This window comes from Eschrichtius robustus, chromosome 9, assembly GCF_028021215.1.
Source record: "Eschrichtius robustus isolate mEscRob2 chromosome 9, mEscRob2.pri, whole genome shotgun sequence".
Classification (NCBI taxonomy): domain Eukaryota; kingdom Metazoa; phylum Chordata; class Mammalia; order Artiodactyla; family Eschrichtiidae; genus Eschrichtius; species Eschrichtius robustus.
Window position 1 is genome coordinate 30,706,353 of NC_090832.1, and position 144,179 is coordinate 30,850,531.

Below are 144,179 nucleotides of genomic sequence, written 5' to 3' on the forward strand. Positions count from 1 at the left end.
GGGGTCACTGCTCCTTCCCCTGGGTCCTGATGCACACACTACTTTATGTGTGCCCTCCAAGAGTGGAGTCTCTGTTTCCCCCAGTCCTGTCAAAGTCCTGCAATGAAATCCTGCTAGCCTTCAAAGTCTGATTCTCTAGGAATTCCTCCTCCCGTTGCCGGACCCCCAGGTTGGGAAGCCTGACATGGGCCTCAGAACCTTCACTCCAGTGGGTGGACCTCGGTGGTATAAGTGTTCTCCAGTTTGTAAGTCACCCACCCAGCAGTTATGGGATTTTATTTGATTGTGATTGCGCGCCTCCTACCTTCTCATTGCAGCTTCTCCTTTGTCTTTGGATGTGGGGTATCTTTTTTGCTGAGTTCCAGTGTCTTCCTGTCATTGATTGTTCAGCAGTTAGTTGTGGTTCCGGTGCTCTCACAAGTGGGAGTGAGCACATGTCCTGCTATTCCGCCATCTTGAACCAATCTTGAAATTGGAAGAGATGCATTTTTAAATAGTTTAAGAGTAAAAGGATGAGAAAAGATATACCATGCAACCAATAAACAAAAAGGCTGTAGTGACTATGTTAATATCAGGTAAAATATACTTCCAGACTATTACTAATGATAGAGGTATTTCACAGTCATAAATGACAAATGAGCAAGTTCACTGGGGAGACATAACAAATATATATATATATATATGTATATATATATATATATATACACACATACATATATGTATATATATATATATATATATATATATATATATATACAGAAATTAAATGGTATGATAAACAAACTCAAAATTACAGTTGGAGATTTGAACATCCCCCTCATAGCAATTGACAGAACAATTAGACAAAATAAGTAAGATCATAGAAGGTATGAAAAAATCTATCACTCTCACCTAATTAACTTATATAAAATACTACATCCAACAACAGTAGAATATTATTATTTTCAAGTGCACATGATACTGTTTACAAGGATGGAATGTATGCCATGCTGTAAAACAACTTTCAATAAATTTTAGGAGATTGAAATTTCCAAGGTAGAAATATTCCACAATAAAATTAAATCAGAAATCAATAATATAAAGATATCTGGAAAATCCCCCAATAATTGAAAATTAGAAACACACTTCTTATTAATCCATGGGAAAAATAAATAAATAAGGAAAATTAGAAAATATTTCAAATTATATGATAATTTGCAAGATGTAGTTAAAACAGTGCATAGAGAGAAATTTAAAACCTTTTGTGCTAATATTAGAAAAGAAGAAAGGGCTAACATCAATGATATGTTTCTAAAGTATAAAAAATAAGGGCAAAATAAGTCAAAAGAAAGTGAAAGAAGTGGTTTCACTGGTGAATTCTATCAGACATTTAAGGAAAAAATAACACTAATCTCATACAAACTCATCCAGAAAATACTGGGAGTAGGCAAAACTTCCAACTTGTTTTACAAGTCCAGGATTACCATGATACCAAAACCTGACAAAAGAAAAGAAAATTACAGGACAACATTACTCATAAACATAGGTAGAAAAATCCTTATCCAATTTAGCAAATTGAACCCACCTTATATAAAAAAGATAATACTCTATGTCCTAAATTGGGTTTATCCCAAGAATGCAAGGTTGGATTAACAGTAGAAAATTGATCAGTTTATCATATTAAAAAAATAAATAAGAAAAATTATTTACAATAAATTCAAAAGACACTTCTGATAAAAATCCAACACCAATTCATGTTAATGTCCCTCAGTACATTAGAAATATGAGAACTTCCTCAATCTGATAAAATGTACATATGAAAAATCGACAGCTAACCTCATACTTAATGGTAGAAGACCTAGTGTTTTCTTCCTAAGATTCGGAACAAAGTGAGTATCTCCATTCTCAACACTTCCATTCAACATTTTCCTGGTAATCCTAGTCAGTGCAATAAAGTAAGTGAAAAATGAAGGCATACAATTCAGAAAGGAAGAAGTAAAACTCATTCATAGATGACATGATTATGCAGAAAATCTAAAAGAATCTATAAAACAACTATTTGAACTAATGAGGAAATTTAGCAAGATTGCAGGATACAAAATTAATATAAAAATTAATTTACTTTTATATATAATCAAGTGATTGGAAAAGTAAATGTAAAAAAAATCCATTTTAATAACTTCTAAAACCAAAATATTTAGAAATAACTTGACATGAGGCATGTCATAGATACCTCTACAATGACAACTGCAAAACATTTCTGAAAGAAATTAAAGAAGATTGACGTCAGTAGAGAGATATATCATGTTCATGAATTAAAAGGCAATATTAATTGGATGTCAGTTCTCTCTAAATTGATCTATAGAGTCAACAAAATCCCAATAAGAATCCCCCCAGGTTTTTTTGGAGAAATTGAGAGCTGATTCTAACATTTCTATTGAAATTCAAAGGACCCAGAATATTTAGACCGCTCTTGAAAAAGAGCAAAGCTGGAGAATTTTCACTCCCTGACTTCAAACATACCAGATTTTGACACGTGATGGAAGCAAGTAAGTGGAAGTAGATGGCCCCACCTGAAATCCCCCCGGTGCAGTGGGGGCAGCATTCTAGGGGAGTGGGGATGAGATTCTGACTCTAGTGCCTACCTCCAGCAGTGTTGACACAGTCTGGGTACTGGGCCGCTCCTGTGCTGTGATTTTAGGCACGTAGCTTCTAAGTGGTGTGCATAATCCTCCTGATAACCCTGTGCATTACCTAATAACCTATGATATATTCAGTGTCTGCTTAAGTGAGCAAAAGTTGTTTCTTTTAATAGCAACAGGGAACCCTGATTGATACAAATGCTAGGAAGAAAAATAAAGAAGGATGAAGGGACAAAGGGTTACGGGTGTATCAATTTACATTCCCATAAACCTTTGTCCCTTCATCATATCAATTTACATTCCCATAACCCTTTGTCCCTTCATCATATCAATTTACATTCCCATAACCCTTTGTCCCTTAATCCTTCTTTATTTTTCTTCCTAGCATTTGTATCAATCAGGGTTCCCTGTTGCTATTAAAAGAAACAACTTTTGCTCATTTAAACAGAAAATGAAGGGTGGGATAGGGAGGGTGGGAGGGAGAAGCAAGAGGGAGGGGATATGGGGATATATGTATGTATACGAATAGCTGATTCACTTTGTTATACAGCAGAAACTAACACACCATTGTAAAGCAATTATACTCCAATAAAGATGTTTAAAAAAAAAAAAGGGTTATGGGTCTGTGTTTTGATATAGGGGTAAGAATGAACTCTGAGGAGGTGACATTTAAACAGAGACCATATTATTCCATTTTAGTTTGTAAAGAAAAAATGTTTCACATGTGTATATATGTCTACATGAACATATAAAAATATGAATAGATAATTGTGGTAGGTTGATAATTGATCCCAAAGATACGTCCACATCCTAATCCCTGCAAGTTATAATATTACCTTATTTGAAAAAAAGGGTCCCTGCAGTTTTGATTAAGTTAAAGATCTTGAGATGAAGAGATCATTTTGGATTTTGGCTCAGTGAAATTGATGTTGAACTGCTGGCCTGCAGAACTGCAGAACTGCAGCTTATTTTAAGCTCCAAATTTGTGGTTATTTGTTATAGCAGCCACAGAAGACGAATGAGATAATATTTTCGACCGTAACACTAAGGATCTGGAAGGAGGATGGGAAAGAGAGGTTAGATGTGAGAGGAAGATAGGAGTATGAATATGTGTACCACAAAATCTTATTGTAAATTAAAAGTAGATGGACGCAAAACAAGAACATGCATTTTATTAAAATATATACAAACAAAAAATTTGTATTAAACATGCAAGAAGGATTGCTGATGGGGAGGGAATGGGAATGGGGATAGAGGGAAATACATGACAACAGAAATGAAAAATTCAGTTGAAGGATTGGAACATAAAGTTAAGGAAACTTTGAATAAGATGGAGCAAAAAGAGAAAGAGATGAAAAGTAGAAGAGAAAAAGAGTAATAAGTAAGAGGACCCAATAGTCTAGTGACCCAATAGCTACATAAAGAGCAATCCAGAAAGAGAACAAAAAAAGGGGATGTAGTCATCAAAGAAATAATTCAAAAAAATTCTCCTCTATGACTTGATGTTAGACTGGAGCGAGAATGCAGAAAAAAATAAGATTAGAGAAACAGGCAGGGATTAGATCATAAAGATTCTGGAGGCCGCTTCAAGGAACCTTTGCTAGAGCTAATCCTGTTTAGAATGGCTCTAAAAGCTCTCCTAACCTACCTGCTCCCCCAGGAATTTTTACATAATCTTCAAGACTCACTGTAACATCACTTCCTCAGGAAGCCACCCTGGACTCATTTAGCCAAAGTAAACAGTTCTTCCAATATGTTTCTCTTATAGAACTCATTGCATTATAATAAATTGTTAATCAGTGTCTGTTTTATCTGCTAGAAGGAGGTATGTATGCTACTTAAGGGCAGAGGCTGGACGGAGCTCACTTATCTTTGAATTTGCAATGCCTGGCACTAGGCAGTAACTCAATGGTCTTGAGTTACTTTATTTTACCTTGGCCCCAAATTAAGAATTTCCCAGTCTTCAAACATTAACCCTTCCCAAATAGTAAATAAGTTGAAGATAAGTGAAGCCTCTATTTTTTTGTGCCAGAAAATTGTGAGAGTGAGCGTAACATAGCAGCCGTCATGTTCGAGTGCCAAGCCCTTCACATAGTTTATCACCAGTGCTCACAGCCATCTTACAAGATAAGCATTATAATCCCAGTCACACAGATGGAGAAATTGACCTGTGCTCCAAAGTCACATACAGCTAGTACAGTCATCCCTTGGTATCAGAGGGTATTGGTTCCCCAGTGCATGTGCTCAAGTCCCTTATACAAAATGGCATAGTATTTGCATAACTTACAGCACACCCTTCCATTTGCTTTAAATCATTTCTAGATTACTTATAATACCCAATACAATGTAAACGATATATAAATAGTTGTAAACAGAATTTAAATGATATGTAAATCGTTGCTACTGCTTGGCAAATTCAAGTTTTGGTTTTTGGAAATTTCCAAAAAATTTTTTAAAAATATTTTCAGTCCCCTCCCTCCTTGGTTGAGTTCGAGGAATGCAGAAGGAGGATACAGAGGGCCGACAAGTGCCTTGAATTGAACCTCAAGCCTCTGCCTCCAGGGGGATACTCCCAGCCACTCCGCCATGCGTCTTCAGCATTCACTATAATTCCTGCAAATATTTTTCTAATCCGAGTACTTCACATCAGTTAATTCATTGCCAGGTTACTAATGTCTGGCTTCAGTGATTACAAACACCACATCATTTACCCACTGTGAAAAATAACGCACTTTAAATAAAAAATCTGGGCTGCTCTAGCCTTCTGAGACGGACTGCATTCTGCCTATGGAATGTGTATCTCTCTAAATAAACTTGCTTTCACTTAAAAAAAAAAAGAGTCGTTATGAACCTAATTTTCTAATTCACATTTGTGTTTTTAAGTTTAGGTGTTCCCTATCTTTTCTGTGTCTACCTAGCTTCCTTTCTTACTCTTAGTATTCCTAAATTTTACTCATTTTAAGGTAGGGGGTTCAACTATATGAAATATAGACTCATCCTTTTTTTTTTTTCTCTCTCATACAGAGAGAAAAAGTACAGCACATCCTAAGTGGTGGACGTAAACAGCCTATGCCTTAAAAAAAAAAAAAAAAAAAAAAAAGTCCTTGCTCCGCCCTCCGCCCGCCCTCCGCCCGCCCTCGCCCCGCCTCCCGGAGCTCCTCCCTATCCTCTAGGGCTGAGTGGAACTCCTGGCCGCGCTTCCCGTAGGGAATCCGGGATGCCTGGGCCCGGCTGAGCAATCGCCGCCCGCGTTTCCGCTCGTTCAAGGTCGAGTCCGAGGGCGCGGGCTTGAACCCGGGAGCCGGAAGCCGCAGCGCAGGAGTCCGCGCACTGCCCATGGACTCGCCGGGGGACCCCGAAGGCCCACGCCCCCCAGGAGGTTACAGAGAGCAGCGAGGCCGGATGTACCTCTGGGGCTTGGGTCGTGTCTCTTTAACAGCCATTGAATTAGCTTTAGCGGGGTTTGTTTGCGAGAGATTCGAAAAGGAGGGGCCTGGCAGTGGGGTTCGGTTCAGCGTGTTTTTTCTCTCTTTAAAGGGGTTAAAGTTTGCGCACTGGGGTGGTGCGGATGTGGTCTCTAAGGACTTTCTCTCTGTAGCTCTACTTTTAAGTACTATATGTTTAAGAATGCATTCAAATAAGTGTGCCCGTTAGACAAACGAAAATCATTACATTTCGAGCCCCGCTGTTGTCCCCCTCGCCCCTTTAACTTTCTCTCAGTTCCCTTCCTCATCCACTACCAAAATTTTTACACAGATTCTTAAGACTTCCTCCTGTTGCACAGATTTCTTTTTCTAGACAGCAATGGCAACCTCTGAAAAAATAGAACAACTCAAATATACTTTTCTTACTTAAATTTCTTTTTTCTCAAAACCATTTAATTTAAAAATAGCAAATAGATTTACTGGATGTTTGGAACTGAGTAATTGACCTCGTGTCTTTAAATTAAATGGAAATTTAGCCCTGGGAATAAGTATTAAATTAATCGATGCAGAAGACCAGTAATTATTGTAAAACACTGAGTCACAGATTTATGGCACTTGTCTTTCCAGGAGCTGCCATTGTAAGTATTAATTCTCCAGTTGAATGATTAGCTTATTTTCTCCTACTTACACTTCACTTGACTTCAATAGTACCCTCTTGATAAACCGCTAACATGACATGCTTAAAATGTGACTGAGTCCATGTAGCATATGAAGCTAGTAACTTGAGAAAGCACACTATACTTCAGAGAACAGTGCTCTGGAGAGCACCCTGTGGCCTCATCCTTCTTGAAGGAATCTATTAAAGGTGAAAGAAATAGACCTTATGGTGAAGGCAAAACAAAGCAGATGGTTTGATAATTTGTGCACTGAAATCCTAATAGGGAATAGTATGTAAATGAAAAGTGATATATTTTGAAAATTGCCGTGATATACAGGGATTGTGTTACATTTGATCAAATGTGCTGTATTCAAAATAGCCCTTAGCTCAGCAAATGTTATCCTGAGTGCATTTCTGTGCACAGAAGTGACATTTCTGTACTTTGATCAGTAGCCCCAATTACATGTCTGTAATTGCAGCATGTTTGCCTTCAAGGTGATGGCCCTCCAGGAGGTGCAAGGGAGACATCCAGGCGGCTTTCAAGAGAACAGATTTTTGTACTGATATCAGCAGCTTCCATTAACTTAGGTTCCATGATGTGCTATTCTATCCTTGGACCTTTTTTCCCCGAGGAGGTAAGACATTTTTATATCCTTATGAACTATTAGTGTTTTTAAAAAGCCTTTGAAATACTTCATTTGGGGGATGTAAAAATCTGCATATGGCAAAGATGATGTATAGAACTTCAGCCAACAGAAGACTTCTTACAGGATATTTGATACCAGAAAAAAAAAATTCAGTAAAAATAACATCATCTTAGGAAGTAATTCACCTAAGTATAATTGACCTTCTGAGGATTACTTTGCTTACCATGTAGTTTGATTCATCTGTTTGGTTTCTGCAACCGATAAAAAAAAAAAAAAAGGAAGTGCACTGAATAACTGAGATTTTAACGTTATTGCAAAAGATCTACGTTAAGACAGTGTTTCCTGGAGTTTGGGTTTATTAATATTTTGGAATTAGAAAGGCATGGTCCACTAAATGCCCTTTTCTGACCTGAATTTCATATGGAATCTAGTGGCAATGTTTGTGCCAAGGAGGAATTCTGATTAATATTGATTAGGTCCTTCTAATCAGTGTTTTATGTGGTGTTAGGGTCTATGGATAATGGCACAGACTTGAAGGAATAACCCTTAGAGAATCCACCTGGAATCTGGAGGTTGGTGAGGTATATAGTATGGAAGGAATGATACTGACTTGGCTGAGTGGAGATAATATGCCCATATGTTCTCTTTCATGCTCTTTGCCAAAGCCTCATGATGCACGGGCCCCTCCCAGTCCTCTAACTTCTTTGATAACATGTGGTCCTTCCTTCTGTGTGCTACAAAAGACGAGAAACATGGCTTCTCTGCTAAAGGAGCAGTACAGCTCTGTAGCCATAAGTGCTTTTTAGTTTTCAGTGTACTTTCCCACACATTATCCCATTTGGTTTCTGTAGCAACTCCATAAGATAGGCAGAATAGTCAGAATCTCATGTTGCAAATGAAGAAACAGATTCCGAAGTTAAGTGACTGGCCCAGTTCAATTCCGTTTACTGAACGGGAATGGGAGGTTTAACGACTTCCCACCCTAGAATGTGCTAGGCGTTGGATGTGTTAGGGCTGGAAAAAAGATAAGGAAAATGTCCCCCTCTCGTCTGTCCATTGGGAGTGAAAAAATATGACAACAAAAGGTTGCAGAGTATTTGGATCTCCTTGAAGAGGATGTCCAAAATGTTAGGAGACTCCAGGGAAAGGAATGGTTAATTTTGCCACGGGAGAGGCTGGCTGGTGTGGAAGGGAAGGAGAGAAGGAGTAATACTGAAAGGGGCTTGGCCGAATAACCCTAAGGTGAGTCAAAGAGGTGTTCTAGGTTAGAAACCCGCAGGGGATAGTCACGAAATTAGCAAAGTAAATAGCATGTTCTTAGGGAACCACGGACGATGGTGGGGCTTGGGCCTAGGGTTCAGTGAGGTCCGATGGGAGCAGAGGATCTGAGGAGGCAGGTTGGTGCTCGAATGCAAGGGTCCTTCCACGCAGGCCAAAGATGTAGTCAGTAAGAAGTCATCAGAGGTGCTTGGGCAAGACAGAGTAAGTAGACTGAGTAGATACCGGTTTTGGAAAAAAATGATGGATGGAGCCTGTGGGGTTACGATGGAGAAGAACGGGAGTAAGTGGGCCATCAAGTTAGAAGGGTATTTCCCGGTTCAGCTGGAACTCAGCAAGGGCAACTAGTGTTAGATTCTTCTTAGTGGAATACAGACGAAGGAAAAGAAGGCTGTTGGTGTGTGTCTTTTTTGTTTTTTCTTTTTCTTACAGTTTTTGATTTAGTTTTTTGCGTCCAAGAGGCAGGGGAGAGAGCGTTCTAACTTTAATAGGTGTAGATTTGAAGAGTGGGCTCTTCTTTTTCATTTCTTTTTAAATTTATTTATTTTATTTATTTATTTTTGGCTGTGTTGGGTCTTCGTTTCTGTGCGAGGGCTTTCTCCAGTTGCGGCGAGCGGGGGCCACTCTTCATCGCGGTGCGCGGGCCTCTCACTGTTGCGGCCTCTCTTGTTGCGGAGCACAAGCTCCAGACGCGCAGCCTCAGTAGTTGTGGCTCACGGGCCTAGTTGCTCCGCGGCATGTGGGATCTTCCCAGACCAGGGCTCGAACCCGTGTCCCCTGCATTAGCAGGCAGATTCTCAACCACTGCGCCACCAGGGAAGCCCTTCTTTTTCATTTTTAATAACAGCCTTAGGGTTGACAAATGCACTGGCAAAACTTGCTCTCTCTCCTTCGTATTCTGTTAACCTTCCTATTAGCTAGAGCTAATTAGGTCAAGGGAAAACAAGGCCCTTCTTCTTAACTTCTGGCTCAGGATTCTTATTTCTACTCATCCTTTTTCTGGCCTCCTCCTCCTTTGGCAGAGGATTATAAGTGAACTAGAAATTGCTTTTAATAGCTCTTCTTGCTGTCCTAATGTGAAGCAGGATCCGCATGCCAAAAGTGGTGTTCAGTTACTGCTGTGGTATGTGATTGTAGGACATCCTAAGTCACCATCCTGCTTCCACAGAGAATGTGGGAACCTGTGCAAGATGGAAACTGACATGACTGCTGGGACCATGACACAAGTAACTTTTGCAAGTCTGTGTTCTCATCTGTAAAATGGGGCCAGCTAAAAATACATCCCTTATTTAATTGTTGTTAGAAACCATATAGAACAGCATGGCTCATAGTGAGGGTTCAGTAAATGTTAGTTGCTGTGACTATTATATATTTTCTGCCAGACTCTAGAATTAAATACCTTTCAGAGCTATTAAGCAAAGAACATGGATGTGACTTGACCAATGAATGTTCTTTCTACATCTTAATTCACCCCTTTGATGATACCTTCCCTTCAAGGTACCTGTTTTATGTTATTAGGGCTGCTGTAACAAAGTACCACGGACTGGGGACAACAGAAATTTATTGTCTCACAGCTCTGGTGGCTAGAAGTCCAAAATCAAGGTGTCATTGGCAAGGCTGGTTCCTTCTGAGGGCCGTGAGGGGAGGATCTGTCCCAGGCCTCTCTCTCTGGCTTGTAGATGGCCAACTTCTCCGTGTGTCCTTTCACACCATCTTCCCTCTATGCGTGTCTCTGTGAAGAAATTTCCCCTTTTTACAAAAATACGAGTAATACTGGATTAGACTCTACCCTTAACGACCTCATTTCAACTGATTACCCCTGCAAAAATTATGTCTCCAAATAAGGTCACGTTCTGAGGTACTGGGAGTTAGGATATCAACATAAGAAGTTTGAGGGACACAGTGAACCCCGTAACACCACCTGACTTTTGTGTAGTAGAAATGTGGACTCTGTGTTCCTGTCTACACACAGTGTAACCTTTTGCTAGGATGCCAATGAAGGCATCGTTCATAGTGAGATCTCTCTTTTCTCCACACCATTATCTCATGTGATGATTAGTAATGGAAGGGGAATGGCTAATCCTGAGTCTCGTAGAGTTATAGGCTGAAATCCTGCCCAAGCAGTTTCTACAATGCTCTGGGTTCAACTTCTCCACTATCTCCCACCACCAGGCACTTAGGGACCACACTTCAGGGGTAGGGGGTGCTTCCTAGAGTGAGGGGACCTTTCCTGCCTATAGTTTAGCCATGAAAAGTAGAGTTCACCTATCTGATTTCCTGTGGTATGCTGCTTTGAGAACTGTAGGGTTTATTTAGAGACATAATAACATAAGAAAAACATTTTTTAAAAAGACAAGGTTTGAATGATGATCATAACTTCATATGGGAAGCAATAAAGTAAATTTTTATCTTAAAATTGTAGTTAGGGAGAAAAGGTAAAGAAATAGAATTATGGCTGTTGTGGAGGACGGATTTTAAAGGGAGTGTGTGTATGCACATGCATTTCTGTATTCAGAGTAAAGTGATTTGTGGAAGAGCTGAAGCTCTGACAGAAGGATGAATCTAAGTCGGATCTTCTGAGCATAGCTATTCACTGCTGGCTCCTGGGTACCATGCGTGATGCATAGAAGGTGCTCGATAAATGATTCCTGACTGCCTGAGAGGACAGATGTGTGTTTCAGGCTTAGTGCTTCATGGTATGCCAAGTTGCCAATCTTATCTTAAAGAAATTAAACTCATATTTTAACCCCTTACATGGTTATAGCTAGAACCTGATCTAAGGATCTACCATAGTTCCAGGGTTTTAAAAAGGTTTTCAAACCTTTTGTCTATTCATTTGTACATCACAACTAATGGTAGCATTTGAAGTTCAAAAGAAGTAGATTTAGAATAAATACTATATCATCTGTAGCAAATTTAGGAGCTCACTGATAGAATAGGCTATAAATATTAATAGGGATCATTGATGGGCGATAAACTACTCCAGATGTTTCAGGAGAACGGAGAGAATGTTGGGAGCTGGGGGAGCTTCTTTCATCTGTGTTATTGATGTCAGGAAAGGAAACTTCATCTTCTCTGAACTGTCAGGTAGTTGAGAGTGGGTGTTAGAAACAGAGAACCAGACTGAACAGTCCTTGGGATGACTCATGTGCCAGCTTAAGGAGCTTCCTGTTCTTGAGTTTTTTTGACCAGCAAAGTGATTTTTTTATTTATTTGCATTCGAACCTTCCTCCTGTGTGTTTCTCCTTTTTTTAAAAATTTAATTTTATTTATTTTTTATACAGCAGGTTCTTATTAGTTATCTATTTTATACATATTAGTGTATATATGTCAATCCCAATCTCACAGTTCATGCCCCCATCCACTTTCCCCCCTTGGTGTCCATACGTTTGTTCTCTATATCTGTGTCTCTATTTCTGCCGTGCAAACTGGTTCATCTGTACCATTTTTCTAGATTCCACATATATGCGTTAATATACGATATTTGTTTTTCTCTTTCTGACTTACTTCACTCTGTATGACAGTCTCTAGGTCCATCCACATCTCTACAAATGAGCCAATTTCGTTCCATTTTATGGCTTTATATATTCGTCTGTCAGTGGGCATTTAGGTTGCTTTCATGACCTGGCTATTGTAAATAGTGCTGCAATGAACATTGGGGTGCGTGTGTGTTTTTGAACTATCGTTTTCTCTGGGTATATGCCCAGTAGTGGGATTGCTGGGTCATATGGTAATTCTATTTTTGGTTTTTAAGGAACCTCCATACTGTTCTCCATAGTGGCTGAATCAATTTACATTCCCACCAACAGTGCAAGAGGGTTCCCTTTTCTCCGCAACCTCTTCAGCATTTGTTGTTTGTAGATTTTCTGATGATGCCCATTCTAACTGGTGTGAGGTGATACCTCATTGTAGTTTTGATTTGTATTTCTCTAATAATTAGTGATGTTGAGCAGCTTTTCATGTGCCTCTTGGCCATCTGTATGTCTTCTTTGGAGAAATGTCTATTTAGGTCTTCTGCCCATTTTTTGATTGGGTTGTTTGTGTTTTTAATATTGAGCTGCATGAGCTGTTTATATAATTTGGAGATTAATCCTTTGTCCATTGATTCATTTGCAAATATTTTCTCCCATCCTGAGGGTTGTCTTTTTGTTTTGTTTATAGTTTCCTTTGCTGTGCAAAAGCTTTTAAGTTTCATTAGGTCCCATTTGTTTATTTTTGTTTTTATTTCCATTACTCTAGGATGTGGGTCAAAAAAGATCTTGCTGCGATTTATGTCAAAGAGTGTTCTTCCTATGTTTTCCTCTAAGAGTTTTATAGTGTCCAGTCTTACATTTAGGTCTCTAATCCATTTTGAGTTTCTTTTTGTGTATGCTGTTAGGGAGTGTTCTAATTTCATTCTTTTACATGTAGCTGTCCAGTTTTGTGTGTTTCTCCTTTATTCTTATACTACTACCACACTCACAACACTTTTGACACCAGATATGTGGGGGTCTTTTTCCTACACCAAGCAGTTCCCTTCGACACCAGGTGGGTGTCCTACCATTCAATTCAATTCTGACAGTAACCTGAATTAGCCCAGATGCCATAAGTTAAAAGCTCAGTCCCACGAGACTGCCCCCCCCCCACTTCAGATGCCAATCGCGAGTAGTAGGTGTCTAGGTTACCCCCAGCTTCTGTCCAACTTGGCTACAAATCAGAGGTTCCCATGACCACCCCCCCCCCCCGCCCCACCTTGGATTCAGTTATTTGCTAGAATGGCTTACAGAACTCAGGGAAACACTTGCTTAATGCTTACCACTTTATTATAAAAGGATGTGATGAAGTATACAGATGGGCATGCGATGGAAGTGATACAGAGGGCGAGGTATGTGGGAAGGGGCACGGAGCTTCCATTTCCCCTCCGGGTGAGCCACTTTTCCAGCACCTCCATGTGTTCACCAACCCAAAAGCTCCCCAAGCCCCATACCTTAGGGATTTTTATGGAGGCTTTATCACGTAGGCATGATCAATCATTAACTCAATTTCCAGCCCTTCTCTGGAGGATGGGGTATGGGACTGAAAGTTCTAAGCTTCTAATCATGGCTTGTCTTTTCTGGTGACCAGCCCCCATGTAGGAGTCCACCAAGAGTTATCTTATTAGAACTCCTGTCACCCAGGAGATGCCAAGGGATTTAGGAACTCGGTGTCAGGAACCAGGGTCAGAGAATGAATATTAGAACAATATTGCTCCTAGAGCTCTTATCACTTAGGAAATTACAAGGGTATTAGGAGCTTTGTACCAAGAACCGGGGGGCAGAGACCAATATACATATTTTCTATTATCTCATGGATACCAAAAAGAAAGTGTGTCAAGATCAGCTGTTGTTTGCATAGATCCACGGCTGAAGCAAAGCCCAAATTTCCTTAACCAAGATTTTTTGTTTTGTTTATACTCTAATTCTGATTTTTGCCAGCTAAAGCTAACAATTCTTTTTTTCTTTCTTCTTTTTTTTTTTTTGGTGGGGGACTTTATTGAGGTATAATTGATATACAAAAAATTGCACACATTTAATATATCCATCTTGATGAGCTTGGACATATGCACACACCTGTGATGTCATCACTGTTATCAAAATATTAAACATATTCAGCACTTCCAAAAATTCCCTTGTGTTCTTTTGTGGGGTTTTTTTTTTCTTTTTCTTTTTTTGTGGTGAGAACATAACAAGCTCATCTTACATAACAGAAACTTCATACCCAAAGAGCAATAATTCCCCACTTCCCCCTTACCAAAGCCCCTGACAACCACCATTCTAGACTCTGCTTCTATGAGTTTGACTATTTTAGATACTTCATATAAATGGAATCATGCAGCGATTGTTCTTCTATGACTGGCTTACTTCGCTTAGCATAATTTCCTCAAGGTTCATCCATGTTGTTGCAAATGCCAAAATTTCCTTCTTTTTGAGGCTGAATAATATTCCATTTTATGTGTATACCACATTTTCTTTATCCATTCATCGATCAATGGACACTTGTGTTGTTTCTATATCATCTTGGCTATTTCGAATAATACTGCAGTGAACATGGGGGGTGCAAATATATCTGAGACCCTGCTTTCAATTCTTCTGGATATATACTCAGAAGAGGGATTGCTGAATTATGTGGTGGTTCTATTTTTAATGTTTTCAGGATCCTCCATATTGTTTTCCATAGTGGCTGCACTATTCTGCATCCCCACCAACAGTGTATAAGGTTCCAATTTCTCCACATCCTCATCAACACTTGTTATCTTTTGTTTTTTTCAATAATTGCCATCCTAACTGGTGGGAGATGATATCTCATGATTTTAATCTGCATTTCCCTGACGATTAGTGATCTTGAGCAGCTTTTCATATATCTGGTGGCCATTTGTATGTCTCTTTTATAGAAATGTCTGTTCAAGTTCTTTGCTCATTTTTAAATCAGGTTCTTTGTGGTGGTGTTTTGGACTATTGAGTTGTAGGAGATTCTTACATATTTTGGATATTAACCCCTTATATAGAGGTGGTTTACAAATACTTTCTTCCATTCTGTAGGTTGCCTTTTCAGTCTGTTGATTGTTTCCTTTGCTGTGAAGATTTTTAGTTTGATGTAGTTCCATTTGTCTGATTTGTTTTGTTGCCTAAGATTTTGGTGTCAAATCCAAGAAATCATTGCCAAGATCAATGTCAATAAGCCCTCACCCCCTGTTTTCTTCCAGAAGTGTAACAGTTTCAGGTTATATGTTTAAGTCTAATTTGCTTTGAGATTATTTTGTGAGTGGTGTAAGATAGGGGTCCAATTTCATTCTTTTGCATGTGGATATCCAGTTTTCCCAACACCATTTGTCGAAGAGAATATCTCTTCCCCATTGTGTGTCCTTGGCACCCTTGTGGAAGATCAATTAACCATATTTATGTGGGTTTATTTCTGAGCTTTCTATTTTGTTTCATTGGTCTATATGTCTGTCTTTATGCCAGTACCATACTGTTTTAATTACTGTACCTTTGTAACTTATTTTGAAATCAAGAAGTGTGATTCCTCCAGCTTTGTTCTTTTTTTTCTCAAGATCGTAAAGCTAACAATTTGTTATAGGCTTGGTGAGTGAATTACTTTCATGTCAGAGACTAGGTCTAATAGTTTCCTTTCCTTCCTCACCCTGTTTATTTTAAAATAATAATCTTTGAAATTACAGATAAAGGTTACAAGAAGATGATGCTCTGATCTAATAGCTCCATTTTTCTATATTGGTGCTAATTTGCCTTTCAAACTTTGTTGTCTTTTCTGTTTCTTTAAAGGCTGAAAAGAAAGGAGCCAGCAATACAGTTATTGGTATGATCTTTGGATGTTATGCTTTGTTTGACTTGCTGGCATCTTTGGTATTTGGAAAATATGTAAGTATTAGTTTTTTAAAATTGTGTAATGAGTTATTCTAATTTACTAGTCTAGAATTTCCACTGATACAGAAATAACCACCATTATATTTTATGAATTGTGCTTCAGTTGACAGTTCCATTCTTAAAGTTGATTGATTTTTAACTTCTTCCATGTTTGTAAGCAACGCATGTTGTCATTCCATTAAAGACTTACAATGTTTTGTTAACTGTACATATCTTCCCCAAATCTTTTGTTTCCTGATACAGTGGATTTGTTATATCACTATAGACTTGTAGCATCAATTTATACTTTTCTTTGACATTTATTATAGCTTGTACATATTGGAGCAAAATTTATGTTTGTAGCAGGAATGTTTGTCTCAGGAGGAGTTACAGTTCTCTTTGGGTAAGTCATGTTGTGATATGTTTGGGAGCTTGAACAGATTTCATAATTTATCTTCAGTTTAAAGTGTTAATGGTTTATGTAAATCAGTCAATACCATGTGACTAATGTTGAAGGGAGTTGAATGATACAGTGAATGGAATGAATGACATTGATCTTAAGAAAAGAGTCCTCTAGGGGATCACCATTAAGCTGGCTGCTGAATCTGTTCTTTAGGACTCCTGTGATCGTGAGAGACAGAAACTTAACTCGCTTTTCTGAGTCACAAAAACTTTTTGGCTTAAGCAGAAAGGTGAATTTCTTACCTAAAGAATCAGCTGAAGAATATAAGGATACAAATGTTAAGATAATGTCATCAGAAATCTTTCTCAGGTTCCTGGTTTTGCTTTCCTCTTCTTGTGCTTTTTTTTTGTTTGGGGGAAGACCTAAAACTAAGAAGCCTTTCTACATATGTTCTTATCAGAGTGACTCTACATTTTTCAAAAGGCCTATTTAGTATTATTGTTTAGGGCATCAAATATATCAGTAAAAAAGCGCAATGAGGCTGTCATTATGACTCAAATTCCTCCTACTAAAAATATAACAAAGAAACTCTTAAAAAATTTGTATTCTGAGGAGATTTATTTTAATAACTGTGGTTGAGGTACTACTGTTTTCAGTGAGTACAGTTAAAAAAAATCAAAATCAATTTGGCATTTGAGAGTCATCTTATTCTTTTTTTAGTGTATTGGACCAAGTTCCGGAAGGACCCGTGTTTATTGCTATGTGTTTTCTAGTGAGAATAACTGACGCAATCAGTTTTGCTGCAGCAATAACCGCATCTTCTTCTATCCTTGCAAAGGCTTTTCCAAATAACGTGGCTACAGTAATGGTAGGTATTTTATACACTTTTCCTATTTTCCTTTTAGTGTAGGCTAAAATATTTATTTGACCTTTCAAGTTAAACCTGGGGCCCATTCTTCTAGACCTGCCTTTTTTCTACTTTCTGTTTTTGTTACCTTTTACCCCAATTTCTGCCTGTAGCAGCAGGCTGTCAATAAATATACCCTTAGTCTACTTAGGTGCTCTTCCTGGGCTTAGAAGCCCCTGAATGGGCAAAACCAAATGTTCTTTTTACCCCTTAAAAAATAAAAAACCCTCTCTAATAGTATTTTGCTGTCTCTCTATAGCCTAGATTGTAGCTAGGCCACCTGAAGCAGATTTATACTAGAGTCCTTCCTCCACTTTTCCCAGATTCACGGAAAGGACCTTAGAGATCATTCTGAAGTCCATAAGTGCTTCTGTGCAGTCAGTCTGAGGAGCGCCCTCTTATTTTACCAAAAAAATCCAGAGCCTGGTAGCATTGTATTGGCGTACATTCTCACATATTGCCTACGCGCCTCGACACCAGGTATGAGTGACATACCAGATTCCTGTCCTAGCTCTTGGCTGCTGTCTCCCTGATCCCAACTAGCCTTTCCCATAGCTCACTCCTCTGGACCCAGACATCCCCGAAGGACTCCTGGTTTGCAACGCAGAAAAGGCACCATCCTCAGAGACCTCAGGGTCTAATCAGCTCAGTACCAAGGATTCACTCATTTACCCATATTAATACTACAGTTTGAAAGTTTTGACCCTCAGGTAAACTACTTGCTGTATAAATATAAATCTTCACACTTGTATTAAATATATGTACACATATATTTATACACCCATGTAAGTATATATATATATATATATATGTATGTATGTATGTATATATATCTGTATAGATTCACTTTAGGTTCTATAGTCATTTGCCATGCAGTGGTGGCCACTGTAACAGGTGTGCTGTTTACATTTCTCAAGAAGGGTTCATAAGGATGCTAGTCCATTGACATGCTCTGTAAGACAGGGTTTTGTGGCTAAACATGTTTGGAGTGTGGCTTTGCTGTCCTGCAACTGAGAGATGGCCAGTTCACATTCGAGCTAGTTGTATTTCATTTTATGTGTCAACAGTCTATTTACAACATTTGCCCATTTTCCCATAGGATTATGTTTTTTCTTTTTGCTGAATTTTTTTTTTATATGTTTATTTATTTATTTATTTATTTATTTATTTATTTGGCTGCATTGGGTCTTCGTAGCTGCACACAGGCTTTCTCTAGTTGCGGCGAGCAAGGGCTACTGCTTGTTGCGGTACACGGGCTTCTCATTACGGTGGCTTCTCTTGTTGTGGAGCATGAGCTCTAGGTGCGTGGGCTTCAGTAGTTGTGGCATGCGGGCTCAGTCATTGTGGCTCGTGGGCTCAGTAGTTGTGGCATATGGGCTTAGTTGCTCCACGGCATGTGGGATCTTCCCGGACCAGGGATCACATCCGTGTTCCCAGCATTGGCAGGCAGATTCTTAACCACCGCACCACCAGGGAAGTTCCTCCCATAGGATTGTTGATTTTTCTCATTGATTAGTAGTTGTTCTTGTGATGCATTTGGGAAGTTAATCCTTTGCCATATTTTTTCCCCATTCTTCATTTGTCTTTTGACTTTTTTTTTGCCATTCATAGTTTTTCATATTTTCATGTAATCAGATTTATCAGTCTTTTCTTTTGTGTCTTCTAAGTTTTTATGTCATAATTAGAAAATTTACCTCACCATAAGGATTAGAAAACAAAAAACTCTCATTTTTAATTTTTCTAGTACTTATATGATTTTAATATGTATGTTTAAATTTTTGGTCCATCTTGGGTGTGTGTGTGGTGTGTGTATAAATTGTAAAGTGGATAGAATTTTTTTCAGATCCTGCCCGTTAAATCTTTGTTCATTTTTCAAACAAAATGTATTAACTCAATTTTCTTTTGTTTTCCCATTTGTAGGGAAGTCTTGAGAGTTTTTCTGGACTGGGTCTGGTACTAGGGCCTCCTTTGGGTGGCTTCCTGTATCAGTCCTTTGGCTACGAGGTGCCTTTCATTCTTCTGGGATGCATAGTTCTGCTGATGGTTCCCCTCAACATGTGTATTTTACCTAATTATGGTAAGACCTCATATATTACTCACTTTAAGAACCTTAAATTCAAGTATTTTTATGCCTTTGTAGGAGACCAATTTAACATATACACAGTTCTATTTTACATAATCAATAATAGCTTTGTAGAGCATGCTGAAAGAATCGATCCTCTTTTCAGAAATGTTGCTGTAAGCAATCAGTTTATGTGAATTTCTGTCTGTCATAAATTCTTTCTGACCTATAGAACTAGCAAACATTAAATTCCTTATCATAAAACATACGCAGTGCCCATCAGATGTCTTTTTGATTTAAAATGAAAGATTCACCATCTGCTTACAAGGCTCTGTGACAGGAGGACAAAGTCAGACCTTCCTTCCCTGTGGTGCTTGCAGCTGTGTACACCACAGCTCAAGTGCGAGGACACAGGGCCGCATCAGGCAGTAACGGGAGTCATCTTGGCTCCAAAGCTTCATGCCCCATAGGAGTCATCCTATCCTTAACAGCACTATGGGCACAGCTGCCAGGGTCTCCATGAGGCATGCGCCGGGTACAGTAGTCACCATAGTCAGGGAGGCACAAAGCATCGCATATTGATGGTTTGTTTATAGTTCCTTCTGTACAGATGAAATTTACCAGTCGGGGGTTATTTTCATTCTACGTAAGATTGCCTAGCAGTGGAGTAGGCATTTTACCGTTGTCAGATTACTAGTGGAACAGAGCTGGAGGGGAGCTTGTCCTCTTTCTGTGCGTAGTGATGGTTATTTCTGTGGTAGGGCGTCCTGGACTGTGCTCAGACTGGGTTCACAGGTGAACACTTGGCTGTTGACTAAGAAACTGATACCAGGTCGTATTCTCATGCAGCAGGAGAAGGAGTTGTGTTAACTCTTTATCAGTAACGCCGTATAAGGAGAAAAGACTTTACTAGTTAATCGTGGGACGTGTATTTAGAGCTTCTGTGGTCGGGTGCTGGACTGGCCTCAACATCAGTAATTCCCTGCGTCCTGGCCTGCTCTCCTCATCTCTGCCCATCACCCCCACTACCTGGTATCTTTTGAAGCCCTTTTAATCCCTGCCAGCCTGGTTACTTCTTCCTCTTCATTTCTCTTATTCCTCAATTAAAATTTCCCTGCATCTTCAATGAACTTAAAGTTCCAGTTAGCTATGGGTTTTTTTGTCTCTTTGATTTCTTTTTTTTTTTTACTGTTTATTCTTTTCCTTTTTATATATATATATCTTTATTGGAGTATAATTGCTTTACAATGGTGTGTTAGTTTCTGCTGCATAACAAAGTGAATCAGCTATACATATACATATATCCCCATATCTCCTCCCTCTTGCGTCTCCCACCCTCCCACCCTCCCTATCCCACCCCTCTAGGTGGTCACAAAGCACCGAGCTGATCTCCCTGTTCTATGCAGCTGCTTCCCACTAGCTATCTATTTTACATTTCGTAGTGTATATATGTCCATGCCACTCTCTCACTTCGTCCCAGCTTCCCCTTCCCCCCGCCCTGTGTCCTCAAGTCCATTCTCTACGTCTGCGTCTTTATTCCTGTCCTGCCCCTAGGTTCATCAAAACCATTTTTTTTTTTTAGATTCCATATATATGTGTTAGCATACAGTATTTGTTTTTCTCTTTCTGACTTACTTCACTCTGTATGACAGACTCTAGGTTCATCCACCTCACTACAAATGACCCAATTTCGTTCCTTTTTATGGCTGAGTAATATTCCATTGTATATATGTGCCACATCTTCTTTATCCGTTCATCTGTTGACGGACATTTAGGTTGCTTCCATGACCTGGATATTGTAAATAGTGCTGCCATGAACATTGCAGTACATGACTCTTTTTGAATTATGGTTTTCTCAGGGTATATGCCCAGGAGTGGGATTGCTGGGTCATATGGTAATTCTATTTTTAGTTTTTTAAGGAACCTCCATACTGTTCTCCATAGTGGCTGTATCAATTTACATTCCCACCAACAGTGCAAGAGGGTTCCCTTTTCTCCACACCCTCTCCAGCATTTGTTGTTTGTAGATTTTCTGATGATGCCCATTCTGACTGGTGTGAGGTAATACCTCATTGTGGTTTTGATTTGCATTTCTCTAATGATTTCTCTAGTGATGTTGAGCATTCTTTCATGTGTTTGTTGGCAATCTGTATATCTTCTTTGGAGAAATGTCTATTTAGATCTTTTGCCCATTTAAAATGGTTTGGCAAACTTTCTGTTTATCTAAAGAAGGATCTTCTATTTAGATTGAATGGAAAAACCTGGTATTTTTTTTTTTTTAATCTCAAAAATTGATAATGTTGAGGGTATAAATATTGATTTGGGGGTTCCCATTGAGTACCTTTAAAAATTAATGTTTTAGGAAAGCTTATAGATAGAAGCTAGAAAATTAAATTTTCTTTTATTTTGATGATATTGGCAGAATTTTGTTCTATAATTCCACCCCACTCATTTAACTGCTTCTAGACCCATGAACAATGTAACTTTAGGTTTGGGTGTCTAAGAGTCAACTTCGGCCCCTCCCTCTCTCTCATCCTTTATATCTGCTCTCCAAGTCACCTCTTCCATACTGCGCTAAAGAAATATTTTTAAAACACAGTCAAGTACATGACAATCCTCTTAATAAAAATCCCTAAATCCATGAAATGAGAGCTTTATCCTGAAAGCCACTAGGAGCTGTTGTTAGGTGTCAGCAGGGGAGTCACATGAGCTGGACTATCTCCCACTTCTACTCTACCTAACTCTTACTCATCCTTCAAAACTTAATTTGTATGACCTCTTCTGGGAAGTTTTTCTGAACCTTCTCAATCAATGATCTAAATGCTAAGTCACTAGTGCCACAATGCTCTGCGTTTTTCCTGCCCCTTCACACCTGAGGGCCACACCACTTCCTCATCTCTAAGAGCAGTTTCCTGTGTCAGGCATTGTCAACCATGGAGTCCTGTCCCTCCAAGAAGAATGTATCAGAATTGGAGGAAGCAGAGAGAATACCTGAGTAGCTTGGAAAAGCTCCCCAGGTGATTTTGTCATGTGCCTCTGGAAGTAGGTATCACCGTAAGTTTTCATTGCTTGGGCTTCATCAACAGCTTAGTTAAACTCATTATGTGTTCATTTTCATGTACGTTCCTGTATGTTCTTATTGCGATAATCCCCTTTCCCACTTTGGATTTAGAGAAAGGGACCATTTATGCCATAATAATTTGTCTTATACCATACATCCATAATACCTTCTATATGCACAATAAATGTAGTTGATTACAGTTGATCTTTTATCATTTATATTTTAAAGGTGACTAATAAACATCTGTAATATACAATCCAAAATCCACACCCAATGAAGTCTCCCTGCTGGCACTGCCACACTGAGCCGCAAGGGGGTGCCTATCCCCATTCTAAGTCAAATCTGTAGTTAAACATCCTAGGCTGGGCTCACAATTGGTTCATCATTGAATATTTGGCTAATAATTAAGAAACTAACACCACAGTTTAACTTTATCCCTCATATTCTGACAAAGTCCAAGTGTAGTACTTAAAATAGTTGAACCACACTTTATGCTTTTTTGGTACTTTGCTCCCTACTGGATCATTATTCACCAAGAATTTATTGAGTAATGAACTGTGGTGGGTGCTTTTGGAGAAACGAGGATATGTCAGTGCTGATTTGGCCCTCAGAGAGCTTCCTGGCCTGGCTCAGTGCACAGTCTCCTAACCCGTCCCCCTGTCTCCATTTCCCAGGAGACCACAGAGGGGTCTCTTTAAACCACAAATCTGGTTCTCAGTCTTTGTTTGAAGTGTCTAGTGATTTCCCGGGCTTCTTAGCCTATTTTACAAGTGCTGCATAATCTTATCACTACATCCTTCTACAATGTGATCTCTCCTTCCTACCCTCCAATCTCCATCCTCCACCTTTGCTTCTGTTCTTTCATTTCCTCAAACAGAATCGTTTTCCCTCACTTCTGAGTCTTGGAATGAGCCATTCCTGGATAATATGCCTGGATTATTCTTTCCTCCTTCTTTGCTTGTTCATCTCAAGCTCATCTTTTAGGCAGCAACTTAGATATTACTACTTTTGGAAATTCTTTCCTAAACAGCTTTCCCTGTTTTTTTAAGGCAACCCTCTCATATGCTCCAATCCATACCCTCCTAGCTCCATCCTAGCTCTCCCCACGCCTTACTGTATCTTCTCTGTGAGGTCAGGGTCTGGGTTTGTCTCCTTTGCCTTTGTCTGCCCAGCATTTTACATGGTATCTGACTCAGCATAGATTTTGTTCAGTAAATTAGTTGGAAGATAGGAAAGTCATCAAGCAGTAGAAAACCACATAAAATGAAATACAGTTTAAGTGCTAAATTACATGGTATAGATTAGAAGTGCAGTAGGAAGCAGAGGTAAAATTTGTGGCGTAATTAAGGTCACAGCCAGACTTTACAGAGTGAATAGAACTTGAAAAATTAGCAGGGGAAAAAGAAGGGAGTTGTAGGATATGATTGGCGGCTTGGAAACAATCATGCCTCATGCTTGGCATGGTGCAGAAGTTGTGTTGCTGTTGGAATGGTGGGACATGAGGTTGCTGTTCAACTGACCTTTACTGCCAAATGGAATGTACACATGATTCAGTAGCATCTCATTCTTTTTTTTTTTTTTTTGGCCGTACCACACGGCATGCAGGATCTTAGTTCCCTGACCAGGGATTGAACCCACACCACCTGCAATGGAAGCAGGGAGTCCTAACCACTGGACTGCCAGGGAAGTCCCTAGCATCCCTTTCAATCCAGTGTTTTTTCTTACGAGCAGAAAAAAATTGTTTTGTATTCTTTGATTAACTCAGATTCCTCCTCAGCACACACACATTGTTCCCTGATAAAGCGTCTGGCTTTTCCTATGCACCAAATCAAACTTTACATATTCTCTATCCCATCTGGGAAGGCCTCACTGACTTCTAGGTTATGACCCGTAACCAAGACTGCTTCTTCTCCTCACACTCTGATTCCAGTTGATTCTTTCTGAATTAGAGAAATTATTTTTAAGAACACTGAAATGGCCTCTAGGTTTGAATAACTTATATGCAAATTTTAGGCAAACTCAAAAGTGTGGTTATTTTGATTACTGGATAAAGGTGACCTTACCAATTTTACTTTTCAAAATAGATTGAAAGATAAAGTTAAGCAATTTTCATTACTCTCATTTCTTTTTTTATTTTTACCCCACAGAGTCTGATCCAGGGAAACACTCATTCTGGAAACTCATCACTTTACCCAAGGTTGCCTTTATATCCTTCGTCATTACCTCACTCAGCTCAGGTTTTGGCTTCCTTGATCCTACGCTGTCCCTCTTTGTTTTGGAGAAGGTGCGTAGCCTGGTGATGCAGACCGCCACATTGTAGCGGGTGGACATAATTGCTTGCTCTCGGGCCCTGCTTGATGGAAAGTCCTGGGAGTGGCTTCAAGAAGGAGGCAGAATGAGAGCTACTCACCAAGACAGCCTGTACCTTCCCTCTGTGACATCCCTATAACTAGGGGTCTGATTTGGTGTAAATGAAAGAAACCTTTCATCTGGTCTCCTTTTTCCAAGGCCTTGCTCGAGTCACTGTAGGTCTGGCTTGGGCAACATCCTGGCTGCTTAATAAGGATACTTTCCTCTGTTTTGATTCCAGTGAGGCATTTGCGGTACTTAGTGGCTCATTTAATGTGAGGTGTCCCTTCTTTTCTAACAGATCCCCTCTGGGTCCATTTACTTTTTAGTCTATTGCGTACATATTCAAAAGACTGTGGGCTATATTAATCTGAGATGGGAGAAAGGAACCAAGAATCTCTCTCCATCTTTTTAATGCTGAAAATTATATACTGAATTTTAAAGTTTGATGTTATAGCAATTTGTTCTTAGATATTTTTGAAAAAAGATTATTAATAAATAATGCAATAAATTACTAAGTCTGATAGTTAATTATACTGGAGAATTAATCTGTGTTTATAAAGACAGAAATCTACTAGCTGCAGTCCATACTCACTTTATTTGAGGCCCTAGAATGAAAAAAGCACTGTTACCAGAAACACAGCCCCTTCAAGTCAGTAAAGACAGTTTTGGGTATTTCACAGGTAAACTTGGGGACTGTTATTTTAGTGCCGGACCCAAGTTTTGGAAAATAATATAATATCACACTTAAGAAGTGAGCATCTATGAGGTAATGCATAAGAAAAATACTTTGTGTTTATGGTGACACATTCCATTCACATTATCAACAACGTGTCTCTTTTTTTAAAAAATAAATTTATTTATTTATTATTTATTTTTGGCTGCATTGGGTCTTCATTGCTGCACGCGGCTTTCCCTAGTTGCGGTGAGCGGGGGCTACTCTTCGTTGTGGTGCGCGGGCTTCTCATTGCAGTGGCTTCTCTTGTTGCGGAACTCAGGCTCTAGCTGTGTGGGCTTCAGTAGTTGTGGCACATGGGCTCAGTAGTTGTGGCCCATGGGCTCTAGAGCACAGGCTCAGTAGTTCCGGCGCACAGGCTTAGTTGCTCTGCGATATGTGGGATCTTCCTGGACCAGGGCTCGAACCCGTGTCCCCTGCACTGGCAGGCGGATTCTTAACCACTGAACAACCAGGGAAGCCCAACAACATGTCTCTTTAAGTCATTTTTCTGTCCTTTTAAGAAGTGTGTCCAAACAATGAAAAAAAAAATTTGTAACCAGTCTCTCATAAACCCAAGTTGCTCGTGTCTAACTTATAAAAAAATCTTTAGAAATGTACTTTCTGGTTTTTCTGTCACATTTTTGTTCCTGTTGCCCTTCTTCTGCCTTCTTAACAGTTTTTTGTATTGGCTGTTTGCTGTCCAGTTGCTCAGCCTTTTAGGGAAGAAGGGTTCCACCCTGTCTCCCCCCTGTTATAAAATCAGAAGAGGACATTTCTGACTTTTGTATCTTGCTACTGTCTTTAAAGGACTGATTTTTAGCTTGAGTTATGTCATTAAAATTATTCAAGCATATACTGATGTATAAATAGATCTCATGGGCTTAATTAAGGATTAGTTAAGGAAATTAAGGAAAATGAGAACAACTCAGATAACCAAGAAAGGCATTTATATCATGTTGGTAACAGTAACAGTAGCAGAGTTATGAGGTGGCTTACTACTTTAGAAGCCTTTTAAAATGTGTCATACCATCTAATTCTTTAATTAGAAATTAATATCTCTTTGAGATGGATAGAACAGATATTATTGTCAGTGTTTTTCACACCAGTGCACTTCAGTCTGCGAGCAATGAGCATCACCTGGGATTTTTGTAGAAATGCACATTCTCAGGCCTCATCCCAGACTCTTTTGAATCAGAAATTCTAGGGCTGGCGTCCAAGAACCTCTTATAACAAGTTCTCCAGACTTCTCTGGTGGCGCAGTGGTTAAGAATCCGCCTGCCAATGCAGGGGACACGGGTTTGAGCCCTGGTCCGGGAAGATCCCACATGCCTTGGAGCAACTAAGCCCGTGCGCCACAACTACTGAGCCTGCGCTCTAGAGCCTACGAGCCACAACTACTGAGCCCATGTGCCACAACTACTGAAGCCCACACACCTAGAGCCTGTGCTCCACAACAAGAGAAGCCACCACAATGAGAAGCCCACGCACCGCAAGGAAGAGTAGCCCCCGCTCGCAGCAACTAGAGAAAGCTCATGCGCAGCAACGAAGACCCAGTGCGGCCAAAAATAAATAAATACATTTATTTTTAAAAAACCCACAAGTACTCTAGGTAATTTTTTGTGCATACTAACATCTGCAAAGCACTGATTGACATGTAAAAATGCTATAATTCATAGAAGGATAATTATACTATATTTAATGTCAAATGCTACAAATCAAAAACATCCAGGACTTCTGACCTGTGGTTAGGTTTTTTCCCCTATAGAGAAAAAGTAATCCGTTTATAAGAGTAAGGCAAAAATTAGGAAGGATGCTGTTAGTAGTAGCCTCATGGCAGATAGTAAGAGCTGAAGAAATGGTAGAAGGAAAAGATAGATATTTATTGAAAAAATGACTTAACCATGTAACTTTAACACAGGATTTCTTCTACAGTTTAATTTACCAGCTGGATATGTGGGACTGGTATTCCTGGGTTTGGCGCTATCCTATGCCATTTCTTCACCACTGGTGGGCCTACTCAGTGATAAAATGCCAGTATGTATACTTCATCGATAGTTAAGAGTTACTTTTGTATGTCTAGACTGATGGTTGTCCAACTGTACTTCCTGAACTCTAGAGGTCCATTGATTAGAATTGACATATTCAGTTTTTAAGAAATTTCATCTTTATTGAGGTATGGTTGACAAATAAAATTGTAAGATATTTAAAGTATACATCATGGTGATATGGTATACATACACCCTGAGAAAGGATTCCCTCCACCTGGTTAATTAACGTATCCATCACCACAGTTACCTTTTTGGGGGGGTGGAGAGCAGTGAGAACATTTAAATTTTAATATATTCAATTTTTTTAGCTGATGGAGAGGTTCCAGTGTGAGGCTCAGTATGTGCCAACCTGCCATCACCCTGAACAGATTCACTTTTTTTTTTTTTTTTAAAAGATCTTATGTGGCCAATTTACTAGTTTTTATTTATTTATTTATTTATTTATTTATTTATTTATTTATGGCTGTGTTGGGTCTTCGTTTCTGTGCGAGGGCTTTCTCTAGTTGCGGCAAGTGGGGGCCACTCTTCATCGCAGTGCGCGGGCCTCTCATCATCGTGGCCTCTCCTGTTGCGGAGCACAGGCTCCAGACGCGCAGGCTCAGTAGTTGTGGCTCACGGGCCTAGTTGCTCTGCGGCATGTGGGATCTTCCCAGACCAGGGCTCGAACCCGTGTCCCCTGCATTGGCAGGCAGATTCTCAACCACTGCACCACCAGGGAAGCCCCAGATTCACTTTTTAATTGCTTCATCTGGGAGAAGAGGAGTCTTAACGCTAAAACTGTTGAAAAACTCTTGGATTAGACTTTCTAAAGGAAAAAGTTCCCTTGATGCAAAAAAGTGGTTTGACCTTAATAATTAGGGCAGAGCCCCAAAAGTAGTTAGGACTTGACCAAGTTGAGAGGATAGAATTTAGTTTTTCTGTGGGAGTGAAAGGATTGGTCGTGTAAATATGCATCAGTTATCCCATCGCCATCCTGACAAAAAATCCTTTCCATTCTCCTTTAACTAGGTCTAAGCCGTTCAGTCCAGATGACTAGTACACAGAGCTAGTACTGTTAGCCAGGTCTCAAGCTTCTATGACTTGAGTGCTTATTTTTGTGTTTCCCCTCTTAATTAGATGTGGGTATATATTTATGAAGACCTATTACATGGAGATTACTTGGTAGTCCAGGTGGAAAAAAGCAAGTGTCTTAAACAGTGTTTGTAACTTAGTTTTAAGGCATAGCCTTATATAACTGAACAGATATCGTACCCCTATAATTTTTAGCCTGCGTTTGAGTAGTTTATAAGGAAACATTTTATTTGGTACTTTTTAATAATGTGAATTTTCTAGATAGTGCATCTACTTGGTCATTCCTTGTGGTGACTGCTTTTTAAATTGTTATATTTGGAACAGTTTATCATGTGCAAAATCTACCATACACTCCCTTTCCATGGAATACTTGTCCTTTGCTCAACCCCTGTCTTGGGGTATATTGCACTTGCTTTTGTGTTTACCATCTACCTGTTTTCTCTTACATGTAAAATTTTGTTTTCTCCAATGTATTTGGATTTTTTAATATCACGACTTGTGTTCTTCAATGATTTCTTTATTTTCCTAAATTATGGAAGATCTTTACCTCTAAGAGTTTCTGTGGACTTTCTTTACCAGCATCTAAGGAAATGGCTTCTCGTTTTTGGAAACTTAATCACAGCAGGGTGCTACATGTTCTTAGGACCTGCCCCATTCTTGCACATTAAGAGGTAATTTTTTTTCTTCTTTTGAATTTGTGGCAAAATAACATTAGGAATTATTTTAAAAATTTTTGGTGTAACACTGATATGCTTAGTATCTTTGAATCTTATTTAAATAATTACCAGATTTAGGACTATATTGAATTGTTTGTTTTACTGACAGTATTACTGGATGCTAGCAGTGGTCTAGGCAAACAGGAATGCATAAAATCTGAATCAAATTATAAAAATGCTTATATTCCCTTTGTATTTCAATTGCACATTTGTACTTTATTTAATTTTTTAAAAATTTATTATTTATTTTTGGCTACGTTGGGTCTTCGTTGCTGCGCACGGGCTTTCTCTAGTAGTGGCGAGCATGGGCTACTCTCTGTTGCAGTGTGTGGGCTTCTCCTTGCGGTGGCTTCTCTGTTGCGGAGCACAGGCTCTAGGCGCGCGGGCTTCAGTAGTTGTGGCACACGGGCTCAGTAGTTGTGGCTCGTGGGCTCTAGAGCTTAGGCTCAGTAGTTGTGGCACACGGGCTTAGTTGCTCTGCGTCACGTGGGATCTTCCCGGACCAGGCCTCGAACCCGTGTCCCCTGCATTGGCAGGCGGATTCTTACCCACTGCTCCACCAGGGACGTCCTGTACTTTATTTTAAAAGTAGCATTTGTTAATCTACCTTTAGCTGATAGTTCTTAGAACATACTTTTGTTTTTTCTATTCCTTCTTGCCCCTTGAGGAGGGAACTAAATCTTTTTTGTTTCTGTATCATCCTTAGCATATGGTAGCTGCTTAATAAAGCTTGTTTATTATAATTTATTTGCTAAAATAAAGTGAGCTACTTAGAGCTTTTTAGGTACCTCTGGGACAAAACATGATATGGAAAAAGGAATGATTTCAGAGTCTTTCAGATTTGGGTTTGTATTTGGGCTTTGCCCCTTCCTTGGTATGTGAACCTGAGCAAATCATTTAACTTCCAAGAGCCTCAGTTTTCTTATCCATCAAAAAAGCCGATAAGAGTACTGTTGAAATAATTTTCTAGGCTCAAGATAGAGTGACTCCAGCCCAGGGTGCCATGTCAGCAAACCAAAACTTAGAAAACTTTCATGTCCCTGTAAATGCTCCTCTTGACCAGAAAAGCAGTCTATCCAGTCACCCAGTCACCCCCAAACGCCAAGCCACCAACTGTGGGCCGCTCACCCCAAACAAGATGGACTGCGTAGCCCCAGACAATCAGATATTACCTGTTTTTCTCTTCCTTGTTTTTTTTTTCCTTATCCTGTAAAAGCTTCCTGCCTTCCATCCCATTTTTCAGTTCTCCAAAATGAGACCATCCACTTCATGAAGTGTTAAATAAAGTTTGTTTGTATTACCTAGATTGTCTTCCTTAATCATTTTTAACAGACTTACATGGCAGGGTTGCTGCAATGATTCAGTAGAATAATGGATATGAAGTAACTGATGTAGGGCCCGACATGGAACACATAGCAGGTTCCTGTCACTTCCTTTACCATTTTCCTTCTGTGCCATTTTTCAGTCAGTGGAATTTCAAAGCCAAGTGCTTGAAGGAGCAACATTAACATTGACATTTTAACCAACTTTGAAAGGTTTTTACATGGTGATAAGAAGGCAGGTTGACTCTAGGCATGTGACATGTGTGACCAAAGATATTGGGATAGCAGGATAAATTGATCGTTTTCCCCCCTCAGAAATGTAAGGAGTTAAAAGATGCTTTCACTGAACAAAATGGGATCAGATGGGGATAAGAACCAGACTAGTCATGTCATCTGTGAAACGAACTTCTCTGAGATCCTGCCTGCCCTCCTTGGCGTGAAGCTTTGTTGTCTCTTTAAATGTTAATTTTTCTCCAAAACTCTCTTGCAGTCAGCTCTGGTTGTTGGTGCTGATACTAGTCATAAATGGTATCTCTGCTGGAATGAGTTTAATTCCAGCTTTCCCGGAGATTCTCAGTTGTGCACAGTAAGTTACTTCCATGGCTTGAAGGACTGTATTGTGATTAGCAATAAACATCACAAGCTTTCTTGAATTTCTCAATTTTGTAGGATGTTGGATATTTTTTTTCAATACTAAACCTTCATGATTTCATGTCATGCAATATTGTGATATAAATAGTATAAGCAAAAATACAATAATATAAATGATAATATATAGGAATATTAATACAATGATAGGTAAAATGGGTTGTGGATAGAGGCTCGGCTTAGTTTACGCCTCGGTATAGGTATACTTCTAAACAGCCAAAGCATATATATGTATAAGTGAAGCACTTTGCCGTACAGTAGAAATTAGCACAACATTGTAAATCAACTATACTTCAATAAATTAAAAAAAAAAAAAAAAAGCCAAAGCACAGTGGGAAGCCCTCAGCATCATTTCCCTCTCATAGAGGAGGTCCACACAAGGGCACAGAGTGACCAGGTAAATGGATTCTAGTATCAATTCCAATGTGTGGGTTTTTCCTCCCTCACCCCACCAAGCTGGGTGTCCTGCAGTTCAACTAATTCTGACACTATTTACCGGGAGATAACATCAGATCCCACAGGTTAAGGGTTCAGTCCCACAAGAGTGCCCTCTGCTTCAGATGCCAATTTCAAGTGCAGGTTGTTACCTATGTTTCTGACCGACTGGCTGTAAATCAGAGGTTCCAACGACCCCCTCCGTGGGTTCTCTTCATTTGCTAGAGCAGCGCATAGATCTCAGGAAACCAGTTCACTCACTAGCTACTGGCTTACTGCAAAGGATATTAAAGGATACAGATCAGCAGTCAGATGACAAGATATATAGGGTGATAAGGTCCCAAGCAACAGAGCCCTGTCCTTGTGGAGTTTGGGGCCCAGCTCGGTGGCACGTGGAAGCATTCTGGCTTCCCAAGCTGGAAGCTTTCTGAACTCAGTCCTTTTGGGTTTTTATGGAAGCATCACTACATATGCATGGCTGATTAAATCATTGGCCATTGACAGTTGATTCAACCTCCACCCCCTCTCTCTATGGGGGGAAGGATGTGTGGGGCTGAAAGTTCCAAGCCTGTAATCACGTGTTGGTTCTCCAGGCAACGTGGGTGCTAGTCCCAAAGTCATCTCATTAACATAACAAAAGACACTTTTTTTTATGGCTTTCATCACTTAAGAAAGTCCACGGATTTTAGGAGCTCTGTGCCAGAAATGGGGAAGAAGACCAAATGTATCTTTGTCACTTGGCCATCAGTCTTTTGTTTAGTAGGCATAATGATGAAGAACACAAAGTGAACTTGAGCAGGGAGAATACTGATGGCTCTGCTGTTGTCAGTTCAACAAGTCTCAAAGGAATAAGGAGCTGCCTCTGTATTTTCTAAAGGTTGCCCATCGTTCTCTCTACATGTTCATCTCATTTGAAGAATTTCTTAGTTAATTATATACTTTAATAAACATTTAATGCAAGTGGGTCACGATTCTTAATATTGTATCCTATATATGCAGTAGAAGTATTTTTAGAAAACCCTGGAGGAAATATTACTATAGTGATATCTTCAAATGAGATTAGCTTTTTATTTTAGAAATGGAGTGTTCTTGCTGTTGGGTTTATCCAGATTATCCCTGGTTTATTTTTATACCATACACTATTCTTTTGTTTCACGCAGGTTTCCCTTTTAACCACAGACACACTCTTGTTTCTCTTTGCAGTGAAAATGGATTTGAAGAAGGATTAAGTACCTTGGGACTGGTGTCAGGTCTCTTTGGTGCATTGTGGTCAGTTGGGTGAGTAGCTATTGAATTTCATTCACACCTGTAAGTTGGAAAATGCTATCTCCAGTTTACAGATGAAGAAATTCAGACACTGAGAGGTCAGATGAGTTGCCAGAAGGCACATAATTCACTCAGGGCAGAGCTGCAGTTCTAATCCAGCTGTCTGACTTCAAGATCAATGGTTATACCGGCAGTTTTAATTCATAATCAAAATGGTCTCATATACTTTGTCTTATTTAAGTGATATTTTAAAGTTCCTTTAACAGGAGCCTGTCTCAGTTTTGAAAATGTATTCATTTATTCATTCATTTGTGTATTTATTTTTAACTCTCTACTATATACCAGAGGGATAACTGTATGCTGCCCATGTAGCTATCATCAATAAGTATGTACTGAGTTGTTTTAAATACAAATACCTAGAAGAGTAGAGAGAATAATATAAAGGTTCTTTTGAATGCATATCATCTTTTAAAATTTTTCATATAAGGCACCAACTTTTCAGAAGCAGTTATAATTTTAGGATTGTTTAAAAATTTTAAGCAATCATCATTATCAGGTAGAATTATTTTCTTACACCTAATGCTCTGTCCAGGAATTGGCTTTTTTCGTTAGCGTTTATAGTTTCAATATAATGAATTGAAGTGGTCATGCAGCCTATAAGGAGTAACGTTTTTTTTTGCACTGTAATCCTCTTTCTTCTTTTCATTGTTAGTGCTTTTCTAGGACCAACGCTGGGGGGATTTCTGTATGAGAAAATTGGTTTTGAATGGGCAGCTGCTCTACAGGGTCTCTGGGCTCTGACAAGTGTGAGTAATTAGTCTTTTACTTTCATTTTCCTTATGTTTATGGAGAAATGTGACTTGGATAATTGACAGTAACCAGTACCTTTCATTGTGTTAAAGGGACTAGTGATGGGCTTGTTTTATCTATTGGAGCATTCAAGGAGAAGAAGGAGGTATGGTCAACTCTTGAGTTTTTTTTCTCCTTTAAAAGTTGGCTTGTGGGAGTGGGAAAAAAACACCATTTTACATCCGTTCTTCCACCCTGGAGATTTCTGGGCACTCTGAGCCTCGTCACTTGATAGACACATTTACGGAAATAGTTGGATAGAGATGTAGGTACTGAGGTTTTTTTTAAGGTGAGAAATACTGAGGTTGGCCTCTTCTTTCCTTCCACGTAGATCTAAACTTCAAAATATCCTCGGCACAGAGGAGGAACGGACTGCTCTCTTGCCTGATGAAACGTAGCCTTACGTTAGGAATCCCTACTGATACGGGGCTGGGAGATGGATGCTCCTGGCCTTGAACTTCATTGCTGGAAGGATTTTCCTAATTTTTACACACAAAACTCCATGAACTCCACACCAGCATCCTGAAATTGTTAACATAGTTTTGGATGATCCTGTGTTGGGCTGCACATACTGTTGTCCTGAAGAGCTGGCCTGCTGAACCAGCCATATTTGAAACCTTAAGTATGCGAAGAGTTGTTGAAAATCAACAAAAGTTTTTGGTTTTGAGTGACCAGACTTGGCCCTGAGGCTGTTACTGACTCTAGGTGTCCTGTTTCCTCTGTTTACTTTTTATTCTGAGGGCACTGATTCTGTGACTGTACCCCTTTTATTAACAGGGAAAGAAATGAATTGATTTGATATGCTTAAAAATAATATAAAGATAACTCAAAATATACAGAATAATTACTGTGAAATCAGTTTTTAAAATATTTGCTTTCTCTGTGTCCTAAGATTTTTTTGTTTTTGTTCAAAAGGCAAAATTCCAGCCTACCATGGAAAAACTCTATTGCATACCCTGGCCATCAGCTCTTCTAAAACTTTTGTTTGTGTGAAAGATACAAGAATATTACTTAACACTTCCAATTTTGTAATATGCTGTGAATTAGGATCTGGATTTATACATAATGCTTGGTATAATATTATTCATTTCCCTTAATGTCTCTGTTTTAGTTCTATCATTTTTAAAAAAAAAAAACATACTCCCAATAGATGTATCCCATTCCCAGAGCAAGTGAGCCCACAGGAATGCTTGTTCTATGTTAGGGAAGGGGTTCCTCTCACTTCATGTAAAATCCACGCTGTTGTTTGAAGTGAGTGAATCTCTGCTGTGCAACTCTCATACCTCCTGATCCATTTTCATGGTGTAGTAGCCCCATTTACCCACCCACCCCCCTTTTTAGTAGAAGAAATGTTTTTTATCTATTTATTAATTCAAAAATATTTATTGAATGCCTTCTCTGAATTGACATTGTGCTTGATCTTACAGATTTAGCTGTGATCAAGATAAACAGAGTCTAGTCTTTATGGAACTAATATTCCAGTGGAAGGGACAAGCAAGAAATAAATACCAGAATCTCTAGTTATCTTGCAGAGATGCTCTGATGAAAAACAAAAACAAAAACAAAAATCTGGTGATATGAAAGAGTAATCGGCTGGAGCTGATTAGGTGTGAGGATCCTCATTTAGATAAGGCCTTGAACTGAGCTCTGAAGGGTGAGAACGAGGCAGCCATTCTGAGGGGAGAGCCCTCCCTAGCATGTGCAAAACGGCTTGACATGGTCAAAGAGAAGGCTGTGGCCCACATGGCTGGAGTCTAGTAAACAGAGGAATTTGGGCAGGGGAGAGGAGCCGGCTTTTGAATGGAGGATTCTAGAATTTGATTCATATTTCAGGAAGGTCATTGTGTTTACATGGCCAAGGTGAGTGGGGATGTGGATTACCAGGGGTGGAGGGAGATCTTTGGAAGCTTTGAGAGAGACATTAATGGTTTGGATCAGGAAGGTGGTGCTGAAGTGTAGAGAAAAGGATGTGTTTGGAAGTAGAACCAACAGGGTTTGCTGATGATGGACAGCGAAGGGGAGAGAAATTCAGGAAGACTCCTAGGATTTGCCTTGAGGGCATGAGTGGTCAGCTGGTGCCTCTCAGTGCAATGGGGAAGAATGGGAGAGAAACAGATCTGGAAGAGGCACATTAAACCATGCCCTTTCACACCACCATAAGGAAAAAATAAATAAAATTTAGAGGATCACAATACCCAGGTTGGAGAAGATGGACAGCAGCTGGACCACGGACTGTTTCGGAAGACTGTTTGGCATTAATTCCCAAAACTGAATACTCACAGTTCCCATGAACTCTTCACTCTCCTCCTGCCCCAAGTCCCTTCTCCCTGAGAGCTCTAGAGGCTGGTCCCTTGCCTGCCAAGCACAAGTGGCCTGTCACCCGCTTACTGGAGCGGCACCAGGACGAGTGTGACCCCAGCCCCCTGCACTCGTGTGCACTGCGGAAAGGGCCAGGCCCCGATTTCCCGGGTTAAATCGTCCTGGCCCCTCTCCAGGGCTTTCCTTCCTTGGGCGCAGGATGCAGGCTAATGCGGGGCCGCCCCTCCTCCGCCCAGTGGCCGAGGATGCCGCCGAATGCCTGTAGTTCCCATTTGTACCACGTGGGGCCGCTATTAAAGCACCGCGGGGATCCAGCAGCTCAAAGCCGGGCCGTGGCGCCCGAGCTCTCACCGCTCGCACCCGGCGTCCAGGCGTCCCGGCGTCGCTCAGGACCGTCAGCCTATTACCGTTACCAGGGCTGTTGACTGTTGAGACTAGTTCAAGGTCAACGCAAAGATTCCAGGCTTACTGGCTAGAGAACTTTTTGTTCCCCCTCCCAACACGCCGCTGTCAGTACCTACTGTGGATACCAGTGTATTTAAAGCCGCTTTGTACAAAAACAACTTTGCCCCTTCCTCATTTTATGATTTTGAAGTATTAAGATAAATGACAAAAAAAAAGTTAAAAATATGAGAAACAATAGCAGAACTTTGAACCTTTTGAAACCAAAAGGTAGGTCAAAATTATCAAAGGAAATCTGTGTGTTTATATTTATATATATTTATATTCATCTGAATGTAACAAAGTGCCCAGTTTAAAAGCACTTTTTAAAAAATGAGACTGAATGTAGATTATAATTAATTAAAAAGTATCTTTTATGTTAAGGTCACATTGCAACCTATACATATATGACATACAGACTAATCCCAAGGAAAAATAAAAAGGACAAATTTTTTAAAATCACAAATCAGTTTTTCAGTTAAACTTTTAAAAAATTTTTGAGGTAATTGTTGATTCACATGCAGTTGTAAGAAATAATACCCAGAGATCATCTGTACTCTTTACCCAGGTTCCCGCAGTGGTAACATCTTGCAACACTTAACAGTACAATATTCTAACTAGGATATATTGGTAGAGTCGAGATAAAGAAAGATTCCCAGTCTTCAGTTGCCCATGCTGCTACTTTTCTGTCACCCTCACTCCCTCCTTAATCTCTGGCAATCACTAATCTGTTCTCCATTTCTGTAATTTTGTCATTTCAAGAATCCTGCGTAAATGGAATCCTATTGTATGTTATTTTGGGGGATTGCCTTTTTCATTCAGCATAATGCTCTTGAAATCCATCCACATTGTTGCATGTGTCCATAGTTCATTTCTTACTGAGTAGTATTCCATGGTATGAACATACAGCTTGGTTATTCATCCATTGAAGTACATCTGGATTGTTTTCAGTTTGTGGGTAAAACAAAGGTGCTATGAACATTCATGTACAGGTTTTTGTGTGAAGATGTCTTCATTTCTCTGGGATAAATGCCCAAGAATACAACTGCTGAGTTGTATGGTAATTGCATGATTAGTTTTTTTCCCCAAATAACCCATATATTTTACATAGGAAATTTGATTTGGACAATAAATATTAAATATCATACATCAATGCAATATTCTATTGTTTATTAAGTTATCAAGATTTAAATATGTTAAACATACCTTCTCATATCTAGCTGGCAAAAGAGGTGGGTAATAAATACTGACATAGCCAACTAATTTTCAGTAAGTACAATTAATAAGTGAGAAGTAAAACCGATATCTTTTATTTATATACGATCATAGCAAAAGGGAATGATCCAAAGACTATGATAGTTAGCTTTCCTTTGGTCTCACTGTCATATGTCCTCAATTTGTGAAATAAACACACAGGAGAGTAAGAAACAACATACTTAAGACAGAAAAAGTAAAATGTTATCCAAAGTATTAACAAATGAAACAAAAGCCTGCTTATTCAGTTTTTCATTAGGAACAACTTGCAACTCTTAAAATATTTGCACTAGTTTCTTTCAGAAAATCCACAGCTCCACTTCGAATCCCAGTTTATTTATAGGTGACAATCTGAGAAAGCATGATGTTCAGTAATAACTTCTGGTTTATAGTTTAGTGCAATTGCATCAGCAGTACTAAAATTAGCCAAATGCATTTCTGGTTGATCATGGTCAACAGTAGCACAAGTACAAAAAGCAGTACATTATTATCATTTTTAAGTTTTTGTCATTTAAGATAAATTTGAATACCAAATCAGTTAAGTCACATTATTATATGTTTCAGAAATGACAGCCATGAGGGACTTTACTGGCTGTCCAGTGGTTAAGACTCTGCGCTTCCACTGCAGGGGCACCAGTTCGATCCCTGGTTGGGGAAATAAGATCCCACATGCCGCCCATTGAGGCCAAAAAAAAAAAAAATGACAGCCATGAAATCAGTTGTTGGATGAATATGAATAGGGTTTTTTTTTTTCTTTTGAGAATTAAAACCAGTGTAGGTATATATTTCATTTGAACATATTGACCTGAAACAAATAGACAGCCAGATATTTCAACAAAGATGGGTTTATTTAGAATCAATAGAGAATTGCAATTCAGGGTTTGTACAAGTGCCCACACAGCAAGGGAAGGAGGACACTTTTATAGATGGAAAAAGGAAGTTGGGAGGGCTCTGGTAAACAAACAGCCCATGGTGTTTCGTTGGTTGAGTTCTTGCCAGGAAAGAAGATGAATTTTTCTTTTCCCTGGTGGGCTCTGCTATCCTCGCAGGGTGTGAGAGCTTCCTCTCTGGTCTCCCAACTTTATTGAGATTTCTGTTTATTAATTTTTTGCAAACATCACACTAATACTTTTCACTTTCAGAACTTAAGTGAAATGAATGGCTATATTCATTTCCTCTGTTGTTTTCTCTTGCTATTACTGGTTTGCTTTTGCCTCTTTTATTTACTTATCTGATAAAGATCAGAGTTACCTGGTTGTCGGTGTGTCCACTCCTAAGAGCTGGGTCCAACCTCTAGATCTGGAACACGAATGGTGTGAGGACAGGGCTGTGCATTAAGTGGCACTGCCATCTGGTAGTAAGGAAGCTGCAGGACTTAATTTCACGCATGTCACTGAAAACTCTCTGAAAGAAAAAATATTCTTGAGGTAAAACAGCATTATTAATTGGAAAAAAAAAAACTGCATAAGAAAGGAAGATCTGCCCACACTTTTCCATCCCTGTACCTGGTGAATGTGTCTTAATGCAGCTCTCAGGACTTTGGTTAGTTGATTCAGAAGAGCAAGAACTCCCAAACAGATGCTGCATATTAATTGATCTTCCATATGAACAAATTCCATTTAGCAAAGCATAAGGTTTGGATTCTGGGTGGTCAAAGCAGACAAACGCAGACTCCGGCTTTTCTTCTCTATCTTTGAATATAGTCACTTTGGTTAATGGCCCAGCTTATAAGAAACTGAAGAAGCAGCTCATATAGAAATTCCCAAGCTGATTTCCAGAGTGGCTGTATCATTTCACAATCTTCCCAACAGCAACGCAGAAGTAACCCAGTTTCTTGGTAAGTTTTGTGTGTGTGTGAGGTTTAAAAAAATAGAATGATGTGTGAAATAGGGAGAGCTATTGATCAGAGGGAGAATCTGTGGGACTGCTGCAGGAAAAGCCGTCCAGATGAGCTCATAGAAATGGACTTTAAGTTAATAATCCCTGGCGAAACCATTCAGGTCAGATTGACATAGAAGACAGGAAACATGAATGACTTTGCGGAAAGCGACAGAACAATGAGAAAATAGAGAATGTGAACTAATTGACATTCTTTTAGTGAGTTAGTGGCTGAGAACAGGTGAGCATCTGACCAGAGAGATTTAAAGACGTGGGTCAACACTGCACTGGGCATTGCCCTCATAATAGGGCCTCCGTCTTGTGGGCATGAGATAATAATAACAGCCAAAACTATTCAGCACATTTTATCACCATCTTGCAGGTGAAGGAAACTGCAGCCCTGAGAGGGCATATAACTTGCTCATGGCCACACAGATAGGAAGTGTTTCAAACCCAGGCATTCTGGCGACAGGGTCCATACCCCTAACCATCCCCCAATATCATCTTAGTTCAGGCTGCTACAACCGAATACCATCAACTGGGTGGCTTAAAAACCACAGAAATTTCTTTCTCACAGTTGTGGAGGTTGAGAAGTCCAAGAACAAGGTGTTGGCAGATTCAGGTCTGGTAGGACCCAGTTCCTGGTTCATAGATGGTGATCCTGTGTCCTCACATGGTGGAAGGGGCAGGTGGCTCACTGGGGTCTCCTTTATAAGGGCAGGAATCGCATTCAGGAGGGCTTCGCCCTGAGAATCTAATCACCTCTCGAGGGCTTCACCTGCTAACACCATCACACTGGGGATGTGATTTCAATATATGAATTTGTTGGTGGGGTGGACGCAAACGTTCAGTTTATGGCACCAACTAACAGACATTTCAGAAGTTCCTGTTGGTGAAGTCAATAAACTTTGGCAGAGTTGGATCAGAACAAAATAAAGGATTTGCAAGTGAAATCATCAAGAAGAGAGCTTGTTACTATTTTTCTTTTGAGGAAGTGGGGACCTTCAGACAATGTGGGAGCATACTGCCAGTTCAAAGGGGCTTCTGCAGCCCGGCCTACCACGATCCTAAACTTCTAAGAGCAGAAAGCAGAAGGGTAGTTTGAACCACATGAAATCACTGTTGCCGCAGGTCAGAAAGAGGTGGCGATTAGCAACTTCCTATGGCACAACCCTTTCCACCCATTTTGGGAGCGGCAGGCTGTGATGAATCATTACTCTCTCAGATTCTCTCTTGGCTTGAGTTGCATGAACTGTCTGAAGAGCTGAACACCAATCCAAGTCCAGAGCTGGAGGAGCACCTCACCTGGGCTGGGATATGGCCCCAAAAGATGGTTAAAGTTCAGGCTGGGGCTTCCCTGGTGGCGCAGTGGTTGAGAATCTGCCTACCAATGCAGGGGACACGGGTTCGAGCCCTGGTCTGGGAAGATCCCACATGCCGCGGAGCAGCTGGGCCCGTGAGCCACAACTACTGAGCCTGCGCGTCTGGAGCCTGTGCTCCGCAACAAGAGAGGCTGCGACAGTGAGAGGCCCGCGCACCGCGATGAAGAGTGGCCCCCGCTTGCCACAACTAGAGAAAGCCCTCGCACGGAAACGAAGACCCAACACAGCCATAAATAAATAAATAATTAAAAAAAAAAAACAGAAGTTCAGGCTGGTTCTGCTCAAGCAGCCATTTCCTTTCTCAAACGCTGACTCAGACAGGCTTGCTAAAGACCAATGCAAGTCTCCGATGGGGACAGGGACAGAAACATTGTTCTTTACCACCGAGTACTTTTTGGGGGGGGAGGGGTACAGTATCATCCTTTTTTTGGTATACAGCATCAAGAGAAAATAGTTTTAAAAGTAGGGCCTGGTTTTTCTCTTTTGCTTACTTATTTTTTGATGTCATCCTTGCTGCTTACGAGGAAACGCCATCAGTGACTGTACATGCTATTTCCAACTCTTTGTTAATGTCATTTCACACCTGGGAGAGGGGCCAGACCAGGAAGTCCTGAGGCCTGAATCAGAGCCAGGAGCCACCCCTTGCCTTTCTGGGGCCTTGGTGCTCTTACGATGCCTTCGCCACGCCGAGGATGTACGTCTGCCAGGCCCAGCTGGGCATGATCCAGGAGTAAGTGGCCAGGTGCTGTGTTTCCCATCCCATCCTCAGCACAGTGCCCCAGATAGACCAGATTTGTCCAGCCGAACAATAGTAGCTCTGTGGACCTAACGATGAATTATGGAGTCAGGATCATTACATTACTAAATTGTCTCCCCTTTTTGTTAATTATTGTCATCCCATCATAATCTTGCAGAGGACTTTCATATGTCTTTGACTCTCAGAATAACTTTGTGAAGGTGATAGAGCAGGTATGATTACCTGAACTTTTAAGGTGAGAAATAGAGTTTCAGAGAAGTGGAGTGCAAAGCAGAAACTACACTTCTACTCTTCTTACTTATTACAGCCAGAAAACTAAGTCCAGTTGAATACTATTTTAAGAGATGACCAGATTCCCAGTTAGAAACAAATATTTGAACTATGTCTATTTTTTTTACAGTGGCCCTTTGACCATATAATTTTGAATTGATTGGAACTTTTCACCCTTGAAATCAATTCCATTAATCACAAATTGGTAAATTAGTAAATAGGTCCTATTAGCAGTGACTAATACTTAATCAATGTACCCTGTGGCCAGGTAACATTATTTTATAACAGAGTTAAAGAAGTTAATTAAGCCTTACTTAATCAACCACCTTTATGAGCATGAAAATGTAAACTCTTAAAGTTCTATGTCTTGAATTTAGTCTTTTACCTCTGAAGATTTAAAACAATATCAGCTGCTTCTATGACAAATGTATGTAAAAATTATTCACTTTTTTCTTTATGTCTCATGGATTTTTCCATATTTAAATTGTTGTTTCATTTACTAGCTTCTGACTCTTCCATGCCATTGTCTTTGTTACTCAGATTCTCAGTTTTTATGAGACAATTTTGAAATGCTGCAGAGAAAAAAAGGAGCTTAATCACCCTGACTTCGCATCAGAAACCACTTCCCCTTTCGCCCTCCAGCGAAAAAACCCGAATAAACAAGACACTATTTCTCTTGTTTATAGCCACAAAGAGAGAAAAAAGTCCAGGAAATTTGGGGACACTGAGATGCGAAAGACATATATGACTGTTTCTGTTCTTACCCTCCAAAAGTAAAGATGTTAGCTTATTTTCACCAGCTTACCTAACTACTTACAAGCAAAAGAGATAATGAAGTATTACTAATTGGTGAGATTAAATCACAAAGAAGTAGATCATGATCCAAATTATATTGATACTTGTAGAAATGAAAGAGCTTACAGTTCTCAATTACATCAAGTACTCACTCAGTATTTAGATTTATCTGTGGTCTTCCTAAGGTGGTCATTTTGAATGGGGTTCCTTAAAAGATGCAAGTGAGGGACTTCCTTGGTGGCGCAGTGGTTAAGAATCCTCCTGCCAGTGCAGGGAACGCAGGTTCGAGCCCTGGTCCAGGAAGATCCCACATGCTGCAGAGCAACTAAGCCCGTGCGCCACAACTACTGAGCCCGGGCCCGAGAGCCCGCGAGCCACAACAAGAGAAGCCACCGCAATGAGAAGCCCACACACCGCAACCAAGAGTAGCTCCCCCTCTCCACAACTAGAGAAAGCCAGTGTGCAGCAATGAAGACCCAATGCAGCAAAAAAAAAAAAAAAAAAAAAAAAAAAGATGCAAGTGAGTGTCCAGACACTTGGATGCAGACATTAAACCAGAGTACAGACTCATGCATGATGTCTTGGGTATTGGGGAAGATTCTGGAATCAGGACTGAAAAGTCCTACGCCCTGCTCTAAGTCACTCTGCCTCTCTATGCCTCAGATTCCTGTCCTGTAAAGTGTGGGCATTTGCATTACATGCTCTGTAGACTCTAAAGGCACTCATAATCTACTATATAAAAATAGATTATAAAAATCTCATTCCCTTCACATTATCCACTAAAAGCCTTGACCATTTTTCTAGAAATTATTTTCAGTTTTCTATTCTATAGAGGTAAGAAGTTATTTCTTTACTAAAAATTTCTATTCAAAGCAGAAAATATGAGCAGACCTCATACTTTAGACCTCATATTTTAGACCTCAAATATAGACCTCATCTATATCAAGACTTTTATCTCAGTATGAGGGGAAACATAAAAGAATTTTATTCATTTGTTTCTACTCTTCTATGCCATCTAAAAGTATTTGAATGAAGAGACTCAGATTAAAAAACAAAATCAAAAACCGAAAAACCCCACTAAACTCTTGTGTGATAGGATTGGCACTGGGGAAGGGAGAATATGGATGTCCTAGGAGGTTATCAGAGGTCACATAATGTATGCGTTTTTCTTAAAAGCTCATTTATGTGGTTATTTGCCTCTAACAAAAATGAAAATTACATCTTATCTGGGTTATAATAGAGATGATCTTTATAATCACCAGCCCGAGTGAGATGCTTCCCTTCCCTTCCATCTATCTCCAAAGAAAGGAAGGAAGGGGGGAAGGAGGGAAGAAAGGAAAGAAGGAAGGAAGGAAAGAGAGAGGGATGGGGAGAAAAGGAGTGGGGGAGGAAGGAGGCTTAGTCCCCGGAGGGCCAGGGCCCCCTTAGCAGAAGTTCTTGATTTCTCCTCTGGCTAAACACCAGGGACCAGCCCCTGGAGGATCAGTGCTTTGGGTACTAAGGATGCAGCAGTGAGCAAACCAGACACAAAATCTTGTTTTTATGGAGTGCAAGTTCAGAGTCTTTAATAGGTAAGTCAGAGTGTTGACTTGGGTGAATTTTGTTCCCAATATTGCCCTGTATTGCATTTTCCTAGTAGTAAATATTTTAATTTTTTTCTTCTCTTCTAAAAATAAACATGACGTAGATCTGTCAACAGAACAGAAAAAAATTATTATCTAGTTTTTGTAATTTAATAAATGAGATTTGTTGTATTATGGTTTTTCACATGAGAGTTAATTTAGTTACTATTTTCTTTCTATTAATAAAAGGGTACAATTGTACTATATTTGAATTTTGTCTTTTTGAAATTTGACATTAAATCTTATCAATAGTACATGTACAATCCTTGCAATACTTTTTGATTGTATTCATGGAACTGGAATTTTTTTCCTCCAAAATGATCAGGCATAATATTCATAAGATTGTAAAATAAGAGCTGGCAGTCATGTTACCTAAATGTTCCTTTCTTTATAAATACTACATGAATGTTACTTTCACTTGCAGAACTCACTAGACCTTGATCATGATCACTTCCTCTTTTCAAACTTCTGTGGCAGTTTTGGCCCTAATTATTCTGCATGTCAGTGCTTTGGATACTTTCAAAGCTGCAGTATATGAACATGCGGTCATATTGCCGAATCACACAGAAACACGTGTTTCTCAGGATGATGCCTTGCTCCTCATGAACAAGAATATAGATATTCTGGAGATAGCAATTAAGCAGGCCGCTGAACAGGTATTCTTTTATTTCTGCTAATCATAATTTATGAGGAGCATGAGAGCTGGTGAAGGTTCGAGTGTTGAATTGTCTACATACATAGAGAAATAATTGTGATTTAACTTGTTTTAAACAGGGTGCTCAGATCATTGTGACTCCAGAAGATGCAATTTACGGATGGAAATTTACCAGGGAAGCCATTTTCCCTTATCTAGAGGATATTCCAGATCCTCTGGTGAATTGGATTCCATGTCAAGACCCACACAGGTATTTGAGTTATCCTAGTTGTTTGTACAAAAGTGCTGTGGTTCTCTAAAATGTACACGTTCACTGCAGCAAAATGATAAATCCTGAATGATCATGTATGTGGTGTATGTTATTGTTTTATATATATATATATATATCTTGGCATTCATTAGATACTTAAAAATTGTACCTAGATGCCATTTAACAATTATTTATAATCTAGTATCTTTATTAAATTTGGAGAAATATAAAAATATTTATTACTGGGATTAGAAACTAAGGGGAACACGATCTCATGAATATTAATTTCTCATGAAAGTTAATTTCTGACGTGGACACGGGGTTGTGTTCGGAAAATATTCCAAGGTCTCTATTGAAGGTACTATATTTCAATTCATAGTCTCTCTGCTCTAGAATCTGTTTCCCAGGCAGAAAGACCTCACTATCTACTTTCTAGTGAGACTTTATGTTTTGAAACCTTGCATTTTCCTAGGCTCATAAAGCTAATTTTCCTGGGAAAAAGTAATCTAGAAACTTTCTAATATAAAATATTTAATATATGTGTGTATATTTAATATATAACTCCTACTATCTACTAAGGCTTGAATTATTGAGGCATGGATTGCACACTTCTATACTGGCAGTAAAAAGTCCCTCACTCTTTCACACTCGTTCTTTCTCAACTCTCAAATCCTCTCACCATCTCTTACCCTCTTGCACTTTCTCTCACTCTTGTACCTCAAATTAAGTTTATTAAACATCCCTTTGCCATGTTCTTGCTGGAGGATTATAGATACCACGCTTTTTGAGGCACTCCTGGTTAGTGTAAATTTTATATAAGTGTTATCAGAAAGCGGCTCTTCTCAGCTCTAAAGAGACTAACAGCACAACGAGGAGAATATCGGGTTACATGACAGTCAACCGCTCCACTTGCCAATCATTCCTGTTCTGAGCTAATGCTTCCTATGATGTTTGTAAGAAACGCTTTTGTGGAAGAAGAGAGGCAATAGCTGGACAGTCTTTCTTTCTTTCTTTTTTTTTTTTTAATAAATTTATTTATTTATTTTTGGGTGTGTTGGGTCTTCGTTTCTGTGCGAGGGCTTTCCCTAGTTGCGGCGAGAGGGGACCACTCTTCATCGTGGTGCGCGGGCCTCTCACTGTCGCGGCCCCTCTTGTTGCGGAGCACAGGCTCCAGACGCGCAGGCTCTGTAGTTGTGGCTCACGGGCCTAGTTGCTCCGCGGCATGTGGGATCTTCCCAGACCAGGGCTCGAATCCGTGTCCCCTGCATTGGCAGGCAGATTCTCAACCACTGCGCCACCAGGGAAGCCCTGAACAGTCTTTCTGCCTAGAAGTTTTGAGAAGGGGGACAACCCATTTGTTTTCATCTCACAGTAGGATTGTAAGATGGACTTCCTGTTAAAAACAACATATGTTGCAAATTTATGGACTAGTCAAATATCACAGTAGCTATGGAAACTGGTGAAGGTTGGGGGGGAGGTCTACTCCATATGGTTAGTAAATACCTCTTTCATAGCTCTACACTAGAAAAAAGAAATTTTGACAGAAAATGGGCTTGCATTGTCACCCAATACAGTTACATTTAATTCATTTAACTATTACTTATTGAGCATCTACTGTGTGCCAGATACTATTTTAAGAATAGGAGATATAGCACTTATTCAAACAAAGTCTTTGCCCTCCCTGTGGCTTATGAATATTCTAGTGGGAGAAGATAGATGTAAACAAACTCATTTATTATATAGAATGTCATTTGGAGATAAGAATAGGGATGCTGACTGAAAAAAAAAAGCACAACCTAATAGTTGACAATTATGTTTTCTTTGGGGCTTTACCAAGGACTTTAGCCTGGGATACAGCCCCTCAGACACCTCTTCGGACAGTTCCAAAGAGATAAGGGAGGAGCCAAGATACATGAGTTTTTGCAACGCCCCCAAAGGAAAAAACAAACAAGGTAGCCCAACATCAAAAGATTACTGCTAATGGGACTTCCCTGGCAGTCCAGTGGTTAGGAATCCGTGCTTCCACTGAAGGGGCCGCAGGCTCAATCCCTGGTCGGGGAACCAAGATCCCATAGGCCACTCGGCACAACCAGAAAACAAAAGAAAACAAACAAACAAAGAGTGACTCCCAAGTGTTTGGCCTGAGCAGTTGTAGGCGTGGAATTGCAATTTACAGACATAGGGAGTGATACTGAACCAAACTTGGGTCCACTTGCCCAGGCACAGTAAAGCCTATCTACTGACATGGGGCTGTGGTGAAGGAAAGTGCAGGGCCAAGCAAGGCATACAGGCAGCTAATGTCCAAAGAACGAAACTCCCCGCTGGATTTTAGGGAAGGGTTTTTAAAGGCAAGGTGAGGGAGAGAGTGGCAGGGTGTGTGATCAGCTCTTGCACAATTCTCTGATTGATTGATGGTGAGGTAACAGGGTGATGTCACAGGGGTTAACATCATCTCTCCTCAGGCTCCAGCCAGTCTGGGGGTTATGTGCTCATGGTCATCATGCAGTTAGCTTCTTCCATCTGGTGGGGATTTTAGTATCTGCAAAACAATTGAGGAATGTGTGTCAGACTCTGTTATTTATGTTCTTTGGGGAGGAACTAAAGATTCTGTGACTCTGTTGTATGGCTAATCTATTATTTAAGTTGTTACCAGTTCTCCCGGCCCAACTGCTATTTTTTTGTTACTATGTGTTTACATTCTTCCAACTATTAATTATTCTTGAGCCAGTTTTTTTGTGACTCAGGGGAGGCCTGGGAGACTAAAGCTTTTCCACAAAGAAAGAGGCAGATAGAGGACATGGAGGATGGGGGAAGTCTGTCCTGGGAAGGTCCCATAGGGTCCTCTTGGTTACAGGAGCACTGAAGGAATAGAAAGTCTGGGATGGAACTCAGGAAATCAGTTTTGTGCATCTGAAGTTTGAGCTGTGATTTAACAGATATCCAAGTGGAGATATAACCTTGGCAGTTGCATATTCGAGTCTGGCATGAAAGACAAGGTCAGGGTTGGAGGGAGGAAGTCAGGGAGAGAAAATTTTTAAATCAGATTTACTAACCTGGATAAGAGTAACTATCAATCCATCCCTTTTCATTCATTCATTCACTCATTCACCCATGTAACCAGCAAATGTATAAAGAGCTACAGTAAGGAAGCAGGAGGTGCAGTCATGATAAAGAAGCGTCTGAGGTTTGAATTCAGACTGCCTGTTAAACGTAAGCTCCAAAACACATAATTGTGCTGTAAAAATCAAAGGTGAATCTTACTAGATTCTCATTGGTGAGGTCGGGGATGTGCCTTAGCAGTGGCAGCTCAAATGAGGAACCATCTATAAATATCTCCTAAGTAAATCTAGGTCCACAGTAATCTTCTCACATACAGGCCTTTTTTTTTTAATATAAATTTATCGATTTAATTTATTTATTTTTGGCTGCATTGGGTCTTTGTTGCTGCACGTGGGCTTTCTCTGGTTGCAGCGAGCGGGGGCTACTCTTCATTGCGGTGCGCGGGCTTCTCACTGCGGTGGTTTCTCTTGCTGCGGAGCACGGGCTCTAGGTGCACAGGCTTCAGTAGTTGTGGCACCCGGGCTCAGTAGTTGTGGCACACGGGCTTAGTTGCTCCGCAACATGTGGGATCTTCCCGGACCACGGCTCAAACCCGTGCCCCTGCATTGACAGGCGGATTCTTAACCACTGTGCCACCAGGGAAGCCCAATACAGACCTTTTTTTCAAATCACATTGCTCTTAATGAAACTAATGTAATAATGTAGTTTATAGGATGGATAAGTTTATCATTATTCTATTCAGACACTCACTTTTATAAATTTCCTCTTATTTGCCTTCTATAAATAAACTCCATGTTCAAACCTATTAAGCTTTAGGAAATAAAACACAATATCTATCATCTATACAAGAATAGTAAAGTTGCATTTTTAAATACTGATAATCACATTTAGTTTAAACAAGATACCCTGACATGGCTCTCACTCTGTCCCTTTCACATTTAGTGTGACTATTCTCAAGTAAGGTTAATAACTTATCAATAAGTATATTGCCAACTCCACATTGGTCAGTAATGTCAAAGAGCAAAGAATCTTGGTCCTCAGTGGAAGCAGAAATGTCTCAAAGAGTTACCTATTCACAGATGAAAACACAAAAATTAAAAAGCACTCTACATATTCTTTATTCGGGGTAAAAATAGAGACCTTTCAAGCACATTGTTTTTTTAAAGATTTATTGATTGATTGATTGATTGATTGATTGCTATGTTGGGTCTTCTTTTCTGTGAGAGGGCTTTCTCTAGTTGTGGCAAGCGGGGGCCACTCTTCATCGCGGTGTGCGGGCCTCTCACTATTGTGGCCTCTCTTGTTGCGGAGCACAGGCTCCAGATGCGCAGGCTCAGTAGTTGTGGCTCACAGGCCTAGTTGCTCCGCGGCATGTGGGATCTTCCCACACCAGGGCGCGAACCCGTGTCCCCTGCATTAGCAGGCAGATTCTCAACCACTGCGCCACCAGGGAAGCCCCTTTCAAGCACATTTTAATTTTTGTACTTTTATTTTTATTTAGAGAATACTTTGTTAGTTTCTGTAATCAAACCCATGTAGATAAGACCTTACATATTTAATACAGTGTGTTACCCCTGTACAAATGGAAAAAATTATGTTTTAACGTTTCTAGACCAATATAGCTGTTAATTTCTGTACGGTGCCAACCCAACACAGTACAACTGGGATACTTTTTCCAAAGTTGACAGCACAGCTAAAGTTTCCAAAAATTCCAATTTTATGTATATACATATATATGTATATATATATATAGATTTATTATTTATATAAAAAGACCAAGAACAGTATTTTATGCATCAATAGCAGCAACAGCTTTTCCAGGTTCTGCAGTCATCTGCACAAAATATAGAGACATATAGCACACTCTAGTAAAAAAAAAAAAGGTAAAAAACAAAACCTCAGAAAACAGCAAAGTTCTGTTACTGTTGTGGTACCTGGCACCATTTTCTTTATTAGCTTCTCAATCATCATCTGGAAAGAAAACATTCTAGAATAACATCATTATAAATAGATCTGATAAAGCATGGTCACTACTATGTATCATAAAGCAGGTACAAGATATCTTACATTCACAGAGGTATGATACAGTACTGTCCTACATCTGTAATACTATAGGATATAATTAAAAAGACGTTATTTGAGACTTGATTCTACTTTTCCAGCAGAGGGCCCAAAGGATGGTTACAACACAACTCTGGTACAGAAATGTACCTTCTTAGATAAGATTTCCCTTCTTTAGTGGCACAGTTCTAGGCACTCACTGTCAAGCACATTTTTATGTCCTTAAACATAAACTTTTTAAAAGTATTTCTATAGTAGGAAAGTTAGCTTCATCATATAAAGTTATTCAATTCACTGTAAAGACACAGTAGTCAAATTTTCTATAAGCCCTGCAAACATTTCTGTTCATACTCCTTTCATCTCCAAAGATAAGGATTATAGACTGCTTTGCATAACATAAGGCCACAGAGTTACAGCTAAAAAGAAAGTCACAATGGTAAGAATAATGTCCCTTCTGTTGTAGTCTGCTATTTATTTGTCAGTTATCTTGGTATCTTGAGAGTATGGGCTTCCAAACGTCAGGGCACTCAGAGCTGGCCTTGGTCTAATGGCTCACAGCACTACCATTTCCAGGGGAGTTCCAGTGGTGTTCCATTCCTGCACTACCCAGATAATACGTCTGCGTTTCGGATTACCACCACTAACAAACTGAGACCCCTACCTCCACCTTAACACCAGGAGGAAACGTCATTTGGCTATTCCCCAACTACCAAGAAACAAATTCCCAAATACATCTTAAACTTCAAGACTTTAGGAGCTGGATTATTTTTGGAAATAATAAAAGAATAAACTTCCTTTATAAAAAGAAAAGAAACTTACCGCTAAGAGGGAGAAAAAAATTTTTAACACCGTGATGAGTTCATCTATGGAGTGAGTTAGAGAAGAGATCTAATGCTTGAACTATAGGAAACTACAGTGTTTAGACTCAGTGCAGATGAGGAGGAACCAGAAAAGGAGATGGAGAAAAGCACCCAGTGAGTAGGAGAATGAGAGCGTGGGGTCCAATAAGCAAGGTGAAGTGTTTCCGGGAGGAGGGTGTAAGTAACTGTGTCAACTGCTGCAGGTGAGTAGCACAAGATCACAAGATGCCACATGATGATGCCATCATGTGGATGTCATCATCAGCATTAGTGAGAGTTGTCAGGTGGGATGATAGCGATGAAAGCTGATCTGAGCGCTTCTAAAGAGAACAGGAGAAGATGGGCTGAGGATAGCAAAATGGCCAGCTCTTCCAGGGAGTTTTGTTGTAAGATGGACCTAAGGAATGGAGCATAAAGTAGAGGGGCATGGGGGTCAAGAGAGGTTTTTATTTTATTTTGTTTAAAGATGAGAGGTACTAGAGCATATTTGCATGCTGATGGAATGATCTAGTAGAGAGATGACAACTGTTGATGCAGAAGAGTGAATAATAAATTGCTGGAGCAATAGATACAATGTGGAAAAAAATTCATCAAGGTTAGGCATAATTTGTGACTTCTGCATATAATCTCTATCATGTCACATAATTATCATCTCTTTTTTGGTGGAGAACAATTAAGATCTAGTTTCATAGCAACTTTGAAGTTTATCATACAGGATTGTTGACTATAAACGCTATGTTATGCATTCAGTCTCCAGGACTTATTTATCTATTAGTTGCAAGTTTGTACCCTTAAACTGCATCTCCCCAGTTCCCCACAATCCAGCCCCTAGTAACCACCATTCTATCTTCTGTTTCTACAAGTTTGACTTTTTAAAATTCCACATATAAGTTATATCGTACAGTATTTGTCTTTCTCTGTCTGACTTACTGAAATGTCTTAATTAAAATTGGATTTAGATTTGGTCGTACACCAGTACAAGCAAGACTCAGCTGCCTGGCCAAGAACAACTCTATCTATGTCTTGGCAAATATTGGGGACAAAAAGCCATGTAATTCCTGTGACTCCGCGTGTCCTCCTAATGGCCATTATCAATACAACACCAACGTGGTGTATGATGCAAAGGGAAAGCTGGTGGCACGTTACCATAAGGTAAGAGGGGGTGGGTGTGTAATATGCAGCCTGCTATGAGGGGGGTGGATGCTGTGTATAAGAGTTAGCGCTTCGTTCTCTTATAACACAATGTTACCAAGAGTTTTTTTAAAGCGAGCAATAAAGAAAATGACACTTTAGAAATGTGGAAAAAATTGTAGGCAGAGACCAGTAAGAAAGGTTTGGTAATACTCCAGGATTGAGATAAAGCATATATAAAACAAGTAATTTTAATATTGATATAAAAGATACTGAGATGACTGTAGTCTGGATCCCATTTAATTTTGAAATGATAAAAGATGTTTTCACATTGTATGAATCAGCTGCATGGAAGTTAATTTCCCTGCTTTCTATCAAGTCACAAAAATGATCTTTCTCTTTTCAGTTTCTATACCAGTTAATTTAATTATCCTCTTATTGATTTAAGGTCAAATCATAAAATTTTTACTTTAAAATCTGAATTGAAAGAGTAAAATAACCTGAAGTGATAATTTTATACTAAATTGGACCGGGAGAGAGGCTGACCTTTTAAATGGTTATAGGATGTGCAGGTCAGTGTGAATGTCCCTTTTCCTCTCCCATACTTTTTCTAAGCATCTTAATTGTGGCTTCAAAATCTTCTGACTGGAGAAATTATCACCTGGAAGCCCTAGGGAAAAATAAATATTACTCAAGAGGCGTGATATTGAGCCAATGACTTTCAAATGTTTTTGATCATATACCTCTATATGGAAAAAAATTTTAACATGAGTCCTCAAAATAAAATATATTTATATTTAATTGTGTGTTTGTGTATTTATAAATAAAACACAAAACTTTCAAAAAGTTTTCTTCATAAACTTGTGGGTTTCACAACTTGTTTTTATATGTAATTAAACTTCTGTGTTCTCCTCAAAAATATGTCTCAGACTGGAAATAGAAATGTCAGTACTTCTTTTTCCTTATTTCCGAGACTGTGTTTGCATTGTGAGTATCATTTTTAAAGGCTCTTCCTTTGCAGCTACTCTTCCATTCTGTAAGTGTTGACCTAGTTAAACTGGTAGCATAGTTGGTCAATCCATTTATCCAGGCCCAGTAAACGGCAGGATGGCACAGTGCACCGGATGTGGACAGCTAATGAGGACCTGGGTCATCCTAAAGTGAGAAGCTCTCGTTCTTCCATCAGGGTACCTTGGAACAGTTCGTGACCCATGCTCTCTGACATATGGATCTGATAAGAGTACTTTTGTCAATCAATTCTTAAAATGCTAGTAAATTTCAATTAAAGATTTTTTTTAGTTAGAAAATAAATTTAAAGAGAAGTTTTAATAGTCTGGCTCCCAACCCTCAGTCTTTCCTACTTTGCAAATCATTTTATTAAGCTGTTGACCCTGATTATTAAATTAGACTAGGTTCATTTCTCAAGTTTACTTGGAGGGAATCAGAGAGAATGAAATAAAACATTTATTTTTAACAACAATTTTGAAAGCTGGGTAAGAGTCCCTGAAATTACTTTGGATGGGACACTGTAAAGAGGGAGAGGGCCTCCCTCATCTGATTAATAGATACTTATTGTGCATCTATTATGTTTCGAGGTATCAGGGACTCAAAGAAAAATGATGTATGTCTTCAGCTTTCAAGAAGCACATAGTGTTTAGGATTTATGGGGAGGTATTTGGCTCCTGATTGAGAGAGGGAGGGAGTTAAGGAGAGAGAGAGAAAGAGAGGGAAAGATAGAGAGAGAGAGAGAGAGGGAGAGAGGGAGTGAGAGAGACTGTATTTCTCCATATTTTTCTTTGGAAATTAACTTCCCGTCACCAGAGTTATTCACCTTCTATAGATTTTCTGCTATTGAGCATTGTCAAATCTCAAAGTTACTAACTTGGAGAGTTTTCATGTGTCACCTCTTCAATAAACAAGCCTTTCCTGGTTTTATCCTGTGTGTTTGTTATAGTACAAGCTCTACTCTGAGCTTCAGTTTGATGTCCCCAAAAAGCCGGAGTTGGTGACTTTCAACACCTCCTTTGGAAAGTTTGGCATTTTCACATGCTTTGATATTCTCTTCCATGATCCTGCTGTGACCCTGGTGAAAGATTTCCACGTGGACACCATATTGTTTCCCACAGCTTGGATGAATGTTTTGCCCTTTTTGACAGCTATTGAATTTCATTCAGCTTGGGCAATGGGAATGAGAGTTAATCTTCTTGTGGCCAACACACATAATGTCAGCCTAAAGATGACAGGTAATTCATGACCAGATGTGGTTTGCAGATTATATTTCTAAATGCAGAGAAACATGTGCCTCAGATATGACCTGTTGTAATTTTTTGGTTCTTTGTTGGGACTTCTTACTATGTTTGTATCCTTTCATTAAAAAAAAAAAAAAAAAAGACGAAGAAGAAAAGAAAAGCTACTGCTTGATTATAACAGCTATGGCTGTGTTAAGACTTTTATGTGTATTATTTCATCTATCCTCACAACAACTCTACGTATGCGCTGAGTACTATCATTCCAACTTTGCAGATTAGAAAACTGAGACACACAAAAATGCAAGTAACTTGCCAAAGGCCATGAGATAGTAGGGGGCAAAGCAGGGAACTAAACAAGATATGCTCTATAACTGGCAAGACAGAGTAGTGTATTATTGACATGTTGCTGTATAACAAATTGCTTTAAAAGTAAAAAGTGAAAGTGGCTTAAAAACAATAAACATTTATTATCTTACAATTTGTGTTGGTCAGGAATTTGGGAGTAGCTTAACTGGGTGGTCCTGGCTCAGGCCATCTCTTCAGGTTACATTAAACTGTTGGCTGGGCTGAAAGTCATCTGAAGGCTTGATTGGGGCTGGCAGTTCTGCTTCCAGGATGGCTCACTCATATGGCTATCAGTAGGGTTCCTCTCTTTCTCAGTGGGTGTTGAGAGGAGACCTTCATTTCTTGCACATGGGCCTCTCCATAGGGCTGTGTGATGTATCCTTATGACATGGCAGCTGGCTTCCTCCAGAGCAAGTAATGAGAGAAAGGGGGAGAGAGAGAGAGGGAGATAGAGAGAGAGAGAGAGAGAGAAAGAGGAAAGCTGCCTTGCCATTAATGACTAGTCACAAACCATTATTTCTACCATGTTCTATTGATTAGGAGTATGTCACTAAGTCAAGCCCACACTCAAAGTGAAGGGAATTAGATCCACCCATTGGAGAAAGGAGTTTTGAAGAATTTTGGAACATATTTGAAAACCACCACAATGGAGAACAGGAGGGAATTTTGTATTAACTTCCCTACCTCTCAGAAATGCCTGAGTACAATGATGTTAATATTTGGCTTAATTTTCTATAATGCTAGTAAATTATATTCAAAGTTTATTTGAAATGAGACCACTGATCACGTAGTTTAATCTCCTCCAGTAGAGAATAGGAGAAGTATTATACTTAGATGTTCAGTGCCTTGTGCTTTCTCATTGTGACTAATCTTGTGACATGACCACATGCTGAATTCTGATGGGGAAACTGGTGGTGTTGGGTTTGCTTTTTGTTTTTAAAAGACTTGTCTTCCATTCACAGGCAGTGGTATCTATGCACCACACTCGCCCAAAGTATATCATTATGATATGGAAACAGAGTTGGGAAAGATCCTCTTTGCAGAGGTGGATTCGCATCCCCGAAACTCTCTGACTTACCCACCAGCTGTGAATTGGAGTGCCTACGCCACCACCATCAAACCATTCCCAGGACAGAAAAACTCCTTTAGGGGCTTTATTTCCCGGGATGAGTTCAACTTCACAGAACTCTTTGAAAATGCAGGAAACCTTACAGTCTGTCAAAAAGAGCTGTGCTGTCATTTAAGCTACAGAATGTTAGGAAAAGAGGAGAATGAAGTGTATGTTCTAGGAGCTTTTGCTGGACTTCATGGCCGAAGGAGAAGAGAGTATTGGCAGGTAATCTAAGCTCGAGAGAAAGGGAGTGTTTGGATGTCAGTAAATTCCAGGGTTAAGTTTTCATATTTGTCCCAGGGAACCAAATGCTTTTCCTTGGCATGACTGCATGCATTGCCAGTGTCTCACACACACACATACACACACACACACACACACACACACAAACACACACACACTTTGGGATTAATCATGTGATATTTGCAAGGGGGCTAAGTATCATTGATTGCTTGCTTTGAGCACCTTAAAAGAATACATTAGCCTGACGATGCTGATTTTCTATTTGACTAATGAAACTAGTTTACATATTGAAGTGAACTTCAAGAAGGCTTCTTTAAGCAGCTTTGCTGACACATCTGAATATAAAGTCTTGTTTTAACTTTTAAAACCAACAATAAGTAGGGATATCACTTTTATTTTAACTTCTCTTGTAACCAAATATCCTGATCATTTCACGCCCTTCCAGTGACAAATTTTTTAAACTTTTTGTATTATGTTGGCTATGCATTTGTTTTTTCTTATTTTACTCTGTGCCTCACTGCCTTCTCCTAAGGAAACGGATATGAAAAAAAAAAAAAAAGAGATGGTCAAAATTTTAATCATCCTTTTGGCTTTTGTATTCCTGTTGCCCAAATACCTCTACTTTCTTGGGCCAAATGCCATCATCTGACATGCCAGACTAATGGTTTATATCTGTTACCAAGTCCAAGCTTGTACTGCTTGCTGTATGACAGACCAATACATTGAGAGATGAGTTGTTGGGACAAGGAATAGTGACTTTATTTGGAAAGCCAGCAGACTGAGAAGATGGTGGACTACTGTCCCAAAGAACCATCTTCCCTGAGGTAGAATTCAGGCTTCTTTTACACTAAATGGGGAGGGGGTAAAGTCCTAGTTCCAGTAAGACTCTGGAGGGGATGTGTTTATTTTTTCCTTCCTGCAGCCATTCATAAGTGTGCCTGGTCTGGACGTTTCCTGTGAGCTAAACAAAGGTATTTTAGCTCATTACATGAAAGGCAGGATTCTTAGAGATGGTTCATTATGTATAATTTAAAGCTTATAGGCAGCATGCCTTTAGTGAGTAACTTGTAGCAAAAGCAGTAGACTAAAAAGGTTTAAATAAAGAGAAACGGATCCAATATGGAGTGGATTTATTCTTTCCTATTACAAATCCAGTTTTAAACTGGCTTCTTTCTTTCAATCCCACTAGCTACCCAGGAAGTGAGGGTTGGTTCTTAATCATTTGCCATTTTCAACAAAGCAGGTAATTATATGATCCAAATCCCTTTATCAAATGGTGAAAATATTTACTTTGCTACGTTTATAAACTGAGTCAACAGTTCTAGTACAAGTAACTTAGATGCAAGACATTGCATTTTATCTGCATCTCTTCTACACAGGTATGCACAATGGTGAGATGTAAATCTACTAATCTGACAACTTGTGGACAGCCAGTAGACACTGCTCTGACAAGATTTGAAATGTTCTCCCTAAGTGGCACATTTAGAACGGAGTATGTTTTCCCTGAAGTGCTACTTACTAAAATCAATCTGGCACCTGGAAAATTTGAGGTAGGATAACTTTAAGAGTGTCTTCATTTTATCTGTTTTCTGAAGTCAAATAAAACAGGCTATGACAACTGTATCTGTTAACTTTTGCTGTGTAACAGACTCCTCAAAATTTCATGGCTTGACACAATAACCATTTCTTTAGCCCTGATTCTGTGGTTGGTGATGTGAACTGGGTGTAGCTAGGCTGTTCTGGACTAGAAGAGGCTCGGTTGATCTTGGCTGGGCTCATTCATGCATCTGCCACTAGCAGGTGGGTTAGCTGGGGCAGGCTGCTTTGTGATGGCATAGTCTTGGAGAGGTGGGATGATTGGGGCCACTCTCCCTCTGTGGTCCCTCATCTTCCAGAGAGCCTGGTCTTGTTCACATGTTAGATTAAGGAGTCCAAGAGCATAAGTAGGGAAAGACACAATAGGCCAGTTCTTTTCAAGTCTCTGCTTGCAACTGGGGGTTGGGGACCCCTGCCATAGATGACAAGTTTTTTACATGAGTCACACTGACCATGTCTTCCTGAGTATTTTCCCAGTTTCCTTGACTGATGGACTCTCCATCAACACATATTTACACATTATCTTTGAGGATCACTTCTGCAGAGATTCCAACATATTCATTGCCTATCTTTTCCCCATCCTTAGTTCTACGCTAAGAGCATGAAGTGTTACTGACCATCACAACTGTGGGAAACACCTTGCTTTAACATTTTAGGTTAACTCTGGTATATTATCAGAAGTGTGGCCTCTGCAACTAACTAGTTATGTAAGTTTGTGCAAGCCAGTTAACCTCTGAATTTCCTACCTGTAAAATGGGGAGAATATCTTCCTCACTGATTTGGTAATGCATGTGAAAGCACTTTGTGAACAGTGAAGCATTATACAAGTATCAGGATGTATTTTTAGGTACTTACCTCAAAGAGTTTACCTAGTTAACCAAGTTCATCAACAACTGGAGGAAAAGCTTGCCAGAATTAGGCCACATGTACTGAACATCATGTAAGTATACATCAATGTGCAGACAGACTGGAGGAGTAGGAGGCCAGGTCCCACTGTAGATACAGTAAATCAGAATCTCTGAGGATGAGACCTATATTTTTCATAGTCCTACAGGTGATTTTGGTGGGTAAAAACTACCAGTTTAAGGGAATAGTCAAAAAGGTCAAATTATCTTGAGTGTGTAACATAGAAGGCCAGTTAATTATATAGTATATTTTAGGAAAATTTGTAACAGGAAAGCAGTAAAAATGCTAAGTTCTAACTAGAACCCAAGGGACAATCACTGATGTGGAACAATTAATTCCAAGGAGGTCAAAATAGACACAATTTTACTATATTGATGAAAAGTCACAAGAAAACTAAATATTTGTGTTTAACTTGTTTCAAACTTTCACCCAAATGTAATTTGAAATATACCTCTTTTATTTCATTTTTGTTCTTTAAGGAACAATTTAATAAACAAGGGACTATTTAGAAACAATGAACACTTAATAAACAATGAACATTTAACATTTTATATTTGTTCGTTTAATTACCAACAGGTTGTGTGTTTGACGACTTGTCAGTGAGCTATGTTTTTGTGTGTATGTGTCACCACAATTATCGTCTTCGGGGATATTTAGTTATTTTCTACTTCTAGTTATTAAGTATCTAATTTCTCACCTTCTAAGTTCTTCCCCATCCAAACTGTCCTTCTCACAACTGATGATGAACTCATTTTCTTTAATTCTTGTTCTATCTGTTGTCTATTTGTGTTTTTTTCTATTCTTGTTCCATTACTTTGCATACATTACTCCCTTACAGAGAAGCCTCTTGCCTTCAGGATAGATCTGATCATTCATGACTTTCACAAATCCGATCCCTACCGTTCTCTTTGACCATATGGCTTAGTCTCCTCTTCAATAATCTTCAACTCCAGCTAGTGATGTGCTGTAAATTGTAACAAGCCACTCTCTGAGGAAGAAAAAGAAAAGCTCCGATTTGTGGCATTTGCCAGTTATCATGATGTAAATATTCTCACCACCATCAATTTCAAGAACAGCCATGCAACAACCAGCTGTCAAAGTTCCTGGAGATTTAACAGTCTGTTGTTGTGAACTTACACACCACTGGCTCCAGCACACAACTGGTTCTAACCAAATTGGAGTGAGAAAGCACATTGCCTAGATCTGTCACATACATTCCTGTCTCAGAATGAGCCTTTGCTGCTTGATTTCCACTTGGCACAACGTTTTCCATCATACAGCCCCAGGGAGAAATTCCTAACTGCTCCTTGTAGCAGACTGTATCCCACCTTGGGAAGCAGAGCAGTTCAGCTATTCCTTCTCAGACCTCCTAAGCACATACCTGTTTCTCTCTCTGCAATATACTAATATACTGATTTCTCTCTTTATATGTGGGATCTTCTCAGTTTCACCATTAACTTTTAAGCTTCTTGAGGGAAGGGTGTTATTTGTGTTCCTCTGGCTCCTGGTTATCTTGCATATAATTGGACTCAATAGATTTTTGCTACTGATGATTTCTGACTTTTCATTAAGGGTTACATCTGATTGTTTAAACTCAATTATTGAACCCTCTAGGATGGCTCTAGTCTTCCTTACATATAAAATAGCTGTTTCCTATCTTTCCCACCTGTTCCCCAACCCCCAACCCCAGCCCTAGCCCCCTTACCTACCATGATATCTAGGATGGTTTCAAAATCATGAGTCTGCTTGTAATGTATATTCTAATCAAGTTGACTATACTTTTCCCCCTTTTTCTTTAGGTACTAAAAGATGGGCGTTTGGTAAACAAGAATGGATCATCTGAGCCTATCCTAACAGTGTCACTGTTTGGGAGATGGTACACTGAAGACGTACGTTCCATCTCAGGCAGGACCAGCAACTCAGCGACAACTTACCTGATAATATCCACATTATTAATGATCATAGCTTTGCAAAATATTGTGATGGTGTAGGACATCATCACTTTATCATATTCATTGTTGCATCCCAAGTTTACTAAGAAACTTTGAATGGCTCGCTCCCTAGTATAGACCAATGATTTCCAGATATATATTTTTTTCTCATCAAGGATTATATTTAAGTGTTATGGTAATTTTGCCTCTTTTCTTGGTTACGCTGAAATAATACAGTATGGTATAATTGTATAATTGAGGTTTGGGTCATGTAAATGAGGACTAATCCTGACTCCAGCCTTACTTGCTGTGTGTGCTTGTGTGTGCTTGTGTGTGTGAGCATGAGCAGAGTGAAGAGCTTCAGGGACGTTGTAAATATAGTGGTAGCCTTGGGAGAGAACAGTAATGATGGGAATTGAGATGTTTATGACTGAATTCCATTTGACATTAAAGACAGTTTGAACTCATCTAGTTTTCTGTGCTAATGATTGGGGAGGATTTGCTTTCTAATCAGATGGAAACATAAACTCATTGGAATTTCATTGGAAACATAAACTCCAACGTTGAAGTTTATCTTAACAATGAAAGTCGTTTTGAGATGTTCTAGAAGAAATAACAGTTAGTCCAGGTTAATGGGTATTCATAGCTCCAAACAGTCCTACCTAAAGGCCATGGTGTAATCTAACAGGCACAAATCCCATAACACAAAGACCATGACTGTTTTTAGTTTTTTGTTTTTAATTTATTTTATTTATTTATTTTTGGCTGTGTTGAGTCTTTGTTGCTGTGCACGGCCTTTCTCTAGCTGTGGCGAGCGGGGGCTACTCTTTGCTGCGGTGTGCAGGCTTCTCATTGCGGTGGCTTCTCTTGTTGTGGAGCACGGACTCTAGGCACGTGGACTTCAGTAGTTGTGGCATGCAGGCTCGGTAGTTGTGGTTCGCGGGCTCTAGAGCGCAGGCTCAGTAGTTGTGGCATGCGGGTTTAGTTGCTCCGCAGCATGTGGGATCTTCACGGATCTGGGCTCGAACCCGTGTCCCCTGCATTGGCAGGTGGATTCTTAACCACTGAGCCACCAGGGAAGCCCCACCATGACTGTTAATGGTAACACTATTTTCAACATTGAGTACCTGCTTTTTTAGTGGTGGTGAATGTACATGTATGTAAATAGTCCAAAATCACATAATCGTCAAAATTGTGTGTTCTTTTATCTCTTCATAAAATATAGAACATTTCAGATTTGCCAGGTTTCGCTTGAGGAAGTTAGACATTATGCAATGGTTTTGCAATGTGTTCTGTGACTCTTGGGCAACGATATTTCACTTCCAGTCGACCGCTGAAACTAAACCCACTGGTTTGAGAAAGATACAAGCAAGGATATCCTCACAGATTCTAAGGGACAGTTCTTCCCTTCATTCACACTTAGAGCTGTCAGCTGTACTTCAACTCATTACAAATAAAAACAAAAATGAAAAACAAAGAGCACCAGTCGCAAGGAAAATAAAGAGTACTTAACTGCAAAATTGCATCACAATGTTTTAACCCATATCTTGTCAGTGGTTTTCACACACCCACTGTGTTTTATCAAACATCTCAAGTAGTTTCATTTGGCATTGATTTAGGGAACTACGCTTGAGGGAGTAGCTCATTAGTTTCTAACGAATCTGATGTCAGAGTCCAGTTTCTTTGATAGGCGTCTTTCTGTCTCACCTTAAAATTTCATGTTAGTTCTTGAGTCTCCTGTGGTTCTGGAGGGAATAAACAAGGTGCTGGTTTCCACCTATCCTGGATTTCACCAGGCTTCTTCCTAAAATGCGCTGTCACAGCTTCCCAGTTGCGGGCACCTGTACTGCAAAGCTGCTCCTTCAGCTTCAGGTTTCCGTCAGCGCTCACTCTCTGTCTTTTGTTCTTTCATTCAGATAGCATTTGTTGATTTCATACTATGTTCCAGGCACTAGGTACTGGGACATGGTCTATGCATTCTCTTTGATCTTTTTACCATTCATTCTGTGACACTGCCCCTGTCATATAATCTAGTCCAGTAATTTCTGTGATATATTCGCAGCCTACTCTGCAAGGATCACTACCTCTACTTTCTACTTTTTTATTCCTTCTTTGCATTTTGACCCATCCTCATGGTGTTAGCATATTCATCTACATAAGTGATTTCCAGTGGCATTTTTTTCTCTGTTTTGACCTCTCTTAAATTCCATTCACATTCTTTAACTCCATTCTGACCATCTGTCTTAGGTATCTCATAGATGATAATGTTCTAAAAAAATCTTAGGGCTGATGCCTGCTTAAGTAAATATGGTCATAACACACACACACACACACTCAAACACTTAGCCACACACAGATACCTCTAACAAAGGCATTCTTGAAAAGATATTTGGATGTATTGAATAAAAACAGTAACAACTGGCAAGAGGATTTCTTGAGTTACTGGACCTGGAGACATGAAGTAGTACTTGGAGGAGGAAAGAAGATATTTTAACAATCTCCTAGAGAATTTCCAGGCCACTTGATGATAAGTCGAAGGAGAAAAATAATAGGGATGAACTGCATGATATTAATTTACCTGTCCTCAAATATCTTGTGACACCTCATGTAAATATGGATCGAACAACCCTGATGATAGCTTTGATCAGTTATAAGAGTTGTGAGCCCTTGTTTCCCTGCTCCTCTTATGTACTTTTCATTTTTTTTTTATCCCAGATGTTAATTTTTAGAAAGATACGCTAACCTTCACTTGTTCCTGTTGAACTCTCAAAATTCAGTCCATTAGCTGGAGACTGAGGAATTCTTATGCTAAGTTCACTTTACACTATAATTTCAATCTTTTTAATAAAATAAATAATGAAGTATGAAAACATTTTAGGAGATTGCTGGTATTGAGTTTTTCATTATACTGTTTGAAGATGAGTTTCCTAAGAGAGTCTGATTTTTTTTTTTATGAACAAAGAGAAAAGAGGCAAAAAAGGTCAATACTCATTTTTTATGATAAAGAAAAATGGCAGTTTATATATCTTCTAGAATCAGAAGTGCAAATTTAAATGCAGTTACCCAGGATGACTAATGAGCCAGAAGGGCTTTATAAATGAAGAGCGGGTATAACAGACGTATAAAATATTTGAATTCCAGAAGGCTAAAATGGGGGTTTTCATAGACAACTTTACAAGGACACTCATGTGGTTACCAGTGATAGGACAGGAATTTAATGTTTTGGGCATCAGACCTTACATAGAATACACTTCAGGTGGCTTTTCTGTTTGACTTTCATTCCCCACCCACCTGCATTTAGCCTGCCCTTCTCTTATCTGTAATTAGGAGGTCCACCATAGCAACTTCAAGATTACAGGTAAGGTTCCATGTGCTAGAATTGAAAAGCCAGAGCTAAAGAAATCTAAGACTTAATTAAAAATATAAGAAACGGTAGATTTTAAAGCAAAGAATGTGAGGCCTAAAATAAATTATTCCTACAAGACTTTACATCCGTTATAAATTCTTACAACCCTCATGGCACTGGTAAGTACTAGTAACACTTCATGTTATAAAAAGCATCACATTTGATATATTTACCACTGAAGTGAACTTCTCAGGGACAGAAATCATGCTTACTCACCATGATGTATTTCTAATGTATGGCACAGTGCCTGAAACAAAGCTGCTGAATGAACTAAAAAAAATTACTAAGAACAGAGAGAATGGGTGCCCAGAATGGGTGTCTGTTTGTATTTGGGACAAGATAGTTCTGTAGATTCTACTGTACAAGATATAAATCTTTCACTGACCAGATCACACTTCCAATATGACCATATATGAATTTAGATTTAAGTATCTTAGCAATTCATAGAACATATCAGTGAATTGTGAGAGCATTGTCATTTGGACATGACGGAAAAGCAATTGCTTGTAATTTACTCCTGCTGGGAGACATCTAGTATAAACATGCCCTTGACTACATGAAAATAGAAGTAGGAAGTATGTAGTTGGAGGGCAGATATGTGCCTTACTATTAAGTCCTAACTCATGCCTCATGGCTAGGAACCTATTCATCAATTAAACATCTCACTAATTTGAAAGGAATCCAAATATACTAGAAAAGATGGTAAAGTGATAGTACAAGAAATTAAGTGAAAGAATATGTACCCTCTGCCCCGTTTATGGAATAAGATGTTATGAATAGAATGAACTCCTTTTGTATTTCCTCCCAATTGCATTCTTCTCCTTTCCCTGTTTGCTTTTATTAGAGGAAGTCATTATCCTAAGGTTATTTTAGATCATTCCCATGACTTCTTGGTAGTTTATTACATATGTACATAAATATCTTAGTACTATTTTGCATTTTTAAAAATTTTGTATATGTGGCATCAAATTATACATATCATGCTGCATATTTCTTATTTTTACATAAGAAACTTTGAGTTTTATCTACGCAAACGAGCATCAATCTACCTCATGCATTTTCACAGTGTACGCTGTACAGTTGCCTTAGTGTGCCAGTTATTCAGCTATTGTCTCTCAGCTCCAAACCCACCTTTCTGTATTCTTCTTTGTGATGATGAGGCTGGGACTAGGCAAACATATTTCTCCTTTGTCACCTGGCTCCCTGTTAGGTTCTGCCAATAGAGGACGCTAGAGGGAAACAGAAGATTGGACGAGGAGTGGAGGGACTTCCGTTTGCTCACCTGTCAGTGTCGTCCCATCAGCAGTACTGTACCTGACAGCAGTAGTTTGTTCCAGTAGCACTTGGTTCTAGCTTTCAGTTTTTTCCATACTTTCAGAATCAGTGTCATTACTCTCCTTCAAAAATACCAGCACCAACCAGTGTCTCCTCAAGGGATGAGTCCCAGCTCTGTGGAGGTCCCCCTCTGAGGTGCTGGCTTATCAGCACCAGCTGGAGAGCACCCTCTCCCTAGGGGTCTGAGCCTCAGCTCCACGGGGTTCCCTGGAAAGCTTCTAGCTCCTGACATTCTCCTCTTCCCTTTTCTCGCGAATATAAGGAGTGGTAGCTGCTTTCCTCAGTTATCTTGTGTGTGTTACCTCAGTGTTCCTCTTTTGTCCTTCATTCATCAAATACCTGTTTAACCAAATCCCTATGTTAAATTCTCTTAAAATAACTGGTGTGGATTCTGTTTTCCTGGTTGCATATCATCTGATACAATGGATAAGACAATATTCATTTGTCTTCTCTCCTACTGACGAATATGGTGGGCATGGCCAAACCCGCTGCTCTGAAATCTTGGGTAAGCTTGATAATATAGTAAAGGACAAAATGTGGAAGCAGTCAGCTGTGATGCAGTGGTGGTCCAGGCATGTTGTCATGGCCTCTCACACAGACATCAGTAAAAAAGCAGCAGGCCCATCCTCTGGCTTCCTCTGAGCTGCTATGTTCTTCACTACAGGAGGGCTGCTGAAACCATAAACTTTGGGTGCACCTCTGGGAGAACAGGTTTTGTGGACACTTATATCGTTGATCTCAAATATATACTTTGTGGAACTTATGTGAATTCTCAGTGACAAACTGAATCAAAAGGTAACATCAGCTGACTCTGAATCACCAGTTTCAACAGCCTTTGTCCCTGTATTTGTTTCTGTGGTTTAGTCCAGCTCAATGGATGCTTAGGTTTTTTACTTTGGGTTTTTTTTTACCTATTATACTTATTATTAATATTATTTCCTATTATAAATAAAGCTTCTCTGAGCATTCTTGTACATATCTCCCTGTGCATCTTAAGAAGTCCAACAACTTATTTTGGATTCCTACAACTGGTCAGGAAGGTCTTGTGCTGGATGGTGATGACGAATAAAACAAAAGTTTCTTTTCTAAGAATCTCAGTCTAGGAGACAGAGCATCACCATCATCATTGTCACTCATTATCATAATAATCAAATATTGAGCGAGTAGAATATGCCTCACACTGTGTTCTGCATTTCCAAGTATCTCATTTAATACATGTAATGAACATCACAGAATATTATAATGGGTCAATTTTGCCTTGGAAGACAAGAGAGTTGTCAGAGACCAGTTGGGTAAGTCAATCAGAACATCCTAGGTAGAGACAGTCATGCATACAAAGACATGGAAGAATGGCATGCTGCAAGTAGAGAACAATACATTGAGGCTGGGGGAGGGTAAAAGGAGGAAGGGTAAGGAGAGACAATGAAAAAATTTGAGGCCAGAAAGATAGGCAAGGGCCAGATCATTGAAGCACAAATGAAGTCTGGACTTTATCCTGAAGCTAAAAGACCCATTGAGGGATTTTAGAGTCAAGTATCATGATGAACTAAATAATTTTAAAAATTACTTTGCACTTTTATATACAGAATGAATAAACAACAAGGTCCTACTGTATAGCACAGAGAACTATGTTCAGTATCCTATGATAAACCATAATGAAATAGAATACAAAAAAAGATTGTATATATATGTATAACTGAATCACTTTGCTGTACAGCAGAAATTAACACAACTTTGTAAATCAACTAAATTTCCATAAAAAATTACTTTGCTAGTAGTTTGGAGGATAGATAAGAAGGGAAAATTCTAAATGTAGGGTAGCCATATAGGAGACAATTTTAATAGTTCCCTCAGGGTAGTGGTGGCACAATAGCACATTGAGGAACATCAAAGAGGCCAAGGCCAATACAACTGGAGCCAAATGAACATGGAGGAAATCACTAGGAGTTGATGTATGAAGTAATAGAAGGCTGGATCTTGCAGGCATTGCAAGAACTTGGCTTTTTACACTGAAAAGTGAAGTAGGAGGCCTTTGGAAGTTTTTGAGCAGATTGACACAATTAGTTTTACATTTTAATAGGATCACTCTAACTGCTGTTGTGCAAAAGTAGAAGTGGTACCAGAAACAGGTAGCAGGGTATTGGAATAACCCAGGACAGAGATGATGGTGGGCTTGGACCAGAGTTGCAGTAGTGAAAGACCTCCTGATTGAAAGTGTATAGAGTGAGAGACAAAGATAGAAGGAAGGATAACTCCAAGGGCTTTGGCCTCAACAACTGGTAGTTTACAGAAGCCATTAACTGAGATCTGAAAGACTAACTTCAGGAGTGTCGGAAATGGAAGGTCAAAAGCTCAGTTTTGTTTATGTTGATTTGATACGCCTTTATATATCCAACTGGAGATTCTGAGCAGACAAAATAGTTTTAGGGCACAAAAGTCTGGAGTTCAAGGAGAGGTCTGAGATAGAGATAGAGATCTTTGAATCACTAACATATAAATGGTATTTAAAGCCACAAAATGGATGAAATCACCTAAGCAGTGAGTGCAGATAGGAACAGAAGATTTCTAAGAATTAGGCTCCAAAGCAAACATCGTTGAGAGGTTAGGGATGATGAGAAGGAAGCAGGAAGAAAAAAGGCCACAAAAAAACTCTGAAGTAAATAAGTACAAAAACCAAGAAGAAAGAATGAGGAAAAGCAGGAAATTGTGGGCAAAGAAAGTGCTTCAAAAATGAGGTAGTGGCAGCTGTGTCAAATGCTGCCAGCATGTCAACTAACTTAGTAACGCAGAGATCAGTGGTGACCTTGACAAGGTGGTGAAGTCATGGGGACAAAATCCTGATGGGAAGGAAGGAATTAAGACAGAGAGTATACGCAACCATGTAGAAGAGTTCTGTTGTACAATAGAACAGAGAAATGAGACGGGAACTGGAAGGGGTTGTCAGATCAAGAGAGGGTTTTGTTTTGTTTTTATTTAAGGTAAGAAATACAACAGGATATTTGTATGCTGATGGAATTAACCCAATAGACAAAGAAAAATTGATGAGAAGGAGGAAGAGAGAGAATTTCTAAAGCAATGTCTTTGGGATCCAGTGAACAAGGATAAGGAAAGGACGTAGAGAGGGGCATGAGCAGTCATTGATAGTGAGAGGAGGGGAGGTGGACTTGATAGGCATGGATGCCGGCAAGTGGATTGATGCTTTGTAGGAGCTTGTGGAAGTCTATTTAGTTGGATAAACAATCCTGGAGTTCAGGAGAGAAGTTTGAGCTAAAGATAGAGACAGTAGTTTTCAGTTCATAGAGGGTAGTTAAAGGTATGAAGTAGAAAAGGATCTGCTATGGGGGCAAGACAGTAGAATACAGAACGAAAACTAATTAATAATGTGACTACTGACCATAAGTGCATTCAGGGTTCAGAGAAGTGAACAGCAACAGAGGTGAGAGGTGAGAAACCTGAGTTGGAAGGTCAGGATTTAGCGAGGAATCAACCCAGGATCAGAGCGGTAGTAAGTGTATTAAAATATGATAAGAAGGGTGGTCTTAGCTAAGAACAGGAAAGATAAAATGGGACTGAGTGGGAGAAGGCTCTGATTGTCTGCCTTGATTTGATATACACATGGGAAGCATTTCACTTAATGAGAGCAAGGGTTAAGGGAACTCAGTAGTTTGCAGTATTGATTGAAGATTAAGTTGGGAGGAGTGAGATCAGAAGGGCTGATGGAGGGCCTGTAAGAGTAACTCTTGGCCACAGAGTCAGGACTCTGATGATAAAAATAGAAAGCAAGTTTTATAATGGATATTGGAACTAACGACCTGGGGAGAGCCAACAAACTTAGAGATTTTATTCTACCGGCCCTTCTCCCCTTTAAAATTTGTACCTTACATATTTAAAGGCAGAATTATATTTATTTTAATACAAAACTTTAGACTCTAAACTTCCTAATCCCACAATAATTTTGAACTGTCATTCAAATTAGGTACTTGAATGTTTACGTTCAAACCTCGTTTAAATAATTTGCATCCACAATCCCTATTCCTTATGTACAAATGAGGCAAAGACATTACTAACGACACTTTGTAACGAAATATTTAATGCAAGTTTCTATTGATTTCAACATAATAAAAAGTTGGTACACTTCCTGATATTAGGGAGAGTGAAGGGAAATTCCTTTGTTTCTTTTTGCTTCTATTCAGAAAGTCAGGTCGACTGAAGCAACAGGTAGAATTTCAACTTGACATATGAAAATAAGTTCCTTCTCATTATAAAGCAATTTATCTGTCTTACACAGGTCTCGTCTTGTCCTTGAATATTTTTTTCTGAAATGAATTTGTGTCTGATGGATATTATTTCATAAGGACACATGGAAACTCACCAGGGAGTCTGGGAGAATAAAGGCATATTCAGATAATGAAAAAAAGTTATTAGAATTAAAGGGCTTAAAATTATAGAACTGAAGCAACTAAAGAAACAAAAGGCACAAATATCCCAAACCTACCAGTTTCCCTACATCAGACAAGGCATAAGGAAACAACCTCTTGAAAATTAGATTTTGAGCGATGTGCTAGTATACGTATTTAGGGAAAAGGGGTTCACTTGAAAAATGAGCGTATTCTATAAAGATGAAGAAATTGTATGACCCCAAAGCCTAGCTCCCTGGTTTTCTGCACATAAACTCCACAGCATTAGCTGGGTTCTCGAGAGGTCTGGAGTTTTAACCTGGTGGGCACTTGCCATCATTGATCACGTTATCATCTATCTATGTTTTGCACAGTGTTCAGGTAACGTTCTAATATCTCAGATTACTAGGCGGTCTTTCCCGTGTTTTCTGCTGATAGCCTCTTATAAATGCGAACACTAATGGTCACTGGTCATGAACATTGAGTTCAGTCATTAGCATGTATACTTTGTGAGCCATTTTGTGAGCTCTGTTAAAACCAGGGCTTGCCTAACACTCTGTTCTGTCTCTTACAGCGAAATATGTAAATTTGCACAAATTGTTGCTACGACAGCTCTTACTACAGTGATCCCATATTGGTCCTATTAATGGAAATATTGAACTACCAGGAAAATATATTTTATTAAAAGAAAAGAGTTTAACAGCCAGTGTGTTTTGGAATGGGGTGGACTAATCTGGTTGGCTCATTAACTCCACTTTTAGAGTTGGGTCGACCTCTGAACAATGCCAACAACAGCATCGGACACTTGAGTCAATCTGATTATGTACTTCTTTCACAATATTCTTTCTCAACCCCGTGCTGCGTAATCTATTCATGAGCAAGTGAAGATAGGTGGTAGCAGACAGGAAGGTCTTTAACATAAAAGTTTTTCCAGTGATACAAAATACAAGAATCTGAGTTTATCAAAGCGCACTAAGTTTCAGCTATGATTATATCATATTTTCCAAAATGTGGTGCCGTTCTGGCCTTCTTTGTCCTGAGTGTTGGTGCACTGGACACTTTTATTGCTGCAGTGTATGAGCATGCTGTTATGTTACCAAACAGGACAGAAACTCCTGTGCCAAAAGAAGAAGCTTTGCTCCTGATGAGCAGGAATATAGATGTCCTAGAGAAAGCAGTTAAACTGGCAGCCAGGTAGGTATTGCCCTTTCTACACTGGCTGGGATATTGGAAAGGAAATTTGGAACTTGATAAGAATGTGAGTGTTTAGAATTTGGGAGAAACTTTTTTGCTCCTACTTGTTTTGAGCAGGGTGCACATATCATTGTGACCCCAGAAGATGGAATTTATGGCTGAGTCTTCACAAGGGAGACCATTTATCCCTATCTGCAGGATATCCCAGATCCTGAAGTGAACTGGATTCCATGTAGAGACCCCCAGAGATAATATCATTACCCTTTGATTTTTTTTAACATCTTTATTGGAGTATAATTGATTTACAATGATGTGTTAGTTGCTGCTGTATAACAAAGTGAATCAGCTATATGCATACACAGATCCCCGTATGCCTCCCTCTTGCGTCTCCCTTCCACAACATTTGTCTAAAACCAAAGGGTAGCAAGAGGAAGCAGCTGCCCTTTGATTTTAAACAAATGTTGTGATATTGTAACAGCAAGTTCAGTAAGCTTGACTAGTATTCCTGCTGACAAAAAATCAGTCTGTGGCACTGGATTTAGACTTCTCTAATTCTTCATAATGTGTACCATCTGGCTTGTCTCCTGTTTGGTAAATGACTTGAGAAGATGATGTTTGGTTGGTTATTTATTGTAGTTTTCTTTCATGAATAGTATGTGTACACACAGTTTTTATAACAGATGTGCTTAATTGGGTTTCAACAAAGTGAGAAAGTTGTGATATCTAGGACTTACGTTCTCAAATGTAAGTAAGCAGGTCCACCCATGAACACCTGCCTCCTCCTCAGGAATGGTAAAAAGATGAATGGGTTTATGTTCCCAAAGGGCTTTGATATTGGCATGCAATGTAATCAGTACTGTGAGCGGAAATTGCATAGGACTTGAAAAAGGAGGTGCTTTTTCTGAGACCACATTCTTCCACCTCCTGACTGAGTGACGTGGGACAGACAAACTATTGACATCTCGGTTTCTTTATCTGTAAACCAGGGATAATAAAATTTCCTCTCCTACTTCACTTTACAGAGTAGACACGCAGTATAGGGAATTCCTTGCTTGTTCAGTGGTTCGGACTCCATGCTTTCACTGCTAAGGGCCTGGGTTCAATCCCTGGTTGGGGAACTAAGATCCCGCAAGTCGAGCAACACGGCCAAAAAAAAAAAAAAACACCCCCAAAATGAGAGCAAAGTGAAGTAATACATAGACTCTATATACTATGGTGCCCTCTTCAGTGTTAGCTCTCACTATTACTTTTTTTTAACAGAAGGAGCGGGATCTGAACTTTTGCTTTCTTGTCCTTCAAGAAATTTAATAATTGTTTATAGCTGTAGTTTAGGCATAAGTTTCTTAAAGAAAATCTGTATAAAATATAAGAAAGATTTTTGAAAATAAATTATTTTACGTGTATTTACTTTTTAAAATAGTTCATATGTAATCCCTTTAACTGGCAAAATCAATGCATTAAAAAGTAATTTAATTTGCTAATTTAAAATTTACATGCCTCTGTTCAGAACTATTATCTAGCACACAAAAAAAGAAACTTCTTAAATAATTTTGACCACTTGAAATCAGTTGGAAAGTCAAGTCCAATGTTGCAACATAAGAGCTCTATTACGTGAGTCAGGTCTCACCCCGGGATTTTCACCTTTGGAAAATTTTTCTCTGAACGTTGCACAGTCTGTGTTTATAGTAATCACGTAATTATGACTCAGTTTCTACTTGATTATGGGGCTTTTCCCAGAGCAGGAAGGACTCATTATTTGCAGTAATTCAAGAGGCTTATACTGAAATACACTCTATTTGCCTTGGCTGATAAAACTGACTTTCTTAGGGGAAAGATGTCCTGAAGCCTGATAATTAGTCTCTGATGAATTATTGTACGTAGGGAAGGTAGGTGACTGATGAAACTTTAATATTACTGAGTCTTGCAGACACTTACTCAAATGGCAAGCTTTCAACTCTGTGTTGTAGAAAAGAAAAATCCAGTATTTAATATAATGCTAATATTGGTAAAGAGAGCCACCGTTTCTTCCCTAGTGTCATTTATCCCTAAAAGGGGTAATAAAATTCCACAGTCATCCTTGTGTATTTAAGTACTATCATTTAGAATACTGACACATGTCATTCTTCCTTGGGCTTTCCCCATGAGGAACTAATAGGAAACATTAAAATACCCTAATTATTTAGCCAAAAAAAAAAAAAAAAAAACCAAAATAAAATATATAATAGTTTTATTAAGGCCTTAATGAATATGAATGTTGACAATATTACCCTGCTTTTCCAGAAGGCAAAATAAAAGAAATGGTCACAATCTCTTCTTTCTATTCAAAGATTAGTTCAACATCAATTGCAAAGGGACTGAGAAACCATGGAGAGTCTGAATGGTCTCTACAAGCAATCAAGTCATCAGTGTTCTGGCCTGTCTTCTTGTAGTTACAAAATCCATAATGGCCATTATTTATTTACTGAGCACCTGCTTGGTTCCAGAATCTGTATCTGGTACACTATGCACATTATCTCATTCAATTTATGTAGCAGGTATAACTATTCCCATTTTATTTTATGATTTTTTCGTTTGTTTGTTTCTTTTTATTTATTTATTTATTTATTTTTGGCTGTGTTGGGTCTTCATTGCTGCACGTGGGCTTTCTCTAGTTGCAGCAAGCGGGGGCTACTCTTTGTTGCAGTGCGCGGGCTTCTCACTGCAGTGGCTTCTCTTGTTGCGGAGCATGGGCTCTAGGCACATGGGCTTCAGTAGTTGTAGCACGTGGGCTCAGTAGTTGTGGCACGCAGGCTGTAGAGTGCAGGCTCAGTAGTTGTGGCTCACGGGCTTAGTTGCTCTGCGGCATGTGGGATCTTCCCGGACCAGGGCTCGAACCCGTGTGCCCTGCATTGGCAGGCGGATTCTTAACCACTGCGCCACCAGGGAAGTCCCTATTCCATTTTAAATATGAAGAAAAGAAGGGAGCTTAAGGTTTCACAATTGGTAATTAGCCTGGCTGGAATTCAAACACAGCCATTTCCACTGAGCCACGCTAACGGAATGGACTCTTGAGTGCCTGGAAGCACCATCTTATACTTGAAATTTCCAGTGACTAGTGAATCCACTTCTTAGCGTGTTCTGGTTGCTAGAAATTTTAATCTTATTTTCCACTGAAATCATCTATCTATAGCTTCCTTTGGGGTTCATACTGCGCCTATCGTATATTGAGATACGTGACTCATCTTCTTCAAATTAGAGTCTTTCAATTATTTGAAGCCAGCTATAATCCCACCTATTTCCTCACCTCAATCCCTTCTTATTTCTAGGGTAAATATCCCCAAGGTGGGTGGTTTGGGCATTACTCTGAAAAACAATTTCATAGTCTGTATTTATCCCAGGGTTTCACTGAAGGGCCCTCTAAGATAGAAGGGAAGCTATTGTGTTGCACTGACAAATGGGGACACTGAGACTGCATAGTGAAATCCTTTTTTCCTTTTCTTTTTAAAAATATTTCTGGTACCTAATGCTGCATTTGTTCTCTGTAGAAGATGATCTGCCTGGGACCAACTCTATACTGCCTTCTAGTAGGACTGTGGCTTGGATTATGGAAAAAGTCCTCCCCATTAGAAAAGTGTTAAATTTCAAGCCTTTCATTTGTGTTCCTGGGAGAACGTCATAAGAAAATATGTTGCTTCTCTTCTTTCTCCTCTTCCCCCTCAATTTGCTCTGTGCTTCAGTCTTGCACTGCCATCTTGAATCTGCCAATTAAAAAATAGGTTAGTTTTCATAAAGAAGATTGTATTACATGTGAGTTTTTAAATCTTTACTGTTGATTCTTAACCTAGAGCTGTTGTGTGTTATAGGTAACGGGCAAATAAAGTATCACTTTGGAAGTTCCAAAATCACTAACACACACTGAGTTTAAGGCAATATCTATTGAATTAGGTTTGGCCGCAGCCCAGTGCAAGAAAGGCTCAGCTGTCTGGCCAAGGACAATTCTATCTACATTGTGGAAAATATTGGGGACAAGAAGCCATGCAATGCCAGTGACCCTCAGTGTCCCCCTGATGGTCGTTACCAATACAACACTGATGTGGTATTTGATTCTGAGGGTAGGCTGGTGGCCCGCTACCACAAGGTGAGAATTACTTGTGTCTTAGCTAAGCTCGATTTACTTCTTTTGTTTGTGATAGCTAGGTATACTTGTCTGTGAATGCTGGTGAGGGAACTGTTGTGAATGCGTTTCTGAATTATTACACTTAGTTGAAAAAGGGATTTAACTTACTTTGATTTCGTATAAGGGTTCTGAATTTGAATTAGTCATAAAATAGAATCTAGCAGACTATTAAAGCAGATGTGCTAATAGCTGCACGAGGATTTTAGTATTCGCTGAGAAAGGAGAAATGCTCAGTTTCATCACAAGATTTAGTACTAGAGTTAGTTTTTTGACCCAATTTGTTGACATTTGGTATTAAGCTGTAGTCATTCATTTCATTAGGACTTTTTTGATTGCAATGATAGAAAAAACCCCCCAACTGAAATTGGCTTAAAAAACAACAACACAGAATTTCCTTGCTTAGGTACCTGAGAAAATATAAATCATAGAAAGGGTAGGTCTAGTTTCCGACGCAGTCTGTCCCTCAGAGGCCCAGAAGATGTCAGCCATCCCTCTAGCTCTCTTATTCCTTTGTAACAACTTTTTCCCAGGATGACTGTCCTTTCAGAAGCCACACGGCTGCTCATCACAAAGCACGTATCCTAATAGCAACAAAATCCGGAGGAAGACTGCATTTGTCTTTCCTAGAAACCCTGCAAAAACCTTAACCTTCCTTGACTCCAAATCAGCCACATGCCGCCCTCGAGTCGATCAGCTGGGGATGAAGGATGGGCTACCCCCTGAGCCGAGGGCCGAGGAGCTTGGGATGCTCACTGGTCGGGTGGGGGTGGGGTGTTGCCTGAGCACATATGCACACATCAGGCCAAATAAAAACGTGAGCAGAACATAAGGCTGTTCTCCTGAGCCCAGGGTAGTTGGAGTTTGGGAGCAATAATCAGGCTGGAAAAAAAATTCTAATGGCTTACTAATTAACAAGGTTTAGCTATTACATTGTCTAAATTAAGTTCCAATCTACGTCACCTCACTTATATAAACCTAGCAGTACCATGGGGAGACATGACAAAGTTTATTTTATTACCGTGTTAGACTTCACACGGACAGTGCTGTTGGTATTTAAAGAGTAGAGTGGAAAACCATCAGAAATTTGTGAGGTTCAAAATTTCAAGCGATTTTAAGACAAATATTCATCTTTTAAATATCATTTGTAGGGGCTTCCCTGGTGCCACAGTGGTTAAGAATCCGCCTGCCAATGTAGGGGACACAAGTTCAATCCCTGGTCCGGGAAGATCCCACATGCCACGGAGCAGCTAAACCCGTGCGCCACAACTACAGAGCCTGTGCTCTAGAGCCCGCGAGCCACAACTACTGAGCCCACGTGCCACAACTACTGAAACCCATGCACCTAGAGCCCGTGCTCCGCACCAAGAGAAGCCACCGCAATGAGAAGCCCGCGCACCACAATGAAGAGTAGCCCCCGCTCGCCACAACTAGAGAAAGCCCGTGCGCAGCAACGAAGACCCAACGCAGCCAAAAATAAATTAATTAATTAAAAATAAATAAATATCATTTGTAGATATGCACTCATTGGTTGATTCATAGGTTGTGGGAAAATGAAGTGTTTTGATGAATGTCACAGTGAGAAAACTCACAGACAGTGGTATACTGGGTATAATTTACACTAATTTATGTGTAACAGTTTTAAGTATGCACACCAACATGTGCACGAGAAAAGATTTTGAAGATATTGATCACTTCTATTTGACAGTTTTCTTACTAATCTTCCCCTTCTTTGCGTTTCGCTTAACAGTGCAATCTTTTTGCACCTGAAATTCAATTTGATTTCCCCAAGGATTCAGAACTTGTGACTTTTGACTCTCCCTTTGGGAAGTTTGGCATTTTCACTTGCTTTGACATATTTTCTCATGATCTAGCTGTGATGGTGGTGGAAGAGTTTCAGGTTGACAGCATTCTCTACCCCACGGCCTGGTACAACACGCTGCCCCTCCTCTCGGCGGTCCCCTTCCACTCGGCATAGGCCCGAGCCCTGGGAGTCAACCTGCTTGCTGCCAATACCCACAACACGAGCATGCACATGACACGTACCTCACCCTGGTTCTGCCCCAACAGGTAGCCACAGTCTTGGGAAGCCTTCCTTCATTTTCAAGCCATGCTTTTCTTTAAAGATTCTTCTATTAACTCCAATGTCACAAAATTAATAAGAGCATGGGCTTCTATACCAGCATTATTTAAGGAACATTATTCCTGGGAGTAAAGAAGGAGGAAAACATTATATTCTCAATTTCACGCGAGGGGAAATCGGAGTTAGAGAGAATTCAAGTTACATAAAAAAAGCAAAGCCAGAGCTAAAGAATGCTGCAGCTAACATCCATGAGTAATATTGAAATAAATCTTGCTGTTGAGGTGATAAAATCACTTTAGACTTAATCAGGTTTTCAGAGTTTATCCTTTATGGTATCCACTTTCAAGGTAAAGCAGCCTCCCCTCTTGACTGGTTTGTTGTTCACTGATCCAGGTGAAGAATCTCAAACACAAACAAATTAGATAGGTTAGTGGAGAGCTAAAATTGTTCTTCATGTTTGAGAAATTTTCTGGTTTACTGTTAAGTTGGCTAAAGAAAGGCGAGTTTAAGTTAAAAAAAAAAAAGCTATCAAGTCATATAGTTTCAGTGTAAGCAGTCCCATATGGAAGACTCAGAGTCAAATTGGAATTTAGGTCAATGTAAAGCTCTCTCCCTCCTTATCTTGAAAATGCTTATGCTTTCATAACTTTATATTTCAGTTCTTACGGAAGTGATTCTATTAGTTTGTCACCATGCAAAATTTGAAACCAATGTTTGTGTTTCTTTATGTCACCCGTAGGCAGTGGAATCTACTCACCGGAGGCTGTCAAGGTGTATTACTATGACATGGAAACAGAGAGTGGCCAGCTGATGCTCTCAGAATTGAAGTCCTGGCCTCGAAGAGAAGCCATTTACTCTGCAGCTGTTCACTGGAGTACTTATGCCAGAGGTGTCAAGCCATTCTCATCTGAACGGTTGAGTTTTCCAGGGATGACTTATTTTGATGCGTTCACTTTCACTAAGCTTAAGGGAAACACAGGAAATTACACAGTTTGTCAGAAAGACCTGTGTTGTCACTTAACTTACAAGATGTCTGAGAAACGAACCAATGAGGTGTATGCACTAGGTGTCTTCGACAGACTTCACATGGTAGAAGGCCAGTATTACTTACAGGTAGAAACACCCGAATATGTTAGAATGGCTCTTTTACTGATTTGTCTTCTAGGTCATCATTGCATTTCTTTAAGATTTGTGCTGGATTCAGTTAATTGGAATGGTGTTACATTTGTCACTGAACTTTTCTCCCTAGAACACATTATTTGTTCAGTCTTAGTGAGAACAGAATTAGAGCTGCAAGGTAAAAACATGAAGCAGATTGATTAGTTCTCAGCAGACTGGGTTCAAGTTTAAAAAGCTACAACCCCCATATACTCTCTTTTTCTGTCAGGTAACTTTAGAGCTGTGTTTTGCAAACTGTCTTCAACTAGAGTCCAGAGCAAGAAGTCCATTTCACATCATAAACAAGCGCAGTCAAGATGTATGAGTGAGTTAAAAGAGATACTTAATTGAAACAAACATTTTATAAAATAATTCAAATCAGAATTAGAAATAGCTATAATTATATCCAACATACTCTAATTTTGAAAATTCTAGTCTACTCCATTTTGCTTCATTGAAAAAAGGGCTAATCTTGACTCACTAAATTAATTTTAGGATTCACTAATAGATTATGAGCTGCAATTGAAAAAAAAACTACTTAAGAGGCAACCTAACAAATATTCTTCTATTCTTTGAAATTGTATTTTTAGCTGAGAAAATATTTCCAAGATTTCCAACCATTTTTCTTTTCCTACACAGGTATGCACATTACTGAAGTGTCAAACCACTGACCTGAGAACTTGTGGAGAGCCTGCAGGGTCAGCTTTTACCAAGTTTGAAGAATTCTCCCTCAGTGGCACATTTGGAACGAGTTATGTTTTCCCACAGATCGTTCTTAGTGGGAGTCAGCTTGCCCCTGAAAGACATTATGAGGTAGGAGATTTTCAGGAGGATAAATTCCTTTGAACAGATGCAGTAGACTGGCCTAATGAAAATCGTTGAAATAATGAGACTACATGGCAACATTGTCATTCACCTTATTCAAGCAACTTGTACAAAGAAACTATGATATGGAAGACAAGTTGTGGTTCTAGACTGTCCTTAGGCTGTGGTGGAGAATTTGGGGTTTATTTTTCTACATAAATGTGATTTTGAGATCCAAGGGAACAAGGAGATTATGGAAGAATTAAAATAAAAATACTGATTGCCAATGATAGCCGGCAACTAATGTTTTCTTTTTTTGCATAGTGGAGAAGGTCCAAGTTGAATACATTAAATAATGCATCTATAACTTATCTCATGGGTGCATTATTCTGCATAGTTATAATAATGATAGTAATAATTGATACTTCGTAGAGTTGTTTCATGAATTAAAAAAAAAAACAACTCGTTTTTATACGTTATCTTACTTAATCCCCAGGGCAATAGATTTATTTGCCACACGTTCATCCAAAGTCCCTCTGATACTATTAGACATGTAGAGCTGAAACAGGGGTCTTCTGACTCCAAATTTTGTGCGCTTTTGACTATTTCATGTTGCTTTTAGAGTGATGTTGTCAGAGAAAGCTTCTGGGCTGGGACCAACTCTGCATTGAAGTTAATCCTTTGCTTTCTTTGATCGGGTTTCAGGAGATGGACGTCTGCAGAGCCGAGGCGGAGCCCCTTTGTCTTTCTTGGTTCTGGCCCTGTATGGAAGAGTGTTTGAGAGGGACCCTCCACGCTTAGGGCGGGGAACTGGGCAACTACCATGATCCCCTTCACCGCCATCCTTTCAGGATTAGCCTGGCAAAGACAGAGGGAAAAGAGAGAGTCTTTAGTGTCTGTTTAGAAGAGATGTCATCACTTTGCTGAAACAACAAACTTAAGAAGATTTAAAAAGCAATGGATGTGTGTGTACATTTTACATATTCATTTCTGGGAGCTGCATGCATCTTCTGTGTGGGTGCACTTAAGTATGTGTCAGTATGTCTGTGTATAGTGCAACAATGTATTTATGGGAGGAAAGCCTAGAAGAGTCCTTTTGTGGTAACTTCTCTAACGTATGCAAATATTGTGTCTCTCATTTGTAAATGCACAGGGTAAGCGTTGAAAATGTGGAGGGTATTTGGTCCTAGTCTTTAGGATACAGGAAGTTAAAAAACAAGGGTATCTTTTAAAGTAATTATGAATGACTTTTATAACAAATTAAAATTGTTCCATTATCTCTTTATTCTATTTTTATGGAATATTTGTATGGAAATTAGATACTTGTGAATGGAAATTTAAAAAGAGATAAATGAATAAATGATCTCCTTCAGACCACACGCTGTTTCCTTCTGAAATTATTCTTTCCTAAAATTTACCCAATCCTGGTTAAACCCCCTCATACTCATGGATTTGTTGCCAGACAGGAGCTTCCTCAGAAAAGACTACCCTGTTACCTTTCTCCCGGTTACCTTTGGTCCCTTGACCCTGGCGCCCTGAGTCCTTTCCCTGGTTTGTCACTTATTAACTCTGGGAACAGACACACATGAGAGCAGGAGGGCTCTCTAGGATGTGTGGGAGAGGTTGGGGATAACTCTGAGTTTGGGGACACCTTTCCCTTCCCTTAAAACGTATGACAACTGCTTTCCTAATCTTTTCCCAGGTGTTTATTTCTACTCGGTTTAATTCAATCCAGTTCCAGGAAGCCAGAGACATTCTGAGCAGCAGAAAATGCCCTTTGTCTCTCTGTTTCCATTTTACTCGGAATCTCTCTCCAGGGGCTACAACACTCGATGTCTAGGATGCTACCTATGCCTTAGACTCCTCCGCTTGTGCAGGACGTGACCTTCTTCCCCACAATGGCCTCATGTTGGTTCTTTCTAGGCTTCTCTCTCTCTTCTAGACAGTTGTTGGAGCTTGCATTAGTACCTGGTGGCTCTAGCTTCCTCACTGCCCCTCACCCCAGCCATCTTATATAAGCTGACCTCTGCCCTTCTCTAGTACTGGGGTGTTCTCAGCTCTTACTCACTGGGACTAAACAACCCAGTGCCCCTCTGAAAGTCGTTTTGCCCCTTATCTTTTAATATCCCGCGTCTTTTATTTCTTTGACCGCTTTTTTTGTCTCTCACCCTTCTCCCCCTAATTCTCATTTTATTTACTATGACTTATAAATGAGGACCTTGCTAGACTCAGCCCTCACAGCTGTGTCTTCCTCATTGAAATTCTTTCTTTGGAGAGTGAAGCCACTCTTCTGGCTTCAACTAGTGTTTCTGAGGCAGCAGAGTATAATTCATTGGTAGGCAAAAAACAAAAAAATTTTTTTCATGAGAGACAGTTCAAGCCACATAATAATGATTTGAAGCTATATTAAAAAAATAAAAGTTTTATTAAGTCTTATGGCAAACATACATTCTTACAATGTAAACAACTTTATCAATCAGATTAATGTCAATAGGAAATTAACACAGTGTTCTAGCCATTAAATATATATATATATTTTTGTAATTGAAAAATGCTTTATTTTTAGAGATGTCACCTTTGGAATTTAAATTAAGCAGTATATGCACTAAAGAAATTGCTTTACAATACAGGTACTAAAATTTTTTTTGTCTGTGATATGTTTTTCACTAAAAATATTTTAATAATTCTAAAAATAATTTTGGAAGGCATGGGAGAAGGATGGAGGAACTAAATTATTATTTCAGGGTCTCTGATTAGTGCTTTTTGTCCAGTCCAGTCAGGTAATTTAAGATTTATAAGAATATATGTATAAATGAATCACTTTGCTGTACACCTGAAACTAACACAATATTGTACATCAACTATACTTCAATAAAAATTTTTTTTAATTAAAAAAAAACCAAAAGATTTATAAGAGAAATTGTTTTAGAAATCAAGGTGATAGAAATAACATTCAGCCTGGGATCATACCATTCAAGAAAAAGAGCAAGAAAACCACTTGTAAAAACCAAGATAGTATAATCAAAGTATATTCATAAGATCCTACTCTTAGTAACAGAAACACTCAGTATAAACATTACAAAAATAATTCTTACCATTTATTCAACACTATCATTTGCCAGGCACTGTGCTAGGTGCTTTACGATCATGATTTCTAATTCTAAAAACTATTCTTAGGAAGACGGCTAAGCTGTTTTTTGAACCAGAAGAAGGAAATGAAGCTTATTAAAGTGTAATGACTCATCTAAGGTTATATAGCTGGTAGATGTGAGAACTGGTGTTTGAGTCCAAGTTTTTTTTCCACGCTACACAGCACCTACCATATAGAAAATCGGCAGAATAAACTGCTCTTACTATTTTATCCAAATTTCATTTGTAAAATCCCAGACACAACCTACTATTCTGATGGTAATATCTATCTTTCATAGTATTAATAAATAATTAAGAGAATTCATTACGTTCTTATCATGTGTTTGGAAAACAGTGTTATCACAGATAACAATAATACGCTATTCTTGTCCTCAGTTCCAACAATTTAGAACCTGTTACTCAAAACAAGAAGCCCTCTGATTCAAATATAAAACACAGTATTCTAGTTAGTCATAATCACAAAGATCCGAAACCCCGTTTTTGAGCCATTTCTGCATAATAAGAATCCAGCCTGCATTTGTCCATAATAGAATATTAAACTAAGAAGTCCCTGAAGAGGTCACAGTGTTGACAAAATTCAGCATGATGGTGGAGGCTACACAGACACAGGAAACAAAGCTAGGCCCTTTCACACAGCCACAAGTCCTCGCGATGATTTCGTTTTAAGTCAATGTCTCTTCATGCCGCACATATTCCCCAACGTCTGCTTGATGAAATACCACAATCGCCATGGGGTCTACTTTCCTGCAGTCTTGTATAGACTTTGCTGCCATCCCAAAACCTAAAGGGATGTCTGCCATGGAGTACACCACGACTCCCTGGTACCGAGAAGTATTTTCAGCGATTCGACCAAGTCCAGATTTCAGCACATGGTTCCCATACAGGAAGGATTGCTCTGCTCCAGGTTTTATCCACACTTTATACTTGGCATAGGGTGCTAGGTAATCCAGAGCTGTGATGTGCAACCGAAACTTGTGGGTCTTGGTGAATTTTCCAAAGCACGTCCCCAGCGACACCAGCTTGTCACCGGAGATATTGGCGGCCAACTTCAAAATCTTCTCACTCACGTAGTACCCCTGGTCGTTGTGCATCCTGAAACAGTAGGTGCCGTCGGGCCTGTCGACCAGCAGCTGAAGATTCTCCCAGATGTATTTTGCTATCTTCTCAAACATTACACGCGTCTCCTCTTCATTCAGAGGCCTCATTTTCCCACTGGGTTGGAACGCTGGATCCTCATGCCTCAGTAGCCATTAAATATTAATATCTAGGTGCATATATTTAGAAGCAATAAAGAGATAGATTTCTAATCTTTTATCACACACACTAGAATTCTGACTCTGATCCTACATCTGATTACCAGCTATGATTTTGCAGTGTGGATTTTTTCCCAACACCACCTAGCAAATTTCTGACACCAGCTGGGTGTCCAAGAGTTCAATTCAATTCTGACACCATCTACCTGCAGATAGCGTTAGATCCCACAAGACTGCCCTCTCCCCATGTCAGACTCTGGTTGCAAGCCCAGATTGTCCCCTGTCCTTCTGACCAACTGGCTGTAGATTAGAAGTTTCATGGACCTTCTCCTTAGGTTTGATGAATTTCCCAGGGTGCTCAGAGAACTCAAACAGTTTACTTACTTGATTACCAGTTTATGACAAAAGGATATAACTCAGTAACAGTCAGATGGAAGAGATGCATAGGGTGAGGTACGGGGAAGGGGCTCTGAGATTCCATGCCCTCTGGAGCATGCTACTCTCTCTACGTGTCTTCCTGTTCACAAACCAGAAAGCTCTCTGAACCCCATCATGACATAGGTATGACTGATTAAACCATTGACCGTTGATGATTAAAGCCAGTCCCTAGTTCCTCTCCCCTCTCTGGAGGTCAGGGGGATGCAACTGAAAGTTCCAAGCTTCTAATCACTTCGTTGATTCTCCTGGCAACCAGCTCCCAGCCTTAGGTGCTTTCCAAGAGTCACTTCATTAACAAAACAAAAGACATGTTTATTGCTCTTATCAAAGAAAATTCCAAGGATTTTAAAAGCTCTGTGGAGGATAAAGACCAAATATATATTTCTTATTATGAGTCACAATACTGCACATAAAACACGTGTGTGTGCACAGATATACACACGTGTTCAAATGGCTCCTCAGAGTCCATCAGACGTCCACAATTCTCATCTCATCTCATCCTCAAAACCACCCTGTGAGATCAGCATTTTGTTGACCTCCCTTAAATCAGCTGGATCAGCTGGGAAGATAACTGATAAGGGAAATAAACTATCCAGTGTCCCACAGCAAACTAGTGGCAGTGCTGGGACAAGAATTAGTCTAATCCCTTAAATGCCACATTTATTGTTTCTTTTGCGTACCTGTAGGCAGATAGGATAGGGGGTCCCCGGAGGAAAAGAACCAGACCTAGCTTTCTTAACATGAGAGAAGCCATTTTAGACCTAAGCCATTTTGTAATCTAAGCCTGGCCACAATGCTTGTCTTTGCAGAAGAATAGGTCTCGGTAGATAATGGTTTTAAGTGAACAAAGGAATTAAAGAAAAAACAGCTCTTACCAGGCCAGAAGATAACCATATCGGAGACAATATATCAGTTGTAAAGACTACCAGTTCTGTTTCAAAAGTAAAGATCAGCCTTAAGCACATTCTTGAGCTGTTTTGCAGGATCCAAACCCCCAATGAGCACTCAACCACCAGGCTGACTAGAACCTAAGTAAGGATGATGCTGACCTTTCCTAACCCTCCTGACTTCAGTCAACTAGAGCCTGGACTCTGCCAACCTTGGCCCCTAGTCTGTGCTGAATTCTTCTTTGCTCAGGGCCCTTCATGAATATGAATGTGCCCTTAGCTTAAAACTTCCCCCATTTTGCGGTTTGGGAGACATTGCATTGGGAAATATCCCCGGTGTTCTTCTTACTTGTTGGAAGTAAAAGAATCCTTCCTTCTGCTCTTTGGCTTGATTGCATCTTTTGGCTCAACGCCCACCAAGAGGCAAACCCAGTTTGGGGGTAACATTAGGGGTCAGGAGATTCAGCTCAGGCATCATAGCAGAGGCTATTGGTGTCCCACCAGTTCTAATTTAAGCTGATGCATGGTATTCTACTGCAAGAACCACAATTGTCCACCTAAAGGCTTCTCCCAGCTGGTATGTGCCAAGGTAGGCCAGAAATGCCAGCTTGATGTGGTAGTAAATGTCAGGGGAGGGGAATGGTTCTATAGCCCAGTGATTAAATCTCTGTCTTGTAGTGGGCTTGTGTTCCTGAGCTGTGGCCTTCACAAGTGTTTCTTAGCTGTTTCCTTTCCCCTTAGTGGAGACAGGCAAGCTAGAGGGGGTTAGAGATGGGGTTTTCCCGTCCCCCAGGAAGGTTAGGCTCTAGTAAATTGTTTCCATGGAAGGCAGGCTTTGGTTAAGAGGACAGAATGCTCCGGACTTATTTCAAAGTAGGTGTATTTTTCCTCCTCCTAGAAGAAGCACAAGGTGTTTTATTTCCTCATTATTCGCCCAGAGAACCTGGTTGGGCTTCTGGAGTAAAAGTCACAAAAGTGTGAGGGCCCCCCTACCACTGAAACCTCCTCCACCTCCAGCCCCCATTTGTATCTCTCAAGCTTGCCCACGCTGAACCTCTGGCCATTCGTCAAAGACAGTTGGAGTGACCATACCAGGACTGGCTCCAGCAGTGGACTTCTGCTATGGGCAAGTCTGTCTCTCTAACTCTGGGGGCAGTGATTTGTCCTGTGAGTCCAGTTCTCTGATGTATCTAAAAAAGTTGCTGCTTTTCAGTTGTTCAGCTTTATTCTTATTGAGAAAATGGTAGAGATGACTTGCAAGCTCTTTCTATATCAGACTAGAAACACAATGGAAGCTTCTTATTTAATATTTTTATTCTAATAAGATCAAAGAAGTAATTTTTTTAATCTCCTGGTGACTCATTCCAGTTTTAACTTTTCTTTCAGAGCTTCCTTATAAATTCTTATGGAATGACTGCAGCTCCTTGTAAAAAATTAATCAACAGAAACCTCAATTAAATAGAGCTGGAAGACCAGAAGGGGGAGTTCTCGTGCCCCGTGACAATAGCAGAGCCAAACAGGAAGAAGACCACTTCTCTTCTTCCTGGCAAGGACTCAGCCAAGGAAAAGCCATGGACTTTTTGTTTACTCTAGCCCTCTCAGCTTCCTTTTTCTCTCTATGTAAGCATTCTCCTTCCCTTGCCGTGCGGGGGCTCACCATGGTGGCAGATCCTGAATTGTAGTTCTCTGCAGATCCCGGATAAACCCATCTTTGCTGGAGAAAGATCTGGTAGTCTGTTTTGGGTCAACATCCTTGTGAAGTATGTGTATCCCACCCACCTGGGAAGGGAAAGCCCAAAGGAGGTCAGCAAGCAGAGAGAGCTGGTATTTGCTATAGACTTAGGAAGACCAGGCAGACACAGCCTCCTGGCTACTTTGGCAGCCACAGAATAAATTTACTGTAGTCCTGAAGAAAAAAAAAAAAATCATACATACCCATCTGCAAATTGAACTATAAAAACACCATCCAAAGTGAAATCTAAAAACAAAACAAATAATCATAAACACTAATTCTGTAAATATAAAATATGTTATACTTAATTCACAAGTAAAATAAAATTTGCCTACTTATTCCATACCAAAATCTATAAGCTCTTTTTCTATTTTCTATTATTTTCCTCTCTTCTCTCTCCCTCTACCTCCCTCTTATTCTCCCTCTCATTCTTTATACTCCCCTCTCTATGACTCGTATGGTATGCAGCCTCTAAGATGGTCCCCAATGATCCCTGCCTCATTCATGCCCTTGTGTAGTCCCCTCCCAACAAGTGTACTGACTTGCTTTTCATGAATACAATACAAAAAAAATGATGGGCTGTCACTTCCCAGATGACAATACTAAAGACGGTGACTTCTGTCTTGGGTGGTGGGGTCTCTTGCTCTCTGGCTTTGAGGGAACCCACATGCCATAATGTGAGTGTTCTTTTAGTGTGGCCTGAGGCCTTTGTGGCAAAGAACTTATTGGGCCATAACCAGTGAGGACCCAATGCCTGCCATCAGCTGTGTGAGCCTGGAGCTGAGAAGTGAATCTTTCCCCAGTCAAGTTTTGAGGTAACTGCAGCCTTTGCAGACTTGTGAAAGAGACCCTGGGCCAGAGGAACCCAGCCAAGCTGCCCCAGGATTCCTGACCCACAGAAAATGTGAGATCATACACGTTTGCTGTTAGAAGCCACTGCTTTTGGAGGGTGATCTGTTACATAGGAATGGACAATGAATAGCCCTTTTCTATTCCCCTTTGTTCTGACTCTTTGCCATTTTGTGCAAACCAAAGTGAACAAAGTATGAAGCTCAAATATTCGCATGATGATATTAATAATAATTTCAAAATTGAAAAGTTATTTATTTTTCAAATTATTTACATAGACTACTAGGTGCTGAAGTTCTCAAATGTATGAATTCCAAAAATCCATGTGTTTAAGTCCTAACCCCCTGTACCCCAGAAAGTGACCTTATTTGGAAATAATATCATTTCAGATGTAATTCGTTAAGATGACATCTTACTGGAGTAGGGTGGGCACTAAATCCATTAGCACGTGTCCTTGTAAAGAGAGGAAATTGGGACTCAGGTATGCACACAGGGAGAATACCGGGTGAAGACACACAGGGAGAAGACAGCAAAACACCGGGAAAGAGGCGTGAACAGATCTTTCCCTCACAGCCCTCAGGAGGAACCAATTCTGCTGACCCCCTTCCTCTGAAACTTCTAGCCTCCAGAAATGACAGAGAATACATTTCTGTTGTTTAAGCTGCCCAGTGTGTGGCACTTTGTTATGACAACCCCAGCAAAGGAAAACACACATGCATTTTCTTATTTGATCCTCAAAAACTCTTGCAAAAAGAAGGTCATTTGTTACATAAAATCTGATTACATCTACATCTATGATGTAAAACCACAAGGCTTTCTTAAACTTAGCTTTTGTAATTTATTTTTAAAGTACTAAGTTCTGGGAACCACGTGATTGCTTGTGTTTTCTCCCTGTAAATATCAGAGCTTGCTCTGCTTTTCAGCAATCATTGGACTTCAGCATGACTATGTCTCAGTTGCTGGATCATGTGGCAATTTTGTTTTTCTGTGTCTTAAAAGCCAGCTCTCTGCATACGTTTACTGCAGCTGTTTATGAGCATGCAGTGATATTGCCTAATGCCACCCTGATACCGGTGTCCCATGAAGAGGCCTTGCTATTAATAAACCAAAATCTGGATCTTTTGGAGGGAGCAATCACATCAGCATCAAAGCAGGTACCGTTTCTCAAGTGTGCTGGCTTCTACGTAGAGAAAAGGGTGGGGTCTTAGGAGACAGAATCACTGTCAGGGTCAATTACACTTTTGAATGACATATGTGTCAGGGTAGCCAAGACCTTCTTTTACAGAGTCCTCCCTGCTCCTAGTTATTAGAGCAAAGACACTATTACATGCTTCCCTTGTAGTGAGAGCAACATTTTGAAAAGAACGGCTGGTTATTAAGTGGCAACAAACTTTTGAGGAACTTTCTGTAAATTCAACAATTTTGTTGCTCTTTTCTGCTACAGATGGAGGGTGAAGGACGGATGGGTGAGGGATCAGTTGCTATTCTTAGAGTGTTTGTGGCCTTGGTGTACTTCTGTGCTCTTAAGAGTTTGCAGGTTTTTAGGTTACTTCATAACACCAAGACGATTAAACGTAAATTGCATTGTGTATTATATACAGTGTGTATTATATACTTCATACTTCATTCTAATTACAAGACAAAAGTACATATGTTAATGCATAGTAAGTCCTTGAGTTGAATGAAGGGTTAAGTTTAAGTGTGTGGTTTGGACGAATATAGTTGAAATAGATCAGGTAAACAAGGGATATATAAAGTCTGATGAAAGTCATGGATATATACATATGACATATATCTATCAACATACATTCTTCTACATGCAAAGATTTAAAAAGGTTATTAAGGGGACTTCCCTGGTAGTGCAGTGGTTAAGACTCCGAGCTCCCAATGCAGGGGGCCTGGGTTCGATCCCTGGTCAGGGAACTAGATCCCACATGCATGCCGCAACTAAGGGTTCGCATGCCACAACTAAGGAGCTGGCAAGCTGCAACTAAGGAGCCTGCCTGCCGCAACTAAGACCCAGAGTGACCAAATTAATTAATTAATTAATTAATTAATTAGACGGTTATTAAGAATTCTGAGGTTCTTTTTCACCTTAGTCCAACTATTTCCTTAAAGGCCACACAGCAGCTTCCAGGATGGTCTTCCTACTGAAGGCGCCCAGGTGAGCTCATGTTGTACCCCTAGGCCTGGCACCCTTCAGGTAACTGTGTCAGAGCTCCCTTCTGAGAAGCAGGAATCACATTTGCAGGGTATGAGGCAGTAAAGGTTGGGCGGAAGAGAGAGTGATAAATCAATCCTGACACATTCAGGCAAAATAATTGGCCAAAGGTCAGGGAGAGGGTTTATCCAGGGAAGAGTTAGGTTTATAGTTAACAACCACAGTGAGTGGCAAGCCTGAGAATAGCCTGGAAAAATATTAACAGCTATGAAAGGATGAAAAAGTTACATAGAAATGATTACTGTGGGATTAGAAAATGAAAGTGGTTGGGCAAAGAAAATAAATTATAAAAATATAGAAAGCAAAAGAATAAGGTGGAAAAAAAAAACCCGAATGTTTGTTCTTCAGCCACTCAGGTCCTCTTGCAGGCCCCGTTTTTGACTGTTTGCTTATTTGAGAAATATTTTGATTCAGCTCCATTTTTAACAGGGTGCACATATTATTGTGACTCCAGAAGATGGTATTTATGGCTTTAACTTCAGCAGGGACTCTATCTACCCATACTTGGAGGATATCCCAGACCCTCAAGTGAACTGGATCCCTTGTAATAATCCCGACAGGTAAAGAAACATATTGTGGAAAATTTAACCATGAACATGAACTTACTTTACCTGGGAAAACTTTGTAAAAGATCACTGTATAAGATTTACTATTGACTCTAAGTTTCAAGATAGTTTTATAATTTTTCATCTCCTACAGATATGTGTATTAGGAAAGTGAATATGAATTATGATATCACAAAAGTCAGTGCTGTAACGTAACATAGAAATGATCAAATTCAATGTGAATTTCCACTGGGGGAATGATCTGGAGAGGATAGCATAACTTAGGGCCACACGGTGGTTGGCTAGAGGAAGAACCATATCCAAACTCACCTCTTCTGACTCCTTGCCAGTGAACAGAAAATTGTTTCCCTATGTAGGTCTGTACTTTTAAAACTATGTGAGAAAATAGTGAAACAGAGTCACATGTCAGTTTAAGATTAACATTTTTCCTTTCACATGAATAAGATAGCTGGATGAGGTTAATATATACGAAATTCTTAAAGCTTAAGGTGATAACCTAAGAGGTGATATAGCAGAACTGTGTAAGTGGTTTACATCAAGTCTAGAATAAGAAATATGAAGTCTGATAAAAGTAGCACTATTATTTTTAATATAAGCAAAACAATACAAACTGTGTACAAACGTTTTAGAGAATCACGTCAGTTAGCTCACATCTTTCCAAGTGTATTATTGCTAAAATTGTAGGAGTTCCTCTTTTGGAACTGCTCTCAAAACCACACAAACAACTGTATCTGCTTATAGAGACACCTTGATTTTGACAAAGTTCAATATTATTTATCTTAATCATCTACCTTATATTTCATTACATCATAATTTTTTCTTATTTAACCATGTCTTATACCAGAGCTTCAGATTCAAAAGGGCAAGCACTGTTATGACTTCCATTTTGAATTGACTTCATTTGTTTCTGAATGACCTTTCCCTAGAGCCAAATTTCCTAGGGCTTTCTGAAAATCCCCACCAGGGTGTTCCATTTGTTCCATTTCAAGAAGTCTGGTAGGAGAGGGAGGAACCAACATGGCAGAGTAGAAGGACATGCTCTCACTCCCTCTTGTGAGAACACCAGAATCACAACTAGCTGCTGGACAATTATCGACAGGAAGACACTGGAACTCACCAAAAAAGATACCCCACATCCAAAGACAGGAGAAGCCACAATGAGACGGTAGGAGGGGCGCAATCACAGAAAAATCAAATCCCATAACTGCTGGGTGGGTGACTCACAGACTGGAGAACACTTATATCACAGAAGTCCACCCACTGGAGTGAAGGTTCTGAGCCCCACGTCAGGCTTCCCAACCTGGAGGTCCAGCAACGGGAGGAGGAATTCCTAGAGAATCAGACTTTGAAGGCTAGCAGGATTTCATTGCAGGACTTTGACAGGACTGGGGGAAACAGAGACTCCACTCTTGGAGGGCACACATAAAGTACTGTGTGCATCAGGACCCAGGGGAAGGAGCAGTGACCCCATAGGAGACTGAACCAGACCTACCTACTAGTGTTGGAGGATTTCCTGCAGAGGCAGCGGGTGGCTCTGGCTCACCACAGGGAGAAGGATACTGGTAGCAGAAGCTCTGGGAAGCACTCCTTGGCGTGAGCCCTCCCAGAGTCCACCACTAGCCCCATGAAAGAGCCCAGGTAGGCTCCAGGGTTGGGTTGCCTCAGGCCAAACAACCAACAGGGAGGGAAACCAGCCCAACCCATCAACAGTCAAGAGAATTAATGTTTTACTGAGCTCTGCCCCCCAAAGCAACAGTCAGCTCTACCCACCACTAGTCCCTCCCATCAGGAAACTTGCACGAGCCTCTTAGATAGCCTCATCCACCAGAGGGCAGACAGCAGAAGCAAGAACTACAATCCTGCAGCCTGTGGAACAAAAACCACATTCACAGAAAGATAGACAAAATGAAAAGGCAGAGGGCTATGTACCGGATGAAGAAACAAGATAAAACTCCAGAAAAATACTAAATGAAGTGGAGATACGCAACCTTCCAGAAAAAGAATTCAGAATAATGATAGTGAAGATGATCCAGGACCTCGGAAAAAGAATGGAGGCAAAGATCGAGAAGATGCAAGAAATGTTTAACAAAGACCTAGAAGAATTAAAGAACAAACAAACAGAGATGAACAATACATTAACTGAAATGAAAACTACACTAGAAGGAATCAATAACAGAATAACTGAGGCAGAAGAATGGATAAGTGACCTGGAAGACAGGATGGTGGAATTCACTGCTGAGGAACAGAATAAAGAAGAAAGAATGGAAAGAAATGAAGACAGCCTAAGAGACCTCTGGGACAACATTAAATGCAACAACATTCACATTATAGGGGTCCCAGAAAGAGAAGAGAGAGAGAAAGGACCAGAGAAAATATTTGAAGAGATTATAGTCGAAAAGTTCCCTAACATGGGAAAGGAAATAGCCACCCAAGTCCAGGAAGCACAGTGAGTCCCATACAGTATAAACCCAAGGAGAAACACGCCGAGACACATAGTAATCAAAGTGGCAAAAATTAAAGACAAAGAAAAATTATTGAAAGCAGCAAGGGAAAAACAACAAATAACATACAAGGGAACTCCCATAAGGTTAACTGCTGATTTCTCAGGAGAAACTCTACAAGCCAGAAGGGAGCAGCATGATATACTTAAAGTGTTGAAAGGGAAGAACCTACAACCAAGATTACTCTACCCGGCAAGGATCTCATTCAGAGTCGATGGAGAAATCAAAAACTTAACAGACAAGCAAACGCTAAGAGAATTCAGCACCACCAAACCACCTCTACAACAAATGCTAAAGGAACTTCTCTAAGTGGGGAAAAGGACCTACAAAAACAAACCCAAAACAATTAAGAAAATGGTCATAGGAACATACATATCGATAATTACCTTAAACGTGAATGGATTAAATGCTCCAATCAAAAGACACAGACTTGCTGAATGGATACAAAAACAAGACCCATATATATGCTGTCTACAAGAGACCCAGTTCAGACCTAGGGACACATACAGCCTAAAAGTGAAGGGATGGAAAAAGATATTCCATGCAAATGGAAATCAAAAGAAAGCTGGAGTAACAATACTCATATCAGATAAAATAGACTTTAAAATAAAGAAGGTTACAAGAGACAAGGCAGGACACTACATAATGATCAAGGGATCAATCCAAGAAGAAGATATAACAATTATAAATATATATACACCCAACATAGGAGCACCTCAATACATAAGGCAACTGCTAACAGCTATAAAGGAGGAAATTGACAGTAACACAATAATAGTGGAGGACTTTAACACCTCACTTACACCAGTGGACAGATCATCCAAAATGAAAATAAATAAGGAAACAGAAGCTTTAAATGACACAATAGACCACATAGATTTAATTGATATTTATAGGACATTCCATCCAAAAACAGCAGATTACACTTTCTTCTCAAGTGCACACGGAAGATTCTCCAGGATAGACCACATCTTGGGCCTCAAATGAAGCCTCAGTAAATTTAAGAAAATTGAAATCATATCAAGCATCTTTTCTGACCACAACACTAGGAGATTAGAAATAAATTCCAGCAAAAAAAAAATGTAAAAAACACAAACACATGGAGGCTAAACAATACGGTACTAAATAACCAAGAGATCACTGAAGAAATCAAAGGGGAAATCAAAAAATACCTAGAGACAAATGACAATGAAAACACGACGATCCAAAACCTATGGGATGCAGCAAAAGCAGTTCTAAGAGGGAAGTTTATAGCTATACAAGCCTACTTCAAGAAACAAGAAAAATCTCAAATAAAAAATCTAACCTTACACCTAAAGAAAATAGAGAAAGAAGAACAAACAAAACCCAAAGTTAGCAGAAGGAAAGAAATCATAAAGATCAGAGTAGACATAAATGAAATAGAAACAAAGAAAACAAGAGCAAAGATCAATAAAACTAAAAGCTGGTTCTTTGAAAGATAAACAAAATTGATAAACAATTAGCCAGACTCATCAAGAAAAAGAGGGAGAGGACTCACATCAATAAAATTAGAAATGAAAAAGGAGAAGTTACAACAGACACCGCAGAAATACAAAACATCCTAAGAGACTACTACAAGCAACTTTATGCCAATAAAATGGACAACCTGGAAGAAATGGACAAATTCTTAGAAAGGTGTAACCTTCCAAGACTGACCAGGAAGAAATAGAAAATATGAACAGACCAGTCACAAGTAATGAAATTGAAACTGTGATTAAAAATCTTCCAACAAACAAAAGTCCAAGACCAGATGGCTTCACAGGTGAATTCTATCAAACATTTAGAGAAGAGCTGACACCCATCTTTCTCAAACTCTTCCAAAAAACTGCAGAGGAAGGAACACTCCCAAACTCATTCTATGAGGTCACCATCACCCTGATACCAAAACCAGACAAAGATACTACAAAAAAAGAAAATTACAGACCAATATCACTGATGAATATAGATGCAAAAATCCTCAATAAAATACTAGCAAACAGAATCCAACAACACATTAAAAGGGTCATACACCATGATCAAGTGGAGTTTATCCCAGGGATGCAAGGATTCTTCAATATATGCAAATCAATCAATGTGATACACCATATTAACAAATTGAAGAATAAAAACCATATGATCATCTCCATCGATGCAGAAAAAGCTTTTGACAAAATTCAACACCCATTTATGATAAAAACTCTCCAGAAAGTGGGCATAGAAGGAGCCTACCTCAACGTAATAAAGGCCATATACGACAAACCCACAGCAAACATCATTCTCAATGGTGAAAAACTGAAAGCATTTCCTCTAGGATCAGGAACAAGACAAGGATGTCCACTCTCACCACTATTATTCAACATAGTTTTGGAAGTCCTAGCCATAGCAATCAGAGAAGAGAAAGAAATAAAAGGAATACAAATTGGAAAAGAAGTAAAACTGTCACAGTTTGCAGATGACATGATATTATACATAGAGAATCCTAAAAATGCCACCAGAAAACTACTAGAGCTAATCAATGAATTTGGTAAAGCTGCAGGATATAAAATTAATGCACAGAAATCTCTTGCATTCCTATACACTAATGATGAAAACTCTGAAAGAGAAATTAAGTAAACACTCCCATTTACCACTGCAACAAAAAGAATAAAACACCTAGGAATAAACCCACCTAGGGGGACAAAAGGCCTGTATGCAGAAAACTATAAGACACTGATGAAAGAAATTAAAGATGATACCAACAGATGGAGGGATATACCATGTTCTTGGATTGGAAGAATCAATATTGTGAAAATGACTATACTACCAAAAACAATCTACAGATTCAATGCAATCCCTATCAAATTACCAATTGCATTTTTTACAGAACTAGAGCAAAAAATCTTAAAATTTGTATGGAGACACAAAAGACCCCGAATAGCCAAAGCAGTCTTTAGGGAAAGCAACAGAGCTGGAGGAATCAGACTCCCTGACTTCAGACTATACTACAAAGCTACAGTAATCAAGACAATATGGTACTGGCACAAAAACAGAAACATAGGGCTTCCCTGGTGGCACAGTGGTTGAGAATCTGCCTGCCAATGCAGGAGACATGGGTTCAAACCCTGGTCTGAGAAGATCCCACCTGCCGCGGAGCGGCTGGGCCAGTGAGCCACAATTACTGAGCCTGCGCGTCTGGAGCTTGTGCTCCACAACAAGAGAGGCCAAGACAGTGAGAGGCCCGCGCACCGCAATGAAGAGTGGCCCCTGCTCGCCGCAACTAGAGAAAGCCCTCGCACAGAAACGAAGACCCAACACAGCTTAAATAAATAAATAAATAAATAGTGTTCCCTTTAAAAAAAAACAAAGCAGAAACATAGATCAATGGAACAAGATAGAAAGCCCAGAGATAAACCCACACACCTATGGTCAGCTAATCTATGACAAAGGAGGCAAGGATATACAATGGAGAAAAGACAGTCTCTTCAATAAGTGGTGCTGGGAAAACTGGACAGCTACATGTAAAAGAATGAAGTTAGAACACTCCCTAACACCATACACAAAAAGAAACTCAAAATGGATTCGAGACCTAAATGTAAGACCGGACACTGTAAAACTCTTAGAGGAAAACATAGGCAGAACACTCTTTGACATAAATCACAGCAAGATCTTTTTTGAGCCACCTCCTAGAGTAATGGAAATAAAAACAAAAATAAACAAATGGAACCTAATGAAACTTAAAATCTTTTGCACAGCAAAGGAAACCATAAACAAGACGAAAAGACAACACTCAGAATGGGAGAAAATATTCGCAAACGAATCAACGGACAAAGGATTAATCTCCAAAATATATAAACAGCTCATTCAGCTCAATATTAAAGAAACAAACACCCCAATCCAAAAATGGGCAGAAGACCTAAATAGACATTTCTCCAAAGAAGACATACAGATGGCCAAGAAGCACATGAAAAGCTGCTCAACATCACTAATTATTAGAGAAATGCAAATCAAAACTGCAATGAGGTATCACCTCACACCAGTTAGAATGGGCACCATCAGAAAATCTACAAACAACAAATGCTGGAGAGGGTGTGGAGAAAAGGGAACCCTCTTGCACTGCTGGTGGGAATGTAAATTGATACAGCCACCCTGGAGAACAGTATGGAGATCCCTTAGAAAACTAAAAACAGAATTACCATATGACCCAGCAATCCCACTACTGGGTATATACCCAGAGAAAACCATAATTCAAAAAGACGCATGCACCCCAATGTTCATTGCAGCACTATTTACAATAGCCAGGTAATGGAAGCAACCTAAATGCCCATCGACGGACGAATGGATAAAGAAGTTGTGGTACATATATACAATGGAATATTACTCAGCCATAGAAAGGAACGAAATTGGGTCATTTGTTGAGACATGTGAGGCACGTGTAAGTGTAAGTGTAAGTTTAAGACGTGTAAGTGTCCATTCTACCACTTCAGGTGATTTGAAAAGACACGGGATAAATATGCTTCAAGTGGTCCAGTGTATTGTATTTATATCTGCATTTCAGATATGACTTGAAGCACACAAGGGGGGAAAACTATCTAATGGTCATTTTTTATATAAATGCACTGAGATAATAATTTTTTAAGATGCAGTTTCCTATCCTTGTTGGTCTTTTTCAATGATATGCTTTGTGGATGACTGCTATGGTTTTGCTTATATTGCCAGCAGATGACACCAAATTTTCTTATAGTAAGTTCTCAGACCTAATGTACAGCATGGTGACTATAGTTAACAATACTGTATTGTATATTTGAAAGTTGCTTTGGGAGTAGATTTTAAATGTTCTCACCATAACAACAATAAAATTGTAATTCTGTGAGGTGAAGGATAATCACATTGTGGTAAGCACTTCTCAATATATACATGTATCAAATCATCACATTTTACATCTTAAACTTATACAGTGTTATATACCACTTCTATCTCAATGCAACTGGGGAAAAAACACAATAACTCCCAACTTCCCCCTCCCTTCAGCCCTTGGCAACCATCATTCGACTTTCTTTCTCTATGATTAACCACTCTAGCTACTTCATATAAGTGGAATTGTACCTTATTTATCTTTTTGTGATTGGCTTATTTCACTTAGCATAATGCTCTTAAGGTTCATCTACAATGTAGCATGTTCAGAACTTCCTTTCCTTTTAAGTATGAATAATACTCTATGTATATAGTACAACATTTTGCTTGTCCATTTATCCATCTATGGATATTTGGGTTTCTTCTACCTTTTAACTATTGTGAATAATGCTGCTATAAATGTGGGTGTACAAACATGTCTTTGAGACCCTGCTTTCAATTTTTTGGATATATACACAAACGTGTAATTGCTGGATCATATGGTAGTTCTATTTTTAATTTTTTGAGGAATTGCTAGACTGGTTTCCACAGTGGCTGCACCATTTACATTCTCATCAACAGTGCTCAAGTGTTCCAGTTTCTTCAAATCCTCACCAGCAGTTGTTTTTCTATTTATTTTTTAATAGCTGCTATCTTAATGGGTTTGAGGTATCTTGTCATGGTTTTGATTAGCATTTCCCTATAATCAATGAAGTTGAGCATATTTTCATGTGCTTATTGGCCATTTGTGTATCTTCTTTGGAGAAAATTTTGTTCAAGACTTTTGCCTATTTATTTATTTAATTTTTTTGGCTGCGTTGGGGTCTTAGTTGTGGTAACCAGGGATTGATCCTGCATCCCCTGCATTGAAAGGCAGATTCTTTACCACTGGACCACCAGAGAATTCCCTTTGTTTTTTTTAAAAATTAATTAATTAATTAATTAATTTAATTTTTTTGGCTTTGTCTTTTGCCCATTTTTGAATCAGGTTTTTGTTGCTGTCGTTGATTTTTAAGAGTTCCCTTTGTATTCTGGACATTAATATTAACATACAATGTCCTTTGTTTCTCATAACCTTTTTTGATTTAAAGTCTATCTGGTCTAATATTAACATAGAATATCTTAATTTCTCCCTCACTTTTGAAGGACGGTTTTGCCAGAGACAGGGTTTTTAGTTGACAGTATTTTTCTTTCAACACTTTAAATATATCAGCCCATTGTTTCCTGACCTCCAAATTGTCTGATTAAAAACTGCTGATAATCTTATTGGAGATCCTTTGTATATTATAAATCATTTCTCTCTTGCTGCTTTCAAAATTATGATTTTGTCTTTGTCTTTTGAAAGTTTGATTATGTGTCTTAATATGGGTCTCTCTGAGTTCATCCTTTTTAGAGATCATTGCCTGTTTGAGTCTGTCTTTGGATCTCTTCTGTAAATTTTCTGTTTCAGTTACTGTAATTTTCAGCCCCAGAATTTGGTTGGGGGGGTGGGGTTTCTATCTCTTTATTAATATTTCCATTTTGTTCATACATCATTATCTTGACTTTCTCCATGTCTTTCTTTAGTTCTTTGAACATCTTTAAGACAGTTGTCTTAAAGTCTTTGTCCAGTAGGTATGCCATATGGTCTTTCTCCAGGATAGTTTTTATTGGTTTATTTTTTCCCATTGAATGGGTCATATTTTCCTGTTTGTTTGTATTCCTTATGATTTTTTATTGATAAGTGGGCATCTGAATCTTATAATGTGATAACTCTGGAAATCAAATTCTCCCCCTTCTCCAGGGTTTTATGTCTTTTGTTTGTTTGTTTTGATTGTTGTAGGCTGTCTCCATGCTGGGAGTAAGCTTAAAGTCTTCTCAGGTCTTTTCTTAGTCTATGGCTTTCCCCGGGCATATGCAATGATCTTCTAGATTCTGTATAGTTGTTGCTTTTCCATGTCCTAGTCCTTTAATGTCTGGCTCCAAAAAGGGGTAAAAAAGAAGGTACTGGTGCTTTAAATCCCCTAGAAGTCATTTCAGCCAGTGGGGGAAGTACTTGCAACAGTATATGTAATAATGGCCTGTCTCTGTGTGTGTACCTCCATGAACAGAGCAGTTATCAGTGATCAGAACCAGACCCCTGATATTTGGAAGACAGGGTCCTTAGGGCCCACCTTGCTCCTACAAACTTGGAGCAAGTTGCTCCAAGAACACCTGCATGGCTGCCTGCAGTGGGGTGGATTCTGGGGGCTGGGGCATGGATAGCCCCTGCTGAGCTAAGAGCTTAAATTGACTCAACCTGACTGCAATTTACCTTCCAAGCATTTCCCTCGAAGTTTCATGTCTTTGAATAGACTCCAGATTTCCAGAATAATTATGTCAGCTAGATTCTTGTAGGGCAAGTTTTATCTACGTAGAGAGGTGGATTCCTGGCGCTTCCTACTCTGCCATCTTTCCACAATCATCCTACTTCCAAAATGTTGTTCTTGCATTCAAAATATTTTTTAATACCTTTTTTCTTTCAAGCATGTGTTCGGTGAACAGGAGATGTGTGTCTTTGCCCCCAAATATCTATAAGATGTGACATACAAGATGAGCACATAAATGAATATATGATTATAGATGATGATAAATGCCATAAGAATATACATGGCCTGGAGTCTTATCCTAGAATAGTTTCCTAGAACCAAATTCCCACAAGCATGGACTTCCTCTGAAGTCTCTTCTTGTTTTAATCCTTCCCTTCTATCTATGCTATTTAGAATTTATTTTTGTGTATATCACATAAGTTCAGGCAACTATCATTCTGAATTTAATTAAACGCTAAGTTTGATTTTTTTTCCTCTTCCAATGAACACATACCAGATTTGGCCACACCCCAGTGCAAGAAAGGCTCAGCTGTCTGGCCAAGGACAACTCCATCTACGTCGTGGCAAATATTGGGGACAAGAAGCCATGCAATACCAGTGACCCTCACTGTCCCCCTGATGGTCGTTACCAATACAACACTGATGTGGTGTTTGATTCTGAGGGGAAACTGGTGGCCCGCTACCATAAGGTAGAATTCATCTGCAAATAATTCAACTACTGAATTGCTTACCAAAATAAAGTGGACAAGAAGGGAAAAAAATCACCATTGTTGATAATAACAAGCTTACTTTAAAAGCAGAGGAGAGACAAAGCATAGAAAGTAATGATTATTTGTGGTAAGGTCCTAGAAAAGGGAGGTTTCCTGTACATTTAGGAACACAGGAACGTGTCATTAGGAGTATGTGATAATCAGTAGAAGCTACCTGTTTTGAAATAAAATGTTGCCTTTTGGACTTTGTCCTTTTAATGACATGCCCTGGCAAAGGGTCAAGGCTAGAATGAAAAACTCCTTACCAGATAGACTTGGTTTTAAAGAGAAAGGAGGAAAGAAAGTTCTTTGTCCACAGAAAATTGTTATGTGTTCTTGGCAAATAGAAGTTATCTGTTTCACTCCTATGTCTCTAATAATTGAGAAGGTCTTAATAGGTAAGGATTCCCTTCTACAGATCTATCAAATGTGGAAATTAAGCCAAAGGCATAGTAATCCTATCAGCATAGTGATCTTTGATTTTCTAATGCTCTTTCCCTGCAGAGACAGTGGTGGTAGATGAGATTGGCACTGTTTAATAGATGTGAGCTTGCACTTTTTTAGATGCAGTGATATCCGGGCCAACTCCTTAAAAGAGATTTCCCCCCACCATCATCTTCTGTTTATTGCAGCAAAATCTTTTCTTGGGTGAAGATGAGTTCAATGCTCCCAAGGAACCTGAGGTCGTGACTTTCAACACCACCTTTGGAAAGTTTGGCATTTTCACGTGCTTTGATATTCTCTTCCATGATCCTGCTGTGACTCTGGTGAAAGATTTCCACGTGGACACCATACTCTTCCCGACAGCTTGGATGAATGTTTTGCCACATTTGTCAGCTATTGAATTCCACTCAGCTTGGGCTATGGGTATGGGAGTCAACTTCCTTGCATCCAATCTACATTACCCCTCAAAGAAAATGACAGGTAACGTGTCATCTTTAAGATTTTGATGTAATCAAAAAAGGGAAAAAAAATCATGTTCTTTCTAGGTAACATGTACTCCTTAATACAATGTTTTCCAACTCTAAATGGTTGCACATCTAGCTGGTGACACGCTGTAGAATCAATCTCAACCTAACTTGTTTCATAAATTGATTTATTCAACTTGAATGTACACTCTTTTTGTTTTTTTCAAAATTCACTACTTCTTACATGAAACTCTCTCTTCTTGGCTTCTTGGTGACATACTCTAATGGATTTCATCTCACCTCTCTGTCCTTATCAACATATTTTACTGAAATTAATGAAATATATAGCTTAGAGAAAGTAAAATGTTAATATGAGTTTAGAATAACAATAACAACTATGCAACCCCTTTTTGCTTTACTGTTTTAAATGTCATTTCCAATTTCCAGGAAGTGGCATCTACGCACCTGATTCTCCAAGAGCATTTCATTATGATATGAAGACAGAAGAGGGAAAACTCCTCCTCTCACAACTGGCCTCCCACCCACACCCCACAGCAGTAGTGAATTGGACTTCCTATGCCAGTGGTATAGAAGCCCCCTCAATGGGAAACCAGGAATTTAAGGGCACCATCTTCTTTGACGAGTTCACCTTCTTGGAGCTCAAAGGAGTCGCAGGAAATTACACAGTTTGTCAGAAAGATCTCTGCTGTCATCTAAGTTACAGGATGTCTGAGAAGAGATCAGATGAAGTTTATGTACTAGGGGCATTTGATGGACTACATACTGTGGAAGGGAGCTATTATTTACAGGTAATGATTGTTTTGGTGGCAGGGGAATTACTGGATAAAACACAGGACACCCAGTTAAATTTGAATTTCAGATAAACAATGAATTACTTTTATTATAAGTATGTCCCACTTTGGGGGACATGTGTATACTGAAAATTGGTTGTTTATTTGAAATTCCAATTTATTGGGTATCCTGAATTTTTACTTGCTAAAACTTGCAATCTTAGATGTCAGCCCAATTTTAAACTGGTTGGGAAAAGGCAGAACATTTACTTGCAGTCCCAGTGTTTAAAATGATATATTAATCAAATTACAGATAATTTTAATGAATAATTAACCTCTAATATTTCCTGCCTGAACTTATTAAGGCATTTCCCATTTACGGTCACTAATGCCTATCTTGATTTATAAGAAGCTTCAGACTGAGTATGTCCCAGAGACATATAGAGCTGACCTCTGTGATGTACGGTAGAATAGCTGCAAAGATTCAGACGTCTCACAGCCCTCAACATAAAGGGGGAGCTATTATAGCCAGTTGAGATGGAACCCTCAAGAACAAGCTGCTTCCATGTTTCTCTCATTCTGCTCTTCTTTTCCTTGATGTGGCCCCCATCCTATCTCACCCAGATTATTGCAGCATCCTCCTAAGAGGGCTTTCCATTGATAGTTTCAGTTCCATCCAGTGCATTCTCTACACTGTAATTACAAAAATCATGCAACACCATTTCTGATTATTTCCCACACTTGCTTAAAATTCCTCACTGTTTTCTAATTGGCAAATCAAATTCCTTAACATAAAGGACTCAGAAAGTCTTAACATGTGCTTTTTCCTACTCTCTGTCCTCATCTCTCACTTCTACCCCCATGTACACTGGGCTTCTATCATATTGAGACATTTCCCATCTACAGTGTGTCAGCATCTGTAGAACCTCTGGATGTTTGAACAGGTTTTTTTTTGTTTTTTGTTTTAATCTTTGATGGTCCCCAGCTACTCAACACTCATAGTGCTTTATAGGTGTTATCTTCACCAAGGTGGCTTCTCTGACACTCCCACTCCCCAGCTGGGCTAGGTAACTCCTTTATATACTCCCAAATATCCTATGCTTAACTTTTTCAAAGACATATCATGTCAAATTATGTACATACTTGTTTGAGACTGAAAGCCTTTTGAGTGCTGGAACCATGCCCACTGTGTAGCATTTTGTTTGCTGTGTGATAAGCACCTCTACCAAAGCTTGTTCATTTTGGCAAACATTTATCGAGTGCCAAATACATATCAGGCATATATTTGGTGCTAATGTGATGAAGATGAATAAGTATGGACCCTCCTCTTGAGGAATTTAGTAGGGGAGAAAGACAGATGAACATAATTTCACTACAGGTTGGCATGTGATAGAACAAAGGCATATTTTGCTGTAGAAATACTAAGGAGCTGCACTTAGCCTAATTTGGGGATCCAGGGAAGTTTCTGAAGACATGCTGCTTGAACTTATGCTATTTTATCCAGGTGAAAAAAAGTGGGAGGGAATTCTAGGTGGAGTTAAGAGCCTGAGCAAGGGGGTGGATATGTCAAAAAGCAGGGTATGCAGGGACAAGCAAGCAGCTGACTGTCATTAAAATGTAGCATAAGAAGCAAGGATGGGTGGAAGATGAGCGTAGAGGCAGGATCACATCCTGCAGGATCTTACCTCTCATTCCTAAGATGTGGACTTCATTCCATCAGTGATGGGTTTCTGTTGGAAGGTGTTCAGCAGGGGAATGATGTGATCACATCTGTTTTTGAGTAGATTGTTTTGGTTGCACTACGGATCATGGAACATAGGACAAAATGACTAGTTAGATTATTAAAATAGTCCTATTAGGACCTGAACCAAGATTATGTTTGTAGGAATAAAAGCAGGGTATGGAGTCAAGAAATATTTAGAAAACTAAACTTAGTAGCTAATTTTTTTTTTTAATTTTATTTTTTTGCCTGTGTTGGGTCTTCGTTTCTGTGCGAGGGCTTTCTCTAGCTGTGGCAAGCGGGGACCACTCTTCATCGTGGTGCGCGGGCCTTTCACTGCCGCGGCCTCTCTTGTTGCGGGGCACAGGCTCCAGACGCGTAGGCTCAGTAGTTGTGGCTCACGGGCCTAGTTACTCCGCGGCATGTGGGATCTTCCCAGACCAGGGCTCGAACCCGTGTCCCCTGCCTTGGCAGGCAGATTCTCAACCACTGGGCCACCAGGGAAGCCCCATTAGTAGCTAATTTGACATGGAACAGGAAAGCAGAATGAAGGGTCTAGAATGTACCAGGTTTCTGGCAAGAGTGGCTGGATGCAATGTGATGCTTTGACAGATCAGGATTCAAGAGGAGGAGCAAATTGGATGGGAGTGGGGAAGACGTTCAATTCAGCTTTGGATGTGCTGGTTTTTAATTACTTTGGGGACATTCAGTTGGAGCCATCCAGTCGGCTGTTGAATATATGGGTCTGATACTTTAGGGAGATACGAGATTTAGAAATATTGTTTTGAGAACCAGCAGGAAAAAGGTGGTGGTAAACCCACAAGAGTGAATTGCAAAAGCAGACTAAAACAGTGAAGAACAGTGAGCTAAAAGTGGAAGCTTTTGAAACTCCTGTGTTTGGGCAGGAAATAAACAGAAGAATAGGAACATGCAAACATGTTTGAGAAATAAAGGAGAACTTAAAGAGAACTCTCATGGAAGGAAAGGAAGCAGAGACTCTCAGAAGGAGGAAATTGTGAAGTGTATTTGTGCAATACGTTTACCATTATTGAATGAATGAGTATAATTTTGGTGAAATCTCCTGGGCTCATAATGATAGAGTGAAAGACAGATTACAGTGGGTTGAAAAGTCAAAGGGAAGTGAGATATTGAAAGAGCGAGTGAATATTTCTTCTGCAAAAATCTTGTCTGATACAGGAAGAAAGGAAACAAGGTAGAAGCTAGACAGAGAGGCCCATGCTTTTTTTGTTTTTTGTTCTCCCAATAGATGAGAGAAACATGATTATCTTTATAAGCCTAAGGGAAAGAGCAACAAGAAAGGAAAGGATGAAAATATCAGTGGAATCAATATTCCTTACCAGTGCTCTGAGGTGCTAGAAGAAAGGGAAAAAAAATGGTATAAAAAACACAGGTAGAAAATGTCCAATGATTGGAAATTAGTTTTAAAAATTATGTTGTAGAAGAATATTTATTGCCATATAAATATTATCATATATTATGCAGCATACTGACATATATTGCATTATATACGTGGTGTATATATATGGTATTATATTGCCATATTTTTAAAATTAAAAAATTGTGATTTTTTTTATTATTTTGTGATCTATTTTTAAGTTTAAAAAGCTGGTTGTAAGACAAGATAGCAATCTCTCAGCTCTTCCTCTCTCTTTTCCATCCTTCCCTCTCAGTCTTGTCTGCTTCTCTGCCTGCCCCAGAGTCTTGGCTCCACTTGAGGGGATCGGCAGTAGGTATCTTCTTGGTGTTGGGAGGTTGGTTAGTGCTGTCAAGTGAAACGAAGTCCTCTGTTATTATTGCTGGCCAGTGATCCCCTAGCTAAGCCACTGGTGCCAGACAGGTTTTCGAATTTAAAATTCTAAATTTAGAAGCTTTCTTCGTGGATCTGGTGACTTCTTAGGGTTACCAAAACTGACTAAAAGTTCTGAGCATGTGGGTGGTACTTGCCAGTTTTAAGCTTCACCGAGGGACGGTCTAGCTGGGCTTTTGATTAGGGGAATCCCTGAGGCAAGTGTCTTTAGAGACTTTCCTTTGGGATGATTAGGTTTTCCAGGTTTCAAAATTCTTCTATTTCCCTTCCTGAATAATTTAACAAATAAAAACACAGGATGCCCAGGTAAATTCAAAGTTCAGATAAATAGCAAACTAAAAAAAAAAATAAGTATGTCCATGCAATAGTTGGGACATATTTATACTAAAATCTGGTTTTAGTTTTTTTAGTTTATCTGAACTTCAGATTTAACTGGGACTCCTGTCCTGTAATTTATCTGGCAACCCTATTCCTGAAGGGTAAATGCCTTTTTGGCAGCATTTAGAGAGTCAAGTGAGGGAAATGACCTTGCAGGGTGAAGGGAGATGGTTTTACCATTCAGTTTGATTCATTCAAGGAATCCCCTTCAAAACCTCCATCTAAGCGTCGTCTGCTTTACCCTCTCTGGAAATAAATATTCCATATTTTACTGGAACAGGGAAAGGGTAGTTGCCCATCCATGGGTGGGGACTCAGTATTTGAGGCATTCTTAACAACTTCCCACAAATTTTCCTTTCTTCAAGCACCCCAATTTACTCCCAGCTCCTGAGGTACCTAGTGCTTCCAGGGATGGAAACTTTTGAGTATTCTGCAGGGTAAATAGGTTGATTCTTAGCTTTCCCCACAGCTAGTTCAGAACTTGGCTTTCTTAGGTCTGTTAAATCAGTTACCATTTTTTACATTGAACTTTAGCTGATTTATAATATAGTGTTAGTTTCAGGTGTACGACGTAGTGATTCAGTATTTTTGCAGATTATATTCCATTATAGGTTGTTACAAGATAATAGGTATAATTCCTTGTGCTATACAGTATACCTTTGTTGCTTATCTATTTTATGTATAGTAATGTATATCTGTTAATCCCATACCCTTAATTTGTCCCTCGCACCTTCCTTCTTCCCTTTGGTAACCACAAGTTTGTTTTCTATATCTATGAGTCTGTTTCTTTTTTTTTTTTATACACATTCATTTGTATCATTTTTTAGATTCCACATTCTCTGTCTGACTTATTTCACTAAGTATAATATTCTCTGGGTCCATCCACATTGCTGCAAACGGTAGTATTTCATTCTTTTTTATGGCTTAGTAATATTCCATTGTATATATGTACCTCATCTTCTTAATCCAATAGTCTGTTGATGGGCACTTGGGTTGCTTCCTCAGTTACCATTTTTGCATCAGCACCCCAACTTCTAAACTTGTGCCATAATCTATCCTCCTGTTCTCCTAACCTTGTGGGTTTAGATCTTCCAAAGATAATAATAATAATAATAATGAAGTTGTTTTTAGTAGGATTGCAAGGGAACAAAATTGAAGCATGTGTTCATTCTATCTTTATCTGAAAGTTATTTGTATCCCATCTTGACACACTTGCCCTAAAACGCTTGCTCTCCAACTTCAAAAGTGGAAGCAGGGAGACCAGTTAGGGGCTATTGCTTTAGTCAGGCAAGAAATAAAGGTGGCTTGGAGTAAAGCTTTGAAGATGAAGTACAGATGGAGTTAAATGAAGATGGATCTTCCTTTTGGGGACTTTGCATCTGCATGGTGAGGTGATTCATACGCTTAAATTTACATGCAAATAGCTATGTAGTGTAGTGTAGTATAGTATAACTACGTAGGATAACGAGAGCTGTTATCATTATCCTGCTCAGGTATAAGATATGTGACTTTTCCAGATCACAAGAGTTGTCTCTAGATCAACTCTAGGACTCAGTACAAATTTAAAGTTCCTTCATTGTTAGAAATAGGCACTAAGGTAGAAATTAAACTAGTGTCTAAACATTTTTAAAATAATCAAACACTTTTGATTATTAAAAGCATGGCTAACTTGAAAACAATTAGGGTATAATTGTTCATGACTGTAGACCAAGGATCTGATTATTTCTTTACGTGGTTTAATCTGTTTACAGTGAACTGCAGAAAGCACTAGGGTCTGAAGTCCTTTATTTTTATTACTAGTTGCAATAGTATTCAGCAACAAACCAGATTAATCTACTGAGGAAGTAATACTATAAAAAGCATTATAAACAAAGGGGCATAGGCACTTTTTTCTAGGTCAAGAGAATGTTCCAACTGGCTTTCCTAAGACTTATTGTTTTGTTTTTACTTTCCTAGATTTGTACTCTGTTGAAGTGTAAAACAACGGACTTACACACTTGTGGTGATTCAGTTGAAACTGCTTCCACCAGGTTTGAAATGTTCTCCCTCAGTGGCACTTTTGAAACCCAGTATGTCTTCCCTGAGGTGCTGCTGAGTGAAATTCAGCTTGCACCTGGAGAATTTCAGGTACGATTTTTTGCTTAATATTGCCAACTCATTTTATGTAAGAGGAAGCATCTTTTGAGTAGAAGAGCTGCCCAAGTACTTACAGATATCATGAAAATCTTCATTTGGAAAGGGTAAAATTGTCCTTAGGGCTCACCAAGGACATTGAGGACATGGGATCTCTTGTCTAAAATTCCCTTAGAGAAAAATGAGCATGTCCTTGAGAATAAAGAAATATATCTTATTGTGGGGATTTCAGGGAGTGGGCTGGGGTGTTTAAGGTCTGTCAAGTAGAAAGAAGACTCAAGAAGAGTTTCAGGACCAGTCCCACCAGAGGAAGCCTCTTTGTATCACTGGGGAGGGATGGCCTAGGGCACCGTGTGACCATCAGAGAAAAGGAAAGAAGGAAAAGCTGAGAGAGAATTAGACAGTCGCTGAATTGGCAAGAAAGCAAAACCCTTTTTTTTTTTGTTAATATGGAAGAAATAATTTATTACTGCGCAAGTGCTCTGTCCAGCCACATTCTCCTACTGACTTTTCCTGCAGGTTCCACTCTCACTCCCCTTTCCTCGTCCAAACAGTTGCTATGGGGAGTTGGGGACAATGGGCAGGTAGGGAGGCTGTGGTGAGTGATTGTCAGGGATGATAGAGGCTCAGCCCAAAACCCCCTTAGTCAAGCCCACCTGACCCTTTGGAGAAGTCTTTTTCTTGTCAGAGAGAACAAGATTTCTCTCTTATTTATTCTCATATCCATTGTTTTATGTTTATTAACTCATCAGATGCTCTCTCAGAGTAAATTATAAGATATAGATTATGGGCATTTCAATAATAAATGAATCAGTGCCAATTCCATAGCTCCAATTTTTCTTATACTCTGTACCATTTCACATATTTCAGATGGAATAGAATCTGGCCATTATTTTTACTGTTCTTCATCCAGTTGTACTGAATTTTAAGAGTATGTTGTGAGGTTGTATAACCGAAAGTTATTCTCAGTCAACTTCCCTGTGTTTTAAATAGGTGTCAAGTGACGGACGCTTGTGCAGCCAGAAGCCACTATCTGGACCTATCTTGACAGTAACTCTGTTTGGAAGGTTATATGAGAAGGATAGTTCACCAAATGCTTTCTCAGACCTCATGGCACAGGTACTGAGAGTAATGCTCATAGTTGTAATACCTATTGTGTACTCATTAGGTTGGTAGAATATTTACATTTTCTCTTTTTTACTTCAGATCATTTAAGTGGATGTGAAAAGAAGAATGGGTCTGGGATTTTGATAATAGTGGCCATGGTCTATCATATCAGTGAATTACTAATACACTTTTTCTTCTGTTTAGACAAATACATACACACACACACACACACACACACACGACAATATAAGCCAGATAAATAGTGAAAGAATTTTGAAAGGTAAAATCTGTAAAATGAGAACAACAATTATACCCACCTGTTAGGTTTTTTTGGTGAGAATTAAATAAGTTACTGCAGTTAAAGTGCTTAGACAAATTCCCAGCTCATGGAAAGCACTCTATATATGTTAGGTATTTCAATGATATAGGACTATCACAGAAAAACCAACTGTGATGTATTTATTGCTAAAATTATATCACCTCTGATTGTACAAAGTTCATATATTTTCCAACAGTTCAGCCACTCTGCATATTTCAGTTAGAAAATCAATGAACTCAACATCAGCCAGTTGGATGTGGCTTGATATCTAGCACTAAGGTATCCCAGAAGGCAGCTGGGCTTACATCTAGGAATCTGCTCAAGAGCCTTAATGTTTTTTATGTGCTTTTCAGTGGTGATTTCCTGCCTATTTAGTGCTTTGCCTATCTTGTCAACCTGTAAGCAAGCTAATAGGGTGGCTCAAAAATAGACATTTATCAAACGTGGCCTGTTATTCTGTTTTTGTATGAGCTAAGAAAGGTTTTTATGTTTATAAAGGTTTGAAAAAGAAAATAAAAAGAAGACATTTTGTGACACATGAAAATTATTTGAAATTCAAAATTTAGTCTCCATACCTAAAGTTTTATTGAACACAGTCATGTTTATTTGTTTAGTATTTTTGATGGTTGTTTTCATGCTACAATTGTGGAATGGAGTAGATGTGATAGAGACCACATGGCTAAAAAGGGTGAAAGTATTTACTACATTTACAGAAAAACATTGCTGTCTCCTGCTCTAAAGTATTAAATAACAATGGATTATAGTATTGAAAACCTTTAATACAAATCAATAGGCAAATAGTCCTTGAGTGTCTTTCTTGTAATTCTTCCACCCAAGGAGAAATAAAATATTTCAATTTGCTTTCTGTTATATTAACACCACAAAAGGATTACCTTTAATAATCTTTGACCAAATATGCCTATTAGGCTAATACCCCAAACAAGTGAATATAATTTTTATAAACATGATTAATATCTAATCATTATAAGATACCACATCATAGTCTTTTGTTGCATTGGTATGTTCTAAAATTTTTGACAAAAATTGTTAGTTTTTATTTTCAAATTTTTCCTGGAGATCCACTAAGAACTACTTATATTAATATACTATCTGATATTTTTCTCTGTGACAACTTTGCTTGTTTGTCTTAGAATGATTTTTCTTAAAATTTAACATTGCAGCAGTGAATTCACTTTAAAAAATGTTATTTACTACATCCATACCCAGCTCTGATTACTTTTTCACTCTGGATTTCTTTAATGCATATATGTGTTTTTTTTTTTGTTTTTTGTTTTTTTAAAATTTTTTATTTATTTATTTATTTATTTATTATTTTTTTATCTGCCTTAGTTCTTTAATTTTTTTTTTTCACACACACACACTGTATTTTATTTTTACAAGAGATAAATAGACTGACACCAAGCATTGTACATGGATGACCACAAAAAAAGCAACAATGATTGCAATTACCAAACATGAAACACACTCATACTATGTCATAATATTGACATTCAGTCCAGTAATCCTCCACTGTAACAGCTCCTTTACTTTGCAGTGAAAATTGATTTGTATATTCTTTGCCTCTGAGTCCTTGTGGGATTTTTTTTTTTTTAAATTCAGACAGAAAGTCACAAAAATTATACTCATCCTCATCAGTTCACTCAGTCCCATGTAATTAATTTTTTTTTTCATCTTGATCTTTTGTTAGCACTTTTATGAGTTCATCAGTTTTTCATTAGCGTTCTGAAAATGCTTATTCATTCAGTTCAGCAGTACAGTCAGTTACCAGAAACCTGTACTTGTCAGAGTCTTTTCCATGAATTTCTTGAAGATGAAACCCTTTTATAGGAACATATTTGCAAAATCATCAGAGTACACCCAGAACTGTCTGTAAATGACAAAAGACTTAAAAATGACCACGGTTAAAGATTTGATGAGAGTTCATAATAATGCAGTTGACAAGAAAATTAGTTATTTCTGAGATATACATTTTAAAGTAATAACTAGGATTATTACTTATAACATTATACCAGAACATATAAGAGTTTTAGAAATTTCATGTAATGTCTGAAACATTTATATTAACATATTTCCATACATATTTCCATACAAATACAAATATAAGATTTTTAGAAATTTCATGTAATGTCTGAAACATTTATATTAACATATTTCCATACATATTTCCATACAAATACAAATATAAGATTTTTAGAAATTTCATGTAATGTCTGAAACATTTATATTAACATATTTCCATACAAATAACCCAATGAAAGTTTAGTATTAGTTGTTTTGTTTGTTTTTTTATACTGCAGGTTCTTATTAAGCATCAATTTTATACACATCAGTGTATACATGTCAATCCCAATCGCCCAATTCAGCACACCACCATCCCCACCTCACCACAGTTTTCCCCCCTTGGTGTCCATATGTCCATTCTCTACATCTGTGTCTCAACTTCTGCCCTGCAAACTGGCTCATCTGTACCATTTTTCTAGGTTCCACATACATGCATTAATATACGATATTTGTTTTTCTCTTTCTGACTTACTTCACTCTGTATGACAGTCTCTAGATCCATCCATGTCTCAACAAATGACTCAATTTCGTTCCTTTTTATGGCTGAGTAATATTCCGTTGTATATATGTACCACATCTTCTTTATCCATTCATCTGTTGATGGGCATTTAGGTTGCTTCCATGACCTGGCTATTGTAAATAGTGCTGCAATGAACATTCGGGTGCAAGTGTCTTTTTGAATTACGGTTTTCTCTGGGTATATGCCCAGTAGTGGGATTGCTGGGTCATATGGTAATTCTATTTTTAGTTTTTTAAGGAACCTCCATATTGTTCTCCATAGTGGCTGTATCAATTTACATTCCCACCAACAGTGCAAGAGGTTTCCCTTTTCTCCACACCCTCTCCAGCATTTGTTGTTTGTAGATCTTCTGATGATGCCCATTCTAACAGGAGTGAGGTGATACCTCATTGTAGTTTTGATTTGCATTTCTCTAATAATTAGTGATGTTGAGCATCTTTTCATGTGCTTCGTGGCCGTCTGTATGTCTTCTTTGGAGAAATGTCTATTCAGGTCTTCTGCCCATTTTTGGATTGGGGTGTTTGTTTCTTTGATATTGAGCTGAATGAGCTGTTTATATATTTTGGAGATTAATCCTTTGTCCGTTGATTCATTTGCAAATATTTTCTCCCATTCTGAGGGTTGTCTTTTCGTCTTGTTTATGGTTTCCTTTGCTGTGCAAAAGCTTTGAAGTTTCATTAGGTCCCACTTGTTTATTTTTGTTTTTATTTCCATTACTCTAGGAGGTGGATCAAAAAAGATCTTGCTGTGATTTATGTCAAAGAGTGTTCTTCCTCTAAGAGTTTTATAGTGTCCAGTCTTATATTTAGGTCTCTAATCCATTTTGAGTTTCTTTTTGTGTATGGTGTTAGGGAGTATTCTAATTTCATTCTTTTACATGTAGCTGTCCAGTTTTCCCAGCACCACTTATTGAAGAGACTGTCTTTTCTCCATTGTATATCTTTGCCTCCTTTGTCATAGATTAGTTGACCATAGGTGCGTGGGTTAATCTCTGGGCTTTCTATCTTGTTCCATTGATCTATGTTTCTGTTTTTGTGCCAGTACCATATTTTCTTGATTACTGTAGCTTTGTAGTATAGTCTGAAGCCAGGGAGTCTGATTCCTCCAGCTCCATTTTTTTGCCTCAAGACTGCTTTGGCTATTCGGGGTCTTTTGTGTCTCCATACAAATTTTAAGATGATTTGTTCTAGCTCCGTAAAAAATGCCATTGGTAATTTGATAGGGATTGCATTGAATCTGTAGATTGCTTTGGGTAGTATACTCATTTTCACAATGTTGATTCTTCCAATCCAAGAACATGGTATATCTCTCCATCTGTTGGTATCATCTTTAATTTCTTTCATCAGTGTCTTATAGTTTTCTGCATACAGGTCTTTTGTCTCCCTAGGTAGGTTTATCCCTAAGTATTTTATTCTTTTTGTTGCAATGGTAAATGGGAGTGTTTCCATAATTTCTCTTTCAGATTTTTCATCATTAGTGTATAGGAATGCAAGAGATTTCTGTGCATTAATTTTGTATCCTGCAACTTTACCATATTCATTAATTAGGTCTGGCAGTTTTCTGGTGGCAGTTTTAGGATTCTCTATGTATAGTATCATGTCATCCGCAAACAGTGACAGTTTTACTTCTTCTTTTCCAATTTGTATTCCTTTTATTTCTTTTTCTTCTCTGATTGCCGTGGCTAGGACTTCCAGAACTATGTTGAATAATAGTGGTGAGAGTGGACATCCTTGTCTCGTTCCTGATCTTAGAGGAAATGCTTTCAGTTTTTCACCATTGAGAATGATGTTTGCTGTGGGTTTGTCATATATGGCCTTTATTATGTTGAGGTAGGTTCCCTCTATGCCCACTTTCTGGAGAGTTTTTATCAGAAATGGGTGTTGAATTTTGTCAAAAGCTTTTTCTGCATCTACTGAGATGATCATATGGTTTTTATTCTTCAATTTGTTAATATGGTGTATCACATTGATTGATTTGCGTATATTGAAGAATCCTTGCATCCCTGGGATAAATCCGACTTGATCGTGGTGTATGATCCTTTTAATGTGTTGTTGGATTCTGTTTGCTAGTATTTTGTTGAGGATTTTTGCATCTATATTCATCAGTGATATTGGTCTGTAATTTTCTTTTTTTGTAGTGTCTTTGTCGGGTTTTGGTATCAGGGTGATGGTGGCCTCATAGAATGAGTTTGGGAGTGTTCCTTCCTCTGCAATTTTTTGGAAGAGTTTGAGAAGGATGGGTGTTAGCTCTTCTCTAAATGTTTGATAGAATTCACCTGTGAAGCCATCTGGTCCTGGACTTTTGTTTGTTGGAAGATTTTTAATCACAGTTTCAATTTCATTACTTGTGATTGGTCTGTTCATATTTTCTGTTTCTTCCTGGTTCAGTCTTGGAAGGTTATACCTTTCTAAGAATTTGTCCATTTCTTCCAGGTTGTCCATTTTATTGGCATAAAGTTGCTTGTAGTAGTCTCTTAGGATGCTTTGGATTTCTGCGCTGTCTGTTGTAACTTCTCCTTTTTCATTTCTGATTTTATTGATTTGAGTCCTCTCCCTCTTTTTCTTGATGAGTCTGGCTAATGGCTTGTCAATTTTGTTTATCTTCTCAAAGAACCAACTTTTAGTTTTATTGATCTTTGCTATTGTTTTCTTTGTTTCTATTTCATTTATTTCTGCTCTGATCTTTATGATTCCTTTCCTTCTGCTAACTTTGGGTTTTGTTTGTTCTTCTTTCTCTAGTTTCTTTAGGTGTAAGGTTAGATTGTTTATCTGAGATTTTTCTTGTTTCTTTAGGTAGGCTTGTATAGCTATAAACTTCCCTCTTAGAACCGCTTTTTCTGCATCCCATAGGTTTTGGGTCGTCGTGTTTTCATTGTCATTTGTCTCTAGGTATTTTTTGATTTCCTCTTTGATTTCTTCAGTGATCTCTTGGTTATTTAGTAACGTATTGTTTAGCCTCCATGTGTTTATCTTTTTAACGTTTTTTTCCCTGTAATTCATTTCTAATCTCATAGCGTTGTGGTCAGAAAAGATGCTTGATATGATTTCAATTTTCTTAAATTTACTGAGGCTTGAATTGTGACCCAAGATGTGATCTATCCTGGAGAATGTTCCGTGCGCACTTGAGAAGAACGTGTAATCTGCTGTTTTTGGATGGAATGTCCTATATATATCAATTAAATCTATCTGGTCTATTGTGTCATTTAAAGCTTCTGCTTCCTTATTTATTTTCATTTTGGATGATCTGTCCATTGGTGTAAGTGAGGTGTTAAAGTCCCCCACTATTATTGTGTTACTGTCGATTTCCTCTTTTATAGCTGTTAGCAGTTGCCTTATGTATTGAGGTGCTCCTATGTTGGGTGCATATATATTTATAATTGTTATATATTCTTCTTGGATTGATCCCTGGATCATTATGTAGCGTCCTTCCTTGTCTCTTGTAACATTGTTTATTTTAAAGTCTATTTTATCTGATATGAGTATAGCTACTCCAGCTTTCTTTTGATTTCCATTTGCATGGAATATCTTTTTCCATCCCCTCACTTTCAGTCTGTATGTGTCCCTAGGTCTAAAGTGGGTCTCTTGTAGACAGCATATATATGGGTCTTGTTTTTGTATCCATTCAGCCAGTCTATGTCTTTTGGTTGGGGCATTTAATCCATTCACGTTTAAGGTAATTATCGATATGTATGTTCCTATGACCATTTTCTTAATTGTTTTGGGTTTGTTTTTGTAGGTCCTTTTCTTCTCTTGTGTTTCCCACTTAGAGAAGTTCCTTTAGCATTTGTTGTAGAGCTGGTTTGGTGGTGCTGAATTCTCATAGCTTTTGCTTGTCTGTAAAGCTTTTGATTTCTCCATCAAATCTAAATGAGATCCTTGCTGGGTAGAGTAATCTTGGTTGTAGGTGCTTCCCTTTCATCCCTTTAAGTATATCATGCCACTCCCTTCTGGCTTGCAGAGTTTCTGCTGAGAAATCAGCTGTTAACCTTATGGGAGTTCCCTTGTATGTTATTTGTTGTTTTTCCCTTGCTGCTTTCAATAATTTTTCTTTGTCTTTAATTTTTGCCACTTTGATTACTATGTGTCTCGGCGTGTTTCTCCTTGGGTTTATTCTGTATGGGACTCTCTGCGCTTCCTGGACTTGGGTGGCTATTTCCTTTCCCATGTTAGGGAAGTTTTCGACTATAATCTCTTCAAATATTTTCTCTGGTCCTTTCTCTCTCTCTTCTCCTTCTGGGACCCCTATAATGCGAATGTTGTTGCGTTTAATGTTGTCCCAGAGGTCTCTTAGGCTGTCTTCATTTCTTTTCATTCATTATTGTATTGGTCATCTCTGTTTGTTTGTTCTTTAATTCTTCTAGGTCTTTGTTAATCATTTCTTGCATCTTCTCAATCTTTGCCTCCATTCTTATTCCGAGGTTCTGGATCATCTTCACTATCATTATTCTGAATTCTTTTTCTGGAAGGTTGCCTATCTCCACTTCATTTAGTTGTTTTTCTGGGGTTTTTTCTTGTTCCTTCATCTGGTACATAGCCCTCTGCCTTTTCATCTTCTCTATCTTTCTGTAACTGTGGTTTTTGGTCCACAGGCTGCAGGATTGTAGTTTTTCTTGCTTCTGTTGTCTGCCCTCTGGTGGTTGAGGCTATCTAAGAGGCTTGATGGGAGGCTCTGGTGGTGGGTAGAGCTGACTCTGCATATATGTTTTTAATGATAGTTTTGATGTGCTTTTTAACTGTAATTTTTCTTTCTTCTGCATAAAATATTTGTGATGCTCATTTGATACAAACAACCCAATTCTAAGAAAGACCAATGCTCAAATATACTTTAAAAAAATAAGCTATCTATTTATACCTTGACAAATGTAAATGGTGCAGAGAGAAACTTTTGACCCTTCCTCATTTAATGATATAATTTACGTTATCAACTTCATGATGATGTAACACACACACACACTCTCACTGTGGCAGCCCATTCCAAGATGCCCCCAATGATCCTCACCTCCAGTCTCCGTGGAGAGATTCTCCATGATTAACTCTTCTGCTCTTATTTCTTATACAATTTCTGAGCCTTATCACCTACAATAAGTCTGAATTCATTACCACTTTTATTATAACACGTATCTTTTACTCTGTTCTGCTTAAGACTCCCAACGATTTTATTTATGTAATATGTTAGTTATTTTCCTAAACAATACATTTCAGTTCTCTTATGAGCTGACTTATGTGTCCCTGAAATTCATACACTGAAGTCCTAACTCCATACCTGAGAATGTGACTGTATTTGGAGATAGGGTTTTAAAGAAGTAAAATGAGGTCATTAGGGTGGGCCCTAATCCAATATGACTGGTGTTCTTATAAGAAAAGCAGATTAGGACACAGACATGCACAGAGGGGAGACCATGTGAAGACACAGAAGAAGATGGCTATCTACAAGGCAAGGAGAGAGGCCCTCAGAAGAAATCAATCATGCTGACACTTCTAGCCTCCAGAATGAGAAAATAAATTTCTGTTGTTTAAGCCTGTCTGTGGTACTTTATTATGGCAGCCCTAGCAAACTTATACATATTCCAACACCCTCCCTCCACCTTGATTTTCCACCATTAATTGAACCTTGAACAAAATGTTTACCTAGTAAGAATATCCAACTAGCCTGGCTCCCCAAGACTCCACTAGATATTCTTAGAGAAGCATTGCTGATGAAATGATAGTGAAGTCACCATCTTATTGGAGATCTTCTGGAGTTAGGAAACCAGAAAGTCATATTGATGAAATTATCCAGTCAATCTGGCATTAAACGTTCTCTTTTAGTAACAGCAGAATCTCTTGACATTATACAACCTAGTGAAACAAAGAACATCTTTGAAGCCAAATCATCTCTCAGCTGATAGAATATCCACATAGCCCTGATACAAACCTCACAATGTACAAAACATGACCTTCTACAAAGGAAAGCAGGGCACTGGCAGCAGTGATTCATGCCAGCAATACACCCTTTTGAAACAGACATTTTTGTGGCAGATGCTTTTCCTAAAAAAATACTATATAATCCAATAAATATATAAGTAAAATTCATCTTGTGCTTTTGGATGACATTAACTGACTTAAAAAAAAAAACCTATTTGAAAATAAGGAAGCTCCTTATGTATTTAGGAATAGGAATCAGCATGATAAGCCTCAATACCGTCCTACAATTTTAGTTTAAAACAGAAAACATGCTGATGCATATCAGTAATAAGTTTAAAATACTGAAGGCTTCAAAAAACCCTAAATGCTTCTTTTTCTGTTCAATCTTAACAAATGCATTAGTTATCCATTGTGACATAAGTTATCCATTGTGACATAGCAAGTTACACCAAACCTAACACCTTAAAACAATAAACACTATCTTATACAATTTCTTAGAGTGAGGATTACTTCAGGAATTGACACTACTAGGAAAAAGGGTCTTTAAAAAGCTACATGTTTACTTAATGAGCCAATGTTTTTTTAATCATCAAGGTTTTTTTCTCCTAATAATTTATAAAAATATGTATTAAAAATGGAAAAATCCACTTAAATAATTGAAGTGTTTTGAATATCAAGAGGAACATGGAAAAGGTCAAATAGGAAATCATATCAATATCAAAAGCTGTTCTGAAATATAGCATTTGACTCCTACACAGAAAATAACTGTTCATTCCTCACATTTCCTTTGATCCTCTGTCTTGTGGATGTTCTGGGCATGTTCCAAATGCATCACTTTAATTTTTGTTTCTGAAAAGAACATAAAATTTTTAGATGGGGAAAATACCTCACATCCACTAGTAATAATACTTAGGCAGCATGCTTTTGTGTACAATGGGATTAGTGATTTAGGTACAGATAGTGCAAAACCAAATCTGTGTTCTAATAATTCTATTCTTACCTGGCAGTGGTTGGCATTATTAAAGTGAAACGTAGTAGATAAAATAGAAGTAAATATGGGACTTAATAAATCTAAATAGCACTTTAAATATGAAGACAATTATCACCAAAACTTAAAATGTGAGGAAGACAACCTATACGTTAATCGTGCTGCAGTGTCGTGCTATTATTTTGTATAGCATTTTATCATGGTAATTTAAAGATTAAACAAATAAGAGCTTGTGCTTTTGAAAACTGAGACCTGCTATTTCACCAAAGTTGTTCTTAGTGAATCCAAAGACAGCAGCATGGAAAAGTAAATAAGGTCTAACGTGAAAAAACAACACTGAATGGGAGGGAGGAAAGAGAATAGCAGGGGAGGAAAACCATCAGAGTTCTCCATAATCTAATAAAAATATGGTACTTTTTTTTTTTGAACTAAAGATGAGGGTTTTTAAAATGGAGAGTAATGCAAAAGAACACGTGTTCACGCATTCATATGTGGGCGCGCACACACACACACACACACACACAGACACACCTTGTGACCACACACACAGGCCATAGCACGTGTGGGAGCACATAGTTGGACACAGGTGTAGATTAAAATGTGAGTCAGTGTGTTTGTACTACTAGAAAAGTGTTTATGACAGAAATGTTTGTTCAGGTATGGTGCCCTCAGACAGGAGACAAATGAGTCTCTTCAAAAGCGAACAATCAAAAATGCACCCTGCAGGGAAATGTGCTTGGCTTGCACTCGGAGGGCTGAGGTCTCCTGTGCCACAATCTCATTTTCTTTCAGCCTCCAGGCATGGCAGGAGCACTTGGCTGCCGTACTGTTCTTTCTAGTCATAGCTCAGGACTTGGTAAATTTCAACAGCCAAGGATAAAGACTTTGTGAGCTTCCCTAGTCGTGAACTGTGGTTTCAGTACAACCTTAGAGAACCTGGGTTTCCTACAGTCAAACACTTCCTGGGCAAGGATGCTGGAGAAACCAAGATCTCAACGATCTTGTTCATACCCCACAGGGACATGAATGGTGTCAAGCTCAATGGGACTCCACGTCTGGTGGTTTTTTGACAACAGCTGACCTGGACTGATGGGATTCTTTGCGCAGTTTTGAGACAGGATGATGGGTGAAGAGAGCCCAGATGCCAGGACCAGGATAGAAGGGCCAGCTGAGCAGCCGGCCACAGCTCCAGAATGTGGAGGCTATGGCCATGATGACAAGTTCTCACATTCTGAGTGCTGTAGAACACCGACTGGGGAACCAATGGGCTGTGACTCTTTATCCAGCTCTTTGTCTTTTTCTTTATTCCTCACTTAATGCATCTTTGTGATGATAGGAGAGCTACTTCAATGGCTTCTTTAATAGAAACTTAGGAAGACAGTAGAGGTGGGAGAGAGGGATCCATGTGGGCTTAAGGTGGGGACATTTTCTCCATCTCAGTTCATTCCTTTTTTTTTTTTTTTCATAAAAAATCCCAAACCTCTCAAAATGTTGCCATAGTATTTTCCTCCTTCCTTTGCTAAAAGTATTCACTTTCAAGTTGGTGGAGAAGACAGGGAAAGGAAAAAGTTCCTTAGATCTCTGAATATATCTGTATAAAAATTAAAAGAAATAAAAACATAAACAAAACAGAACTTCCAGATTCCAAGAATCGTCAATCCTTGGAAAGGGTTCAAAGTACCTGTGGTCTGCTCACTGTGGTAAGGATGTTTCCACTTGTCTTGAGACCCGGGTCTCACAAAAAATTCAAAATTACAAAAAAGAAGGAAAAAATTAAACAACTGCAAAATGCAAAAAATGTCCCAGCAGGAACGCATGGCCCCCTCACCCTTATTTCCTGGAACAAGGGAATATCCCACCCCTCACACCCTCCAAGGATGGTTCCTATTTTCCAGCCCTGATAGCTCTTTAGTACCCATTGCATTGGGACATCCATGTGTAGTGGCACCAACAAGAGTTGTGTTTATTTTTAAGATATTTCAACTGTATTTTATTATTGCTGAGGTATAATAATAATGAGCATTTCAAGGATTAACTATTAAAAGATAAAATGAGGCATATTAAATGTTCTAAGAGTTTATTTGAGCAAGAATCAATTTGAATGGGGTAGCACCAAACCAGAAGTGGTTAGGAGAGCTCCACTGACAAGAGTTAGGGGCAAGACTTTTATAGAGAAGATGAAAAAGCAAAGCAAGAAATAATTTTATTGGCGATAGTTCAAGTGGCCGCCTTATTTGGGAAAGCCTAGTTGGCTGTTTGTGATTAGTTGTCTTTAGGTTTTGATTTCTTAACTTCTACGCATTTACAGGCTTAGGTTTTGGTTTGCTTACATAAGTTGCTAAGGTATTAGAACCGCCTAGTCTAATGGCTTCCTTCTTTAATTAACTTACTATTAAAAATAGACACTTTCTCACATGAAACAATTCTTTAAGCAAGCATTATTATCATTTTACAAGGATAACATTGAGGCTCAGAGGGACTAAGTAATATATTCAAAGTCAACCAATAATAAATAGTTAAGATGAGGTAAAACATCCAGCTCCTTTTGCCTCAGATGTATGTATGATCAGCCCTCTATATCTGTGGTTAGTGCATCCACAGATTCAACCAACTGCAGATTGAAAATATTTGAAAAAAATTCCAGAAATTTCCAAAAAGCAAAATTTGAATTTTCTGTGTGTTGGCAACTATTTACATAGCATTTACATTTTATTAGGTATTATAAGTAATCTAGAGATGATTTAACGTGTACCGGAGGATGTGCATAGGTTATATACAAGTACTATACCATTTTGTATAAGGGACTTGAACATCTGAGAATTTTGATATCCACAGGAGGTCCTGAAATCAATCCCCTTTGGATACTGAAGAATGAGTGTACTCTTTCACCATGCTATACTTTCTCTGTAGAATGTGTTTTAGTCAGGATAGGCTAGGTAACGGTGCAGTAATAAATGATATAAAAAAATCTCATGGCTTATTAAAATAAAAGTTTATCTCTTGTTCATTCAGAATCTATTCTAGGGCAGCTAACCTATATGTCAAAGCTCAGAACTCCAGGCTTTTTCATCTTGTGTCATCTCCTTATCAACACTGCTCCCATAATTTCTAGAGCATGAGAAAAGAATATGGAGAAATTGCACACTGCCTTTTAAATGCTTTCACCCAGAGTGATACCTGCCATTTCCACTCATATTTTATTGGCCAAAGAAAGTCACATGGCCATGCCAAATTTAAATAAGTAGGAAGTGTAATTCTCCTGCATGTCCAGGAAAGGGAAATGATTCATGAATATTGGCTAGCACAGTAATGTCTATCACTGAATGTAAGGTCCTCAAAAACGTGTATCTTACATTCTTCTTTAACTTTAGCATGTAGAAGTCACTCAGTAAATGACTAATGTCTGCCATGAGTCACCAAAGTTGCCAGTTATCCTTCCTTTATTCTCTAACCAATAGTTACATTATACTCCTTGCCTCTTGCCCCATTACTTTGTTGTCAGTACCATGTACCTGCTAATTGCAAGCCAATACCAACATTTTCTCAAACTTTCCCTGCCCTTTTCATTGATCTGAGAGCAATTTTACCTGTATCTTCTTGCCAGGAGTATGTAAAGTTATCACTGATGTTTTATATATAGCATTTTATAGTTTACAAAATATTTTAACATGTATTTTCTTTTATTTCACAAAGTAGGTATATTTTTCTCTATTTTATCTTAGAGAGCAAAGTGTTGTACTCAAATCTCTTAATTTAGGTGTATCAGATCCTCAAACCAGAGTCTTTGAACTTCATGTCCAATGTGTTCTTTAGCAGTTTAGATTACCAGTGTTTTCTTACATGGCCATGCTAGACTGTGGCTTCCTGAGGGACTCAGTGTTAATCCTGTTTGACTGAAGGGCTGGACACTGACATTTTGCTTAGTGATTATTAAAGTTAGGTTTTAATTGCATCCTTACCTTAAATACACCACATTCCTCATAGTCAATCTTGTAGCTTTAATAGCCACAGACTTTGATAGAATGCAGGGTGAGGGCTTAGGTGAGAGAACAAAATTAATATTAAATATATATACACACCCTGAAGAAAGATTGAACTTAATCGTATCTGTAGACGTGGCATGGAGAATATAAATTTTCCTTGAGACACTGAGAGAAGACTGTCAACAGAAAGAGTAGGAATTTTTCAGACTTGGGAGGTAAGTTTAGAAGGATCAATGACAATGTGCTCATTGTGTTTCCTTATATGTGTTAAGAGTGAGCTCTTCTAATCTTTCTGTTTTGAAATCAGCTCCATATGGTGGTCCAGTCAGAAATACAGCAAGAGCTCTTATCAGTGTTAATAGCTATTTAGCCATCAATACATTCTAGAAACTTTGAACTGCTGCCAAAGAACATAAAGGCCACCTGTCAGCACAGTGGTAGATTATCTGATAAATAGTTAATATTTGGGCAATATGCTTTGTAGACAGGATGAATGGATACATTTTGAATTGAGTTATGAAAATATTAGTATCACAAAATACTGTTTTAACAGATTATGATGTTGATTTAACTGAAATTGTGAACTTGCTGATTTCTTTTCTTCCTGTCTGTGATAAAATTTCATCTTGCTTTATCAAAGACAACTAACTGAGGGTTTACTTGCTATAGTAATATGAGTGAAAATTAATTGACATTGTGTGTACTTAGTACAAAAAAACTACTTGTAAAGATCGATTATAAAAGTGTTATAGCAAGAAAATAAAATCTGTTAGCCTGAAAATATTTATAATTGAATTTTAACTGAAATAAATATGTGAAAGTTATTTTTAGAGACTGCTGATAAAAATATACTATAATAATTTTAGAGACAAAAACAATTACAAATACTATTTTGAAAATGTTTTGAAATTACTGTTAGTATGTTATTATCTCACCTGCCTAACTTGTAATTAACAAGATTCCCCTGCCCACCTATCCATACATGGATGTTAAGCAAAGTTCACAATAGTGTAGTTACCTCAGTTTTCACTATCTAGCTGTTTGGAGGGTCTGTGGGAAAAATCTTCTCTAGAGAAGAAAACCCTTCACTCAAACTTTTTTTCTTTCAAATTCTTGGTAGTGGTTAGGAGTTGGAACTCCGGAGTCAGACAAATCTGGAATCAAACTCCACTGCTGCCTCTCAGTATTAACTTAACTTAAAATATCTAAATCTCAGTCCCTTCCTTTGTAAGACAATGATAATGATAGTATCTATTACTTTAGAGTTGTTATGGAATAAACTAGAGATTTCACATAATGCCCTTAGTCCAGTGACTGATACAGGTTCAGTAAAAGTTGTTTCTCGTCCCTTTTCTTCCTTCTCTCCCTCCTACTCCTCCTTTTCCCCCCTCTTCCTCCCAGGTTTCCTCCTCTTCCTCCTCTTTCTTCTTCACCTCTCCTCTTGCCCCTCCTCTTATTCCTTCTTATTTCCCTTTTTTTTAATTATTATTATTGAGAGTAACCAAGCCTAGGCTGTGCCCACATGAGCAGTATGTTTCGGGATTGTCTTCAAGAATTCCTAAGATGCAAGGGAAGGTCCAGAGCTGCACACTGTGGGAAATCCACTATCATAAATCATTGTCCTAGTTTATTCCTCCTCCCCTCTCCCCTGGGGGGGGGGGAAAAAAAGTGAGAAGGATGAATTTACTTCATACTGGGTCACTCCATTCTAGGGTCCTTGGGAGGTAGGAGGAAGGATCCAGTATAAAAACCTACATCCTACAAAAATTTGCAGAAAGCTGTCCTCTATAGGTCCATGTGAATACAATATCTGGGTCAGAGATTCAAGTTCAATAAGAAATTAAGACTCAAGTTGTAGTGTCTTCTGGTCAGTTAAGAAAGAGAAAATATCCTTCCTAAAGTGTGTAAGCTGAATGCCTCATTACATTTCCATTCTTCTATTTGTCGTAGCCAAAGAATAGATATACAAACAATCCTCCAAAGATCCTCCCTATAACGTTCATGAAAATATTCAGAGTTAGTGGCATCAGGATGATTTTATTTATGAGTCAGTCTATTGTCTGAATGGAGTTTTGAGAGATTTATGAGACCTGCTAACATTTGGTCTATCCTCAGGGCTCTGAACTGATCACAATTTTTGAAGTACCGCTTTGCTTTTCAGCCTCCACACTATTTGTGTGTGTGTGTGTGTGTGTGTGTGTGTGTGAGATGAACTGACTTTATTTTTTAACTCCAATTTTATTGAGACATACAGCACTGTACAAATTTAAGGTGTACAACGTAATTATTTGACTTACATACATTATGAAGTGATTTTTCACAAGTTTAGTGCATATCCATCACCTCATATAGATACAAAATTAAAGAAACAGAAAAATTTTTTCTTGTGATAAGAACTCAGGATTGTCTCTCTTAATTTTCATATATAACATACAGCAATGTTAATTATATTTATCATGTTGTACATTATATCCCAAGTACTTATTTATCTTATAACTAGAAGTTTGTACCTTTTGACTACCTTCATCCAATTCCCCCTCCCCCCACTCCGGTAAACACAAATCTGTCGAGGGACTGAACAGAACCAAAAAGCTGACCTTTGCCAAGTAAAAGAGAATTCCTTCTGCCTGATTGCTTTTGAACGAGGACATTGGCTTTTTTCTGCCTTTGGATTGAAACTGCAACATTGACTCTTCTTGGGTCCCGAGCCTGTCGGCCTTTGGACTGGAACTATACCATTGTTTCTCCTCCGTCTCCAAATTGCCAGCTCCCCCTGCAGACCCTGAGACTTGTCAGTGCCCATAATCACGCGAGCTAATTCCCTATGATAAATCTCTCCTTATATGCATATACAACCTACTGGTTCCGTTTTTCTGGAGAACACTGACTAATACATACATGTTCTCAAGATAAACAATAACTAGTCCTCAAGAAAAAGGACCGACAGCACCATTTGTCACACATAGTTTATCCTAAATTCACTCGGTAGTTGGGCTGACCATCTGTGCTAACTAATGGGCTTTATCCAAAGGAAATATAAACTCCTCTTTATGACAAAAGATAGTTTTGCATCTTGGGAGTGAAGTGTCTGCTGAGGTTAAGCTCCTACCAACCCACAGAAACTGGGAGATAGGGGAATCATCTTCCTTAATAATTATATTTCAGAGATAGTTCCCAGGTCCTTGAGCAAGACACTCCTGGGTCGTAAAGCTGGCAAGAGCCAGCTTACCTAGCTTTTAAAAAAGATTTACCTATATTTCAAAGAGAGAAAGAACTTACACTTTTTTTCTTTTAAATAAATGCTCTAAGAGAAGGGACCGAAGGAGTCTCTTCCCTTATTTTCAAAAAGGAGAATTAAGGCTTTTATTTTGAATTTGTATTTGCCCTTATACTTCCCTGAACTTTTCATCTCCTCACTGATATTCCATTTTCACCTTCCTTTCACTGTCACAAGTCTCAAAAAATTAATTTAACCCAGGTACTTCTATTTTTTCACCGTGCACTATCTTTCTAGTGTCGTGAATGTAGCTTTCCTCTGACCTCCTCCCCCTAGTCCACAATAATCCATTGACATTGTTTCAAAATCACTTGACGCTTTCTTTAACTTATGACCTTATTTTCAGTCCATTTCCTCACTCTTTCTTTCTCTCTCCCTCTCTCTTTTAATCCTCCACCACAGACAGCTTCAACAATTACCACCGAGTTGATGCCTTCCGAATCTATACCACATGCTCTGACTGCTCTTGTGCTATAGGCGTGAATATTCATCTAATCTGCGAGAAATCTCAGACAGTCAACTGATCAGTAGTTTTTGAGCACCTACTATGTTCGAGGTCTAAGGATATAGCAGTGAATAGAGCTCCCTGTCTTCCAGGAGCTCACAAATTCTACAGGAGTGCCCCACTCGAAGACATCAGCAGAGAGTCTGCACATCCAGAGACATGGATCATGTCTTCACTAACAGCCATTGGATGGTGGAACTGAAAACCATCAATCTTTCATTTTATAATTAGGAAGATGATGTTCACAGAAGTTTGGCCATGTGCCCATGTATAAGGTTATCAATAGAACTGGGAAGTGAGTATTTATCCTTTTATTTCTATGATCTTTTTTTAAATTTAATTTTATTTATTTTTTTATACAGCAGGTTCTTATTAGTTACCCATTTTATACATATTAGTGTATATATGTCAATCCCAATTTCCCAGTTCGTCATATCACCACTGCCCCCCTGCCACTGTCCCCCCTTGTTGTCCATATATTTGTTCTCTGCATCTGTGTCTCAATTTCTGCCCTGAAAACCGGTTCATCTGTACCATTTTTCTAGGTTCCACAGATACGCGTTAATATACAATATTCCTTTTTCTCTTTATGACTTACTTCACTCTGTATGACACTCTCTAGATCCATCCACATCTCTAGAAATGACCAAATTTCGTTCCTTTTTATGGCTGAGTAATATTCCATTGTATATATGTACCACATCTTCTTTATCCATTCATCTGTTGATGGGCATTTAGGTTGCTTCCATGTCCTGGCTATTGTAAATAGTGCTGCAATGAACATTGGGGTGCATGTGTCTTTTTGAATTATGGTTTTCTCTGGGTATATACCCAGTAGTGGGATTGCTGGGTCATATGGTAATTCTATTTTTAGTTTTTTAAGGGACCTCCATACTGTTCTCCATAGTGACTGTATCAATTTACATTCTCACCAACAGTGCAAGAGGGTTCCCTTTTCTCCACACCCTCTCCAGCATTTGTTGTTTGTAGATTTTCTGATGATGCCCATTCTAACCGGTGTGAGGTGATAACTCATTGTAGTTTTGATTTGCATTTCTCTAATAATTAGTGATGTTGAGCAGCTTTTCATGTGCTTCTTGGCCATCTGTATGTCTTCTTTGGAGAAATGTCTATTTAGGTCTTCTGCCCATTTTTGGATTGGGTTGTTTGTTTTTTTAATATTGAGCTGCATGAGCTGTTTATATATTTTGGAGATTAATCCTTTGTCCATTGAATCATTTGCAAATATTTTCTCCCATTCTGAGGGTTGCCTTTTCGTCTTGTCTGTAGTTTCCTTTGCTGTGCAAAACTTTTAAATTTCATTAGCTCCCAATTGTTTGTTTTTATTTATTATTTCCATTACTCTAGGAGGTGGATCAAAAAAGATCTTGCTGCGATTTATGTGAAAGGGTGTTCTTCCTATGTTTTCCTCTAAGAGTTTTATAGTGTCTGGTCTTACATTTAGGTCTCTAATCCATTTTGAGTTTATTTTTGGGTATGGTGTTAGGGAGTGTTCTAATTTCATTCTTTTACATGTAGCTGTCCAGTTCTCCCAGCACCACTTATTGAAGAGACTATCTTTTCTCCATTGTATATCCTTGACTCCTTTGTCACAGATTAGTTGACCATAGGTGCATGGGTTTATCTCTGGGCTTTCTATCCTGTTCCATTGATCTATATTTCTGGTTTTGTGCCAGTCTCATATTGTCTTGATTACTGTAGCTTTGTAGTATAGTCTGAAGTCCAGGAGCCTGATTCCTCCAGCTCTGTTTTTTTCCCTCAAGACCACTTTGGCTATTTGGGGTCTTTTGTGTCTCCATACAAATTTTAAGATTTTTTGCTCTAGTTCTGAAAAAAGTGCCATTGGTAATTTGATAGGGATTGCATTGAATCTGTAGATTGCTTTGGGTAGTATAGTCATTTTCACAATATTGATGCTTCCAATCCAAGAACATGGTATATCTCTCCATCTGTTTGTATCATCTTTAATTTCTTTCATCAGTGTCTTATAGTTTTCTGCATACAGGTCTTTTGTCTCCCTAGGTAGGTTTATTCCTAGGTATTTTATTCTTTTTCTTGCAATGGTAAATAGGAGTGTTTCCTTAATTTCTCTTTCAGATTTCTCATCATTAGTGTATACGAATGCAATAGATTTCTGTGCATTAATTTTGTATCCTGCAACTTTACCAAATTCATTGATTAGCTCCAGTAGTTTTCTGATGGCATCTTTAGGATTCTGTATGTATAGTATCATGTCATCTGCAAACATGACAGTTTTACTTCTTCTTTTCCAATTTGTATTCCTTTTATTTCTTTTTCTTCTCTGATTGCTGTGGCTAGGACTTCCAAAACTATGTTTAATAATAGTGGTGAGAGTAGACATCCTTGTCTTGTTCCTGATCTTAGAGGAAATGCTTTCAATTTTTCACCATTGAGAATGATGTTTGCTGTGGGTTTGTCATATATGGCCTTTATTATGTTGAGGTAGGTTCCCTCTACGCCTACTTTCTGGAGAGTTGTTATCATAGATCGTTGTGGAATTTTGTCAAAAGGTTTTTCTGCATCGATGGAGATGATCATATGGTTTTTATTCTTCAATTTGTTAATATGGTGTATCACATTGATTGATTTGCGTATATTGAAGAATCCTTGCATCCCTGGGATAAATCCCACTTGATCGTGGTGTATGATCCTTTTAATGTGTTGTTGGATTCTGTTTGCTAGTATATTGTTGAGGATTTTTGCATCTATATTCATCAGTGATATTGGTCTGTAATTTTTTTTTTTGTTGGTAGTATCTTTGTCTGGTTTTCGTATCAGGGTGTTGGTGGCCTCACAGAATGAGTTTGAGAGTGTTCCTTCCTCTGAAATTTTTGGAAGAGTTTGAGAAGGATGTGTGTTAGCTCTTCTCTAAATGTTTAATAGAATTCGCCTGTGAAGCCATCGGGTCCTGGACTTTTGTTTGTTGGAAGATTTTTAATCATAGTTTCAATTTCATTACTTGTGATTGGTCTGTTCATATTTTCTATTTCTTCCTGGTTCAGTCTTGGAAGGTTATACCTTTCTAAGAATTTGTCCATTTCTTCCAGGTTGTCCATTTTATTGGCACAGAGTTGCTTGTAGGAGTCTCTTAGGATGCTTTGTATTTCTGTGGTGTCTGTTGTAACTTCTCCTTTTTCATTTCTAATTTTATTGATTTGAGTCCTCTCCCTCATTTTCTTGATGAGTCTGGCTAATGATTTATCAATTTTGTTTATCTTCTCAAAGAACCAGCTTTTAGTTTTACTGATCTTTGCTATTGTTTTCTTTGTTTCTATTTCATTTATTTCTGCTCTGATCTTTATGATTTCTTTCCTTTTACTAACTTTGGGTTTTGTTTGTTCTTTCTCTAGTTCCTATATGTGTAAGGGTAGATTGTTTATTTGAGATCTTTGTTGTTTCTTGAGGTAGGATTGTATTGCTATAAACTTCCCTCTTAGAACTGCTTTTGTTGCATCCCATGGGTTTTGGATCATCGTGTTTTCATTGTCATTTGTCTCTAGGTATTTTTTGATTTCCTCTTTGATTTCTTCAGTGATCTCTTGGTTATTTAGTAACATATTGTTTAGCCTCCATATGTTTGTGTTTTTTACATTTTTTTTCCCTGTACTTTATTTCTTACTCATAGCATTGTGGTCAGAAAAGATGCTTGATATGATTTCAATTTTCTTAAATTTACTGAGGCTTGATTTGTGACCCAAGATGTGTTCTATCCTGGAGAATGTTCCATGCACACTTGAGAAGAAAGTGTAATCTGCTGTTTTTGGATGGAATGTCCTATAAATATCAATTAAATCTATCTGGTCTATTGTGTCATTTAAAGCTTCTATTTCCTTATTAATTTTCTGTCTGGATTTTCTGTCCATTGGTGTAAGTGAGGTGTTAAAGTCCCCCACTATTACTGTGTTATTGTCGATTTCCTCTTTTATAGCTGTTAGCAGTTGCCTTATGTATTGAGGTGCTCCTATGTTGGGTGCATATATATTTATAATTGTTATACCTTCTTCTTGGATTGATCTCTTGATCATTATGTAGTGTCCTTCCTTGTCTCTTGTAACATTCTTGATTTTAAAGTCTATTTTATCTGATATGAGTATTGTTACACCAGCTTTCTTTTGATTTCCATTTGCATGGAATATCTTTTTCCATCCCCTCACTTTTAGTCTGTATGTGTCCCTAGGTCTGAAGTGGGTCTCTTGTAGACAGCATATATATGGGTCTTGTTTTTGTATCCATTCAGGAAGCCTGTGTCTTTTGGCTGGAGCATTTAATCCACTCACTTTTAAGGTAATTATCGATATGTATGTTCGTATGACCATTTTCTTAATTGTTTTGGGTTTGTTTTTGTAGGTCCTTTTCTTCTCTTGTGTTTCCCACTTAGAGAAGTTCCTTTAGTATTTGTTGTAGAGGTGGTTTGGTGGTGCTGAATTCTCTTGGCTTTTGCTTGTCTGTAAAGTTTTTGATTTCTCCATCGAATCTGAATGAGATCCTTGCTGGGTAGAGTAATCTTGGTTGTAGGTTCTTCCCTTTCATCACTTTAAGTATGTCATGCCACTCCCTTCTGGCTCGTAGGGTTTTTGCTGAGATATCAGCTGTTAACCATATGGGAGTTCCCTTGAATGTTATTTGTCGTTTTTCCCTTGTTGCTTTCAATAATTTTTCTTTGTCGTTAATTTTTGCCAATTTGATTACTATGTGTCTCAGCATGTTTCTCCTTGGGTTTATCCTGTATGGGACTCTCTGCGCTTCCTGGACTTGGGTGGCTATTTCCTTTCCGATGTTAGGGAAGTTTTCGACTATAATCTCTTCAAATATTTTCTCTAGTCCTTTCTCTCTCTCTTCTCCTTCTGGGAACCCTATAATGCGAATGATGTTGCTTTTAATGTTGTCTCAGAGGTCTCTTAGGCTGTCTTCATTTCTTGTCATTCTTTTTTCTTTATTGTGTTCCACAGCACTGAATTCCACCATTCTGTCTTCCAGGTCACTTATCCGTTCTTCTGCCTCAGCTGTTCTGCTATTGATTCCTTCTAGTGTAGTTTTCATTTCAGTTATTGTATTGTTCATCTCTGTTTGTTTGTTCTTTAATTCTTCTAGGTCTTTGTTAATCATTTCTTTCATCTTCTCGATCTTTGCCTCCATTCTTTTTCCTCAGTCCTGGATCATCTTCACTATCATTATTTTGAGTTCTTTTTTCTGGAAGGTTGCGTATCTCCACTTCATTTAGTTGTTTTTCTGGGGTTTTATCTTGTTCCTTCATCTGGTGCATAGCTCTCTGCCTTTTCATCTTGTCTATCTCTCTGTGAATGCGGTTTTTGTTCCACAGTCTGCAGGATTGTAGTTCTTCTTGATTCTGCTGTCTGCCCTCTGGTGGATGAGGCTATCTAAGAGGCTTGTGCAAGTTTCCTGATGGGAGGGACTGGTGGTGGGTAGAGCTGACTGTTGCTCTGGTGGGCAGAGCTCAGTAAAACTTTAATCCACTTGTCTGCTGATGGGTGGGGCTGGGTTCCCTCCCTGTTGGTTGTTTGGCCTGAGGTGACCCAACGCTGGAGCCTACCCGGGCTCTTTTTTGGGGCTAATGGTGGACTCTGGGAGGGCTCACGCCAAGTATTACTTCCCAGAACTTCTGTTGCCAGTGTCCTTGTCCTCACTGTGAGACACAGCCACCCCCTGCCTCTGCAGGAGACCTGCCAACACTAGCAGGTAGGTCTGGTTCAGTCTCCTATGGGGTCACTGCTTCTTCCCCTGGGTCCTGATGCTCACACTACTTTGTGTGTGCCCTCCAAGAGTGGAGTCTCTGTTTCCCCCAGTCTTGTCGAAGTACTGCAATGAAATCCTGCTAGCCTTCAAAGTCTGATTCTCTAGGAATTCCTCCTCCCATTGCTGGACCCCCAGGTTGGGAAACCTGATGTGAGACTCGAAACTTTCACTCCAGTGGGTGGACTTCTGTGGTATAAGTGTTCTCAGTTTGTGAGTCACCCACCCAGCGGTTATGGGATTTGATTTTATTGTGATTGCGCCCCTCCTACCATCTCACTGTGGCTTCTCCTTTGTCTTTGGATGTGGGTTATCTTTTTTGGTGAGTTCCAGTGTCTTCCTGTCTATGATTGTTCAACAGTTAGTTGTGATTCTGGTGCTCTCACCAGAGGGAGTGAGAGCACGTCCTACTCTACCATCTTGAACCAATCTCAGGCCTTCTATTATCTTTTATTTCTAGTCCTATCCCATGCCCATTATTTCAGGCAGTCTCTCTTTTCCTTGAAGTATCACTTTTTCTGGAAGAAGGCAATCTGAAGTTATTTTTTCCACAAATATTAGTTAAGACAGTCTTAAAACTCATAAAGACTGAGTGTATCATTTTAACCCAGAATTTCTTAACCTTGGTACCATTGCCATTTTTGGTTAGATAACTGTTGTGGGGACTGTCCTGTGTGCACAGTAGGATGTTTAGCAACATCCCTGGCCTCCACCCACGAGATGCTCATGGCACTCTTCCCGCCCCCCTCCCCCAGTTGTAATAAATAATAATGTCTCCAGATATTGCCTGATGTCCCCTGGGGGCAGATCTTCCCCTCCACCATCATCAGGACCCACTGCTCAAGCCTATCTCAGTGGAGACACTCTCTTCTCTCTTAAAGATCTTTTTTTTCATATCTAAGAAAATGTGGATAGAGAGAAAGCGGTCATGTGACTGAGAATAATGCTCTCTACTTACTCCTTTTTCCCTTTACTCAGTTCATTTCATTACATTTTTCTTCTCTTCTTTAAGTGGTTATGTGAGATTGTGATATCTTCAGTAATGAACTGCTGCTGATATCATAAAGCTTGTCTCTGGAGGCAGTGTAGAATCCTCTTTAAGAGCATGGCTTTGGTTTGATTTCTGGTTTTGCCATTCTTGGTAATATGATATTGGAAAAGCCACTTGATCTCTCTCAAATTCATCATAACCTGTAAAGTGGGAATAATGATACCTACTTCATTTGGTTATTGTGAGGATTAAGTAAAAATATTACTTAAGCATTTAGCATAACTCTATTCATAATAAGTGCTCAATTAGTACTATTCATATATAATATAAATAATTTTAAAGACATATTTTGAAAATCTCAACATACCCATATAAACATGCCAGTCATAAAAATGATATTAAACTATCCCAAATACAAATTGAGATGCTCAGTTTTGTTCCTTGCAAAGGCAACAAAAGGGATAAAGGGAAAATTAGCTTTCTGTTTGGACTGTGGGAATTAAGACAATTATTGCTATAATGGCGATCATATCACAGTATATGAGTATCAAATCAACATGTTCTACACCTTAAATTTACACAATGTTATATATCAGATATATTTCAATAAAAAATTAAAAATAAATGCATTACAGAACGGAAAAAAGTCATTTGCTAGCTTAAATATTTTTTAAGTGTGTGTGTGTTTGACAAAATGGAGAAACTTTACTTTGAATGCTTGAAGTACACACTCAATACAATTCTGTTGATAAAAAGGATGCTGGAATAAGATAATAAAAATGTAAAACAAGATCGTTACTGATTAAAGGACTTTAATTTTCCACTATGAAATTAGTTTATTAAGACTAAATAAAAAGATTTTGTGCGTATTTGCCATTTTAAATTTAGTCTTTTTGCGAAATTTTCTGAGACCTTTCTAGATTCAGCTTCTATGTGAAGCCTTTCCTGGGTACCACATGTGCTTTCAAGATTTCTCTTATGTGCTCCCATAACACGGCCTTTATATTTCCGTTTAGCAGTCTCTCTATTGTAACGTGACCATCAGTTTGCATGTCTGTCTCACCATTAGCTATCTATTCCTGGCAGAAGGAATCATAATTATCTTTCATCTCACAAGCCTAGCACCGATTCATTGTTGGTTAAAGAGATTTTCAGGTGAAAAAAATAACTAGACCTAAAATGAAAAGAAGATCGACTGGCGGTGAAGTTTAGTAATTAACACAAGTGGAGCTATGAGAGTTCCATATCAATGTAATACTTTGATTTTAAAAAATAATAAGTTTAATCAGTAAATCAATATCGTTCAGTGAGCAAATGTGTATTGGGTGTTTATGGTTTGCAGGCACTATTTTAGGTGATGGAGAGACAGTAGTGAACAAAGCAGGTAAGGTCTTTGATTTCCTGGAGCTTAACAAACTCCAATATGTGAGGCATTATGCTTTCTCAGGCATTCACAAAATGACAGGTATATACATAAGTCAGGCACACATTGAACTAATTTTTGGGAAGATGAATGATACTTTCTAGGTACTGTTAATAAGAAGTGAACTTGGATGTTATTTCTTGAACTGACCTTTAATATCTAGGAATTTCTGAAGATGGAGTTACATTTACTTAGTAAAAGGTCAACTTCACCTAGTATGGGGTAATTTTTATTTTATGCTTTCTTTGTTTGTGCTGTTGCAGCTTTTGTCCATGGCTGTTTAGATCACAGGTGGCCCATCATGTGGTGTCAGTACTTCTCTGGTGTCAGTATTTCTCCAAGGCAAGAGAATGGGTAGTAGATTTCAGTGGTTTCTTTCAGAAATACAATTAACTCAGCTAGTTATTCCCATGAAAATGCTGTGTAACAAACCAGCCCAAACCTCAGTAGCTTAAAATAATAGCCACTTAAGTGCATGAATCTGTAGGGTCAGCTAGGGTGGCTCTGCCATATACTGCATGTCTCCATGCCCTAGTCTGCTCTGCATGCCTCTCAGCCTCCCTGGACAAGTGGGCTTCTCCAGGCCGTGTCCTCCTTATGGGGATGGCACAGAGGACATTCACAAACACTTGAGCCCTCCTGACAACTAGGCGGGAAATGGCACACTTTTATTTCTGTCTACATTCTTTTGGCCCAAACAAGCCAAATGGCAAAGCTCGAGCTCAAAGGACAGGGGGGTACCTTCCACTCCCAGTGAAGCAAAGACAAAGGTGTAGATGCTAGGAGAGTAAGAATTGGAACCAATAATCAATCTGTCATAATGATCTGATGATTTCCTTTGGCAGAATAACAGAGAGATAGAAATAGATGAGAAACTACACTTGTTCAGCTATTTATTTTGCTGTACTGAAGGCACTGGCTCCTGATCTAAAAAGAGGGTCATTTTGGAAGTTTTATATATAGGAATTTAAAAATTGGTGGGCTAAGTATGTGTGATCATATAATCTCTAAAGTCATGTTTTTCTAATTGTGATTAATAACGTTACTGAGGTGGGAACACTACTCATTTGAAAAAATGAAATAGAATAAAATAGAGAGTATTAGAGTGAATTGAATGAGGTAAGGATATTTTTAATGAAAACATTTGCTTCTGTTACAAATGTGTACTTACGTGTGTATTCAGTCATTATCTAAAATGCATTTTTTTCCTATCGCGGTTAAAAAATTTTGAAAGCCACTGCCTTAAATTATTTTCTAACTATAAGATGTTATTGGGTTTGAATACAGTCTGATTTTTAAAAATATTCCTTTGTCAGGTACAAGTCATCTATTTTGGAAGTGAGGTGTTTTGTTTATTTTTTTAGTGCTATTATCTGCATTGTACAGATGTCTAATACAGGAGTACTTTTTTTTCAAATCAATCAACAATTAAGGCAGTTTTAATGGACATGTGGTTTCCTTTATATGCTGTTAACACCCATGACTGTGGTTCCTGGAGGCTCACGCTTGAGACAATTTTTAAAGTAATGGTAATATTTACCTTCTCTAGTTTGCTCACTGCTAGCTTCCCGATGCTGGTTTAGAATAAAAGCACCTTCCACTTATCTTTCTCAATAGTATACTATTACCTTGTTTCAGAAAGATTTATTATCAGCTTATCTTTTTCAGATTTTAATATCTGCGTCATTCTGTCTGCGTTAACTGCGGTCTATCATAGAGCCACAGTGGCTCCAGCTGCAGCAGGTGTACGGGAGACACGTGCAGACAGACGGCTTCCTCCCAAAGGTGTTTCTGCTCATCCACTCGCTCTGTAACCCTTTCCTGAAAAGGTAGGTCTGAAGGTGATGAACGGCCTCGCCAAATCACACAGACTAGCCTGGAGGCCCAGGTAATCTTTTACAGGGAGGGTGCTCCAAAGAAGACCTATCAAGGGTTTCATACTTATTCATACATTAAAATTTAGGATTATTTATTGGGAAGATTCACAAGTCATATTAGTAGGAGAGGATAAAAATAGTTACATATCTTTAAATAGTTTGCTTTACATGTGCTTTTAAAAATATTTCACTTTTGTTAAAAATTCACCTGTGTGAAGCTAGAAAATTTGAAAAGTTGAAACATGATTTTTTAAAATCTCCTTTCCTTGTAAATGAAGAAGAAAATTCCATGTTGTGTTCGTTGGCTGGTTTTAATGTAAAAAAAGGGGTCTTCATGGAGATTTTTCAGGTTTTAAAATGAAACTGTATCTTATTGTTACTATATACTAAACTACAGAACTAAAATCTTATTTGCACAAATATTATTTGGTGGGAAAAATCCTGGCACATTTCTGAATGACTTCCTGCTTTAGTGTGTGTGCCTCTGTGTGTGTGTAGTGTGTGTGTGTGTGTGTGTGTGTGTGTCCCTGTACATGGTATTTTAAAACACTGCAATTTTTTTTCTTTACTTGACAGGATCTCATTGACATCTTTCTATGTCTTATTATAAAAAGAACCAACTCTTCCAATTTGACATCTTGTTGAACATATATCTACTGAGGTTTATGTGTCTGATATAAGTTCAGACAATTTTACTTTTTACTTTTGTTGCTGTCATGAAAATCATTGCACCAAACATTTGCTGGATCAAACAATTTGGCATTTTGAACTTCAAAAAATACAGCTGGAGGAATTTTCCAAAATTAAATGATTAGCTATGCATCTTACAATCCAGTCAAGAAGATTAACTTGCCAGCTATTCACCAATGCTGTTAACAACTAGGGGTTATTGACATAGTTGAAAAAATTTTTTTTAATTTAATTTAATTTTTTTTACACAGCAGGTTCTTGCCAGTTATCCATTTTATACACAGTTGAAAATTTAAATGCCAGGTTAATATTATGTGTTTTCTTGAAATTTGTTTTTTCCATTTCAAAAATCCTTTTTTAACAGCATTGTATTGCGTCATAGTATCATAATTCTTTTTGATATAAACTAAATCCCAATTTAGATAATATTACTCACTATTGTTGCTTTTACTCTTAATCTTTTGCTCTTTAGAAATTTTTGTTTTGATTTAATTTTTATATCGTTAGAATACGTTCTAGAGACTTTCAGAAGGTGGTCATAGACATATATTTGCTGTCCTTTTTCTGCCTTCATATGATTACTATTTTGGCCGAATATAGGATTGTTGAGTTGCCGTCCTATTTCCTTAATAGTTTCTAAGCTCATTCCACTGCCCTCTGGCTTCCAAAGTTACAGATGAGAATCCCTGTGTTAGGCTGATCCTCCTTTTTTTATTTTTAAAAAACAGCACTATTGAGTTATAATTGATATTCAAAGAACTGCACATAATTTATGTGTACAATTTGATGAGTTTGGACTTATCAAAACACCTGTGATACCATCACCACAATCAAGGAATTTCTATCTGAACGCCTATAAGATTTTTCCTTTATCTTTGGAATCAGATCCATGCTATGCGTATGTGCCTTAATTCTTATCGGCCCCAGGGAGCACAGAATTGAGCTAATGAACCCCTCAGTTTATTTGTTCATTCATTGAATCCTTTATTCATTTTTGTGCTCAGTACACATTATCCAGGCCCAGGGGCCATAGCAGTGAATAAAGCCGTCTATTCCCTTATGACACACTATTTCTGTTTGTTCCATTTCATCTTATTTTTTGTTCACCCTTCACCCCACTCCTCCCTCTGCCCATAGTGACAGTCTAGAGTATATCTTTTTTATATTGATTTAAATATACATGTAGTCTTCAAAAAGCCTCTTGATAGTTCTTATACCTTCCCTCAACACACCCTTAACCTTCCCCTTGGATGTTTATTTATTTGATAAACACTATGTACAAGATATTATTATAAGCACTTTACAAATATTAACTTATTTCAGCCTCATAAAAGCCCAGGAAATAGACTTTTTTTCCACAGTATCAAACTGTGGCCCCAAGAGGTTGGGTAGAATGTCCAGGGCCACAGAACTAGTGAATGGCCCACCGCAGACTTAAACAGAGGCAGCTGGGTACTAAAGGCCATGCTATTCAGCACACAGCCCCAGCCTCCAAGTTCAAAACTGAACTCTTGACTTTCTCCTGCTTCTTACCCTTCTCTAACCGCCATCTTCCCGTCTCAGTAAATGGGACCTCCACCCTTCAAGCTGCCCAGACCAGAAGCCTTGCTGTTTCCCCTGATAACTTTCTCCCAACACATGTTCAGTCTATCTGCAAATCCTGCCTGCTGTACCTTCAGAACATATCCAAACTTGACCACTGCCCTGGTCCAAACCACCATCTTCTTTCACCAGGTTATTTTAGCAGCTTCCTAATCATCTCACTTTGTCCTTGCCCTCTGCCCCTGTTATCAACATAACAGCCAGAGTGAATCTGTTAGAATCTGTCAGAGCATGTTGCTGGATTCAAAACCCTCCAATGTTTTCCTTTCTCACTCAAAGGCAAAGCTGAAATTCTTACTGTAGGCCCTATTCAGTGCAGCCCTGTGCAGCTTCTCTGGCCTCTCCATCGATTTTTCTCTGCTTTGCTTGTTCTGCTCCAACCACATTGACATCTGCTATTTTGCAAACATACTAGGCATGCTCCCACCTCAGGGCCTTTGCACTTGCTGACCCCTCTACCTGGATTGGTCTTCTCCCAGATAAACAGTTGTTTATTCTTAGTTTCCTTTAAGGTATCAAGTGGCCTCTGCCTTGAACCCCCAGGAAATTAACTGCTCCACATTTTCTGCTTGGGGACTACTTTTGTATGTCTGTTTAGCTTGTGCATTCGGGTAAGGACATACAAGTACCTATACCTGGTGGAAGGTTCTACACTATTGCAACTCCAGGCCATTCTGCTGTCATTTCCTTGAAGGGCTTCCCATTTCCTCATGGTAAGGGGCAGAGATCTTGACCTCTCCCTAAAACCGCTTTGGAACTCAGGTGACATTCTCCTGTAAGGGTTGGGCATGCTGCGGAATACCTCGTCTAAGCCTGTACAGCTTCTGCCTCTCCCAGGCTCTATTCCCCTGGACACCAGTGATTGCGGCTTGGTTTTTAAAAGGCTATGACTTTCCTCTCCCGACTCCGTGATTGCCTTTTTCAAAAGACACTGTGGACCTCCTTTCCTTTTGCTTTATAATGAATTCTCACACCTGGTTGTAAACAGAACAATCTTCTCCTCTGTCAACATCTTCTATTGAACATACTCTCCACACCTTCCACAGAATTCATTCACGTTCCTTACGTTTTATGAAAGAGTAGTGAGGAGGGAAACAATTCACCCCTTCTTGGCTTAAAAGCTGTATGTTAAGTCAAGACACTAAAAGTAAATCAAAAAGGAAGGGGAAAAAAGGATGAGAAGTCAGGAAACCAGTTGGGAGGCTACGAATTTGACAGTGGTTAGTGATGATAAGTTTATGGCTATAGTACAAGTGATGAGAAATGGTCTGATTCTGGACGTACTTTCAATGAAGAGTCAAGGTATTTACTGATGGATTGGCTATATTGTTGAGTGTGAGAGAGAGAAGTAAAGAATTACTTCAGTGTTTGGGACTGAAGATTTTCAAGAATGGAGTTGCCATTTCTAGACGCTAGGGAGGAAGAGGAGTTGAACACATATTATGGGGGAGATTAGAGACTTGGCTTTAGACATGATAAGTGGTGATATTCTCCAGGCAGCAGGAAATTTTAGTTCAGAGTTCAAGGGGGGAAGTCAAGGCTGGAGGTATTCACTTGAGACATTTTTTTTAAAGTCATGAGACTATAAGAAATAACCTAGGGAGAAGCTGTAACTAGAGAAGAGAACCAAGGACTAGCCTTAGGGCCGGTGAGTTGAGGAAGAACCAGTAATGAGACTATAAAGAGGAGCTAGTGAGTTAACAGAGCTCCAAGAGGGAGGTGAGATGGAGCCAAGGAAGAAATTGTTTCAAGAACGAACTGAGGGGTCATCAAGATGAAGGCTGAGCGTTTACCATTGGGTTTAGTAATATAGAACAATATGGTTAAGATTGTTTTGGTGAAGTGTTAATGACAAAAGTCTCATTAGAGTGGATTCAAAAGGTTAGGAAGAGAATAACTGAAGACAAGGAGTCTACATGACTCTTTCAAAGAGGTTTTCTTTTTTCATAAAGTGGAGAAATAAGGTGATAATTGAAAGATGTGGGTTTAAAATAATTCTTTTTAAGAGGGAATATTACTACATTTTTTGAATACTAGAGGTAATTATTTAGAAGAGAACTGAAGATTCAAGGGATAGAGGAGAATTGGAGGGTATATTCTTGAACAGGCATGAAAGGGTGCCTATAGGACACATATGAAGGGGCGGCTCTGATGGGAGATGGTCAGTTCAATTGTAGTAATAAGAGGGAAGGTTGAGTATATGAACAGATGTAAGCTGGTGTAGGGGTAGAGGTGGGAATATGGACATTCTCTTCTGATTGCATCTATTTTCTCAGTGAAACAAGATACAATGTCATTAACTGAGAATGAGGATGAGGAAAGTATTTGAGATTGAAGGAGGGAGGTGGTATGAAATAGTCATCTCAAAGAGTGGGAGAATGAAAGTAATAGGGAACTGGGTAGGATTCTTGAGCAGTTCGAGTGGTTCATACCTGTCATGAATTTAATCTGAGGCTGATTGTGTGTTTTTCTCCATCATATTCAGTTGCACGTGTGTAGGAGTACAGTAAGAGGCCAACTCCATTTAACAAGGGGTCAAGTTTAGCCAGAAAAGTGTATTAATGGGAGAGAGTTTAAAATAATGCTAAAAAATTTTGGAATCTACACTAGGTAAAGAGGTGAGTGTAAGTAAATGAGGAACAGTGAAAAGGTGATAAAATAAATGAATTATGGGCTTCAAGCAGGTTGATCAAGTGTTGGAAATGGAGCACTAGTGGCATGGGCTGGGAAGACAGAGGGTGGAACTTGAAACTAATCATTTGGAATGGCTTCATTATCGATAATGGCAGATTCTGGGGATGGCTATGAAAGTGTGAGATGAAATGGAGTGGAGGACATGCTTGTTGGAAGACAGAGGGTTAAAGAGTTGAAAGTCCATTATTGGATCATTTATGTGGACAAGAAAATTATCAAGAATTTTGGCAGGAGTAGCCTTGGAGAAAGTGACGGTAGACTAGGAGTTAACATCTTCAAGACAGAGAGAAATGACTTGGAAGTCTGAGGTCTGCAGCAAGAAGAGGTATAGTTTGAACACAGAACTTCAGAGTTTGCAAGGGGTGGAGGTTAGGAAAGAAAGAGGGAAAATGATCCGCAATGTCAATGAGTACAAGAGGATGCTTAGTTTTCCTCCAAGTCCTGTAATATAAAGGGTAGCTAGGGATACAGGTGAGAAAACAGCTGCCTTTGACAAGTCTGTAGGGGATGAGATATCCTCAGGGGAAAGACACTTTTAGTTAGAACAAAGAGAGGGAAGCATTTAGTAAAGAGCTTGAGGAAGTAGGGTGATGACCATGAGTTCCGGAGGGCACACTTTGAAGGGTTTTGGGGAGGGGCGGGTAATGGGTAGGCAGATTGGGAGATGGGTTCACATTAGGAATTGTATAGAAAAGTTTGGGATTGAGAGTCTGAACCACTAGAGATGGGCGGTCGAAGGAGCCAGAGACAAAGGGCATGGTGAAATTAGCGCTGATGGCCCATTATTGGGAAGTTGGGGCCACTCAACCAGTGAGTTCCTGTCGTGCTAGACAGATCTACTTTAAACTATAACGCTTAACAATATATTTTTAAATCATATGTCATTTTCAAACATTAGGTGATTAGATCATTGGCACAGAACTGTTTGCTTAGCTAGGTAATTAAAGAGAGATTTATTAACTTTCCTCATTACTATTGTATGTTCAACTTGGTAATTTTTATATACAGAGAGTAATCATTTCTAGCTAGCTAAATTTTTAGAGCTGGAAGAAAAGAAACAAAAACACTATTATATCATGTTTTTAGATAAGCACTCAACTCAATATCACCATAGGGCATTTATTTAAGCAAGTCAATCTATTTAAAAATAAATTATAACAAAAAATACTTGCACAAAAATTATGTGTAATGTTCTTAAAGTTGGTCAGACAACTTACTCTTCTGAAAGGTCATTGGTATTATCAGTAATTTCCCAGATACCATGCTTCGGGCTCTATTTCTCTAAAACCAGATGTACCATTATGAGGAGGAAGCCATTTGGTTTTTATCTGGGAATGAAGAACACGGCATACAAAGTTGTCAGATGACTTTTTCATCATCTATGAAGGTAGTCTTCTAAAACTGAACAACCAGTTTTTTTCCCCCCCGTCTTCCCTTACTTATTTTTGGACCCTAGTTCCCGCTGAGTAAAGCTACTCAACGTGATATCAGGTAGGAATGTTTTCTTGACTGGTAGTAATTATTAGCAAACACTTCTAAACACTGATTACAGGTGTGTTGCTTGGTTCCTTTAATGTCAACAGCAAAAGTAAGAG

General features: G+C 38.8%; 4 protein-coding genes and 2 pseudogenes across 7 annotated transcripts; 4 read left to right on the forward strand and 2 right to left on the reverse strand.

Annotated features, from left to right (window-relative positions):
• Positions 1–5,806: 5,806 nt before the first annotated feature.
• SLC18B1 (solute carrier family 18 member B1) lies at positions 5,807–36,822 on the forward strand. 3 transcript variants are annotated; one of them, XM_068550965.1, is made up of 14 exons: positions 5,807–6,000; positions 7,200–7,339; positions 15,928–16,023; positions 16,338–16,411; positions 17,132–17,279; positions 19,239–19,395; positions 24,589–24,725; positions 27,441–27,542; positions 29,207–29,298; positions 31,156–31,251; positions 32,952–33,026; positions 33,727–33,820; positions 33,917–33,969; positions 34,195–36,822. In XM_068550965.1, the coding sequence occupies exons 1-14, from the start codon at positions 5,958–5,960 to the stop codon at positions 34,259–34,261; spliced, it is 1,374 nt and encodes a 457-aa protein (XP_068407066.1). In that variant the 5' UTR covers positions 5,807–5,957; the 3' UTR covers positions 34,262–36,822. The 3 variants fall into 3 exon arrangements, with proteins under 3 accessions (XP_068407066.1, XP_068407067.1, XP_068407068.1); XM_068550966.1 differs by lacking the exon at positions 27,441–27,542; XM_068550967.1 differs by lacking the exon at positions 16,338–16,411 and having other exon boundaries at positions 17,250–17,279.
• Positions 36,823–38,999: 2,177 nt separating this feature from the next.
• Positions 39,000–39,629, reverse strand: LOC137769105 (splicing regulator RBM11 pseudogene; annotated as a pseudogene).
• A 9-nt stretch (positions 39,630–39,638) lies between these two features.
• On the forward strand, positions 39,639–61,387 carry LOC137769189 (pantetheine hydrolase VNN2-like). Its single transcript, XM_068550880.1, has 8 exons — positions 39,639–39,714; positions 45,006–45,237; positions 45,356–45,486; positions 52,427–52,619; positions 54,553–54,841; positions 56,155–56,528; positions 57,926–58,096; positions 60,848–61,387. The coding sequence occupies exons 2-8, from the start codon at positions 45,025–45,027 to the stop codon at positions 61,037–61,039; spliced, it is 1,563 nt and encodes a 520-aa protein (XP_068406981.1). The 5' UTR covers positions 39,639–39,714; positions 45,006–45,024; the 3' UTR covers positions 61,040–61,387.
• A 9,715-nt stretch (positions 61,388–71,102) lies between these two features.
• LOC137769228 (vascular non-inflammatory molecule 3-like) lies at positions 71,103–80,434 on the forward strand. Its single transcript, XM_068550970.1, is given in 7 exon segments — positions 71,103–71,315; positions 71,429–71,556; positions 75,233–75,428; positions 77,215–77,506; positions 78,287–78,660; positions 79,345–79,518; positions 80,215–80,434. Coding segments are annotated over 7 exon segments (1,473 nt in total). The 3' UTR covers positions 80,311–80,434.
• A 2,715-nt stretch (positions 80,435–83,149) lies between these two features.
• Positions 83,150–89,936, reverse strand: LOC137769229 (60S ribosome subunit biogenesis protein NIP7 homolog pseudogene; annotated as a pseudogene).
• On the forward strand, positions 88,760–118,346 carry VNN1 (vanin 1). 2 transcript variants are annotated; one of them, XM_068550968.1, is made up of 8 exons: positions 88,760–88,972; positions 90,469–90,599; positions 100,820–101,012; positions 101,705–101,996; positions 102,428–102,789; positions 108,654–108,824; positions 109,824–109,949; positions 118,217–118,346. In XM_068550968.1, the coding sequence occupies exons 1-8, from the start codon at positions 88,760–88,762 to the stop codon at positions 118,328–118,330; spliced, it is 1,602 nt and encodes a 533-aa protein (XP_068407069.1). In that variant the 3' UTR covers positions 118,331–118,346. The 2 variants fall into 2 exon arrangements, with proteins under 2 accessions (XP_068407069.1, XP_068407070.1); XM_068550969.1 differs by lacking the exon at positions 118,217–118,346 and adding an exon at positions 110,037–111,038.
• Positions 118,347–144,179: the final 25,833 nt, after the last annotated feature.

Bases quoted from the DNA above. Each gene is read 5' to 3' on its own strand.
- VNN1 (XM_068550968.1), top strand. From the start codon at position 88,760: ATGACTATGTCTCAGTTGCTGGATCATGTGGCAATTTTGTTTTTCTGT. The intron at 108,825-109,823 runs GTACGATTTTTT...TGTTTTAAATAG, and splicing joins TTGCACCTGGAGAATTTCAG to GTGTCAAGTGACGGACGCTT. The intron at 109,950-118,216 runs GTACTGAGAGTA...TGTTCTTATAAG, and splicing joins TCTCAGACCTCATGGCACAG to AAAAGCAGATTAGGACACAG.
- LOC137769189 (XM_068550880.1), top strand. From the start codon at position 45,025: ATGATCACTTCCTCTTTTCAAACTTCTGTGGCAGTTTTGGCCCTAATT. The intron at 54,842-56,154 runs GTAATTCATGAC...TTCCATTCACAG, and splicing joins TGTCAGCCTAAAGATGACAG to GCAGTGGTATCTATGCACCA. The intron at 56,529-57,925 runs GTAATCTAAGCT...TCTTCTACACAG, and splicing joins GGAGAAGAGAGTATTGGCAG to GTATGCACAATGGTGAGATG.
- SLC18B1 (XM_068550965.1), top strand. From the start codon at position 5,958: ATGGACTCGCCGGGGGACCCCGAAGGCCCACGCCCCCCAGGAG. The intron at 19,396-24,588 runs GTAAGACCTCAT...TTTACCCCACAG, and splicing joins GTGTATTTTACCTAATTATG to AGTCTGATCCAGGGAAACAC. The intron at 24,726-27,440 runs GTGCGTAGCCTG...TTTCTTCTACAG, and splicing joins CCCTCTTTGTTTTGGAGAAG to TTTAATTTACCAGCTGGATA.